This window comes from Globicephala melas, chromosome 4 (genome assembly GCF_963455315.2).
Source record: "Globicephala melas chromosome 4, mGloMel1.2, whole genome shotgun sequence".
In the NCBI taxonomy this organism is placed as follows: domain Eukaryota; kingdom Metazoa; phylum Chordata; class Mammalia; order Artiodactyla; family Delphinidae; genus Globicephala; species Globicephala melas.
The window spans coordinates 144,801,149-144,945,327 of NC_083317.1; the positions used below are offsets into that span (position 1 = coordinate 144,801,149).

General features: G+C 42.4%; 3 protein-coding genes across 11 annotated transcripts in view; 1 reads left to right on the top strand and 2 right to left on the bottom strand.

Annotated features, from left to right (window-relative positions):
* Window positions 1-6,222, bottom strand: part of TOP2B (DNA topoisomerase II beta) — a 66,445-nt gene extending 60,223 nt beyond the window's left edge. For 2 of the 3 annotated variants that reach the window (XM_070045505.1, XM_030876304.3), the window contains exon 1: window positions 6,074-6,184. In XM_070045505.1, coding sequence (XP_069901606.1) covers window positions 6,074-6,142 — 69 coding nt within the window. In that variant the 5' untranslated portion in view covers window positions 6,143-6,184. Of the gene's footprint in view, window positions 1-6,073 lie in introns of all 3 variants that reach the window. The other variant, XM_070045504.1, reaches the window with a different exon arrangement.
* Window positions 6,223-55,558: 49,336 nt separating this feature from the next.
* Window positions 55,559-118,377, bottom strand: NGLY1 (N-glycanase 1). Of its 3 annotated transcripts, XM_030876301.3 has the most exons (12): window positions 118,155-118,372; window positions 103,444-103,558; window positions 98,663-98,908; window positions 81,960-82,128; window positions 75,390-75,612; window positions 73,034-73,155; window positions 71,771-71,916; window positions 70,011-70,121; window positions 68,780-68,944; window positions 63,981-64,166; window positions 56,667-56,844; window positions 55,559-56,268 (listed from the first exon to the last, which is right to left on the bottom strand). In XM_030876301.3, the coding sequence occupies exons 1-12, from the start codon at window positions 118,283-118,285 to the stop codon at window positions 56,093-56,095; spliced, it is 1,968 nt and encodes a 655-aa protein (XP_030732161.1). In that variant the 5' UTR covers window positions 118,286-118,372; the 3' UTR covers window positions 55,559-56,092. The 3 variants fall into 3 exon arrangements, with proteins under 3 accessions (XP_030732161.1, XP_030732163.1, XP_060154648.1); XM_030876303.3 differs by lacking the exon at window positions 56,667-56,844 and having other exon boundaries at window positions 118,155-118,377; XM_060298665.2 differs by lacking the exon at window positions 63,981-64,166 and having other exon boundaries at window positions 118,155-118,375.
* Window positions 118,378-127,530: 9,153 nt separating this feature from the next.
* OXSM (3-oxoacyl-ACP synthase, mitochondrial) lies at window positions 127,531-131,699 on the top strand. 5 transcript variants are annotated; one of them, XM_060298668.1, is made up of 3 exons: window positions 127,531-127,663; window positions 128,169-129,282; window positions 131,230-131,699. In XM_060298668.1, exons 2-3 carry the CDS (start codon window positions 128,303-128,305, stop codon window positions 131,630-131,632), a joined length of 1,383 nt encoding a protein of 460 aa, XP_060154651.1. In that variant the 5' UTR covers window positions 127,531-127,663; window positions 128,169-128,302; the 3' UTR covers window positions 131,633-131,699. The 5 variants fall into 5 exon arrangements, with proteins under 5 accessions (XP_060154651.1, XP_060154650.1, XP_060154653.1 ...); XM_060298667.2 differs by having other exon boundaries at window positions 127,586-127,795; XM_060298670.2 differs by having other exon boundaries at window positions 127,586-127,756.
* Window positions 131,700-144,179: the final 12,480 nt, after the last annotated feature.

Sequence of the window (144,179 nt, forward strand, 5' to 3'; positions counted from 1 at the left end):
ATACACTGATGTGTATAACACTGATGACTAATAAGAACCTGCTGTATAAAAAAATAAAATTTAATTTAAAAATTAAAAAAAACTGACTTGTATGTATGTTATAAACGGGAGAATTTTATGGTATGTAAATTGTATCTCAATAAAGCTGGTTAAAAGTTTTTTCCTTAAAATAAATAAATAAATTGGTGCAGTCACTATTTAAAACAGTATGAAAGTCTCACAAAAAAATTTAAAATAGAATTACCATATGATACAGCAACTCCACTCCTGGGTATTTATACAAAGAAAATGAAAACACTAATTTGAAAAGATATATGTATCCCCATGTTCACTGCAGCACTGTTTACAACAGCTGAGACAAGGAAGCAACATAAATGTCCATCAATGGATGAACGGATAAAGAAAATGTGGTGTTTATATACAATGGAATATTATTCACCCATAAAAAAGAATGAAATCTTGACATTTGGGACAACATGGGTAGATCTAAAGGGCATAATTTTAGTGAAATATGTCAGAGAGAGAAAGACAAAAATACTGTATGATCTTACTTATATGTGTAATCTAAAACAAAACAAAACAAAACAACCAAACTCATAGATACAGAGAACAAATTAGTGATTGCCAAAGTTGGGGGGAGCAGGGAGATAGGTGAAGGTGCTCAAAGGTACAAACTTCCAGTTATAAAACAAGTTCCTGGGGACGTAATGTACAGTAAGGTGACTAAAGTTAATAATACCGTGTTGTCTATCTGAAAGTTGTTAAGAGTTGATTTTTAAAGTTTTTGTCACAAGGAAAAAAAATATGTAACTACGTATGGTGATGAATGTTAACTAGACTTATTGTGGTGATCATTTTGCAATATAAGAAAATCTTCTCAGACAAAAGAAGTGAGCGGGGCTTCCCTGGTGGCACAGTGGTTGAGAGTCTGCCTGCCAATGAGTGGCCCCCGCTCGCCGCAACTAGAGAAAGCCCTCGCACAGAAACAAAGACCCAACACAGCCATAAATAAATTAATTAAATAAAATTAAAAAAATAAGTGAAATACTGATCCCTTGATTTTTTAAAAACGAAGAGGGGGAAGACGTGTGTGTGTGTGTGTACACTCATCTAAGAGCTTACCATGGGCAAAGCACTATGGGAATTATATAAGTACTCTCATTCCTCATAAAAGCTCCATGAAGTAGACACCATTACTAATGACTCCCATTTTACAGCAAGGAAACTGAGGTCTGAAGAATGTAAGCTAACAAAGCTCGTATTGAAGAAGCTGAGTTACGAAACCAGGTGATGTGATTTTTTAGCCCATACTCTTAAAAGGCATCACACTTACATTATTCAAAATACATACACCCTGAAAGGGGCGTGTACTCCGTAGCTTTTTGTGTGAAAGTAAAAGAAAGGTTAGTGGAAAGATATCACGGAATAAAAGACAAATTGTTTTGGTTGTTACTGTCTTTAAGCCAGGGGAATGTGTAAATGATGGTTAGGAACATAGGACTGGTTTAAATCCCACCTTTGCCTTAGTCACATGATTAACAGTTTGTTACCTAATCTGTAAGCCCGTTTCCTTCTCTGCAAATGGGAATAATTATACCGATCTCACCTCTTCTTTAAAACTGAGTCCTATTTGTATTAAGATTTTTAAAAATACAAAAGAGGCTTATAATTTTTTTAACGTACTTAGTAAAATGCAACTGTTGCTATCACTCAAGTATTAAACATATCTGAAACTACTGATGGACACACCCACTTCTATTCAGAAAAGTTAGGAGTTTCTAAAAATTGTTCTCATTGTAACTGCAATTAGTTACTTGAGAATGTATCTAAAGAACATTGTTATGTAACCACTTGTCCTAAGAATGACAGAAGACTTTTGAGGAAGTTAGTATGTCAATTATCTAACTGGTTAACAATAACTGAGGTTGGATTATGTATCCAGCTCTTTGATAAAAACTATAAAGGATACATGGTCTCTGACTCCAGGAGTTGATAATCTAATTGTTAAAACAAAAGTATAAAACATAAAAGTTAATTAAAAGGAAAGATATTTATGTTTTATGATCCACAAGGGTGACAGAAAAAGATGAGTATAAACTGGAAGATAAACGTTTGGTGAGACCCTGAGCTAGCCTTTAAGAGTAATTAAGATTTAGACTGGTAAAGAGACAGGCATTTCTGTTGAAAGATAAGCATGCAAAGTGACAAAAACAAACATGATGCCCAGGGGACAAGTGAAGAGGTAAATCTAACTATTAGGATGATATGGAATAAATTTCAATTGGCACATAGTTTATAAAAGAAGTGGCTTGAAAGTCTGGTTGAGGAGTTTAGACTTGCAATAATAAGCCACTATAACAAAGTTTTTAATATAAATCTTTAAATAATATTTAAATATAGTCACATTTCCTAAATTAGAAATATTCACAGTCAAAACAAAGTATGCTTTATATTTCATTGAATTTTACTTTTAAAAAACTCCAATGTTAATAGTTTTATATTTAAGAAACTTACAGTTTAGAGGTGAATACTGAAACATCTACAGATAAAGTGAATTTGCTTTGCTTCAAGATAATGAGAAGGGAAAGGTGGGTGACCTTGAGCTGTAACTGCTGAAGCTTGATGATAGAGGGAATGTCTTTATACCATTCTGGCCACCATAATTTTATAGGCTTAATACTTTCCATTACAGTGGGTTTTTTTTCTTAATCTACTAAATTAGAGTAGTACTGGGAAAAGATCAATATTCACATAGTGATTAACTGTATTCTAATAAAACAAAATTTGTTTTTTGCAACCACTTAAACATGATAAAACACTGACTGGATGAAACAGATTATTAGGGTCTACAAATCAAAGCTTTACAAACCAGGGACTTCCCCGGTGGTCCAGTGGGTAAGACTCCGCGTTCCCAGTGCGGCGGGGGGTGCTGGGAAAGATCACTGGTCAGGGAACTAGATCCCACACGCCGCAACGAAGAGCCGGCTCGGCCAAAATAAATAAATAATAAATATATATAAATAAACATTTATTTAAGAAAAGCTTTACAAACTAAAAGTTCAAGAAATTCTGCTTGCTTCAGAGAAGCTTTCATAGCTGTTGTCAATTTTAACTCAAAATAGTTTTACTATAGTACTTATATTTTTCACTTTTTTTTTTTTTTTTTTCTTTTTGCGGTACGCGGGCCTTTCACTGCTGTAGTCTCTCCCGTTGCGGAGCACAGGCTCCGGACGCGCAGGCCCAGCGGCCATGGCTCACGGGCACGTGGGATCTTCCCGGACCGGGGCACGAACCCGTGCCCCCTGCAACGGCAGGCGGACCCCCAACCACTGCGCCACCAGGGAAGCCCTCACTTTTTAATTTTTTAAAGTATCTTGTTAAGATATTGCGAATCAAACACAAACCCAATGCACTATTATTAAGGAGAAGTTAATAATCTTAAACCACTTTGCTTTGTGGTTTCAGAAATGTAAACTTCCGTGCAGTGACAATGTTAACACTACCCTGTAGCACACATCCCAACACAAGTTGCTACCAGCAACACATGGTGTTACCCACCCCCACCCCCTAAAAAGAAGAACGATAGCAGGGACTGATTCAATTTTTATTTCTTCCTGTTACCCACAAACAAGTAGTAATATGACATGGTTCAATAAAGCAGGCAAAATTAACCCTCTTCAGAAATAGATGACCTCCGCAACAAACTCCTGAACTCTTGCAAAGGAATAATCTGCTTTCACTCTGGCTCAAAGATATTTTACGTAAAAGCAACTTTCTTCTCAGTGTGTATTTCTTGAATTTCACCGATAAAGACAAACATTTATTAAGCCCAGCAATGTATATTACTCATTTAATTATCAATGCAACCTTATCTTACAGATGAAGAAATAGGCTTAGAAAGATTAGGTCCCTTTGTGCAAAGTCCCAGTGATTACATGTCAGGCAGGATCAGAACCTACATCAATGATACCAAAGTCCATGCTCATAACCACCTCCCTATATTGCCCCCCCGCATAAAATTAAACTATGGTCTATGGTCAATGGTGTATATTATGGACATAAAGATGCTCATATAACCTGACAAATTTAAAGCAAGCAGCAAATCTTAAAGTAGACTTAGGGAGTGATTATCTTTTTAATAAATTTCTAATTCAAGAGGATATAATTTATAAATAAAAGATTAAGTGATTTTTATTTCTTATTTTACTATATTTCCCATATAGGTTTACAGTGAGAAAATACTGAATCAGTAAGTCAATTTTAGTTTCAAATGAATTTTTCTGATATTGAATGACACCCTCTAAGTTTCACGAAATTTCTTCTGTAAATGAAAGGAAAATTTCCTATTGAGATTGAAAGAAAAAGTGGTCATTTCATTATCTACAAAGTTAAGGAACAGTAAACAAAAATATTGCTTTTAAATGTTAAAACTAACCAATTCAATCTTGGAGCAAAATGTTTACCATTACAGAGAATCAGAGGAACACTGATGAGGTCTCAAACACTTCCAAACAGTGAATGAGAACCATCTGGCTAACTCCATTTTCCGAAGTTTGATTTTAGTAACGAGGGTAAAGGCCTTCTTTTGCATTTATGCAAACCTCCCCCTCCTCCCCCCCACTATGTTTACATGAACGGCTAACTTATTTATCTGACGTTTTCTCTCTCCTGGCTCTAGTCTGTTCATACTTACTACATTATTGAAGTAATACACAAAATTCGGACAGTCCAACAATGACAGTCTGGCAAGTTAGTCTGCAAAGCATCTTGGCATGCAAACATAAATGGTCAAAATATTTTCCTGTTAGCGGTACAACTCGCCTAAACCTCACCCAAACAAAGAGAAAATGAACAACTTAATAAAAATGCCCATAGGAAAGTCTCCTTGGGTGTTTTGGAAAAGGGAGTGTGCAGCCAAAGTCCCCTGGGAAAATGTAAGGCTTTTTATTTTTCTCCTGGATGCCTAGTCAGTTGGCTGAGCCGTGTGTGTGTGTGTGTGTGTGTGTGTGTGTGTGTGAGAAGTGACCCTGCTGTGTGTGTGAAATGACCCTGCTGTGTGTGTGTGTGTGTGAAGTGACCCTGCTGTGTGTGTGTGTGTGTGAAGTAACCCTGCTGTGTGTCTGTCTGTGTGTGTGTGTAGGAAGTGACCCTGGTCTGAACTCTCTGCTGAGCCAGTGTGTGTGTGTGTGTGTGTGTGTGAAATGACCCTGCTGTGTGTGTGTGCGTGTGTAGGAAGTGACCCTGGTCTGAACTCTCTGCTGAGCCAGTGAAATGCGGGTGAATTATCGATCTGCCGTGGGAATCGGATCTCTCTAGGTCTTCCCTCCTCTACTACTTGCCAGCAGCAGGAACCGAGCGCCGAAATGCTCTGACTCCAGGACAAATCACTTGGGTCACCTCGGCGACACTGTCCACGCAGCCCCCCGCCCGTTTCGCCTGCGAAGCTGACGCAGGTAAGCGCTTTTAATAATCCCCCTGTGACAGACGTACGAGCTACAGGGTTTCACTGCTGTGAAAGAGCCATCCCGAGCGCGCTTCCAACAGAACGAGACCCTCGGCACTGAAGTGCACGCGGCTGCAGTCACATCCCTCACCAAATCCATTCTTCCCTGAGACGCGACAGCGTCACACATAGTGGCACTTACAGCACACGCACACGGGCCCGCACCTCTCTCCCAGCTTCTCTTAAGACACATTTGGAGCAACCGCTGACCCACACGGTCACACACGCACCCCTGCTATCCCCACCATCTCCTGCCCCACCGCCCTACAAAGCTTGCGCAACAGCAAAGAAAATGAAGCGTGGGGGCCCCCAGTCCTGCTCACGGTCTGCCCCCCAAAGTTTCAAGTGCACGCTGCGCGCCCGCAGCCCAAGCCCCCGCCGAGGCGGAGAAGAAAGAAAAGGGGCGGGCGCGGGGTTCCGCCGGCAGGCGCCCCGACGGGGCGCGCCTCCGGGGGCCCGGATTTCCCCCTGTCCTCCCCCACCCCCAGCAGGATCCACCGGGCGGAGCCCTCCACGGCCGCCCGGGAACAATGCCCCGGCCCAGACCCCCGGCCCGCCGCCCCCACTCACCACCCAAGTCAGCGCCCCGAGGCCGCCAGCTCCCGCGCCGCTGCCGCCGCCGCCGCCCGCCTTGGCCATGGCGCGCTCCTCCGCTCCCGGCCCGAGGCCGCCGCTCCGCCTCCCGCGGGCCGCCCGGCCCCGCCGCTCCGCACCGACCGCGCGCCCGCCGCTCTTCTAGCGGCGCCGCCCCCCGTGCCCCATCGCCGACCCCGGGGCGGACGCCTGGCCGAGCCCGCCGAGGAGGCCTCGCCGCCCGCCGCCCTCAAACTCGAGGCGCGCGGCCGCGGCGCCCGGGCCTGCGCGGCCGCCGAGGAGGCGGCGCCGGAGCAGGAAGCGCGGAGGCCGGCGGTGGGCGGCGGCGCTGCTTCCTCCCCGCCGGGCCGGCCGAGGCCCCGAGCGCGGGCGTCCGAACGCGGCGGGGACGCGGCGGCTCCCTGTCCTTCCTCAGGCTCCGCGGAGGCCGCCCTCGGGGAGCGGAAGCAGGGTCGCCGCCGCCGGCGCCTAAGCCGCTTGTGTCGGCCGCGCCACAGCCCGACTTCTTCACATCCACTCGCCGAGAGGGACAATAAGCGGAGCCGCCGCGGCCTCGGTCGCCTCCCTCCTGTCCGGCATAACACCGCACACACTCGCACCCCGGGGAGGGCTGGGGTGGCCGGGGGAGGGCGGGCGGGAGCAGCGGCCGCCCCGCTGTCACTCACGCCGCGGCGCCCAATCGGCGCCCCGTCGGCCAACCTATCGGCCAATCCCAAATTCCCAAGCCCCCGGAGGGGCGGGACCCGAGCGGGAATCGTCATTGCGGGTAGCAACCGAAGGGAAGACTTGGGGTTTTTTGTTTGCGTGTGTGTCTGAGGGTTTTCCGTTTGAAGGCAGAGCAGGGGCTGCAGTCAAGGGTCATTTGAGGGCGGCAAAGGGAAAAGGTCGACTTGGCCTTGGGTCGATTTTAATCCTCCGACCGCGCTGTTTACTCTAGCCCTGAGGGCGAAGCCCAGGCCCTTCCTTGCCCGGGGCCGGGGGAGGGGGCGGGGAGGGGGCAGGAAGCAGTCAGGAGCCGCCGTCCCAAAGGGAAAGTATTTTTAAAGAGCGGTTGTAAACCGCAGGCGGGACGTTGCAGATCACTGGTGCAAGGAGGGCCCCGTGACCCTGGCCTCCCGAGGCCCCGAGTGGACGCTGCTGTGGAAGAATCCTCTGCTCAGACCTCCCCCTCGTCCATCTCCTCCCGCCCTTTCCTCCCCTCACCGCGAAAGAGACCCGGTGTGTTTCAAGAAAACTGCTTTTAAAAAACTTAAATGATACGGGACGCACAGAGAACGTTCCCGGGAAAGAATGCCGGGTGGGCCGAGGGTTCCGAGTCTACTCTTTGTTGACCTTCTCTCTTTTCTGAACAATGAGGACATGTCACTGTCACGTTCCATTCTCTTCTGTCCAGAACCGTGCCTTCTAAGAGTACGTTTAATTCTTTAATGTCCCAGTGCACGCACCAAGGAATCATGTCATTCACATCAAAGCTTTCTAAGGAAGAAAATCACCCACACAGCCGCAGCACGGTCTGGCAGAGGAAGATGGCTTGGCTTTGTCCTGCTTTTGGATGGAAATCCATGCCACACTCCGCCACCCTTTACCAGGCTCTGCCGTGGGCTCCAAATAAAACCGGGGCCCCTGATTTCAAGTCACTGATAGCCTGACTTGTGAGACAAGCTAAGAGGGAGTTATCACCAACATGCTTACTTGAGGGCATGAAGTGCTATCAAATCGTTGGGACAAGAGAGCTTTTTAAAAAGATGAAAACCTTATTGCTGCCTCTTGAAAAGGTGTTTTTGTGAACTTCCAACTGTGCATTTCCTCTCAAGGGAAAACAAAAATGTCTCGGGTCACAGCTTTCAACTGACTTCTGAATCCTAAGAGGAGGAGAACTCTGAAACATGGAAATAATTTAGACATAGTTTTTCTTAAGTAGCTCTCTAGCGGCCATATAATTTTGGCATATTTGGGACCTTAGTTCAGAACAGTGAAGCCTTTCTTTACCTTGAACTTGAGGTGCCAGCTTGTAAATCAGACAGACCAGGGTCTAATCTGGGCTCTGAACCTGATCAGCTAAGTATTCCTGCCTTGGTATTTAACTTCACGGACCTCTGTTTGCTCCTCCTTAAATTGAGGATTTTTGCTCTTGTACTTACTCTGTCTTTACATCTTCAAAGTACACATATATTCTACAAGTTTGAAAAGGGGTAAATAATTTTAAGGGCTCTGAGGGGTTGTTTTTTAATAAAATAAAAGATATATGTGTTTAATAGAAGCCAAGCTATAAAATATATAGCCATCTCTTTTTTTTAACTTCAGTTTTCAAAGCTCTTCAGTCTCAAATTTTCAAATGAATAAAACCATATAGTCAAAAGTCAGATGGGTTAACTAATGGAAATTCACGTTCATCTTTTCACTTGCCTTGTACATGAGGCACTGAGGTCTTTAGCCTTCGAAGCATGAAGACCCTCTAGTAAACGTAACTTGATTTATTCTTATGAAAATACTGACTTACCTAAAAGAATCACAAATAAAGGAGCTGTTGAATATAAATGCAAATCAACAGTTTAAAGCAGAGGTTCACCATGAAGGGGACAATGTAGTTAGATCACAAGCATCTCCGCTCCTGAAGACACGCTGACCTGTTTCACTTCCTGCAGCATATATTTATGATAAAAGTGATTGTGTTGAACTTCAGTGCAGCTTTCCCTTCTGGGGTTTTGTCAAGTAACTTCCATTTACAGAGTAATTATTGCAATAATTGCCATATTAAAAAGCTTCTATGAGAGACCATAGGCAAAACATTCTCTGACATAAATCGTACCAATGTTTTCTTAGGTCAGTCTCCCAAGGCAATAGAAATACCAATGAAAATAAACAAATGAGGCCTAATCAAACTTACAGACTTTTGCACAGCGAAAACAAACAAACAAAAATGAAAAGACAACCTACAGAATGGAAGAAAATATTTGCAAAACACGTGACCAACAAGGGCTTAATTTCCAAAATACACAAACAGCTCATACAACTCAACGACAAAAATAAACAACGCAATCGAAAAATGGGCAGAAGACCTAAATAGACACTTCTCCAAAGAAGAAATACAAATGGCCAATAAGCACATGAAAAGATGCTCAACATTGCTACTTATTAGAGAAATGCAAATCAGAACTACAATGAGGTACCACCTCACACCGGTTAGAACGGCCATCATTAAAAACTGTACAGATAAATGCTGGAGAGGATGTGGAAAAAAGGGAGCCCTTCTACACTGTTGGTGGGAATGTAAGTTGGTACAGCCACTATGGAAAACAGTATGGCGGTTCCTCAGAAAACTAAAAATAGAATTACCATATGATCCAGCAATCCCACTCCTGAGCATGTAGCCAGACAAAACTGTAATTCAAAAAGATAAATGTACCCCTGTGTTCACAGCAGCACCATTTACAAGAGCCAAGACATGGAAACAACCTAGATGTCCATCAACAGATGAATAGATAAAGAAGATGTGGTACAGGGACTTCCCTGGTGGCGCAGTGGTTGAGAATCCGCCTGCCAATACAGGGGACACAGGTTCGATCCCTGGTCCAGGAAGATCCCACATGCAGCAGAGCAACTAAGCCAGTGTGCCACAACTACTAAGCCTGCGCTCTAGAGCCCACGAGCCACAACTACTGAGCCCACGTGCCACAACTGCTGAAGCCCGCGTGCCTAGAGCCCGTGCTCTGCAACAAGAGAAGTCACTGCAATGAGAAGCCTGCACACCACAACAAAGAGTAGCCTACGCTCGCAGCAACTAGAGAAAGCCCACGTGCAGGAACGAAAGATCCAACGCAGCCAAAAATGAATTAAAAAATAAAAAACTATGTGCTACATATATACAATGGAATATTACTCAGCCATAAAAAAGAATGGAATAATGACATTTGCAGCAACATGGATGCAATTAGAGATTATCATACTAAGTGAAGTCAGAAAAAGACAAATATCATAATATCACTTATATGTGGAAGCTAAAATATGATACAAATGAACCTATCTACAAAACGGAAGCAGACTCATGGACATAGAGAACAGACTGGTGGTTGCCAAGGGGGAGGAGGTTGGGGGAGGGATGGATTAGGAGTTTGGGGTTAGCAGATGTAAGCTTGTATATATAGAATGGATAGACAACAAGGTCCTACTGTATAGCACAGAGAACTGTATTCAGTATCCTGCGATAAACCATAATGGGAAAGAATGAAAAAAACATGTATCTATATGTATAACAATCACTTCACTGCACAGCAGTAATTAACACAACATTGTAAATCAACTATCCTTCAATTAAAAAAAACCTTCTATGTCAAGGTTTGTCTCGTTTGTAATATTACTTTATTCATGCATTTATTACATTTAAAGACTTAATTTCCACCCCATGGCAGGCACCAGCCAAAATGAAAAATTGTAGAAATCAAAGTCAATTCCATTAACTGTCAAAATAAAGGCCTTTATTTAATCAAGCTTTCTGAATAGCTTCCATGGCAATTTATCCTAACTACTTTAGAATTTTTATTCTTAGATCTTATGTCTCCCTATTACAGCAATCAAAAATATATTAAATGTCTGCTATGTGTTAGGTACTCAGGACCTAAGAATTCAAGGTTATAAGGATGTAGTCTCTGCCTTGAGTTTACACCTTGTGCAGTATAGTTTTGAGCTAAGCTTTTCAGTAAAAAAGCAATTTATATGCATCCCTTTGCTATTTAATAAACAGTTTACCTGATGTGTCACACCTTTCATTGTGCTTAAACACAGCAGGTATTTTAATCAATAAATGATTGATTTGGGCTTCCCTGGTGGCGCAGTGGTTGAGAGTCCACCTGCCGATGCAGGGGACATGGGTTCATGCCCCGGTACGGGAAGATCCCACGTGCCGCAGAGCAGCTGGGCCCCCGAGCCATGGCCGCTGAGCCTGTGCGTCCAGAGCCTGTGCTCCACAACGGGAGAGGCCACAACAGTGAGAGGCCCGCGTACCGCAAAAAAAAAAAAAAAAAAAAAAAAAAGATTGATTTAACTAGGATAGAAACTCAAAACTATACTTCTAGATACCTGGCAAAGTTTCAACAGAGTTTCCACTTAAATCATGTCTTGTTCCAACACTGAGGTTCAGTTGGGAGGTGAGGGGAGAGGTGCTAATCTTGAACCCAGTGAGCATTTAAAGAAGTTAATATTTGAATTCAAGATTCAGTGTCTGCAATTTTACCTCTCCCTTCCTCTTATTGTGTTAGCTTTTATGGATCATAAATATATAGAAAGTTGCTAGGCAAAGAATAAGAAGAAAAATTCAGTAAACTCAATAAATGGTTTTCCAGATAATGACTATTAAATGTTTTCAATGTAATTAACTTTGTTATATCAATATTTCTTTAGAAGTATATGCTCAAGTTAGAGAAGAAAGCTACCACCAATGTAGCCTTTTGGGTTTCAGCATTTCTATAGTAAATATCATAATAAGATTATTAACTCTGCTTTTTGAGACTAGTTGCTCCAAATATTTTCTAACTATATTTTTACTTTTAAAAATATACCTAGGGGCTTCCCTGGTGGCTCAGTGGTTGAGAGTCCGCCTGCCGATGCAGGGGACGCGGGTTCGTGCCCCGGTCTGGGAAGATCCCACATGCCGCGGAGCGGCTGGGCCCGTGAGCCATGGCCGCTGAGCCTGCGCGTCTGGAGCCTGTGCTCTGCAGCAGGAGAGGCCACAGCAGTGAGAGGCCTGCGTACCGCAAAAAAAAAAAAAAAAGTATATAAGCACCAAAAGTAAGAGGTGTTTATTGATGGCAGAAGACATTAATGACCACCACATTGCTGAGTATTATCATCACTGAGAAGACAGATAAAGGCTAAAGGTCTTCAAATTTCTACCTATAATAATTATAGCAGGTTCCTCTTGTTTGCCTTTTTGATTTGGAGGAGTTTATTTTGATTGGTTTTGGCGAAGCAAGCTATGCTGATCCTCTGGTGATGTCTCTAATTACTTGTACAGATAGAAGGGAAATTTTCCCTTATTTTAAATGATATGGACCAGGCCTCTCAATTACTCTACTAAATTATGTAATATGGAAAGCATAATTAGCATATGATTGGCATATAGTTAAAAATGCTGTACTTGGGCTTTGAAAGGGTGTACCATTAGGTTTGGGCTTTCAAAGAAGCATTTTGTTCTAAGCAAACCCCATCTTGGGGAAGCATTAGATGCCGTCATTCTCCTGACCTTCACCCACAGAATGTGATGTGATCCTAGCACGCATATGGCTACGTTGTATTAGACGTCTCTTTAGAGTCATTGGATCGAGTGACTCAGTGAGTTTATAAGATTCAGACCTAAAGAAATAAGATAGCAGTGGCTTTCCTAACTCCACTGTTTGCATTTCAGAAGAGCTAGGAACTCGGATGGTACGGGGCTGGAAGTACGAGAAATACCTACACCAGAAAAATCTGAGATGGAAAGCCTTCAAGCTACAGGGGTTTCAAAAAAGATACCTGTAGGTTACCCAAGGTGATAATTAAAAATCAGAACTTTGAAAATATCCCATCTTTTAGTGTGCCAATTAACAAAAAGCAACCATTCCCTACTTAAAAACAGCTAAGCACAGATTAGCCCAGATATCTTACGTAACTGATATCTTTGTCTAATAGCTTTCTTCTTTACTTCGAGAGTGCTGTTTGAATGTGGAAATATCCAGAAGCAGGCCTAAGATGCTGACTCTTTAAGGAACGTATTTCTGATTTAAACGTTGTTTGGGAAAAGTCAAAGAACAAGACCGGTCTGTTCAGTAAATGGTACACTACCTAGTGCTATCCAGTCCTAGAAAGCCTGACACATAGGAGGTATTCAGTAAATAAGTTCTTAAAGAATGACTTTGAGGCATATCAAAAAGTTCCTCGAAGCAAAACATCTCACCCATCACCGTGATGGTGCTGAAACTTGACCAGGATCCTTAAGTCTTATTTTTTCGAGTGTTTTTGGTTGAATACCAAAGAGGGTAAAGTACCTTAAACTTTATCCATTAACAGATTATGAAGAATTAGTTAAAGCATTGTTCTTCTTTAGGAATGAAAAGCAGGATGATATGAGGAGGGAAAGAGGAGAGATTATGGTACCAGGGAAAAGAACTGGGGGTGGGACCAGAGAGGGATAACAAAAGCATCCAACTGACTGAAACTGAGCAGAGAAAGTGAACACGTTCTGTCTATGGAAGTCCATGAGCTGTAGCCCAGCCAATGCTTATGCTTCATTTTATGAAGAAGGAATAACCCCATTTATCGAGAACCCTGCTATCTGTTTAGTACAGTACTGGGCAGGCACTTTCACACATATCAGCTTAATTAACTTTCAACAACCCTAAGAGGGAGGCATTATCATTCCTATTTCACAGCCAAGGAAATTAATTGTCATAGAAAGCCACAGAGCTGAACAAGTGGTGGAACTGAAATTCAAGCCCGAGCCTCTCTTTGTCCAAACCACACCCTTCTGTCAGAGTGCCAGGTTGGCTGCCATACTTGGCAGTGGAGCATCTTCCGCAATGTGCTAGGAAGCTGGCAATACTAGTGAATAAATCTGGCCCTTGGTAAAACCCTTCGGTTGTTACATTTTATCATTGAACTATGGTGACAAGCATCCACAATTTGTAGGACTGACTAGCACTTCTCTTGGACACTAGCCTGAATCTGCTTTATCCTGCCTTGTTACAAAATAAGCTGCTTTTTGGAGTCAGTCCAAAGGATCAAAGACTACCTGAGGTCCAAGACCCTGTGGGTCCAGGGACATCTCTCCATGTGCATGATTTTAAAACATATAATATAAATCCAGTGTTATGATCATAGAAGACACTCAAATAGCTAACTTTCAAAGGTAGCAGGGAGAATGCAGAAGTACCAAGGGATTGGACTCTTGGATTCACATTTTGGAGAGATTCAAATTCATAGTAAAAGATACTTAAAGCAGCATTAAAAATTCTGAGTGTGCAGTCATACAGGGAAGACTTGTTTCTGGACAAGCCACCTATGATAAGAATTATTTGCCTTTTTATAACCTATTTTTATGTATTTCATTTTTTTCATCTCCCATTCCAGCATTTTGCAAATAATGTTTCCCAGTATATTAGCTCCCTGAGGCATTAACAGAGATTTTGGAAATTATAAATCCCTGAAACCATGCACACTATTGTGTAGTACCCAAGCATAAGAGATTCATCAGATAACATTAACATTTTTTGTCTCAGAGCAAGCTGCCATGAACAAGTTAAACTTACTTAGCCTTGAAACTATTTGCAGGAATATCTATTAACATTGTTGAATTTTTGTTTCAATGAAAAGACTCTGGGAAATGCAGCTACTTTTTATATTATTTCTGTTATTATAACATGTTTGTTTTACAAGTATAGAAAGTGTAAATACAAAGCAAACAACAAAATGACCCCATAATTCCATCACTCAGACAAAAATTCTACTCCTAGGTATATACAAAGAGAAATGTATACTTATATGGACCAAAAGACACACACAAAAATGTACATAGCAACACTATTCATAGTAGCCCCAAACCAGAAGCAATCCCGAGTCAATCAGTGGTGGGACGGATGTAACATTTGCATGCCATGGAAAACTGTCCAGCAATGACAGTGAGTGATCACTGCTCCACCTACCAGGAATGAGTTTCACAAATGTAATGTTAAGCTAAAGAAGTCAAACAGCAAAGAATATATACTGTATGACTCCGTTTATATAAAATTTAGCAACAGGCAACACTAATCTATGACGGTAGAAGTCAGGATGTGGTTACCTATGGGAGGATTCTGGGTGCTGGTAATTTCTATTTTTTGAACTAGGTAGTGAATCATTCTGTTCATGTTGAAAGTTCATCCAGCTGTACATATTGAATTACTTTTCTAAATGAACATTATGCTTTAATTAAAAAGTTTACTTTAGGCTTCCCTGGTGGCACAGTGGTTAAGAATCCGCCTGCCAATGCAGGGGACACGGGTTCGAGCCCTGGTCCGGGAAGATCCCACATGCTGCAGAGCAACTAAGCCCATGCACCACAACTACTGAACCTGCACTCTACAGCCCACGAGCCACAACTACTGAAGCCCGCACGCCTAGAGCCCGTGCTCCACAACAAGAGAAGCCACCACAATGAGAAGCCTGCGCACCGCAATGAAGAGTAGCCCCCACTCGCCGCAACTAGAGAAAGCCCGTGTGCAGCAATGAAGACCCAACACAGCCAAAAATAAATTTAAAAAAATTTAAATTACATTAATAGAAACAGTTTACTTTGGGGAATTCCCTGACAGTCCAGTGGTTAGGACTCCGCGTTTTCACTGCCAAGGGTGAGGGTGCCCTGGTCAGGGAACTAAGATCCCACAAGCTGCACCGTGAGGAAAAAAAACAATTTACTTTAAAAATGTTGTATCACCAACACTTGATAGAAATAAGGGTGAGGGTGTGTGGAAAGACAGGCTCACTGATGCCTCTGAGCTGATCACTGATTTAGAAGATTTGTATCCTGAATGTGAAGTGGTAGGAAGACGCTTACCAATTTATTTCATATGTTTCCCTTTTTATGTGTGCCATCCCCCCCCCAAAAAAATGATGTAAGATCGAACAGTTCTTTCAATAAGCACAAAAGGAAACTTATGTGATTAAATAAAGAATGCTGCCACATCTGAAACTCTGCAAATCATTAATGAAATCTTTTAATTACCATATTCACTTGCATACCTTCACTTCCTAAACTCCCTCGATTTTCGAGAAATATAACATTGTCCTAATAACAATAATTATAACTATTATTTATTGGCACTTACTATATATTGGCACTGTACTAACATACTTTAATTCTTACAGGAACAGTATGAGTTAGGAATTTTCAGAATTATAAAGGTAATAGCTTACTGGGCTGTATAAACCCAGTAAAAAGTATGTCCAGTAAGAAATGCAGACACTCCTTAGCATGCCTTTTCCCCATAGATATCAGTGATTAACACGTTGGTATGTGTCCTTCCAGATCTTTCATATGTATGTGGAAACACACACATGCACACAGCAGAGAGGTAGTAATAAATGAGATATTATAAATATATCCCTGTGAGCTGCTTTACTTAGTGTCTCCTGGAAATCCTTCTACGTCTGTGCATAGACCTCTCTCATTCTTTGAACGACAGCAGTGATTATTCAACCATTTCACCATAAGCAGGCACTATGGACTTTTTGGACTGGATGATTCTTTAAAGACCTGTCCCGCCTCTCGCCTTCCAAGATGGCCCATACTCGTCTGTGGAGTGTATATCTCCCTGGGCCCCTCTCACTTTCCCAGATGCCCCCGTGCCCTGGAGCTGCTCTCACTCTCTGAGCTGGACCGCATTCTGTCTATGGAGTGTGTATCGCTCTAAATAAATCCACTTCTGGGGACTTCCCTGGTGGCGCAGTGGTTAAGAATCTGCCTGCCAATGCAGGGGACACGGGTTCAAGCCCTGGGTCAGGAAGATCCCACATGCGGCGGAGCAACTAAGCCCGTGCGCCACAGCTACTGAGCCTGTGCTCTAGAGCCCGTGAGCCACAACTACTGAAGCCCGCGTGCCACAACTACTGAAGGCCACATGCCTAGAGCCCATGCTCTGGAACAAGAGAAGCCACCGCAGTGGGAAGCCCCCGTGCCCGCCACAACGAAAAGCAGCCCCCGCTCGCCACAACTAGAGAAAGCCCGCGTGCACCAACTCAGCCATCAATAAATCAATCAATCCACTTCTTACCTATTAGTCCCTCACTGAATTCTTTCTGTGACGAGACACAAAGAACCTGAGCTTCATTAAGTCCTTGAGACCAGGTGTGTGATTTTAAAAGACAATGGGTTCAACCCCCAGTCTGGGTTTTGGCTGGCTTCAAGTCCCATCTGAGTTGTGCGGCTTCAACTCCACCCTAGAAACGGACGCCTGATGCTGGTTTTAATAATGAGCTCCCTTCCAGCGCTGCCCTCACTTTGGAGTGGGCAGGGGGACACGGATTTCAACAGTACTTCCGTAACCCAGCAGGACCCCCTGGGGCCTTCCCGGGACAGACCCCCTCCCCCGTATCCTCTGCTTTAGTTCCTCTCTGAAGTACCTGGATAACAGCCTCTGATGCACTTTTCCTGAATTGTTTCACAGATGTGAAAATCCCTCACCAAATGGAAGAAGGTACTTGATACTTGATGACCGGGAGCACGTAGCCCCCAGGCCTACGGAAGGCTGAGGATTGATAACGTTAACCCCTGGGACACTGCCCTGAGACCTCAGCATCAGCCAATCAGAACTGCGCACAGGCTGATAACATATCCTGCGATGCCCACTCCCTCACCTAGCCTTTAAAAATGCTTTGCTGAAACTCATCAGAGAGTTTGGGCTTTTTGACCACTAGCTGTCCCGGACTACTTGTATGGCCTTACAATAAATGCTGCACTTTCCTTCACCACACACACACATAATAATAATAATAAAATAATAAAGACCTATCCTATGCATTGTGGGATGTTACCAGCATTCCTGACCTCCGCCCACTGGAGGCCAGTAGCAAACCGCCTCTCCTCCACCAACCCACCCCCAGCGTGACCAACAAAAAACATCTCCAGATATATTGTCTCCCGAGAGACAAAACTCCTTCCCTCCCACCACCAATGAGAATAACTGGTAGAGAAGGATATTTATGTTATTTTCAACAATGTGAAAGGGATTCGCTGAACATCTTGGTATTATTTATCATAAACCACTTTTTTATGGTTGAGAAGACCTAGGCTAGGAAGGTTGATCTGCCCGAGGTCCCACTGCTTTATCTAGTAAAGGGGAGATAGGAACCCAGTTCTATTCTTGTCTCCAGAGTTCATGATTTTAACCTTCAGTTCCACTGTAATTTGACTATCCAGAGGTTGTTTGAGAAGCCACTCTAAAAAGAGACTGTCTGAACAGTGACTATCACTACCTGTTGACAGTAAATAAATATTAAAGCTAACTCAGCTTCTTCTGACAGAACCAGGAGGTAGAATTTTTCAGCTTTCTAAAGGTGTCCATAGCAGAACAAGTCATCTGTAATAAACATTTAAACCGAAGACGTGATGAATTTTTAGAACATGTAGCTAATGTAGTATCATCACCGTTAACATACCCAACTATGATGAAGCGCCCTGAAAGCTAACCTAGTTTATACTGGCGGCAGGTCCAAGGGCAGGGTCCTAGACGTCTCATGAGCAGCAGTAGACATGTATGAAGCTCCTACTGCATACAGCAGCACACTGCTCGGCCCCAGAGCTGGGCAGGGTCTTGTAACCCTGAGCAATCGAAAACAAGGCAAGAGGGAGGGAGAGAGGGAGAGTAAGACAAAGAGGGAGAGTAAAACCAATTCAGAATTAATCTAGCTGTTAATATTGATTGAGTGCTAACTCTGTACCACGTATTCCAATCAGCTGTTATCTCATTCGCTTCCACAAATATTTAAGCACCTCCTATGCGCCAGATGGGCCACCAGGTGCTACAGATATAAGAGTAAACCAGAGGCACAAAGCACACCTCTAGAAAAGTGAAAGACATTCAGTAACCAGTTGCTTAAATAACTGTGATCCGTGGCGGGGGTGGGGTGGGGTGGGGGGGGACGGGGAGTGTATAACAACAAGGTAGGGGATGGAAGAGGCTTTCTTAAAAAGTACATTGAGCTCTGAGGACGGAGTATGAGTTAACATTCAACAGCACAGGTTGAACCCTCAGGCAGAGTGGGTCACGGTGTAGCTGAGGACGTGAGAGAAGACAACCAGGGCCAGGTTAGATCAAGCAGAGCATGTGGGGTCATGTTACGGATTTTTATCTTTGCTCCTAAAAAGTCCAAGGAAAAACCAATGGAGGTTTTGTAAGCAGTGGAGTCTCCTGATTCCATTTGGAGTTTCCTAGTCTTTTTGCTCTAGTATTATTACTGTTATCTTAACAGAAAAGAGAATCAGACACCAGGTCTTAGAGATTAGACTAACTTGCCTACTACAACATATTCTTTCCCCGCTAGAAAAATAAGAGGGGAACAACAACCCTGAGCCACTATTAACAAGTACTGGCTCCTTCCCAGTGTTGGCCTTAAAATTTTCCCCTCACTGGGGATCGTGGGACCTCTGGTTAAACAATGAACCAAGGCTTCGAAAGCTTAACGGAGGATATGTTGCTCTTGATTCTCTGTTTCTATTTTGCTCTTTAGTTTTCATACCTGTAAAATGAGAATATTCCTCCTGATGAGTCATCTGACGGAGAATACTATGATGAATAAAGACTGACTGTTAATATGGTTCTAAGAACAAAAAATTCTCAGGGATTCCAAGTTAAGTCCAGGCAACCACCACTTATGGGCTGTTATTTTAAAATCTGCCTCCCTAAACATCATCTGTAAATTCACTGCTTTATTTTACTGCTGCTGAAGTCGTCTCCACAGCATCTGAGCTGACCCTTTCCGGAGGGTCTGTGACAACAACCGAATGATTGCTTCCCCTGATTGTGGGCACCTGAAGATACACAACAGTAAAAGTCTGAAATGTTCTGCCATTACTTCGCTCATAAATTTCTCTCAGGAACGGATCATACTGCACAATTCCTGCTTTTGAATTAGGCTATCACGCATCTTCACTCGTTCATGTTGCATGTCTTGTTTCTTCAATGGTCTCCAGGAACTAACTGCGAATGATGTTTTTCACAGCTGTTTTTAATTCCCTGGCCTCAACTTTACAAGTTTTGTTGGTTAAATCATTTGTTTCAGAGTATAATTTCTCTGGGTTTCTAGTTTCTTCATCTGTAAAATGTAAAGAATTTGGATTTGATACTCCCTTCTAACCAAATATTTCTATGATTTCTTTTAGTCTTCCCATTATTCAAACGTAAGAGTAATTTGAGAAATATGACCAATGAGTTGCATTTACCCCTTCACAGCTTTAGAGAACACTTTTTTTTTCTGTAAATTGATACCAAACATTACATACTTTGCCTACACTGTTGGCTTTTGAAAGAATGAATGCAGTCAGGCTTCTTTCAGCAGCACTGAAGGAGAACGTCCATTGTTTACCAGTGGGGCTCAAAAATCAAATATTCTAGTTTAACAGGAGAGGGACATGTGACTAAGTCCATTTTGTGCTTGGTTTTGGTAATGTCAAAAATGCATTTTGCCAATAACTGCTGGAGAGAGTGTGGAGGAAAGGGAACCCTCCTGCACTGTTGGGAATGTAAATTGATACAGCCACTATGGAGAACAGTATGGAGGTTCCTTAAAAACTAAAAATAGAACTACCATATGATCCAGAAATCCCACTCCTGGATATATATCCAGAGAAAACCATAATTTGAAAGAGATATGCAACCCGATGTTCATTGCAGCACTATTCACAATAGCCAAGACATGGAAGCAACCTAAATGTCCATCAATGGGTGAATGGATACAGATGTGGTATGTATATACAATGGAATATTACTCAGCCGTAAAAAAGAATGAAATAATGCCATTTGCAGCAACATGGATGGACCTAGAGATGATCATACTAAGTGAAGTAAGACAGAGACAAATATCATGATATCACTTATATGTGGAATCTAATTTTTAAAAATGATACAAATGAACTTATTTACAAAACAGAAACAGACTTACAGATATCAAAAACAAACTTATGGTTACCAAAGGGGAAACGTGGCATGGCAGGGAGGGATAAATCAAGAGCTTGGGATTAACATACACACACTACTATATGTAAGATAGATAACCAACAACGACCTACTGTATAGTACAAGGAACTCTGCTCAATATTCTGGGATAACCCATATGAGAAAAGAATCTGGAAAAGAATGAATATACGTATATGTAAAACTGAATCACTTTGCTGTACACCTAAAACTAACAAAACATTGTAAGTCAACTATCTCCAATAAATTTTTTTTAAAATGAGTTTTGCTGTTAAAATATTATTTTGCTATCTTTTCCTTTTATTAGAATGTCTTCTTCAAAGGCCATAGGGGGAAAAAGTCATGCTTCTGGGAAAACTATAGATTCACCTAATCTCATGATCCAGCCTCTTCCACTGGAAAGAGCTGAACCGTGAGTCCCAACCAGAGAGATACCTGAGCTCAGGGCTGTTGAGGTCCTCAATGAACTCACCATTCATTCCACTTCCACCGAGGAAGAGCCATCTAGACTTTCCCTTATCCCTTAAAGGCCTCTACATGGACTGGGTGAATTTTTATTGAATTGATTTGTTTTCATTTCTGAAGTTCCCCTGTTCTGCCCCTTGAGTGACTTTTTACATTAAATTTTAATGAGCTTAAAACAAGTCACACAATCGTTTGCTAAGAAACTTGAATCATAGCAAAGTCAAGAATTAAAAAAACAAAAACAGAAAACAATGCCATAGTCCCCAGTAACTTGCTTGTCATTCTATTTTCATGCCAACAGTTATGTTTGGAAAGTTGTTATCTCCAGTACAAAAAATCCTTTCGGAGACTGTAATAACCAAGACTAGCACCCACACTGTTATGCTTTATCGTTGGGCCTGAATCCTGTTGATGTTTTCCATCTGTCTATTCAGTCTCCTTGTAACTAGCTATTCTCTTTCCTCCTCCACACCAACTTCCTAGGACCAGATCTAAAGCCAAAAAGGCATCAGAACCCCAAAGTTGATGCTTTCCTTCCCCAGAAAGCTGGTGATTTATTATAGAACGCAGTAGAAGAGCTGTAAAGGAACTGATCATCAAGCAGGCATAGCAAAACCAGAAGAATGAGGAAAGGATAATCTATTCAAAATAGAATTCCATACCTTCTCACTGCCCTTCATGACAAAGTTTCAAAATTTACCTAGAAACAATGCCTTTCAGTCTATATTTAGAGAAGACAGGAAAATTGCAAAATATCATTGCTACAGGTAACTTGTTGACTCAGTTTTACTTTACATTATACTGTTGTTCGAATGTTTATATCCCCCCCCAAATATGATACTGAAATCCTAATGCCCAATGTGATGGTATTAGGAGGTGGAGCCTTTGGGAGATGTCAAGTCCCGAAGGCCCACCCTCAGGAATGAGATTAATGCCCTTATAAAAATTGGTCTGACAGGGCTTCCCTGGTGGCGCAGTGGTTGGGAGTCCGCCTGCCGATGCAGGGGACACGGGTTCGTGCCCCGGTCCGGCAAGATCCCACATGCTGCGGAGTGGCTGGGCCCGTGAGCCATGGCCACTGAGCCTGCGCCCCCGGAGCCTGTGCTCCACAACGGGAGAGACCACGACAGGGAGAGGCCTGTGTACCGCCAAAAAAAAAAAAAAAAAAAACAAAAGGCCTGACAAACTGAATATGACATGGCCTTGCCCTTGAGGAAATCACAAACCAGGGAGAACAATCTACGAAGCTAATCATAATATTATGTTTATTAATAAAAAGAAAATATACAAATTTCCTTGTACCTTCCATTGGTACAGTATATCAGGCATTTGAAACTATGGAAGACTAAGTACAAACACAATGAGATTGGGTGGTTATTGCAAGGTGTATCGATGCTGCTCAGAAATAAACTAGATGCTAAAGGAAATTAACAATGGGTGGGGGGAGGCCTGACACAGAGCTCCCTGGCCCCTTAGGCCGCGTGAGGACACAGCAACCCAGAAAAGGGCCTTGACTAGACACCAAATCTGGCAGCGCCGTTATCCTGGATTTACCAGCTGCCAGAACTGTAAGAAACAAATGTTTCTCGTTTATAAGTCACCCAGTCTGTGGCATTTTGTTACAGGAGCTCAGACAGCCTAACACATTACTTTTCCAGAAAGTTGGTTTTGTCAGAACAGACTGGTATTCCAGAGAGAAGGAGGGAATGAGTTATAGGGAAAGAAGATGGAAAAAAAGTTTGGGGGGGTGGGGAACGCTGGATATAAATTGCCTGATTCGAAGCTGGCCTGCAGCTTGGAGAGCAGTTATAGGTGGAACGCTTGAGTCCACTCTTGAAGCAAGGCCCTAAACTTGTCCAAGAATTCAATCCCCAGTGTTCCTTCAAATCAGACACAAATCTGAAGGATACAGGTAAAACATATGTAAAATAGAATTTTATATATATTATATATCCCTACTTTAGGGAACAAAGCCATTTTACATGAGTTACGTATGTACCATGCTATGCAATTTATAAAGTGATATAGCTATCAAGACCAGTTTTAAGTGATAAAACTGAGATTCAGGGAGGCCATTACACATGTTCACTATCACTCAAGTAAAACACACAGAGCTAAGATTCAAAGATGAGCATGTCCAACTTCCAAGGCCACATTGTCTTTTTACACCTTACCTAACCTGAAAACTGTGTATGCTTATTCATCTAATAGTTCCCCAAGGCCCCTTTCTCCAGTCTTGAATACACTGCTCTTACCATTATACAGTATTGATATATACATTTAGGATACTTAATCCAAGGAAAATACTCAACAAAAGGCAGTATTTTACAGGCTGAATTTACGTGTCACTTTCAAAAAGAAATATTTTCACTGGCACTTAGAATGCATTTTATAATATTATGACCAACCATTATAATGTCTACTCAAGGCAAAACTATGAAATAACTTAACTTTGTCTTTCAAGACATTGGCCACATAAATTCTGTGCCTTATCACATCTTAAGGATATGAAAATCATTCAAGATTAAGTACTTCAAAATAGATGAAAGGCTTTGCTTTCTGTGGGATTTAAGGTACTGCCTGACTTCTCAGATTCTTCTGTTTGTTTACAAAGATCAGGAAGCTTTAAGACAGGAAACATCTTCCAAAATTATTTGACACAGAATACTTTTTTCCCCACATAGAATCTCAAGGAATCCATTTTAGGAAATTCTGGCTCACAGGAGACCAGCCAAGTTTCCCCTGCAACTGCAAAAGTTGAATTTTCCTCTGTGTGTCCCTAATGAGTAAGAACTATAAATGAATGATTCAAAATGAAATCGACAATTCCATAAAATACTTTGGAATAAATTTAACCAAAGAAGTACCAACTTAAGACTCTGAAAACTACAAATCATTGTTGAAAGAAATCAAATAAGATCTAAATAAACAGAAAGGCATCTCATGTTCATGGATTAGAAGACAATATTGTTAAAACAACAATAATCCACAAATTGATCTATAGAGTCAATGCAATCCTTAGCAGAATCCCAGCTGGCTTCCTTGTAGAAACTGACAAGCTGATCCTAAAATTCATATGAAACTCAAGGGACTTAGAACAGCTAAAATGGTCTTGAAACAGAAGAACAAAATTGGAAGACCCCTGAATCCCAATTTCAAAACTTACTACAAAGCGACACTAATGAAGACAATGAGAAACTGGCATAAGGTTAAACATATTGGTCAGTGGAATAGAGTTGACAGTCCAGAAATAAATCCTTGTATCTATAATTGATTGATTTTCAACAAGGGTACCAAGATCATTTAGTAGGGAAAGAATAGCCTTGTCAACAAATGGTACTGGAACACTGGATAGCCACATGCACAAGACTGAAGTTGGACCCTTACTTTACACCATGTAGAAAAATTAACTTTAAAAAATGGATCAAAGACCTACATGGGGCTTCCCTGGTGGCGCAGTGGTTGAGAGTCCGCCTGCCGATGCAGGGCACACGGGTTCGTGCCCCGGTCCGGGAAGATCCCACATGCTGCGGAGCGGCTGGGCCCGTGAGCCATGGCCACTGAGCCTGCGCGTCCGGAGCCTGTGCTCCGCAACGGGAGAGGCCACAACAGTGAGAGGTCCGCGTACCACAAAAAAAAAAAAAAAAAAAGACCTACATGGAAGGGTCAAAACTATAAAATTATTAGAGAAAAACATAGGGGTAAATCTTCATGACCTTGGATTTGGAATGAATTCTTAAATGTAACACCAAAAGCATGAGCATCAACAAAAAGTAGACAAATTAGCCTTCATCAAAATTAACAACTTTTGTGCTATAAGACAGTGAAAACACAAGCCACAGAATAGGAAAAAATATTTGCAAATCATATCTAATATGGAACTTGTTGTCAGAATATATGAAGAACTTTTATAATTCCCAATAATAAAGATAACCCAATTTTAGAAAGGGCAAAAAAAAATCTGAATTCACATTTTCCCAAAGAACATAAACAAATGGCCAATGAGCGCCATGTAAAGATACTCAACATCATTAGTCATTAGGGAAATGCAAACGAAAATCACAATACCACTTCACACCCAGTAGGATGGCTATAATAGAAAAGTCAAATAATAATAAGTGCTGGCAGAATGTGGAGAAATCAGAATCCTCATACTCAGCTATAGGAACATAAAATAGGGGAGCCACTTTTTGGAAAACAATCTGACAGTTTCTCAACATTTAAACACTGCCATTTGACTCAGCAATTCCACCCCTAATTATATACCCAAGAGAACTGAAAATATATTCACACAAAAGCTTGCATATGAATGTTCACAGCAGCATTATTTATAACATCCAAAAGAGAGAAACTATCCGTATGTCCATCAATTGAGAAATGAAAAAGCAAAAAAGTATCTATACAATGGAATGGTATTCGATCGTGAAAGGAATGAAGTACTAATACGTGCTACAGCATGGATAAACTTTAAAAATATTGTCCTAAGTGAAAGAAGCCAGTCACAAAAGATCACGTATCACGTGATTCCACTTATACGAAATATCCAGAACAGGAAAGTATTGATATATAGTGAGAGACACTCGATTAGTGATCAGCTGGGAGGAGGAGAGATGGAAGGGCTGGTGGGTGATAGCTAAAGGGGTACTGAGTTTCTTTTTGAGGTGATGAAAATGTCCTAAAAATCGATTATGGTAAAGGCTGCAAACTCCAAGTATACTTTCTGTGTACTTAAATGAATTTTATGGTGTATGATTATGTCTCAAAAAAGCTTTTCCCACAACATAATCTATAGCACAGATACTCAAAATGTGGTTAGTGGGATTGTGCCTTCCGTGAACTGTTTGTTGTTAGTCTATGAACAGTTGAGGGGCTTGCACCAAAATATGAAACTATAGCAAGACTTTCCCCAAAAGGAAATTGTGCATTGATTATACAAGCATAAGTTTCTTATCTCATAAATAAGCTCTTTTGAGTAGCACTGATCTACAGCACCTCACACTTGAAACAGAAGATTTCCAGTGTCTTTGGTGACTACATCCCCTGAGACTGAAATGAGGAGGGCTAGTGACTCTGTAAGAGGGGCTACTGCAAAGTTTCCGTACTGGCAGATGGATCATGGGGGCCATGAAGGACAGAAGAGACCCTTGAGGGAGGTGCCAGAGTGGGAGCAGGGGTAGGGCACGGAAGGAATCAGCAGAAAGGGAAGAATAGGAACAGAAATTTAAAGATATTGTGAGAGGGAAAGTTGAACAAGAAAAGCAGAGTTAAGACAACAGCAATAACAATTTATCCAAGTTTAGCTTCTTTACGAAGCATATGGAAACCTTAAAGATGCTGGTGTCAACGTGCTGCCCCCTGCTCTGGTTGGAATACAGAAGGACCGAGATGAAAGTCAGGAATCTATACAACAAGCACCCCAGACATTTCCAACCACAGTGAAACAGCGAACCAGAGGAAGAAGCAGAAAATAAATGCGCATGGCAGTAGAGGAACAATTTCCGGGATTTTATGGAATCTGTAGTAGTTACAAGAACATGGGTTCGTGCCCCAGTCTGGGAGAATCCCACATGCAACGGAGCGGCTGGGCCCCTGAGCCTGCGCGTCCAGAGCCTGTGCTCCGCGGCAGGAGAGGCCACAGCAGTGAGAGGCCCGCGTGCCGCAAAAAAAAAAAAAAAAAAGGTAGGCTGTAGTAGTTACAAGAGTACTCTGAAAATTGAAGCAGAGTCCTTTTTCTTTCCTTACAAGAGAAATATGTGCTTAAACATTCTGCAATATCAGCTTTTGAGTGATTCTTACTCTAATTAAAAATCAGGGCTTTAAACAAGTTCCTATTTTTAATTCAAACATTAAAAATAGCAGGTAGTAATAAAAGATGTTAGGATGTAATAATAAAATTAAGGAAAAGCTATAGCTTAAATGATTTTCAGCTTCTCTCAATTTAAAGTTTTCCAGGTGTACTTCATCAATGTGTTACAATTTAGCTTAATTTCAATACTATTGGGTTAGAGTTTAAAAAGCTACCAGTTAGGGCTCAAGGTTAAAAAGACAGCTACAAACATAGGGGACCCTAGGCCCAAAAAGTCAACCAATCTACAAGCACTGAACACAAACCACGTGACCCTCATTATATGGGCACCATGGAAAAAACGACAAATTTAAACCATTGTCCTTGGCTCCAAGTGTACTGTAAATGTGAAGACAAGGCATTTCATAATAAACGAGAGTCATTTATTCGTTTAGCAAACATTTACTGAGTACCTACTGGGATAACTATTCTTTCATACTCGCGAGAATTTATTTTGTATATTACTCTCTGTGCCTTTCTGTATGCCTGAAATAATTTGTGATACACGATTTTAAAGCAGTAATTAAATTGTTCAGTTTTAGTACTGGTTGGTTGGTAACTAACAACTGCTAATAATATTGATTTCAGGTTTTGAAAAGATCTAGCAATCAAGACAGAATGAGGACTAATGCTAATTGGAAATTATACCTTCAAATTGATCTTAAAGCCAGAAACATCTGGTAACTGCTTTTTGTTTTGAATTACTTGGACTCACCTTTCCTTTCAAGGTGCCTTTAGTACGAATTCATGTTTTTCATTTTGGTACTTAATAAACATGCTGCCTGGTGTTGTAAGACTTTTACACACGTGTATCTTAGTCTCTGAATAGAACCAAGGGGAGGGGACCTACTTCAGGCCTCTTTGTATTCCCATCATGCAGCACCACGTCCTAAAGATTGTTAATAATGATTCCTTCAAATATAAAAGATGCTTGTTAGATAAACATTATAATTGGGAATGTAAGTTGTTGCAGCTGCTACGGAAAACAGTATGGAGGTTCCTCAGAAAACTAAAAATAGAGCTACCATATGACCCAGCAATCCCACTCCTGGGCATATATCCAGACAAAACTATAATTCCAAAAGGTACATGCACTCTTATATTCACAGCAGCACTATTGACAATATCCAAGACATGGAAACAACCTAAATGTCCATCAGCAGATGAATGGATAAAGACAATGTGGTACATATATAAAATGGAATGTTACTCAGCCATAAAAAGAATGAAATAACGCCATTTGTAGCAACATGGATGGACACAGATTATCATATTAAGTGAAGTCAGAAAGAGAAAGACAAATACCATATGATATCACTTATATGTGGAAGCTACAACATGATACAAGTGAATTTATCTACAAAACAGAAGCTGACTCAGACATAGAGAACAGACTGGCGGTTGCCCAGGGGGTGAGGACAGGGAGGGATGGATTGGGAGGCTGGGATTAGCAGATGCAAACTATTATATACAGGATGGATAAACAACAAGGTCCTACTGTATAGCACAGGGAACTATATTCAATCTCCGGGGATAAACCATAATGGAAAAGAATATAAAAAAAAAAAGAATGGGGCTTCCCTGGTGGCGCAGTGGTTGAGAGTCCGCCTGCCGATGCAGGGGACACGGGCTCGTGCCCCGGTCCGGGAGGTTCCCACATACCGCGGAGCGGCTGGGCCCGTGAGCCATGGCCGCTGAGCCTGCGCGTCCGGAGCCTGTGCTCCGCAACGGGAGAGGTCACAACGGTGAGAGGCCCGCGTACCACAAAAAAAATAAAAATAAAAAATAAGAATGTGCATATGTGTATAACTGAATCACTTTGCTGTACAGCAGAAATTAACATTGTAAATCACCTATACTTCAACACATTTTTTAAAAATCCGGTGTGATTGGACAGTGTAATTATTAGAATATGGGCTTGCCACATAATTTAGTCTTTTACTGAACAGGGCTGTGTTTCTAGGAATGTGGGTGATGCCCCAATCCAAGGAAAAATAACAAATAACGGAAGGATGATGGTAACAGGTTTTCCTGATAAACAATGGCTAGAGTCATGGATCACTTAAGTCCATATACTTGCCCACAAGTTTCAATAGTTTTTTTTTTTTTTTAACTTTATGTATTTATTTTTTTGCCCTGCCCAGCGGCTTGCGGGATCTTGGTCCCCCCACCAGGGACTGAACCCGGCCACCACAGTGAAAGCATGGAGTCCTAACTACTGGACCGCCAGGGAATTCCCTCAATATACTGACCAGCCAAGCTCCCTGTGTAATGTACGGCTGTAGACACGTTAACCGCAAAGGAAAAATCTCTGCCCAGTGGAAATTTAAAATCCAGAACACAGATAACAGGAAAACAAAGGAGACGTTTAATTAAAAAGAAAGAGGATAAGAATTTTAAGGCACTTCGCTTAACCTGAGTGTGTTTAGGAAGTACTATACACTGCCGCGGGTAGTATTTTTCCTTCCACATTTCACGTTATGCCAGTGCCGGGGAGCTGCATTTACATCCCAGCCTGCAGAGCCCGCATCCGTGTCTGCCCCGCTGCGCGCGTCTGACCGCGCGCACTTACCTTGCGTTCGAGTCCGCCACTCTGCCCTTCAGACGCCTCCTTCCATCTTGCTCGCGTCCTCCTCCAGCGCCCTCTGACTGAGGCCCCCTGCGTCAGCCAAGCTTTTCAACCTCGTCATCTTCCCTTCCCCCTTTTCCTTCTATTGAGCCCACCTGGCAGCACCCGAGCCCTGACTCCCGCGCTCCCCTGGCTTCGCTCTGCCCGCAGGACCAGCGGGTGCTGCCCGAGAAAATCCCCAAACACCTTCCACACAGAGACCCGCAGCATCGGTGTCACCGGGACTTTGTGGGGCTGCAGACCTCTTCTGCCTGCCTCAGGCCCACTGAGCCCGAATTCATGGCTTAGCAAGATCCCCAGGTGATCCCCATGCACCTGAAAATTGGCGAGCTAAACGCAAAACACCAGGGTTGCTCCAGGAGCCGTGGTCCCCAGTCACAATTGGCCTCGGCCGCCTCTGGGCACCCATGTCATCCCATTCCCAAACTGGATATTGTCTTTGGAGATCCATCCGTTACTTCTCCCCGCTTGTCAGCCAATAGCATTACCTCTTCTCCCTCATTATTTGGTGGGGCGGGGTGGGGGGGGATAGCAGGCCTCAGGCACGAGGTCCTCCACTGCTGCCCCCCGCCCCCTCCCTAAATCCCATCGGTCTTCATTCCGCTCCCCTCTGCACCTAGGCTGTCGCTCTGTTCTCAACCACAGGCGAGGTGGCTTCCCCACAGGCCCTCATCCGTGGCCTCAGGTCCATCCTCTCCCTCACCGTCTGCCTTTACAAAGGCTTCTGGTACTCCTCAACGAACTCTGTTCTTTCCACCGCCAGCTTCTACCCTCACCATCTCATTCTTTTTTTTTTTTTTGCGTTATGCGGGACTCTCACTGTTGTGGCCTCTCCCGTTGCAGAGCACAGGCTCCGGACGCGGAGGCTCAGCAGCCATGGCTCACGGGCCCAGCCGCTCCGCGGCATGTGGAATCCTCCCGGACCGGGGCACAAACCCATGTCCCCTGCATCGGCAGGCGGACTCTCAACCACTGCGCCACCAGGGAAGCCCACCATCTCATTCTTGATGCAGTCCTCAGCTCTTCCCCATCTGGCTTCTCCCTTCACCCTGCCGGGGACCCTGCCCTAAAGGACCTGGGCTCACTCCGCAGCATTTGATGGTAGGTCCTTGTCTCAGGGGCTCCCTGTACTTTGCTCCCGGGATACTCCCCGCTGGTTGCTTTCTACCCTCTCACTACTCCTTCTAAGTCTCCTTCGTAGATATGTTCCCCGCCATCACACCTCAAGGCTCGTGTCCCCAGGATGCAGGCCCGGCTCTCCTGTCTTCTCACCCCTCACTGCCTTACTGCAACCCCACCTGCTGTGCCAGATGCCAGTGACGCCCAGTCTGTCACCCAGGCCTCTCTGGTGAACCTGCAGTACTCAACTGCTTGTGTGTGGCTCCACTTAGATGGAATCGAGACACCTCTAATTCTGCAAGTCTCAAACGCATTTCTTTTGTTCATTCAATAATGGTTTATTGGGGGAAAGGGGGGAGGGATAAATTGGAAGATTGGGATTGATGTATACACACTACTATATATAGAATAGATAACTAATAAGGACCTACTGTAGAGCACAGGGAACTCTACTCAATACTCTGTAATGACCTATATGGGAATAGAATCTAAAAAAGAACGGATGTATATATATAACTGATTCACTTTGCTGTACACCTGAAGCTAACACATTTTAAATCAACTCTACTCCAATAAAAATTAATTTAAAAAATAAATAAAAATAAAATAAAATGTAAAAAAAACCCCAAAACAGTTCATTGAGCATCTACCACCATGGGCCAATTCTAGGTGCTGGTGATACCGTGATAATCTCCCCTGCATCTGAAGTTCACATGAGGAGAGCAGACAGACAATAAACGAACAAATGGACATCGGGTACTGGTAAGAGCATGAGAAAAAGAAAGGCAGGTAAGGGAAAGAAAGGGGGCTGGAGCTCAGGGAGGGGGACAAGGTGTGTTCTTGAATTTGTCTTGGTCAGGAAAGGTCCCTCTTATAAACTGGCAGTTGAGCAGAAACCTGAAGAAAGTCAGGCCATGATCCGGGGTGGGGTGGTGGTGGGGTGGGGCCGGACAATTCCAGGCAGAGGGGAAGCAGGTGCACAGGCCCGGAGGCTGAAGTGTGCTGGTGGGTCCCAGAGCTGGGCAGGTGGAGGCCAGGGTGAGAGAGAGGGAGGGAGGGAGGGAGGAGGTGAGTCTGGAGAAGCAGCAGGGTCAGAAGGTGCAGGGCCCAATAGGCAGTGAAGCGGGAGCCACTTGAGTTTTGAGCAAAAGAGTGGCTTGTTCTGACTTAATTCGCAGCCACCCAGACTCCACCCTCCCTGTTCTCCATCTCAGTGAAAGACCCTTCCCCTACCCTGACTCTTACAAACCCCTTCTCTTCCTAAGGTTCAAAGACCCCCCACGCCCCAATACAACACTCCAGTTTCAGATACACCATCATTCTGTATCACGGGTCCTGGTGACTAAGAGCTCACAGTCTATAATGCTGTGACCATAGTTTTAAAATTAACTTTTCAATAATGGCAAACAAATACCCAGGTGCTTGCTTGCCATCTGTATATCGTCTTCAATAATATGTCTTGGGCTTCCGTGGTGGCGCAGTGGTTGGGGGTCTGCCTGCCGATGCAGGGGACGCGGGTTCGTGCCCTGGTCCGGGAGGATCCCACATGCCGCGGAGCGGCTGGGCCTGTGAGCCATGGCCGCTGAGCCTGCGCATCCGGAGCCTGTGCTCCGCAATGGGAGAGGCCACAGCAGTGAGAGGCCCGCGTGCCGCAAAAAAAAAATAAATAATAATAATAATAATATGTCTTTGCTCATGTTCAAAAAAAAATAAATGAAAATTTAAAAATTAAAAAAATAAAATTAACTTTTCAAATCCAACAAGTAATAAAAGTCCTTCAAATCCGCTCTCTCCTGGCTCTTAGCTCTTTCTACTTGAACATATCCCTGCAGAAAAGCCAAACCTCAACAGCTGCACCTTTATTTTTTGACCATCTTTGTTTGGTTGAAGAAGTAAAAATCAACGCATCATGTTCTTTTGAGAGAGGCCAGATGGCCCCTGGCACCTGCCCCTCAACTCAAACCTTCCCAAACAGCTCAGCCCTGCAGGCAAGGTTTAATCACTCCTAATTCTATAGTCCTTTCCTGGCCGAGGCATCCAATGTTTTCCTATTCAATGTGCCGTTGGCCCCTTTCAAAAGGCATACATTGAGATAATGCTCTAAATGCAAGTTCCTCCCAAGGAAGGATGGGTGGGCAGTGCATAGACATTTAGAAGGAGCGCGCATATCCCAGGGAAACTGGTTATTCAAGAAATGTTTACAATATCGCGGTGCATATAAAGACAACAGCACACCCAGTCATAATTTATCTAAAGAACTCTTCTTATTCTAGGCCCATAGCTGGCATCATTGCTGTTGCCATAAACAAAGCAACATGTCCCATCCTGAAGCCTTGACCTTCTGCAACACAATGCCTTAGATCATCAGTCTCCTGCGGAGCAGGAAACGAGGCGAGCCTGACTTTTGATGCACTAGGCTCCAATTAGCTTTGGATGAAAGGAGGAAACAAAGGACTCCAGGTTCCTGGCTTTTGGTTCCTTCGCTTTCTTTTTCCCCTCCAAGGATCCTAGGGTCTTGACAATCATTGAAGGAGATGCCGATTTGAGAGGGAAGTAGGTGAATTCCACCTGGGACATCTAAGTGAGTGTCTCCACTAAGTGGGAGGAGATGGGCCTGGAACTCGGGATGGAGATCTGGGCTGCAGACAAAAGTTTGCAAAACGCCAGCACAGGTTTGCAAACGCGGCTACAGGTGAAGCCGCGGAGCATGGGCCCAGGAAGAGCGCGCAAAGTGGGAAGAGGCCGTAGAGCAGGATGGTCCACCTGACAAATGGCACACGGGTGATGCTGGGGGAATGAACCCTCGAGGGATGAGGGTTGGTGGCGTGTGTGAGACAGAAGGTGAAATGCGTCGGCCCAGAGGCTAGGCTGGGTGGGAAGAGAAGCAAAGCCATGAGCAGGGTGAGTGGCTCGGAGAACAGGAAGTCAAAGGACTTACTAGCTGTGGAGCCTCGATCCTCTCACTTGACATCCTTCCAAAAAACGTGCCCATTTCCTGTGCAGCAATGCCAACGCTCTAGCCGTTGCTATTTCAGATCCGTATATCCACCAAGCTGCGTGGTTCCTTTTCTATCATGTCCTGCACAAAACCTAGGAGTTGCAAGATAACACTTTCTGGCGGCAGAAGCAAACAGTGAGCCCCTTCCCACACTCCCATAAGCTTGACATTCTTCCTCCAGCTGCATGCCAGACCAACACCAAGCAACTGTACGACTCCCTCAGGACAGGCAGGAATGGGAAAATAGAGCAGGACTGAAATCTATTAAGATTCGTATCCGTAGAAGTTTGATGAAGCCAACAAAGGACATTAGGATAAAACTAACTGTAGCACAACCCCCAGTCTTTAAATGGTGTAGAGGTTGAATCAAAGTGCTTGAGTTAATGAGAATTTCCTTTTTGGGCAAACTTCTTGGTCAACAAAGCTATTAGCTGTTTAGATATTGGGAGAGAAACCCAGTAATATATTACGCTTTGGAGAAAAATAATAAAACCCACTTGTGATCTGAATCTTGAAAACCTCAACACCTCAATTTATTTAATCAGGGATTCTATTCTTGAAATGTTGGGAACACCGCAAAAGGGGGAAAAAAGTAAAGCCATACTTCTGCTCTTGAAATCTAAACATCTATCCTAATATTTGTCTGTGTTTGTTTCATCCTTGTGCTGCAGATCTCCAAAACTGGGATGAGGGTTTTTCCTGTTTGTGTTTTTTTAAGTTTGAAACACTCGTAAATCAACTACACTTCAAAAAAAAATGTAAAAAAGTAAAAAAACAAACAAAAAAAACACTTAAGAAGCCTTTTTATTATTTTTAAAGATTTTTTTTTTATGTGGACCATTTTTAAAGTCTTGATTGAATTTGTTACAATATTGCTTCTGTTTTTTATGTTTTGGGTTTTTTGGCCATGAGGCATGGGGGATCCTAGCTCCCTGACCAGGGATTGAACCCGCAACCCCTGCATTGGAAGGAGAAGTCCTAACCACTGGACTGCCAGGGAAGTCCCCAAAGAAAGCCTTTTTAAAGAGAACAATAATCATAGAATGTTACCGAATTGTAGAAGATAAGACACATTAACTTCTGTTGCTTCAAGAGGTACCAAGCCGACAGTTGGTCAGTTGTCAACTATTATGTAGTTAATAACACCAATGCCCAAATCTGATGCAGACTCTCTGGAATTTACACCACCTCTCTGTCTTGTTGTAACAAGAAATCTCTCTGGTTCTAAGACCTTCCGGGATATGTGAGCACTGGTAGAGGGAGTGCTATGGTCTGTTTGTGCCCCCCTCCCCAATTAATTTGTTGAAATCTTAATGTCTGATGTGATGGTTTTGGTAGGTGGGGCCTTTGGGAAGTGCTTCAATCACGAGGATGGAGCCCTCATGGATGGGCTTAGTGCACTTATACAAGAGGCTCCAGAGAGCTCGCTGGCCCCTCTCCCATGTGAGGACCACCAGACGCCTGCAGCCCAGAGGGCACCTCACCTGGCCCAGCTGCACTGACTTCCAGCCTCCAGGACGGTGAGGAATAATTGTCTGTTGTTTATAAGCCACCCGGTTTATGGTATTTTGTTACAGCAGCAAATGGACGAAGATAGGGAGGGAGCCTTACTTGGTCCAAACAGAGAGAGCAGTTGAAAGCCTGGAGAGGAAGGCTTACATTGTGTGGGGATGTTGGGAGGAGGGGGCAGGGGAAGGTGCATGCATTGCCATCTGCCCACTATTGGCACACACTCGGCAAATGTTTCCATGAACGGAATGAACTAATTCTGGTTCCCATTTTGCTCTTAACCTGTTGTGTGACTTCAGGCAAGTGATTGTGCTTGACCCTCAGTTTCTTCATCTGTCAAGTTGGGCCGACCTCTGAGGTGACCCCCATGATCGCATCTATGAACTCTGAAGCTCTGGGCACGTGAAAAGTTGAAGAGTAAGAGTTGTCTCTGTTCTGGGACTTCCCTGGTGGTCCAGTGGTTGAGATTCCACGCTTCCACTGCAGGCGGAGCGGGTTCCATCCCTGGTCGGGAACTAAGTTCCCACATGCCTTGCGGTGTGGCCAAAAAAAAAAAAAAAAGATTTGTCTCTGTTTTGCTTCTTCTCAAATACTGGCAGATATCAAATTTTCAGGTCAGAAAACACTGCCAGTATTTTCAGTGGCTTTCTTCTAATCAACAAGCTTTTTAGCTTTTTAAAACTATGTGTTAGTCCCCCAAAGGCTGATTTCATTATAAGATTTTTAAACGTTGGTCCGAAATGTCTTTGTGTTTGGGAATTGAACCTTCTTTTAAGAAGAAAATCTTATTCACTTTCTTTTAAAATAAGATGGGATTTCTAGGCTGTACCACAAAATCTCATTTTAATGCCTAAAGTGAGTAGTAACCTATATTCCTGCTATTAATTCTAAGTTCTGACAACAACTGCAGATACATCTACTACTGCTAGTTTATTACTGTAATTAATTGAATACTTACTATGTCTCAAGTACTATGCTTTGCATTTTATATATATTCCCTTTAAGCTTTATAACAACTCAGTAGGGAAGATATTATTCCTTTACCACACATATAAAAAGAGGCTCTGAAAGGTTAAGGGACTTTATCCAGCTAAGAAATAATAGAACCAAGTTTTAACCAGGTCTGGCTTATTTAAAAGTCCTTGGTCTTTCCACTATGACAAGTAACTGTTCAAACAGACTTATGGAACACAAGTCAACAGTAAACTAATATCTGTATTTATGAATATCAGAAACATTGATTCATTTTTTAAAAAAAGAAAAAAAACCTTGTAATATGTATTTTTTCCAAAAGTGTCTTCAAAATATGCCTCAAATTACCACACTTAAGGCTCTTCATTTTTTGGTACAAACTGAATCAAATCAACTATATATACTCTTTTGACATTTTCTAATTCAAATAAGAAAACAGCCTTGATAATACTAAAATGAACGTTAAAAAAGCCCTCTGAAGGAAACAATGCTCCCCATGTTAAAATAACCCTTAAAAGATTTAAAAAATAATGGCCACCATCAGGCATACAAAGGAAGTCCCTGCATTTTTCACGTTTTATGTCATGTATTCTTGCTGATTTCCACTTCAGCAGGGACTAACTTGTTTTGTGGTAGCTGTCAGGTCTTCTGCAGATTCTGCTACAGGTGTCGTCTTGTACTAAAGAATAAGTAACTTCTAGTATTACCACACTGGCTGCAGGCAAGATGTCAAGAAACATGCAGTAGAAGTTGGCTTGAAGCCCTTTGCACATATAATTACTCTCTGAAGTTCCAATCTACACAATAGCAATTTATAGTAGCAACATCATTCCAGCACATTGAGAGAAAAGTTAAATTTAGCTTATTGGTAAGAATAGTCTACCGCAGCTTAAAAGAGTCATACAGGTTTTAAATAACTCTGAAACATGAGAGGACCGCCCACATTCTTCCCAGTCTGCTTGGAACACAGGCAACTTGACACTCAGCCTACAATTAGAAGGTGTACAGTGTGCAGTCCAAGGAGCTGAAAGACCTTCCCACGATGACCAAAAGAAATATGCAGATTACAGTCAATCATTCAGGAGTTAATTATTCAGATTCATCCAGTATCAGCCAGAGTAGACCTAGCTAATCTACCTTGTATCACTCATTTTCATTTCGTTTCATTTCAGTGACTGAAAATGATAACCTGCACTTATCAGCAAGTTGTGCATCTTTCAGGAGGACTTAACAAAATTCAGCTGAGAGAAAAAAGCACACTCTCCTATCAGCTGATATTTTGGACTCTAAAACCCAGCTCTGCTAAAGAACTGGGGTAACTGAGGGGAGAGGATACACCAGAATCACCCTAGGAACTGTTTCAACCAACTCACTGGTTTTGTTCAATCCGTGAACTTGGATTATATGTTATCATTTTGAGGTGGGCTCTATGATTCATCTGAAGTTCTTATTAAACCTTGCTTAAAGTTAAATCGTCACAACGTTTGCAAATCCTAGATGGGGGGGATGGGGAAGACGAGGAAGCACTTCCACTCCAGATGCAAACACTGAGCATTTCATGTAAAACTTCTCTTCCATGTGAAATCATTCAACTCCACATGCTCAGTGAATTCAGCTGATTTACAAACATTTATGCAGAAGCCAAAACCCCTAACCCTACAGTCCTGTTTAGGGATGGTCTTGCTTATGAGCGGCTCACAGATGATTGGCAGTTTGGCCGGGTCTAAAAATAAAAGAATGGGAAGAAGGGTTGAGCATACGCAGCGATGGAGAAAATAATGAGGATGATTTGCAAGTGAGGATTATGAAAATCAGTATCTTCACCTTAAGACACACATTGTGAATGATCCAAGTTTTAGTGACGTGCAAGTTAGATTGTGACTCCAAATTATTTCACAAGGTAGAAGTGTCCTTAAAGCTTTATCGCCTTAGTTTATTTCACTGTCAACAATTGTTTTACAATGCCTCATTTAATATCTGTGAGTGAAAATAACCTAAAAGAAGTATAGTTCCGTAGTTACGAGTTCAAGCTTAGTGAATCACATGTTTAAGCTAAAACAAAACTGAAACCTCACGTTTTGGAAACCAATCACTGAGTTCCTTCAACAGTTCTTTTTTATATATATATATATAATTTTATTTATATTTATTTAGCTTTTAAAATATTATTTATTTATTTCTATTTACTATTTACTATTTCTATTTACTATTATTTGGCTGCATGGGGTCTCAGTTGTGGCATGTGGTGCGCGGGCTCAGTAACTGTAGCGCGTGGGCTTAGTTGCCCCATGGCATGTTGGATCTTATTTGCCTGACCAGGGATTGAAACTGCGCCTCCTGCATTGGAAGGTGGATTCTTAACCACTGGACCACCAGGGAAGTCCCCTTTCAACACTTCTTAAAAACTTACTATGTGTCAGGAATTAAATCTGTGGGGAAAATAGGGCAACTTTGAACTGGGGATTGATCTGATGATATGTTTTAGAAAGATAAAGGGAGAGAAAAGGGAGAAACCAGAGGCACCGAAACCAATTAGGAAGGGATGAGGGCCTGAGTCCTGTGGTGGGATTAGAAACAAATGAGTGGAAGAGAGAAATATTTTAAATATTTTAAACATCTTAAAAATGATCGGGTCTTCCCTGGTGGCGCAGTGGTTGAGAGTCCGCCTGTCGATGCAGGCGACGCGGGTTCGTGCCCTGGTCCGGGCAGATCCCACATGCCGCGGAGCGGCTGGGCCCGTGAGCCACGGCCGCGGAGCCTGCGCGTTCGGAGCCTGTGCTCCGCAACGGGAGAGGCCGCAACAGTGAGGGGCCCGCGTACCGCGGGAAAAAAAAAAAAAAAAAAGAATCCGAAGTATGTGTACTTTCTCCCCAATGGTGCCTACCATAATTTATGCAGTGATTAGTTTTGAAAGAAGTAATATGTGAGTTACATTTTTCCACATTTACCTTCTGTTAATGAATACTGGTCAGAAAGAACAAGAGCTGTATCTTTGAAATCTTACTTTCTTCTACAAAGAACTTGTCTACATCTTATCAATTTACAGTCAATAGGTTCAAACTTGGCCCATGTGGGCAGCTTGTCAGGAGATTGGGGGCCACACCTGAGTTAATCGTAGCCTGCCGTTCTCTTTAAAACAGCTCACAGAGGCCAGTGTATTCAGCTCAGTGTGGACCTCAGAATTCTAAGAACGGGAGTATCCACGTCTATGCTTTTCTGTAGACAGGCCACAGCTCCAGGACCACCAGGCCTGTACTCAGCCATCAGCCTCTATTTTATTTTAATTTTATTTTTTATGGTCTTTAAAGAAAAAAAAATGTTTTAAGTTAATTAACCCATGGCTTGAAGGATCTTAGTTCTCCGACCAGGGATTGAACCCGGGCCGGCAGTGAAAATGTGCCAAGTCCTAAACACTGGACCACCGGGGAATTCCCCAGTTTCTATTTTTAATCTCACTTCCTCTTCAAAATGATTGTCATCCAGCAATGCCAAATATATCTGCCACAGATCACGGAAGTCCTTTATAATTCTTATGATGTTCAGTTCATCTTTATGTTACCCGAGAATCAACAATAAAATTGCATCTTGACTTTTAAGTCCATGGTAAGTAAGTGGGAAACAAGAAGACTAGGGAATGGTATGTTTGATGTTCTATGTTTAGATAGTTAATAAATTTGAGATTCGAATTTAAAGAACATCTCTGTACCAGTGACATATGTGTCACAAAATCTGGCTGATTTAATTTATATAAAGACTAAATTAAAAAATGTCTTTTTAAAACCCATGCTTAAATACTGTGTCCCCAAAACTATTAGTCCTGTGCTGAGGAGCTCAGCAGCTGCTTGAAGGCTGTGCTGGCACCTCAGGTCCTGCTCTAGCACTTGGTATGTAGGGTGGAAGGGAGGGATTCAGTGCATTGTAATGGTCACCATGAATTGGTTACATCACTAAGATGTTACTAAAAGTCTGGGAAATTAGATTGATCTGTATCATCTCGGGACTCGTTATAGGTATTTTGATTTTGGGGGGAAATCTTTGCTACGAGCTGCCTTTTCTTTTCATGTACCTCTTTCTCTTAAAAAAGCTGACAAGAATCAAAACCGAACAACAAACTAATCACACCATTAAAAATCCAACAAGAGATTGATGTGCTTCAGATGACAAAGCATTTGTACAGTTGATTACTACGCAATTATAAAAAATAAAGAAAAGCACATTATGATTCACAAACATTTAAAATATAAAACATGATGTATAGTGAAATTCTGTTTTTGAAAAAAACCAGATACATGAACTTTAAAATATGTATCCTCATTTATATAAAGACAAATACCAAAATCTAAAAAGTGGTTATCTCTGAGCAATGGGGTTACAGGCGAGTTTTGATTTTTGCTTATCTGTATTTTAATTTTTTCCATTTGAACGTATAATAAGAAAATGTTATAGGGAAAAGAATCCCAAATTTTAATTGCTTTCTAGTTAATTAAATATTACTGCATTCTATTAAATTTCTTCAACATCTCTGATTTTCTTGCTACATTTTTGAAAATAACTGCAAGTTTACAAAAGATGATAAACGTGAATCAAAATCATGAATGAGGAGAAAGGTGTCTAAACAGGAGTGGCCGAGGCCAAAATTCTGGAAGAAGACACAGTTTGGCCAGGCCTGGCCCTGTAGGGAGAGGGGAGATCAATTACAACGACCACTAGCATGCATCAAGTCCTATTATACCCAAGTGTCAATGCCATTGCTTTATAGGAAACATCTCCAATTCTCATGTTCTTGAAATGTTGGAATTCTCTCTCTGTATCACACGATAACACAGACTCAGAAGGAACTTAGTTAGAGCTATATGGCTGTGTGATAAAGTGGGTGCACTAGAGCTGACAAGATCTTGCTGAGGCCAAAGCACAGGAGCAAATTTGGTCCCAGGAAAGATGGAGAGGTGCTGATAAGCCCTGTGCTGCTGCCCCGTTTCTCCTAATCAATGTTCGGTCCTGTACCACTCAGCCAATGGCTGGTCCTTCCACACGTGGAGCCGCAGTTAACATCACTCATACGGCAGAGGGGAGAGTGAGGCCTTCTGTACAGAGAAAAGGTGCAACGGGCTTATCCCGAGGACACACAGATGTGGGAGGATGTTTGCAGCCAGCTCAAGGAATTGTGCAGTCTAAGTTATTCAACCCTTACAGTGAGAGATGGTAGCGTGTCCTCTTGGTAACCGCCATCTGTCAGATAGAGGTGCGGGTAGTCAGTAAAGCCCCACCGAATTGCCAGCCATTGTGCTTGGAGGCTGGGCAGTCAGTTAGGTTCATTATAAGCAAGTCACTCTTGGTTCACCAGCCTAATATTGTGAACTGGTAAAATAATATTCTTTGTCTTTGGAATTTATCACTATTTAAATATCTATTTCTCTGCCTATCACTATCTAAATATGTGTGTGTATCTTGCTTAAAAATCATCTCCCTCTCTATAATACAAACGCCATGAAGCCAGAGAGTTTTGTCTGTGTTATTTGTTGCTGTAGTCCCCATACCTAAAATAATTCCTAATTCAGAGTAGGCTGTCAGTAATATTTACCGAAGGCCTGAATCAACTATGTCACGAACATCAACATGGCTCATACGCAGCGGCTGAGAAGGTTCCCACTGTAGAGACGGCTGTGTTTGAAGGTGGCAGTGGGATGGCTGCATGGAAAGGAACTCGGGCATCTCTGAGGTGTCAGCATGAGGTCCAGCTCCGGGAGTCAGCTATGTCTCGGTTGGTCAGGGAAACTATGAGATCTGCTCAATTCTATAAAAGAAATAATGAAATTAGAAAGAAGACTCAAAATGGAGCTTGGATAAAGGATCTCTTTGGTAACAGAGAACTGAAAGATGGGTAAGAATTGACCACAACAAAACAAAACAAAACAAAAAATTGTAGGATATGGTATGTGCCACTAGCGGTCAGACTGTCCCAGTGATGATTTCAACCACAGATTTTAATTTAAATAATAATAATATCCATTTGGATAGATGAGTACTTGTTGGACTGATTAGGGTAACTGGAAGCCAGTTAGGATTATGCTGATAGATCCAATCGGAAAAGGAACGAGAATGTGGCTTGAGAGAGCGAGTCCTGGTGACTAAGGGAGAATGTATGGAGACCACTACCCACAGGGAAAGACAAAGAAAAGGCGAGAAGCACATCTTCCGTGAATCCACAGCACAGGGGGTGCAAAATGTTGACAATGTGTCCTGAGGCAAAACCACCAGGACACACTTATATATCTATAAATTTATATATTTATAGATATAAGTATATCCACAGAGTAGCAGCTCCCTGAAGAGGCACTCGGGGTTCTTCTACTCTGGAGTTAATCTGCTTATCCTTTGCTGCCTCTTACAATATACCCCTTCTGGGTGCTGTGCTATGTACAGTAAGGGTGACAAAATAAAACAGCACATGGTTCCTGGAATGAAGGGGCTTGCCATCTTGTGTTTTCAGCGAAGGTGAGGGGTAAAAGACAAACTGCAGTGGGTGCAAAGTGAAAGAGGATGCCAGAAGTAGGCTCAGTTAATCTAGAACACCATTTTTTTTTTTTCTTTCTCTTTTCTCCCCCTCTCTCCCTTTGGAGGTAACCTTGGTCTGCTCTAAGAATTGAGAGAAGAGAACCAGAAGAAAAAAAATTCCTTTTCTGTTAAATTAAAAAAAAAAAAAAAGCAGCTAGCACATAATGACGCAAGGGAAAGAACAAAATGAAATAACTCCACGTTAGTCAAATCTTGGTAAAAATGAGAATGAGACAGGTTAGCAATAGTTAGAGGCTTCCGAATACTAGGCAGTGGGTAAAGAATTCCTAACTTGCTGTGTGGCCTTGGACCAATGTCTTAAGCTCCCTGACCTTCCATTTCTTCATCATAAAAATGAGAGCATTATGTTAGAACAGCAGATCTCAAATGTTTGTCCATTTAAGAGTCAGGGGCTTGTGAATAAACCAAATTCTCTAGCCTCAACCCCAGGATTTTGACTTAATATCGCCTGCATGAGGCCCAGGAATCTGTATTTAAGTGACATCCCCTACCCAACACACACACCGCCCCCAGATGTGTGATACAACCCTCACTCTGGGGACACTGCCTGAAAGATCCTATGTTCTGTGCGAGGCATCACCCTTACAAAAGGGAAATAGCAGAAACATTAAACACGCAAATTGCCATTTCTTTTCTTCCTGTTTCCATTTATATATTCCCATTGTAATACATCACAAATAGTTTAAAGCAGGAATTATTTCATAAACAGTATAATTTAATCTGTATGCAATTCCTTCTTCAGTGAAATCAAAATTATACTTTTTTTTCCGAAAATGAGGCTTAAACATAACACTGCATTCAAACTAAGAAAAATAATCAACTTGTATTCACAAATCAAAATGAAAAGTTTCCCCAAAATATCGTGATTTAGGAATTATGCTGTGGAGAGTCTGAGAAATCAAATGCAGACTGTTTCCATTCTCCTACTGAAAACATATTTTAAAAGTAGTGATTGTTTAATATGCAGGCCTACTTGTTAGCAAGGCATCCCCGCAGCTCCTGGTGATGTGGGACTGGATATTAGTACCCTACACAGCAGTGGGAGGAGGACAGGAAGGACAGCACCTGACCCTCGCTGGCAAGTCAGGCAGCACTGCAACCTGGCGACACCTCAGTGTAGACGCCTGTTCCCATTCATGTGGACAGGAAAAAGTGGTACTTAGCTTTGCGCTGTGCCTTTTGGACAGCTCCTCTGCCACCCGGCACTTTCAGGATATAGTATCTGATTAATGAAAATACCTTAATTTTCCCTAGTGGCAAAGGTACATGACTTGATTGCACAACCATTCGGTACTGACACTCCTCATCCTGTGAGATGATTTGAATCCAACTGAAATTACAGCACTCATTGCTTCAGCCATGAATTTTTTTTGAAATTCAACTACTTCATGATTCACTTTAACAAAGTTTTCCTGCCATCATTCTGCCTTAGCATTTAATCTGTTTCAAATTTAAGTTTACAAGAAGTACAAGAGCTTTGATGGCTCCATATTTATTCAGTGAAGATCAAAGGCCTTCTTTGCTTTTTTTCGTCTTTTACATCTGCAAGGGATAACAGAACATTTCAGATGACAGGTTTTCTTTCCACCAAAGAATTTAGCATGAGAATGCCTTCATTTTCAAGCATTTATTTTTCTCTAAGCCTCAACGTTCTCCAAATTATAAGCATGCTGCCATCACACATGGAATTTCATTCAGTGTTATGTTTCAAGAACACCAGGGATCTAACACACCATTCTTAATTGCCACCAGATACAGCTTTGTCCCTCTTCTTCCCACAAAGCTCTTTTCCTAGTAAGACTGGCTTTAGGGCTTATAAAATGGTATAAGTCAAAGGTTGTTATCTTCCTAAACAGATCTTAGAGAAGATGGCTCTTTGTTGTGTTGTTTCCGTCTGGCAAAGGATCATTGACATACTTAAAAGATGGAACACATATGGAGAAAAATATAAAACAGGCAAAAGATTACTGTCCCAGTATATAAAGAACTAAAAATCAGTAAGAAAAGGACAAAAGAATCCAATAGAAAAGGAGGCCAGATATCCAAACAGGCAATTGCAGAGCAGGGAACTCAAAAGATCAATGAATGTAAAAGGATACTCCAACTCACCAGTAATCAGAAAAATACCAAGTAAAGCAACAAAATACTATTTCACACAGATCATAATGGCAAAAGTTATAAAGTTTATAACTGAATAATTTTCAGAATGCTTTTTAAGTATTTTTAAAGTTTATAACTTTAAAGTTCATAACTGATGGGAATGTAAGTCACTATGGAGAGTAATATGGAGGTTCCTTAAAAAACTAAAAATGGAGCTACCATATTATCCAGCAATCCCACTCCTGGGCATATATCTGAAAAAGACGAAAACTCTAATTCGAAAAGATACATGCACCCCAGTGTTCATAGCAGCACTATTTACAATAGCCAAGGCATGGAAGCAACCTAACTTTCCATCAACAGATGAAATGGATAAAGAAGATGTGGTACATATACACAATGGAATACTACTCAGCCATAAAAAAGAACGAAATAATGCCATTTGCAGCAACATGGATGGACCCAGAGATTATCATACTAGTGAAGTTAAGTCAGATAGAGAAAGACAAACATGATATGATATTACTTACATGTGGAATCTTAAAAAACGATACAAATGAACTTATTTATAAAATAGAAACAGACTCACAGACAGAGAAAACAAACTCATGGTTACTAAAGGGGAAAAGGGGGGAGGGATAAATTAGGAGTTTGGGATTAACAGATACATAGTACTATATATAATATAAAATAAACAACAACAACCTACTGTATAGCACAAGGAACTATATTCAATATCTTGTAATAACCTATAATGGAAAAGAATCTGAAAAAGAATATATAAATGTATACACACACATATATCTGAATCACTTTGCTGTACACCCGAAACTATCACAACATTGTATATCAACTATACTTCAGAAAAAAGAATATTGTTATAAAGTTTAACAATATTGTGTGTAGGCCAGGATGTAGACAAGCAGGAACTGGGATAAACTGCCAATAGTACTATAAGTTGGTATAAACATCTTGGAGAAAAACTGGCAATAAATGTGAAAATATACATAGACTGTGAGTCAGCAACTCTATATCCAGGAATATATCCTAGAGAAACTGCACTTACCCACAAGGAGAAACAGGTAGCACTGGTTATAAGTACTGCTTGTAATAAACACGGAGGACAAGACAAACACCCATCAGGTTGGTAAGGGAGAAATAAATTGTGATACCATTAAACGATGGAATGGATTCAGCAGTTAAGATAGTTAAGATCTATATGCTTCAACATGGATGTGGAAAATGACTGAAAAAGTGAATTAGTGAACATTATGTACTATTTCTAATACTATTTATATAGATTTAAAACTCTACAATTAATATTATTAAATATATGCATATAGTAAAAGCTTAAAAATCATGCAATAAATAAACTCTAAATTCCTGATTCCAGTTGCCTGTGGGGAAGGGAGAGAGGGAGTAGAGGGGACCCACAAGGCCTTCAACTGATTAAGTGCTGTTCAGATGTTCATTAGAAGATGAAGCAAATAAAACCAAATGCTAATGGCACAGGGAGATCAGCTCGGTGCTTTGTGACCACCTGGAGGGGTGGGATACGGAGGGTGAGAGGGAGACGCAAGAGGGAGGAGATATGGAGACATATGTATATGTATAACTGATTTACTTTGTTATACAGCAGAAACTAACACACCATTGTGAAGCAATTATACTCCAATAAAGATGTTAAAAAAACAAACAAACGAGAAAAACCAAATGCTAATGTATTTCACTTTCAAGTGGAGAGGACACTGGGTTTTGTTATATCATTCTTTCTACTTCCCTGTATTTAAAAATATTTTTAAACTGATGTATTAACAAGTAACAGTGTGGGATACCTGGAAAAAAATCTCTGGATGCCCACAATGATCCTTTTAAACGGCGAGGGTGCTACAGTGGGGCCAGCCACTCTGTGGCGCTAGTTCCTCCAAATGCCGTGATGATACTTATAAAGCATTCTGAAAATTATTCAGTACAAGGGTTCTTGTCAAAGACAGTCATGAGAACTGAGCTTTGTCTCACAGAACACTGACTGAAGTCGGGGATTATAGAAATAAAGATATAAAAATTGGGCTTCCCTGGTAGCACAGTGGTTAAGAATCCGCCTGCCAATGCAGGGGACACGGGTTCGAGCCCTGGTCCGGGAAGATTCCCACATGCTGCGGAGCAACTAAGCCCGCGAGCCACAGCTACTGAGCCTGTGCGCCACAACTACTGAGCCTGCGCGCCACAACTACTGAAGCCCGCGCGCCTGGAGCCCGTGCTCCGCAACGAGAAGCCACTCCAATGAGAAGCTCACGCACCTCGACGAAGAGTAGCCCCGCTCACTGCAAATAGAGAAAGCCCGCGCACTGCAACGAAGACCCAACACAGCCAAAAATAAATAAACAAATAAATTTATTTTAAAAAAAGATATAAAAATTGTCACCTACATTTTGTATCTGACATCAGAAATGAGTCCTACCATCTTAGCTGACTTCCTGATGGATCCTAAGTTCCTGAAAATTCAAAGACAACAACCTCTCCTAAAGCTATTCAACGTGTCAAATTACTTTGCTTTAAGCAACTTGTACTATTAAGCAATTACCTTAAACTTGAGTAAAATATGTACAAATAAAATAGTACATTCCTTTAGGGCCGGCACGAACTGCAACACACACGTGGGCAGATAACTTCTATGAGTAAACTGACCATAGGTACAAGTGAATTAATGAATAAATAAAACCATATGCAATCCATGTAGTCTATCTTTGATTTTACAATCTTGGTAGACGGGAACAGGGGATTTATTTCTCTAAGAAAAAAAGTAGTGCAAGTATTACAGCAAAAGGTGACTGACTGACCCTAGGCTTCAGCATCAGAGCTGGGCAGGGGTGCGGGCTTATGGTCCCTACGGCCCTTATCATGGGGATACAGGTCCTGCCTTAAGGAAAGCGCAGCTGCGCCATTGTGCATGCAGTGTTGTCACAGCACCTAACTTTCCAATGTAAGCTGAAATCCAGATTTTATGGTAAACATAACATAATTTCAAATTGTTGGTTGAATAAGACTGGGGACAGCCCAAAACGTGAGCTATCGTGCACTGAAAGAAATATTATCCACTTGTAGAAAGAATAAGGAAGCTTTTAAAATACTCACAGAGATGGGATTAACATACACATGCTACAACATATAAAACAGATAATCAACAAGGACCTGCCGTGTAGCACAGGGAACTCAATATTCTGTGATAACCTATATGGGAAAGAATCTGAAAAATAGATGTACGTCTATGTCTAACTAAATCACCTTGCTGTACACCTGCAACTAACACAGCGTTGTAAATCAACTATACTCCAATATAAAAAAAATACAGAGCGAGTGCCACAATATATCAAGTGAAAAAGGTGAGGTGCAAAAGAGAATCTGTAGCATAGTATAGTATCTGAAGTGATGGAAAGGGGGGGAAATGTTTTTCCTGCTTATATTTTCAAAAAGAAAAAAATAGAATAAACCATGAGATCATAAAGGGAAAAGAAAATCCCTGAAACAAATGAATACTGAGTAGGGAGGGATGGGGTGAGGCTCGCTAGGGACTGGCCATACCCGCCACTTACACGGTCTGCTGTGCAGTCAGCCTCCCAACCAAGGGAGAGTCCTGCCAATCAACAGCCTCCCTGAGTGAGGAAACCTAGGCCTGCCACCTGGTAGTTATCAGCTTAGTCCTTAGTCATAAATACAGTCCATCAAACATTTACGAAAAACCAACCACATGGAACAGAAAACAAGATGAACAATGTGATAGGATCCACAAGAAAGTGGAGATAATTCTTTAACAAACAGACCTATGGGAAAGTTATAATTAGGCATCTTGATAGAGAGAATGTCCCAGGCATTAAACAAGCACAAACCGATATGGAGGAAAGAGATCAGGAACAGTCAGGGATTAAAGGTGATTATCAAACAAAGAGCCCACCCAACAGGCGAACACTGTCACCCTTCGTACCTCTGGTTCCGCAGCTGTGGACTGAAACAAATGTGAGCCAAAAATATTCAGAAAAATCCTCCTCACCGTCAGTGGGAATGTAAACGGGTGCAGCCACTGTGGAGAAGTGTGGAGGGAGGGTCCTCAGAAAACTAAAAACAGAGGTGCCCTATGAGCCAGCAATCCCACTTCGGGGTATGTATCCGAAGAAAACAACAACACTGACTTGAAAAGAGACATGCACCCCAGTTTTCACTGCAGCTCTATTTACAATAGCCAAGACATGGAAGCAACCTAAGTGTCCATCGACAGATGAATGGATAAAGAAGACGTGGCACATATATACAATGGAATATTACTCAGCCATAAAAAGGAGTGAAATAATGCCATTTGCAGTATCATGGATGGACTTGGAGTGTATTATGTTAAGTGAAATAGACAGAGAAAGACAAATACTGTGTGATATCACTTATATGTGGAAACTAAAAAATACAGCAAACTAGTGTATAAAACAAAGAAGCAGGCTCACAGAGATACAGAGAACAAACTACTGGTTACCAGTGGGGAGAGGGAAGGGGGGAGGGGCAATAAAGGGGTAGGGGGTAAAAAAGGGTTATTATGGGATTATATGAAATCATGTGTGAGACTTTTGAGAACTGTAAAGTACTATAGAATTTAAAGACTCCTTCATTCAATAAAAGCAGTAAATTAAAAAAATAAAAATCATTTCTTTGAAAACAAATATTCAGAAAAAAAAAAATTCCAGGAAGTCCCAAAAAACAAAGCTGGAATTTGCCTCACACTGGCAACTGTTTACATAGCATTTTTACATTGTATTAGGCATTATAAACAGTCTAGAGATGATTTAAAGTACACAGGATATGCACAGGTTATGTACAAATACCATGGCATTTTATAAAAGGGACTTGAGCATCCTTGGATTTTGGTACCTGTGGAGGGTCCTGGAACCAAACCCCTGTGGATACCGAGGGATGACTGTATATATAGAACATTTAGATAAGAAACAAAACTGGCTAATGAACATGATAAATTTTAATCTCACAGTAATCAAGGAAATGGAAGTTAAAACTAGGTATTTTTCATCCATCGGATCGGCAAAAAGAGCAACGCTGTTTTAATTAACTGTACTAGTTTGCGCTGCAGTAACAAATTACATAGACTAGGGGGCTTAAACCACAAACATTTATTTCTCACAGCTGTGTAAGCTCTAAGCCCGCGATCAGGCTGGGCTCCCCGCGAAGGCCCTCCCCTCTTCCTGGCTTAAGGATGGCCTCTTCCTGGGTTCTCACAGCTGGAGAGCAGAGAGGAAGCAAGCTCTCTTCTCTCCTCCCAAAGGCACAAATCCCATTCACGAAGGCTCCACCCTCATGACCTAATTATCTCCCAAAGGCCCCACCTCCTAACACCCTCACCCAGATCACACTGCGGGGGGGTGGGGGTGGGGGTAGAGGGTGGGGAGAGGGTTAGGATTTCAGCATATGAATTGGAGTGGGAGGAGGGTACACCAACATTCAGTCGCAGTCAGTAATCTCATGCTGTATCCACAAACCACTCACTAGCTCTCCTGGTTTCTGTGCACTAGGAATTCAGTAGTGGTTTGGCTGGGCAGGTTCAACTTGCGTGACTCCTCACGAGGCTGCAGTCATCGAAGGCTTGCTCGGGCTGGAGGGAGGAGAGGCTTCTATTGCCGTCGGTTCCTCTCCAGACCTGCTCGAGGCCTCCTGGCGCGGCCACGGGCCTCCTCCGGAACAAGCGGTCCAGGAAAGCAAGGCTTCTCATGACATACCACACACGCGGTCACTTATATTCTACTGGGCACAGACCAGCTCTGATTTAGTGTGGAAGGGACAACACGAAGACGTGGAAGTCAGGAGGTGAGGATCATTGGAGGCTGGCTACCACAACTGCCATATTCAGTATGGGGGAGAATGGGAGGGAACGGGTGCCCTGACAGACCACTGCGGGGTGTGTAACTGGTGTACCTCATTTAGAGGGCAGTTTGACAGTGGGTGGGTGGTAAGATTTAAAATGCAACATACCTTTGCAGGTATTCTATGTGAAGGACATACGTGCAAGGAAGTTCAGTGCAGTATTTGCAATAACAAGAAAAAGGGGGAGGGGCTTCCCTGGTGGCGCAGTGGTTGAGAGTCTGCCTGCCGATGCAGGGGACAAGGGTTCGTGCCCCGGTCCGGGAAGATCCCACGTGCCGCGGAGCGGCTGGGCCCATGAGCCATGGCCGCTGAGCCTGCGCGTCCGGAGCCTGTGCTCTGCAACGGCAGAGGCCACAACAGTGAGAGGCCCCCGTACCGCAAAAAAAAAAAAAAAGAAAGAAAGAAAAAGGGGGAAAACCTACATATCTGTAAATTAGGGAATGCATAAATTAAGGAATACTATAGAGCAGTTAAAAAGAATGTGGCAGATCTATGATTGACCATGGAAAGATTTCTAAGGCACATTGTTAAGGATACAAGAAGAAAATACTCTTCCATTTACGTAAAAAGAAAACCAAATGTCAATACATGAATACTGATTTTGTGTGTGTGCACAGATATCTCTGAATGTCAAAATCTACAGAAAAGCTCTGGAAAGACACATGTAAAAATTTTGGTGGTTACTTCTGAAAATGGTACCAGAGGAGTGGGGCGTGAAGGCAGCACTTTTAATTCATAATACTGTCTTGTTTGAATTTTTAACAAAAATAAATAATCTAAACATTTAAAACTGGAAAATAACGGACTTTGAGTGACAACCCAAAGTGCCCTCTTACAGTAAAGAATTTGGGCTTTTGTGGCTAGACTTTATTTGAGCTCTTCGGAGACCCTTTATGGCTCATTTATGGATTTCTAGCTGCTGCTACAATTTTGTTGATCTCAGATCAAGTCTTTAGAAAATTAAGGAAATAGAGCAAGGTCTCAACTTCTGAGTCTGCTTTCACTTGTCGGGGTGTAATGAATGGGAAACGGCTGTTAGACAGTCTGGTATTAAAGTACCTGACTCTCAGCCTCTTAGTTTCATCAGCTATAAAATGGGGACAAGATATACTACCTACTGTACAGTGCCACTACGATCCAATGAGACACCAAAGCCACTGGTACCTAGTAGACACTCAAACGGTGGCCACTATCAGTGTAGGTCCATTCTAAATCTCTGATCAGAAATAAAGCACTGGTTTGGTCAATATAAAGGATGTACCTGAATACATCCTAAGGGTAATAAAACCAATAAAACCACAATCATGTGTGGTTTACCCTTATTCTTCCCATGAGTACTTTAGGAAGGAGTACCACCTTGATCGCAGCTTATAAGAGTGTATTTGCTTACTTCACTCTGTATGACAGACCATATATACACTCCCAAATGTAAAATAGCTAGCTAGCGGGAAGCAGCCGCGTAGCACAGGGAGATCAGCTCGGTGCTTTGTGACCACCTAGAGGGGTGGGACGGGGAGGGTGGGTCAGGGAGGGTGGGAGGGAGGGAGACGCAAGAGGGAAGAGATATGGGGATATATGTATATGTATAACTGATTCACTTTGTTATACAGCAGAAACTAAAACACCATTGTAATGCAATTATACTCCAATAAAGATGTTAAAAAAAGGGTATTTGCTTTACCATATGATACCACTTATATGTGGAATCTAAAATATGACACAAATGAACCTATCTATGAAACAAATACAGACTCACAGACATAGAGAACAGACTGGTGTTTGCCAAGGGGGAGGGGGGGTGGGAGAGGGATGGATTGGGAGTTTGGGTTTAGCAGATGCAAACTATTCTATATAGTATGGATAAACAACAAGGTCGTACTGTACAGCACAGGGAACTATATTCAATAACCTGTGACAAACCATAATGGAAAAGAATATGAAAAAGAAGGTGTGTGTGTGTGCATATATATATATATATATATATGCACACACACACACACATATATATAAATATATAAAACTGAGTCACTGTTGTACAGCAGTAACTAACACAACATCGCAACTCAACTATACTTCAATAAATTTTAAAAAGTGTATTTGCTTGAACTATAAAATCAAAACACAATTTATTGAGTTGTAGAGAAAAAAATACCAAAGCATATATATCTATAGTTATCTATTATCAAATTATAATACATTTACTCTCCAGGAAAGCTTAACTATAGTTAGAAAAATAACTGGCTCTAACATCAGTTTTAGTATCTCCTCAACTTGAACATTCCTACCAAAGTATCTGTATTCATGAAACATGTAATACAACAGCAGCCCACACACAGGCCTAGAATTCTATAGGATTACAACCCTGTGTTACAACCCTGCAACTCGGTAGAAGGGAACACTGAGTGTACAAGTCAATCTTGCCTGTGTTACTAATCCACTGCATTGTTTAGACAGGCCCTTCTCCGGGCTTGAGCTTCCTCAGGGAAAAGCGAGGAGTCTGGATTAAATGATCTCTAACAACCCTCCCTACCCCCAAATTCATGACACCGTGTTCTCTAGCCCTCCCTTAATCCGAGGCACTTCTTTTCCTTCTAAAGTGATCAAAACATCAGATGTAACTTCTTGTTCATCTTGAGAATGTGATTTCCAGCAAAGGACCTACTTTAAAAAAACAACACTGCAACAGAAAGCAGACGGTCTGTAAAGCTGCTCAGGACGCCGAGGTATAAAGCCTGTTAGATGGTGAGCAATGACAGCAGGGGCTCACCGACCAGCCGTGGTTCTGCAGCCTGGTGCAGGTGTCCCCTGAGCGCTGTGCACTCACCCCGGGGTCACCACAGACTGAGGGCTCTTACAATAAGATCCAAGGGTCACTTGGAGGGTTGTTTCTGATCCAGTAAGTCTGAGGTGGGGACTGAGAATTTAAATTTCTAGCAGTCTGTAGGTGATACTGATGCCACTGGTTCACAGATAAAGAACACTTTTGAAACCACTGCCCTAAGCATTTGTATTTTAGATTTGTATCTTGTAAAGGTTTTAAGAGAGGCTTATTATTAATTTTTTTTTTTTTTTTTTTTCCTGGTACGCGGGCCTCTCACTGTTGCGGCCTCTCCCGTTGCAGAGCACAGGCTCCGGACGCGCAGGCTCAGCGGCCACGGCTCACGGGCATAGCCGCTCCGCGGCATGTGGGATCTTCCCGGACCGGGACACGAACCCGTGTCCCCTGCATCGGCAGGCGGACTCTCAACCACTGCGCCACCAGGGAAGCCCTATTATTAATTTTTACAAAATATAAATGGTCTAGTTTTGGTATCATATATTTGGATTCTGAAATTTGTTTTGATCGAGATAAATGAAAAACCCTGCAAATTAATTACAATTTTTCAGCTGGAAAGAAAATAAAAAAAGATCTCCGATGACTGCTTTATAAAGGGCAGCTAATATGACTGCCAGTTTATTCACGGGGTTTGTACTATCACAGCCCGTCTCTGCCTCAGTTACTTTTGCCTTACTGGTTTACTCACTATGCCGTACACATTACTGAGAATTGCTTTGTCTCATACCTTCTGTACTATTGCCAAACTTGTCTGTATCATAAAATATCTATTAACGTGTGTCAGGTACCCTGAGGTTGAAACTCTCAAGGAACACACTTAAGAAAAGTGTGCAACTGCTTTTCTCTTCAGTAGTTCAACTCTGTAAAAATACAGGACATTTGAACTTTCTGCTTAAAGCCACAGTAAAAATTAGAATGTTTCCTGTTCATAGATAAAGTACATTCAGTTTATCTCTATTGCCATCTTTAACAAGACTGCTTGTCAAGCTCCAGTTTTTCTCATGAAGAGTATTGTTCCACTTATCATCCAAATACTTACCGTGACAAAACCAGACACTTCGAGACAGGTAGGAGACAAGGCTGTCCAACTTCACGTATTTGGCCACTCTACGATGCTATGATTAACTTAACAGTTTCAGAATTCCAGAAAATTTTCTAATATTCGAGACGTATTAATAAATTTAGACGCACAAGCTACCTTTAAGTGTAACTTTTTAGCAAGAAGGTGATCCTCAGCAGAGTTGGACTACAATTAAAAAGAAAACATAAGACCTTTGTTTCAGAATTCCAGTACATATTTCACAACGCACGTAAACATGCTAGTGAGTTGCACAGGGTGAGAATGTCTGAGAACGTACTTTTCTGGCCGGGAGAGCTGAGAACTCGCTCTGCAGAATGTGACAAAAAGCATTTAGGGAGTGGGGCCGTGGTCGTCTTCGTCACCGCATCCCTTGCGGTGCACACAAACACTTCATAAATGTTCACTAAGTTTAACTGGAGAGGTTACATGGAACACACACACACACACACACACTCTCGATACAGTGTATACACACTGAATAATCCCAGTTACATAGTTTCAAAGTCAAGAATAAACATTTTATTCAATGAGGTAGATAAAAATACTCAAAAGTAAACTCAAAAGTAAAGCATTTTCCGAAGTGTCCACATATTATGGATCTATAATGTATCTTTGAATTTACGCAGTGTTAACTGTTTTCATAATTCTTGTCTATTCAAGTGGTTTTCAATGTTTAGCATACTTATGATTTTTATTTAGCCAAAGTAATCACTAAAAAGATATAACGCAAAATAATTCATTTTATTTCTTAAATGTGTACGTATTTACAGTCATAAAAATTTTCATGCTCTATAACTTATGAAATACTACACTTTCACGTTTATTAAAAATTAAAAAATCTTAGGAAATCTATTTCTATTACTTACGGAGAAATTAATGCCAGAATGATCAGAAACTGTCAAGTTACTATTATTAGCTTAAGATGTCATCATAATCACGAATAGCATTTAATCACGAATACCTTCATTTTACTTTTAAAACCATACTCACGACTTTTAGGTTAAAATCTCATAGTGGGGCAGTAAGACTTCACTCCAAATCAGAGTCACATATGGAAGGAAGCTTTTAATTCAAGGTTTCATTAGGGTCCACAGTAAAAAGATACATTTTCATGAGGGTTAACACGATGGATAGCCAACAAGGAGATATGCTAGCAGGGGGCAGAACTGCCATCTAAGCATGCACGGAGCCCACAGACTACTTTAGAACATGCTGTGTCCTTGATTATTGCCAGCTTTTCTATAATGTTCAGGTTCTCAAAGGTCACTGAATTTTATAATTATCTCCAAACAATTTTCTTCAGGGTCATTTAAGCTTTGTCTAAACAGCTGGGTGTGTTGCCAAGCAACAACACCATCTCCTCTGCTTAATTCTGCTTCCAAAATAACTTCAGTGGCACCAGAAAAATCATGATAGGAGCGAAGAATTTTATCTGTTGGAGAAAAAAAAAAATTAACACTTTGCTTTTGGTAAGAACATAAAAGAGGTAGTTTCGGAATGCATTTGACATACCTGCCTTATAGGTAAAAATCAACCCTTAAAAAATAAATACAAATTATTCTTTATGGAGGAAATGTGTCCTCTGAAGAAAGAAATGATGTTTTCTCCTTCCATCTGTGTTTCACAATGAAAAACATCAGCCCTACTATTAATAATGAGGTTAAACTACAGGTTTTAACTTAAATTTTTTTTTTTTGTTTTTTGTTTTACTGCAACAGTATGAATAACTCTAGGCTAAGGAAAACTCTTAACTACATCTCAGATAAGCACAATCACCCTTCAGAGTGCTGAACAGACACTTCACCATTACTTCTCCCGTCAAATGCTTACCGCCCGCCAGCTCTACTTGTGCTGCATCAGATCTCAATTTCCACTGTACTGTTCCTGTCTCAAAGGTCTGGCTACTTGTCCTAATGGAAATGTTATCTACGTTGAGGCCAACTGACCCACATTCAAACTTCCAGGAAATGTAAGCATAAGACGATCCTTCCTTTCGGGTTAAATACACCTATAAAGTAGGTGGGAGAAAAGGAACTGTCAGAGATAATCAAACAGTGTAGAAAAACACATATAGTCAAAGTCTTATTGCCACAGGAACTATGCACAAATGGTGATTTAAAACATAACTTTCCCCACTGAAAAGATTTTTACTGCTAACAATTTTTCATTTTATTAGCAATCTTTGCGATAGCGTCTTTTGCTATGGATGTAAGGTATTATTTGAATACAGGTGCCTCAATAAGTAGAGCCCTAAGGCTGCATGCTAACCAAAATTTTGGTAAATCATATTCTCTTTTAAATTACCAACTCCAGCTATTTATTTTTTATTTATTAATTTTTTACATTTATTTATTTGTTTATTTTTGGCTGCGTTGGGTCTTTGTTGCTGCACATGGGTTTTCTGTGGCTGCGTCCAGTGGGGGCTACTCTGTTGCAGTGTGCAGGCTTCTCATTGTGGTGGCTTCTCGTTGCGGAACACGGGCTTCAGTAGTTGCAGCACGTGGGCTCAGTAGCTGTGGCTCGCAGGCTCTAAAGCACAGGCTCAGTAGTTGTGGCTCACGGGCCTAGTTGCTCCGCGGCATGTGGGATCTTCCTGGACCAGGGCTCGAACCCGTGTCCCCTGCATTGGCAGCCGGATTCTTAACCACTTTACCACCAGGGAAGTCCCCAGTCCAGCTATTTAAAATGAACTTTATGATGAATCCTGCTGAAAATGAAGTCTTTTTAAATGCAATTATTCCTTAATGTATCTTCTTTTCTAAGCCTGGGTTTTCAGATAAGCTTTCCTAGAATGAGATGGGCCATATCCTCTAAATCAAGCAAATACCTCAGTCAGTGCTAAGCAACGGGAAAGGTTTACAAGGCTAAAAGTCCATGCTCCCCGCAAGCCTCTCTAAACAGGATGCTGCCCAGGCCTTCACCGTCAGTGCTGTGACCACCATCAATGTCCTCCCTAAGACGTCCAGACCGACCGCTGCCTCCAATCCAGCTCCCTTCACAGTTTCATCCACACTCTTCAAATGTGCTGACGTGAAAACTGAACGTCCACAGCCCTGGCCCACTCACCCAGGCTTGAACCCCTGAGAACCTGACTCTTTAGTCATTTATCCCTAATGTCCAAACTCCCACAATAATCCATGCATTTCTTTGAAATAAGTCTTGAAAATAAAAAACAACGAAAAACCCTTTCCTTTGGTCTTACTGCACTTAACACTTCGGTCATGACGTTACACTCATCTTTCTGCAACTGCCTAATTAATGTTTTTAACATCCCACTGCCTCCTATGGTTTGCTGGTCTAGAACGTACAGCAAGTACCTGCCTCTTGCATGACATCCAAACTCGCAGTTTTCATGGTCCTCCACAAGTGCATCCCGCCTTGAACTGCCAATACTCCGTGACCCAAATATAACTGTTTTATTTCAGGTGTGCTTGTATTATCTAACTTAACCAAATCATAAATGCTCTGGGGGCACAGGCTCTGGGTTTATGGGGTTTAATAAACAGTATTTAAGTACTAGAAACTTGCGCGCGCACACACATACGTTCTTTCAGAAACAGCTAATCTACTTCTCAGGGGCAAGTAGCTGGCAGTACCGCATGAAACACACCTGCCATGGAAATGTCCAATTCCTTCCTATTCTAGCCCTCAGCCATCAAGTAAAATGTCAGTTGCTGCTAGCATGCTGTTGATACGCTATTCTGCTCGGCAACCCCTACCTAGTTTTCCTCCAGGTTAAATATGCTGGCTAATTTGAGTTTTTAGAATCAGTGAGCTGGAGACAATGAAACCGTTACACAATCACTCTCCAGGGAAGATGACTTAAAACTCCTTAGACCAGAAACACATAAAGCGCCTGCTGCTGTCCTGCACAACCATCCCAGCTGTCTGCACGGTCGCCTGCCCCACTCGGGTCCCGGGTACCTCACTCTAGCACCTCGGATGCGTGTGTACCTCCTGCTCGCTCCCCCGAGAGCTGTGTGCATGGAGAGTCTGGGCTCAGGGCTGCAGCAAAGCTGCCAGGGAGCTGTTAGTCTCACCAACACTAAACTCCTGGGCACCTAGGGATTATCCATAATGTAATTACTCCTCCAGAGGAGAGGCTGGTAAAGGGGGCTACCTGGGAAAGAAGAGCCAGACAGAGGGGTCACTGGAAGAAAGGTGGTGGGAAGAAACTGAAAGACAGGGAGCAAATATATTTATGTCTCAAAACCTGTCTTCTGTGTCTTGTGTGTTTTCAGAGCTCAGTGGCTTCAAATGCCCCCCTAAAAGTGTGGGCATATAAAATACGATAGGCTGAAGTCAAGCTAACTTCAAAGTTCTAGTTTACCCCCAAGAACTGCCTTAATTATATCATGTGAGTCTGGGCCAAAATTTTTTTCTTCTTCTTTCTTAAAGCTTCTAATTTTGAGATATGACAGAAAAGTCTTACAGGTACACATGGAAAAGCAATACCTGATCACAGTAGAAAGTGAAGACGATCTAATTAGAACTGTTTTTAACTGTCACAGAAGGCTTATAATGGCTGTTGAACATGTCTGAAAATTGCTTTTTCTAAGACTTACATTTTTCAGTCCTGAAGGCATCAGTTTTTACAACTCTAAAACGTTAAAGGATAGGGTGAAATTCCTCATTGAATTCTTAGATGCTTAAACAAACCTTTAAGCATACGGTGAGAAAATAAAAGTTCTCTTAGACTAAAGAAACAGCGTATGGAGATAAAGTAGACCCTATTTATACTGAAAATTCATGTCATCTTTTGGACGCAACATATTCTGTCTGTAGCACTTTAACCAACTTATTTAATTCAGCATTTTTAGAGACTGTAGGATGTTACTATGGTAACCGAGTACACTATGTATACTCAGTTCCATAGTATACTATGTATATACTCAGTTTGGCACTTTGAAATGTACCAAAACATCAGGATTTACATAAACCTCCAACTGTGGTCCTGTCTAGGTGTAAAACCAACAGAACCGGTAATTATAATTTATTTAGGAGAAAAAAATACTTTATAACCTCTCCAACAGGCAACTGTTCGCTCTAAAGGGGAAAAAAAGCATTTTTGTAACTGTTGATCGTTCCGAACTTCTTGATTTACCTTCAACAAATGTTTTGCCTGTTGGCTTTTTAAATTTGTACGTGATCCACCCTGGCCCCTCTCTGGCATCTGTAGACAACGAAAGCACATCACACACAACCTGTGGGGAGGAGTGAGACCAGTGCATCTGTGGCTTCAGATCTAAGTTATACTGCTTGCCATGCACCCTGCTGAAGCGGGTCCTGCGGGTTGTGGCTGCGACCACTACTCTCAAGACTGTGAACCATCTGCACATCAGCTTCTTTCCGTATTTCACATTCTTGGGAAGATCTGCACTTGAAGATTTTCTCATCACATGCCAGGCTGGTTAGCCGGCTGTTACGGTTTCCTGGAGGCTCAGTTTGCACCGCACTGTTTGAAGCTGCTCTTTAGTACACACTTAAAATTCTCATTCTGCCGCGGCTGCTGAGATGAACTCTGAGCTCACGGTGCAGTCAGTCATTCCTACAGATATCCAGCAGAGCAGCTGTATTTCAAGAAACCCTAATCGAATGCTAGTAAGCTGCTCTGGCTCATGAATCTTATTTTTGGTTATTCCAATTTTTCAACTGAGGTCCAACGTGAACACTGTCAGTTCCCACTGTATTTACTTCTTTCCAGACTATGCTTTCTACTTATTCCATCTGTAGCCTCTGGATGGCCAGTGTGATGATGGCCCTCCTTTGCCTGAACTCCTGCAAGGTTTCCTATTGCATAAGTGCAAGGTCATCAAAGTCCCTGGGGCCTGACAACCGTTCACCCCTCCGGCCTTATTCCCCGCTGCTCTCCCCGCGTTCCCGACTGCTTCCTCTTCTCTGAAGGTGCGGGTGTTTCCCGCTTCTGTGCGTGTGCACACTGTTTCTCATGCCCCTCTCGGAGAAACTCCCCTCTGCCGCCCCCTCGGATATCATTTCTTCTGCAAGGCGCCGGCGTGAGGTGCAGCGGCTCTTCCTCGTGTGTCACACACGGGCCCATGTCCTTCCAGCGCCCACCTTGCTGACCGAAACAGCTGGTCCACGTGTCTTCCTCCTACACAGGCCTAGCTCACCTTGGGTGCGCCTCGTAACTCACCACTAGGCCCTAAGTGCCGAGCACAGAGTATGACAAGGTGCACGGCTGCCGAATGGCTGAGGGGGTCAATTCCTGACATCACGCCGTGCGCCCGAAAGGGCTAACGTGACTCTAGTGGCATCGAGAATGACAAAACTGCTCAAAACTGCAAAGTACTGAGGAACATCCACGGGGCACAGTCTGAATGAACAGAGCTCCTGCGGTGCTCAACGTGGCCCTCGGGTGCCGCAGAATTTATGCCGTACACACTCAAGCGCTCGTTCTCACATCCACCCGTCTTTATTATTAAACATTTGCTACGTATCAGGCACTATGCTAGACATGTGAATACTGAGAGCACAGAAGTGAGTAGGAAAAGACAAGGTCTCTGCCCGGGCAATGTTTACAGTCCGGTAGGAGAGAGACAATCTGTTCTCACACACGTGCATAGAATAAACTTCAGGAAGGGGAGGGGCATGATGCCACGAGTCAATACGGGGTAAAAGGAACCAGCCGGCTGGGACTGGACGGAATGAGGCTTACACAGGTCCTAAGGGTAAGAATAAGTTAGTCTCACAGAAAGGAAAGAAACGAGGTTCCGCGGGGAGGGGGGCAAGGCAGGGCAGCGCATGCAGAGAGCCAGGGGGCAGCCTGGTGGTGCAAGGCGAGGGCCAGACTCAGGAGACCGGAGCTGCTTCTCACCCTGAGAGCACTCAGTAACGAACGGGGTTCTGACAATGTTCTCCATGCTGTAGCCAGAAAAACATCTTTGAAGGGACCAGGGCAATGCAGGGAGACTAGTCAGGAAGCCACTAACATCACTTTATCAGGGTGTTACTACTTGCCTCCTAAAAAGGAGACTCTTGATTGAGCTTTTTATGTTCCCTTCAAATCCAGACACCACTGAACAGTGTCTTTGCTAAGGAGTAAAATTCAGAGTCTCTGTGCTCCCGGGAGGCTGCCACTGTGAGAGCGTAAGGTTCTGTTCTAATCACCCACAGACGGGCTGCACGGGACCTGCCGTGACTCCAGCGTGGCGATTACTGAGTGGAATGCGCCTCTAGTTTTAGCCGAGTTAGAGAATCTCTAGCAGGGGGCGCCCTCGAACAGAACGACCAGAGATTGATTTAGGCGAAAAATTCATGTTTTAAATGGCGACATATGACTTTGGAGTGATTAGTCTCTACAAGCGCAGTTACAATTCCAGCATTCTTCTTAATTTACTAATTAAGTATTTTAACCGGGAATGGATTCATTTAGCTTTTTGAAAAATGGCGCCCCTCGTAAAAGCATACGAAGGCACAAACTTTGCTTCAGTAGGCTCTTGTTTCATACTTAATGGCCCTCACACCTCACTTGCCTTACGTAAAGCCTTCTCACACAACACCCCGTCTCCGTCCACGACCGTCTACTCAGAGGTCTGGAAGCGAGCCCTGCCCTGCACGCTCCGGCCCTGCCTCGCGAGCACCTACTCCGCTCTCCGCGCGCAGCCCCAGCGGCGCCCGCGCTGTGGCGCTCTGCCAGCCTCCCGCAGTCCCCATGGCAACGCGCTGGCGTCCTTGCTACAGCGCCCTGCGTCGTGGCTGCTCACGCTTCCTGGACTGTGAGGGCCGGCACCGGTGGCACCTTCACCAGCGCGTCCTCGCGGTGAGAGCTGTGCCGGGTACAGCAGGCGCTCGGTGCGCGTGTGCCGATGAGCAAACGCGGGAGCAGGACGCGAGCATGCCACACACGAGCCCTGCTCCTCGGCACAGTGCTGTCTTCTCCACCAGGCCGGTGGTCAGGGCGCGAGGCATGCCTTGTCTCCAGTTCAGCACATGCTAGTCCTTGGGTAAACGCCATGTCTGTCCTCTCCTGCTTTCTGTTCAGAGCAATTCTTCAGGTAAGGATGGTTTTCCAGAAGAAGCTCATCCTCTCTCATCAGCGAGAAGAGTCAAATACAGATATACATATCTGGAAGTTTTAAATTTTATCTTGTATTACATTTTATGCCCTTCCTTAACTAAGGGAGAGAATTCCTCCATCTACAATCTCAATGAGCCTACAAACCATTCTTGGCTTAATACAAAAAGATGGTCAAAATAAGCACCAAGGTAAGTTTAGAACAAAAACCTATGGGGGGGTGGGGGTGGTGGTGGTGGAAGCAAGCAGGGACCTTATCTTTGGATGTCCTCTGTACTCTGATTAATGGCTGGTACAGCGATAAGCATGTAGTAGATGCTCATGAACACCAGCAGCTGTTCATCTGTGACTCACCTGCTAAATCTACTCACTATGTCTTACAAGTGAACAGCTTCTCACTCTTCAGGGGGCAAGTTAAAGCTGCCCATGAGCTCATTCACTCCAGTGAAACCCATCAATAATACGGTCAGACCTACCGAGGTCATGTGAGTTGCTCTGAGCTTGTTTTTGGTGTGTGCCTAAGGGGGAGGGCAGTCTAAAAGCAAAGCCTCTTATTCCAGACAACAAGTGACAACAATGTACAAGTTGGTATAATGAACTACTACAGTCACACCATCCATTTCTCCCTTTATCTTTAGGAAACAGAGAAGAAATAACCAATATCGCCGCTCAATCATCGACATTCTTATGAAACAGAAGCGTGTTAGATGGTTAGCTCTTGGGACTTTGGACTAAATGGGTTACAGTCCCTAAGAGCCTGCCCGTAGCAGGCAATCAGTACACATCTATGAAGGAAGTGGATAACAGTATACTCTACATATTCATGCAAAAACTAGTCACATGAGTTGGTCATACACTTGATTATTTTTCCCCATGAAAGAATTAAATTCGGCCTCTTTGATGAAAATGGATACTTTCTTGATATAAACACAGAGATTTCGAATGGACATTTCATTAAACAGAGAGCAGGATCTTCTTTTACAACTTTAAGCATTACTAAAAGTAATTTTGATATCCATTTTCACATTATGCACAGCTGAAAAATGAAGCCAATCTATATTTGTTTAAACAACGACTGAAGTTTTAAACAGCTTCATGCATTACGTTACCATGTTCCAGTCTGTTTCAACTTTTCTGAATATGGATTCCATTCTCCACACACCATTCTCCCATCCAGAAATGGTTTGGTTATTACTTGAAATGCGGACATAATGATTTTTTACTATATTATAGCAAAGGTGGAGCTGTTTAGAAATCTTCTCGTTTTCAGAGGGGATGAACAGGGTTTCTTTACTCTTAAAAAGAAAGCAGAATTAGCTTTTCAACATAATAGAAAACAGATACATAGAGAGGTACTGCTATGGATAGTGGTTAAGAGTTCCTTCAACTTGAAAATGAAAAACTGGTGCCATTGGAAAATCTGGAAAATATTTTACAGATTAAATATGAACAGGATGATGCTGACGTAGCACCAAACATTACTAGCCAGAAAACAAGAAATATAAACTGTAGCTGACTTACACTTTTCGGATTTTGTGTCAACATGACTTCATTTCCACCACCATGTCTTAATTGGATGCTGCAATCCTCTCCTACAGCTGATTTCCCAGCTTTCAACTCTTCACCTCTCCACACAGTCATCAACGTGATTGTTAAAAATGTAAATTGGGACACATCACTTTCTTTTTTTTTTTGGCTGCACCACGTGGCATGGGGGACCTTAGTTCCCCAACCAGGAATTGAACCCACGGCCCCTGCAGTGGAAGTGCGGAGTCTCAACCACTGGACCCCCCAGGGAAGTCCCTCACCTTCCTGCTTAACTGGCTCCACTGACCTCTCACTGCACAGGAACGCCACACCTCTACCAGGGCTACCAGGGCCCACGTGGCTTGTCCTGTGCTCCTTCTCCAACCAGGTCCCACGGCACCCTTCTCTGCGGTCTCTTCACCCGCACTGTGTTACTTCTTCTTTAGTTCCTCACAAAGGCCCAGCTGCTTCCTGCCATGGGGCCGTGACACATGCTGTTCCCTCCGTCTGGAATGCTGTTCCTTCTACTCTCCAGCTACGTGATTCTTTCTCACCCTTCAGGCCTCAGCCTAAAGCCGTTTCACCAGGGTCCTTTCTTGATGCCCGAAGAGAGGACAGTGCCTGGGAGGTATAGCTGGAAACAATCTTCCGCACATGTGAAATTGCTACAAAAACTCCTGTTTCACCTTAAAATTCCAGGCAAATTTTGCATTCTATTACAAAATAAATGTTTATTTTAATGTAAAACAGGCGCCTGAAATCACCGGTTGAATCTCAGGTTTGAGGAAGAGGATGTATTTGTCCCACGCCTGTCTGTGGCACCGACACAACATCTCCTCCCTCTCAGATGTGAGCATAGCAGCGTGTGGTGTGCGGGGCTGGGCTGCCCTGTGCACTGCAGGCTGCTCGGCAGCATCCCTGGCCCCTCACCCACCAGATGCCAGTGGTACTGCCCCTCACAGCTGGAACCCCCAAAACGTCCCTGGACATTACAGATGGCTCCTGGAAGGCAGTCATCCACTGTTGAGAACCACTGCTCTAGTCTGTATCAACCTCTTGCTTCTAACTAATCAATTTACTAATCAATCAAGATAGTAGGTGATGCTTTCCTGTTAAACATTGGGAACTAGGTAGTACACAATGTAAAAACTTCAAATGTACAAGGATCAATAAGTAGAATATAAAACATCTTAGAGATGGAAAGAGAAAAATATTTATAAATGTATAAACAAGATAATTCCCTAGCAGAACCTGGACATGGTTAAAAAAAAAAAAGGGCAGTTTATTATTTTTAGGAGGTGATTTTCTAACTATGAATTAGTACACTACACTTTAAAACGAGCACGTAACAATACTTCTCAATTCTTCTCTTCTCTATCAAAGATATTTCAGAGTGCTGACATAACCCAGGTGGAATTAAAATATTAAAGTAGCATTGTCTACCATTTTACCAAGGATAACTAATTACCAAAGGGAAAAGAAAAATATACGTTACTGAATATATCATATTTCATAATTTCTTTAAAATATAAGATTAAGACAAAACTTCTCTTTATGAAAATATCACCAATGTTTCCTTCTTTTTCCAACCGATTTCAAGATACAGTTCCCTAATTTTTTAGGACTGACTTTTAAAACAAACATCTATTTGTAAAGAGGAAAATGATTTTTTAAATCCACGGCCCTAATATGGTCTCCAATAATTGAGAAATTTAAAAAATGTTCATCAGGGAAAACAATCCGGGCATAGGACCCAATTCATATTTTTAAAGTTTAATCAATGTATATGCCATGCAAGAGGAAGCGCACTCATCCACAAAAAGAAAAAGAAGCGAAGACCTAAATACCCCCATTTTAAACTGAACACAGCTGTGAATTACATTAGCTCTTTTCAATTGGCTTCATTTAGATTTAGACTTGTAACTTGCACTGCATCAGCAGTGATCTGATTTGTTGAAATTAGATCTTGTAATTCTATAGCTGAACCAACACTTCTAACTGCCAGCTAAAGATGATGGGATAAATTTAAGAGTAAACAAAGTTTACTAGAGATAATTCTCCCCTTCGGGACATATTCCTTTATTAGAGAAATGAGGTGTAACTGGCAAATTTAGAAAAAGTAGATATAAAACTTTGTGTGGAGCTGTTTGATACTTCTACCGTGATGGATTATTTTCCTTTCAAGCATTTTTCATTGCTTATCTTCTTAGACGTTTATATTAAATACTTTCTAGTGAGTCAACTTTAAGCTCCCTAAGAGCAAAGGACAGTCTATTGTACTTAATGTCCATTACAGAGCACACTGCTTTAATGCTAGTCCCTAACTCTAGAAATTACATTTCCATTGTTCATTATTTAATTTTGGGAGACTAGTCAAGTGATAATATCTTCAAATAAGTTTGACTATATAATAGTACTCAGAGCAACAACACTTTCTAGCCCAAACCAGATGCAGGCAAGTATGTAATAAGAAATACACACTTTCATCTGCTGAATTACCCAGGTTCTATTATTTTTCCCACTTTATAAAGTTTTCCTAGCACTGAACGGGACTTCACAAAAGAGGATATCCAAAAGTTTAAAGAATGGGACTTCCCTGGTGGCCCAGTGGTTAAGAATCCACCTTCCAACGCAGGGGACGTGGATTTGGTCCCTGGTCGGGGAACTAAGATCCCACATGCCGCGGGGCAACTAAGCCCGTGCACCGCGCTACTGAGCCTGCGCACTTCAACGAGAGCCTGCGCGCCCCGAACTACAGGAGCCCACGCGCCGCAACTAGAGAGAAAACCCACGCGCCACAACTAGAGAAGCCCACGCGCTGCAACGAAGAGCCTGTGCACCGCAACAGTAAGATCCCACATGCGGCAACCGAAGACCTGACACAGCCAGAAATAAAAATAAATAAATAAACGAAAGTTTAAAGAACAGACATTCAACTTCATCATTCAGCACCAAAGTGCAAATTTAAAATCGGAAAAAAAAAATAGATATATATGTACGTATAACTGAATCACTTTGCTGTATACCTGAAACACAACATTGTAAGTCAATTATATTTCAATAAAAAATAAATAAATTTAAAAAAACCCTATGTTTTCCAGGAAAAAAAAGTAATTTCTTACTAAAAAAAATTCATATACAATATATTATAAATAATAATATACAATATACAATAAATATATACAATGATATACAATATTGCGTTAATTTTAACTGTACAGCAAAGTGGTTCAGTTATTTCTATATATATATTTTTCAGGTTATTTTCCATTACAGGTATTACAAGATACTGGATATAGTTTTCTGTGCTATACAGTGAACCCTTGTTGTTTATCTCTTTTATACATGGTAGTGTGCATCTCTTAATCCCATACTCCTAATTTATAACCCATTCCTCTCCCCTTTGGGCAACCATAAGTCTGTTTTCTATGTCTGTGGAGTCTGCTTCTGTTTTGTAAATAGATTCATTTGTATTATGTTTTAGATTCCACATACAAGTGATATCATGTAATATTTGTCTTTGTCGACTTACTTCACTTAGTATGATAATCTCTAGGTCCATCCATGTTGCTGCAAATGGCATTACTTCATTCTTTCTTATGGCTGAATAGTATTCCATTGTATGTATGTACCACATCTTCTTTATACATTCATCTGTTGATGGACATTTAGGTTGTTTCCATGTCTTGGCTATTGTAAATAGCACAGCAGCACAATTTTAAGCCAAAATCGAGAAACAACCCGAATACCCAATAGTGATGTGGATAAATTATACTATGTTCACACAGTGGAATATTATACCACAATGAGAAAATAAATGTACTATAAACAAGCAGCAACAAGTGTGAATCTCACTAAATAATGTTGAGACAGAAATCGTCCACAAAAGAGTACATCCTGTATGATTCCATTTACATAAAGCACAATAACAGGCAAAACTAGTCCATGATATTAGAAACCAGGAAAAAGGTCACTCTTAGGGGTGAAGGGCAGTGGCTGGAAGGGAACTCAGGTCATTCAGACACCTGCTTGTCTGACTTCTTATTCTGGTTAGTGGTCACATGAGGAACCACAATTCGTGAAAATCTGTTAAGCTGTACACTTACAATTAATGCGTTTTTATGTACTTTAGTCATAACTGCCCTAGAAATTTACGTAAGGTAACAACAGAAAAATCCCATTTTAATTGCTTTGCTAACTCTTGTATGTAATTATACTACATCAATCTATTATTGGTTCTCTTCAAATGTTTACATTTTTTAATAATTACCCTGCAAAGTTCATTGAAAGGTCGTGGCCAACCGTGTTTTTCTGTACATAAAGGGCACAGGACAGGAAGTGGTAAAGTGAGAAGGTTATCAGGCTGTAATGAAGTAAATACCTCTGGATCCGTTTCACCTCGGGCTACTCTCCACGCCAAGGACCCAGATATCCTTCCTCCAAGTTCTCCAGGCTTAGGGCTTTTGGGAGAGATAAATTCAACAAGCTCCACAATGATCCTCTGGAGAAGTTCTTTTCTTCTGTTTTCTGACAAAGATATCTGCCTCTGTAATGCACGTTTAAAAAACCATCATTAACGATTAGGGGAATGCAGAGGTCCATCTCTAAGTATGAATATAATTAAGACATTTGTATTTTAACAGGGTCTTGGAAAGAAGTAACCAACTTTGTTTTCATACATGTAATTTTGGAAAATAGAATGGACACTGTGGAAACAAAATACTTTTACAAATTTTATGTTAAGAAATCACTGAACACCCATATCCAACTTCCCATGCCCTTTACTGGCTTACGTTTAAACAACTGTCCTGCTGAGAAAGGCGAGGACAGCAGGGAACCACACACACACACACACACACACCAGCTGTCTGAATGCAACACAAAACTACAAAGGTATACACACACACACACAACAGCTGTCTGAATGCAACACAAAACTACAAAGGTATCCCGACCTGAAGAAGCTAAGATCCCAAGGGAAGAAACAAACTGAGGTGAACTGAACTGCACCTCTTCTCCCTTCCAGGCATTTGCCAATCATCAAATGGCCCAAGGAGCCAAGCTCAAAACAGGTGAACGTGCTGAAACACTGAATCTCAACCACTGTAAGGTGATCTGCCCTATTCTAATTGCAAAATAATATGCATATATATATATATATATTAAAAAATTTTTTCAGTACTACCAAAGGGGTATAAAATCAAAGCTGAAACTTCCCTCTTGGACCCCCCAGTCCTCTTCCCAGAAATACTCATTGTTATCAACTTCCCGTGCCTTGTTCCAGAAATTTCCCTACGTGGACAAGTGTGTCGGTAATTATATTCAAGACACAATTACTTTGAAAAATAAGGCAACATATTTTTTATGTCAACTAGTATATATATGGAAATTTTGTTTCACTGAACTTTGAGATGTGACAATTTAAGCCAAAAAAAACCCCACCTCACAATACTTAAAACAAGTCCTCAAAAATTTTAATTTAAATATTTAAACATTTTTCATTGTAAAATAATGCTACTACTTGAAGAACTTCACTGGGTTAAAAATTGGCTATTCTTGATTATATAATATTTCAAATGTCCTCTGAAAAATGCCAAATGCCCATCACATACCTGCTTATTAAGTGTATTAATAGTTTCTCGAAGTAACTCTTCCTTAATTTCAGTTCTTCTGGAGATCACTTCTTCATGTTTACAAGAATATCGCCAAGTGACGTCAACCACCTCGAATTACAGGACAGAAATATTTAATAAGATTACAACCATCAACACTAATTGGCTAAATACCTAGAATGCATGTAATTCTTAAACAGAATTTTTTAAATGCTGTCCTTTGTTTAACATTTTAAAACCTGTGGGAAAAAAAATCGAAGAGAATATGCTTTTTATTCATTTTCTAACCAGTATACACTTCCAAGAAAGACTGTGATTAGGAGATAAAAGTTTCAGAACATTTAGCTGTTTATAACTTACCTACAAAGCCGATTTCACAAAATTCAACAAATAAACACACTCCATTTTTATTGTACTGAATATATAAATTATATATAAATATATTATAGAACTGATTTTTGACAAAGGTACAAGGCCAATTCAGTGGAAAGGGATAACTTTTTCAACAAACGGTGCTAGAACAATTCATTATCCATATGCAAAATAATGAATTTCAATTCACACCTTGGACTATCTACAAAAATTAGCCCAAAATGGATCACAGACACAAGTGTAAAACTAAAAGTATAAAACTTAAAAGAAAACGTAGGAGAAAATCCTTGTGGCTCGGGCTAGGCAAACATCTCTTAGACATAACATCAAAAAGCAAGATCCACAAAAGAACAAATTGATAAACTGGACTTCATCAATTTCTTCTCTTCAAAAGTCACTGAGAGAATAAAAAGACAAGCCAGATAGGGAGAAAATCCTTGCAAAGCACATACCTGAAAAAGGACTTGTATTCAGAATGTATGAAGAACTCTCAAAACTCAAGAATAAGAAAATGAACAACCCAATTAAAAAAAGAAAGGGCAAAGAAGAGAAATGGATGACAAACAATCCCATAAAAAAGATGCTCAGTGTTGGTCCTCAGGAAAATGCAAATGAAACCACAATGCGACACCACCGCACGTCTCCTAAAAAGGGCTAAAATGAAAAAGTCAGACCATACTGTTAGCAAGAATATGGAGAAACTGGGAATTCGCACATATTGCTGATGAGAATGCAAAACAGCATCATCACTTTGGAAAACAGTTGAGCCAGTTTTTTAAAAAGTTAAACAATCACCTACCATACGATTCGGTCATTCCACTAGCAGGCATTTACCAAAGAGAAAAGAAAGCATATGCCCATATAAAGACTTGTGCAGCTGTATTTGAAATAGTAAAAAACTGCAAAGTACCCAAATGTCCATCAACAGGCAAATGGATAAACAAACCATGGTACATTCATACGATGGAATACTGCTCAGCAATAAAAAGAATAAATTATTGATACTTGCAAACACATGGAGGAACCTCAAAATAATTATGATGAGTAAAATAAACCCCCCCCCCCCCGTCAAAAAGAGTATATATGATTCCGTTTACATACAACTCTGGAAATGCACATTAGTGTACAGTCTCAGAGAGTAGATCTGTGGTTGCCTGGAGAGGGGCAAGAAGGAGCGAGAACGAACACAAGGAAACTCCCGGGATAATGGATGTGTTCACCACCTTGACTGCAAAGGTCATCTCTCGGGCATATACAAATGACAACACTTACTAAATTGTACACTTTAAACAAGTGCTGCTTATTTTATGTCAATTATACCTTCAAAGGCTGTCAAAAAAGAAAAAAAAATTTTATTCTTAGAACACATTTTTTCTCTTCCATCCTACCTCATCTTTAGAAAATGCGATGATGTAGGACAGCTTCTTGCCCCAGCCTATCTCATAGAGGAGGGGCTTGTCACAGACGTCTTCACACGCGTCACAGTGCAGCCACCGCTGCTGAGAAGGGGAGTACACTTCTGTCCAGACGTGGTCTATGCAAGTGACAGACAAAGACGCGACAGAAAGAGAAAAACAAAAGCTAAGTTTATAAAACCAAGACTTCCAATAACTATATACAAACGCCTAAGATGAGAACCACGTGATAATATGCAAGAGTCTAAATTTTAATTAACAAGTGAGCATTTTGTGGCACACAAGACTCTAGAACACCTGCTTTAATTTCTCTCTTTTTTTTTTTAATAGGGGCAATTCTTGATGACTGTTTTTTTTACTTTTTATTTTTATTTTCTGGCCGTGCCCTGCGGCATTTGAGATCCTAGCTCCCCAACCAGGGACCGAACCCGTGCCCCCTGCAGTGGAAGCATGGAGTCTTAACCACCGGACCGCCAAGGAAGTCCCTCTCTCTCTCTTTGAAATCCTTGCAATTGTTTTGGAAAATCTCCTTTAATACAGTCAGTTTTAGGCTTAATTAAAAATAATGTGAGCTATAACTCTGAAAAGGGCAAACACATTGAACAACAGCACGTAAACCATAGGACTAATGCACACAGTTTGCTTATGTGAAGGAGTTAATTCCACTTCGGAACTGTAGGCCAGCAGAGGTCTAACAGAGGATGTCTGGTTACTGATGGTCTCTATCTGACTGTTAAGAGAACAATAACTATTAAGTGAAGGTTTCATTTTATCCTAAGAAAATAACAGAAACACAAGTAAAAAGATCTAAGAAGAAAAACTTTTTAACATGTGACACAAGTTATAACTAAATAAGGACAATATAAATCTCACATGGCTATTATTATATTTTATTGTATATTAAGATTACTAAATCTTTTACACTAATCTCTACAAAAATGAAGATTTCTACAGAACATTATTACACACGTTCTTATCCACAGAGAAACAGCACTACTAAAATGTCACGATAAATTGTTAATAAAAAATGTTTATAGTGTAAAGTACCAGGCAAAATGCTAGGGGTACTAAAAACAATCCTGTGATCCCCATTAAAAAAAAAAAAAAACCCCACGAGGCTGGGATTACTGCTATTTACAGAGGGCAAATGGAAACACAGACTGACAAGGCGGGACTGTACACCCCATCCTGAAGTCAGCAAGACCACCCTGGCCTCTGCCCACATGGCGTCCGCACCTGTGTAATCCCAGACGTAGCGGGCTTCGAAGCCCAGGGCTCTGCAGCAGAGTGTGAAACAATTGGCCCACTCCCCGCACCGTCCACATCTTGTTTCCAGAAGTTTCTCGGGATTATTATACCTGGTTTAAAATAACAACAACAAAAAGCTTCGATTCATTATAGAAATCAAGCATTCTGAAGAATTTACATTACCTCCGTGCTAAACAGTAATATTTCTTAACTTCGTATTCTTAAATAACAATTAAAGAGCCTAGATTATGTGAGGCATTGTGCTAGAATCCTGGGTGGAAAATGATTCAACAGTGGTACAGCCTTCAAGGAGCTTACAGTCCTGAGAGAGGGAAGGAGAGAACACAAATCATTTAAATACACGGCAGACTGTGATACCTACCCTACAACAGGTCAGAATTAGTGTCATGGGGGAGGGGTCGGGGAGGAGGGCTTGATCCTGAACTGGGCCTTGAAGGACAGGCAGGATCTGGACAGGCAGGTTCTCTAGGAAATCTGCATTAAGCATTAGTGTTACTCTAACAAGTGGTATAATTAGCTCCTTGTACTTCAAAGGTAAACAACTTTAACAAATAACTCAAGGAAGATTTTAAAGCTTAGTTGAACTCAGTTTTACTTAAAATACTATTCTTCTTTCTAACAACCATTTGGATTGAAATTTTATTCTGCTGAATTACTTACAGGTGTTTGCTAATTTGCAAGTTGTGTTTTGAAATGTGTTGGCAACATTCTTTAAAAAAGTTACTCCAGTTATAAAATTGTCATAAAGCTGAAGCACATCAAAATTTGCATATTGTGTTGAGAAGGATTTTGAGCTAACAAAGCTACTCAGGAAAAGTGAGCAGCGATGTCAGCTGTGAATGAACCGTATCTGCAATGACAAGCTATCTGTCTTCAATCAAGTAGATGCTCTTGCTTGAGCTAAGTTAAATGAATTTATGGTTTAGGTAAGGTAGTTACTGGAAGAAGTTGCGTATTAACCTGAAGAAGTAACGGCAGCAGGATTAGAGCATCCTACGCCTCCATCTTCTAAACACACTCGTGCCAACTTGAAAGGCTGCTTGGTCTCTGATTAATAGTGTTCATCCTCCCAGCCCTACCCAGAGAACAGCTAACAGTAAGACAAGCACACGGTTAGGAGGGAAAAGGACAATGCTCGGTACAGACACCTTTGTTAGCCTCTGTCTCCCCGCACTATCAGTCTACACCCAACTGCTTAGACCTTATGAAGACAGGATTTAATCACAGACATCTTTTATCTTCACATCTTTGCCAAGTACCTGTGCACACATATGCTGAATGAAAAAATAACCTGCGCTTATTTTAGATAATTATTGGACAGTGGATTCTGTTTATCTTAGACTCTGTATATCACAGGACTGATTCCTCATTAGGACTGAACTGAGTCCCTAAGCCCCCAAAATCAGGTATTTCAAAAACTTGGTATCTTTTCTTGCCTGATGATACAACCAAACTTTACAAGTATTGTCAATTAAGAACATCTGATAAGAGACTTATAAAGTAAAGGATGGAAAAAGTGAACAGAAAAGTTCCAGTTCCCTTAGTTTGAATTTAGAGATATGAGGGTAGGTTAGGTTGGTAGCAGAGGCCCCTAATTAAACTTCTGTCATTCAAGATAAAATATGATGAGGGGACTTCCCTGGCGGTCCAGTGGTTAGGACTCGGCGCTTCCACTGCAGGGGGCGCGGGTTCGATCCCTGGTCGCGGAACTAAGATCCCGTGTACCACACAGAACAGCCAAAAAAAAAAAAAAAAAAAGATGGTCCTATACTATACTTTCACCTTCCATATTTCCATCTGATGATTTTGAGTACAGCACTGTATTTACTATCACAATGATCACTATTATTCTAGTGTTTCAGCATCATTTTATGTGTTATCAGTATTATTATTAATCGGAAAGTTAAAACTTATGTATTAAAAGAATAAAAATACAAGATTTACAGCATTAAGTTGCTAGAACTACACTCAATTTATATTCAAGAGTCAACAAACATTTCCTATATAAAGCCAGACAGTAGATGTTTTAGACTGTGCAGACCATATGGTCTCTGTTGCCAGTATTCAACTCTTGACATTGTAATGTGAAAACAGTTACAGACCATAAGCTATTGAAGCAGCATGGATGTGTCCCAATAAAACTTTATTTGCAAAAATAGGATGTGGGCTGGATTGAGCCAGTCAGCCATAGCTTGCTGACCCCTGTCCTAGAGGAATATACTTCTAATAACTAAAACGAAGATTACAAGTTGATTTAATAAAATTCTCTTCTAGCCATCCCAATAAGAGATTATTCTGACTTCAGTGTCCAGGGGATGCTCACCTTGGAAATCGATTGCTGAACTGGCAGGCGTCACAGTAATGATCTTCCACTCTGTTTGCACCCCACTTCCGCTCATCATCACTGGGGAACAATGATTCGCCTCTAGACTTAGTCTGGCCACCACATTTGCTGCACAAAATGTCATCCACCCAGTGAAAAAATTCTTCCTTAAACCAGTGTAAAAGCTCCAGCAAAAGAAAGTCCTCTTCACTTACATTAGTACCTGAGAAGTTACAACAGAACCAAGTAAGATTTAGAGCATAAAAAACTAAAAACATCCATGTGCATTTTATCCTCAAATATGAGGCTGAAATATATGAAAACAGAAGATGATCTAAAAGGTCTTCACAAATAGGATGCGGACAGAATTGTCAGTGTATTGTGAAGCAGGCTGAAATACAAGGACGTAATCCACTGCACACTCAAAGCAGTGGGACTTTACTGCATCCTCTGACCGACACCATGCTGAATACAACCACCTCTCAGGGAACTACTGACAGTTTGGAGTTGATCCTGAAGCACCTGGAAGGTAACAAAGTCTGATTTTGGCAAACATTTTTAAATGACTGCATTATATTTGTTATCAGGTATATTCACAAGTAAATATGAAACAATCACAGTTATTACAGGCAGAAATCACAGAATTCTGGATACCTTAAAAATCATCCTGTTAGCTTTTCTATTAGTGCTTCAACTGTACAATATAATTCACCATCATTCAATATAATTCACAAAACACATAAAAGCACAACCATGTGTACTATCTATCTAAAACAACCCTAGCAAGTGAGCATGACATATATTATTATATCCACTTTATCAAATAAAAAGATCTCTCTCTCGACCATATTCAAGACAGTGGTATCTCTGGGAAAAAGGAGAGGGGAAAACAATCTCGGGACATATGGGGATTCTCATTCCTATCTTTAATATTTTATTATTAAAAATAAAAAAAATATATGAAGGAGATATATGGCATAATGTTAAGATCTAATAAAGTCTGATGCTGGGCACAGGTGTTTGATCTGTTATACGCTATTCTTGTATTTATGTTTGATACGTTTCAAAATAAAAAAACTATAGAAGAAAAAAAAACTACAGAGAATATTAAAAGGCCAAAATACATTATGTTCTTGAATGGGAAAACTCAAAGTTGTTAACTCTCCGCAAAATAACCTGTACTTTAATGCAATCAACTGAAATTACAAAATAATTTTTCATAAACTTTGATAAGCTAACTGCAAAATTCATGTGAAAGAGGAAAGGCACAAAATGATCAACACAACTTTGACTAAGAATGAGATAAATCTGTCTACAGTACATCAAAACACATTACAAAATTCTAATAATTAAAATATTGTGATACTGATAAAGAATAGACAGAGATGAATGAAACAAAGCAAAGAGTCCTGAAAGATAGATTTCTAAGTGATACACAGTATTTAATAAAGTTAGCCTTTAAAGTAGTTCTAAGAGGATGGATTGTTCAACAAATGGTATTGGGACGAGTAGCTATCCAAATATCAGATCCCTACTACATTCATTCTAATACATATATATAAACACTATACACAGAGAGGGAATATTATAAAAGTAACAGTGGAAGTTTACGTTTATGACTTTGGTGTAGAAAACAAAACACAACTGTAAAAACAAAAACGGAAAAAATAATTTTCTCATTAAAATTTGTAACTTTTGAATTTCAAGATACACTGAATGAAATTAAAGAATACTGAGAGAAAAATGTAATGAGTCTAACAAAGAAAAGTATACAGAATATATTAAGAACGTCTATAAATCAGTAAGAATATTAACAGAACCCATTAGAAAAATTAGTACAGTCCATAAAAGAAGTTCAATAATTTCACTAAGTTGAAACAAACACTCCCAGACACTTCTGGTATAAATTGGAAGGCAATTTGTTTGGCAGGGATCCACTGTAGTATAAAAGTATCACACAACCCTTGATACTTTTATATCTAACCCAGTGAAACATTCCTTCATGTAGGCAGGCATGCTTTACAAGGATCTTCACTGCAGCAGCCTTCAGAACAGGGAAATCTTGGTGTCCATCAGTGGGGAACTGTATAAATAACAGTGCATGCACACTACAGAGCACTAGGGGGAGGGAAAATGACTTCCAAGACATGTCAGTAAATGAAAATCACCACGGAGCTGAATATATGAGAGATGATACACTTTATTAAACCCATGCAACTTTATTTATTTTTACAGATAACTATTTATGGGTAGAAATACACAGGAAAAGATATGAAAAGGAACACGTCACGTGGTAATAGCTGTTACCTGCAGAAGAGGAGGCAGAGGACTGACTGGCAGGGAGAGTTCAGCTTTTCCTGTACAACATGAAAGTTTCTCAACAAGGAGATATTCGTGAATGCTGGACTAAAAATGAACTTTAAGAAAAACAGCACTCTCATCCTGTTTTCTCCAACAAGTCCCTACAGCAGAGTGATCTTTTTAAGAATGCAAGGTAGCCTGAGTCGACTGAAACCCTCCCAAGGGTTTCCATCTCATTCAGAATACAAGCCAAAGTCGCCACTCTCGTTCTTTCAGCTGGCGCCTGTGGTAGGCCGAAAAGTAGCTCCCCCAAAAGATATCCACACTCTAACCCCTGGAGCCCGTGAATCCTACCAAAGAAGGCAAAAAAAAAAAAAAAAAAAAAGCCTCTGCAGATATGATGCAGTAAGGTTTCTGAGCCAGGGAGATTATCCTACGTACTAAACGGGGGCCCTAAATGCAATCACACGTGTCCTTTCAAGAGGGAAGCAGTGGGACACTTTACAGAGGGGAAGGTGACGCAGCGGCAGAGGAGCCGGGTGTGAAGATGCTGGTCTTCTGGACTGCAGTGGTGCAGCCACAAGCCAGACTGCAGGCAGCCCCCAGAAGCGGACAGGGGCAGGGAGAGCTTCTCCCCTCCAGCCCTGCCCACACCTTGACTTCGGCCCAGGGATACTGATTACGGACTTCCGGCTTCCGGAGCTGTGAGACAGCACTCTCCTGCTGTTTCGAGGAGCCACGTTTGTGGTAATTTGCTACAGCAGCACAGGAAACTAATGTTTGCCTTTGCCTCTCTCAGCTTTCTGTCTTGCTCCTTCTGCTACGCCAGGTGCCCTCCTTCCATCCCCTAAACATGCCAAGCTCACTCCCACCCACGGAGCCTTTGCAGTTGCCAATGCCTCTACCAGAAAAGAAGTGTTCCTTCTTTCCTACTTACATTAAAACGCCATTATCCTGCCCTTATATTTTCAAGTGTGAAAGGATATACAGTTGACCCTTGATCAATGCAGGGGTTATGGGTGCTGATCTCCCCCACGCAGTGGAAAATCCATGTATAACTTTACAGTCAACCCTCTGTGGTCCCACATCCACGGATTCAACCAACCTTGGACCATGTAGTACTGTAGCATGTCTTTAGAGAAAAAAAATCTGCGTGTAAGCAGGCCCACACAGTTCAAACTGTGTTGTTCAAGGGTCAACTGCATACACAATCTTAGAAGTTGCATTCTGATGTGATGAAATTATGGATGGCTTATCTTCCCCCTATTTCCTGAATTTTCTACATAAAACAGGTATTACTTTTATAATTAGAGGGAAAAAATGCCAGGGCAAACGGCAGCAGGGACATTGCTAACTATGTCTCCTCTGCAGGGCTCAGCACACACACAACATGACAGTAAGTACCTGAGAAATAGGCATGTATGTCAGGCATCACGTACAGGACCACAGTACTTTGAAATGGACAGAGCCTCCGTGACCACATGCTGATAAGCATCCTTGTTTTATAAATAGAAAAAAACCAAAACACCCTGTTAATTCAAGAAGAGGAAGAACTGTTTCAAGGTCTCACAACAAACCTGTAGCTTAAGTAAGTTTGGGGAAAGGGCACTTCTCTGACTCTAGGCCCCTCTGGTCTTCCTGTCTCACCTATGGAGGGTGGGTCACAGGCCCGAGCATAAGGCCCCCTAAGACCCTGAGATTTAACCCTAAGATTACAGAATGCTCCTCTCCCACACCTCACCACCACACCAACAGGACTCCGGTACAACAATAGGGGATGATTACAACTAAACCATCTGCAGGATGCAGACTCGAGCTAAGGAGGGGTCCTTAGGGAAGCCCACAGACAACAGAGGGACCCCAAGAACACCAGAGGAACCCAAAGCCCCTGACACTTACGGCAAACATTAAACACAATGTCGTTAACGGTGTCCAATTCCTAGTAAAATGGACATTTACACCTTTCACAAAAGGCCTGTTCACCTCAGTTCCTATTACCCAATACATCGTATCCAACATTTAACAAAAAAATTAGGAGGCATGCTAAAAGGCAAGGAAAAACCTGAAGGAAAGAAAAAAGTCTGAAGAGGTAAAGCAAAGCATTAGAACCACTCATATACGGCACAAATTTTGGAATTAGGGAAGTTAAAATTACTATGATTAATATGTTTGGCGCGCTAATGAGAAAGGTAGACAACATGTGAGAACAATGTAAGCAGAAGGATGGAAACTGTAAAAAAATGCTAGAAACCAAAAATGCTCTAACAGAGATAAAGAATGCCTTTCACGGGCTCATCAGCAGACTGGACACAGCCAAGGAAACAATCACTGAGCCTGAAGACAGGTCAACAGAAACATCCCAAACTGAAAATCAAAGAGGAAAAAAGAGAATAAAAACAAAGGAACAAAACACCTAGAACATCCAATTATGGTGGGAGAATTTAAAAAATGGACCAGAACATCTAACGATGGTGGGAAACGGTTGATAAATAAAGGTGGAATAGGATACCCTATTTTGGAATATCAGAAGGAAAAGAAAGAGAGAAAGGAGCAGAAGAGATACCTGAAGCAATAATGGCCAAGAATGTTCCAAAATTAATGAGGCACCAAACCACAGATCTGGGACGCTCAGAAAACACCAACCAGGATAAGTACCAAGAAACCACACATATGCACATCATATGCACATCATACGCAAACTGAAGAAAACTAAAAACAAAGAGAAAATCCTGAGTGAAGCTGGGGATGGAGGGGGAGGTGAGGGGCACAGGTGGGAGAAACCTAAAGAAGAATAAAGATAGAAATTACGGTAGACTTCTCCTCATAAACAAGCAGGCAGCAGAGTGAATAGAAATTTAAAGTGTCATTGACAGAAAAAATCCCCACCAACCTATCCCAGGGATATTATCCTTCAACAGTGAAGGAGAAATAAAGACTTTCTGAGGCAGAGAAAAACTGAGAGACTTCACCTCTAGTATACCTGCCCTGAAAGAAACAGTAAAAGAAGTTCTTCGGGAAGAAGAAAAGTGATGGTCATAAACTCCGGCCTGCATACAGGAAGAGCATCAGGGGAAGAATGCATGAAGGTAACATAAAATCTGTTATTTTCCTCATTCTTACTTAGTCTAAAGAGTAACGGCTTAAATAATAACAATAGCAATGTACTGAGTGTTTACAGTGTCTGGGTAAGTGAAATGAATGACAGCAGAGTCTCAAGGGATGGGAAGGAAGAATTGAGACATTCTGTTGAAACGTATCTGCACTACACACGAAGCAGCATAATGCTTTTGAAGGAGGGGGAGGGATAAATTGGGAGTCTGGGATTGACATACACACACCACTATATATAAAATGGATAAACAAGGACCTACTGTATAGCACAGGGAACTCTACTCAGTACTCTACAATAAGCTGCACGGGAAAAGAATCTGAAAAAGAATAGATACATGTATCTGTATAACTAAATCAATTTGCTGTACACCTGAAACTAACACAACATTATCAATCAAGTATACCAATATAAGATAATTCTTTTTTTAAATTGGAAAAAAAATGTTTACTGTAAACTAGGGCAACCACCAAAAAAATACTACAGAACCCCCTAGAAAGGACAGTATTAAGAAATGACTTAACAGATAAAAACCAATTACATAAAACTCGAAGTAAAAATGCTGAAGTTGGAAACATTTAACAACTAAAATCCTAAGACCATTAATGAAAATAACAAATAATTATTGCTTGATGAATGTGGCAGGCACTGTTCTGAGCCATTTACATGTACTATCTCAGTTACCTCTTAAAATTATCATTCCTATTTTCAAATGAAGAAACTGAGGTAAGGAGATTAAACTACTTGCTCAGTAAGAGTCAGAGCTGAATTTATACCCAGGTATCTGGCTTCTATATCCACACTCTTTATCAGTAACTGTCTATTAAAGGGAGTCAGTGGTCTAATCACATGAATTAATTTTGAGTAAGGTTTTTCTCCGATTCACATTAGAATCTTCTAATAATGCCATCATATATTCCATGGACTAAAGATCTACTATATCTGAAAAAAAATCATATATCAATGATTAAACTGCAAATACACATTCCAGTGTGCATGAGGTGTATGCAATAAAAAATTATACTACTGTACTTCTTAAAAATCCAAATAGAACTGGGTTACGTATTTACAATGTCAACAGCAAAAGGCACCATTTCAGCATTCCCATTTATTTAGCAATGATGCATATTTAGCAATGAATGGTTATGTAAAGCCACTACCTTTATCCAATTTTCTAGCTCTAGATAACTTTTCTTGTGATCTCCTTTTTAGTTCTTGGACTGGAATACAAGCCAGCACTTTCTCCTGGACAGCAAGGTTCTCATAGACCAGTACATGCTGAATGTTGGACTGAAGAGCTTTTAGAATGACTGAATCACCAGTAGTAACCTAACAGAAAGAAAATAATGAAATTAGCTTTTCTCCATATGCTATAAAAATAATAACACCGGTTCTATGTTAAACATCATAAAAACACACGGATTCTATGATTTCACAGATAATGCATGGATTCATTGAAATATAATAGTTATACCCAAAACCTTTACAAAATTAGTATTAGGAGACAGCCATATCTGTATCACAGTCTAAGACATGTCTATATTTTCATCTGAAAGTATGTTACTGAGGATATAAATATTTAGGCAGGGATATGCTGAACTCTTGACCACACAACTGGAACAAGACAGCACTCTAAGCAATGCATCTGACAGCTGTTTCCACTTCAAATCCCTGTAAACGACAATTTTTTTAGAACTTTATAGCGCATTAGCTACCGAGGACTACTCTCAAGGGATCAGGAATTTGGAGGAATTCCTGAGAGGAAAGGCAGATGCCAATGGACTAAAGGAAGAAACAATGGCGATAGGCCCTCTAGAGAGAGTGGTTACAAAAACTAAGAAAAAGTTCTCAAAATAATCCCAAGGAGAGAGGAGCCTGAGGACCCGCAGAGCAGGAAGGGGCCTTGGAGTGAGCGTGAGGAAGGCTGCTGGGCTCCACGGGAGGAACAGCTAGACATTCTGGTCACCACTGTCAACAAAAAAGTGTGTCTCTGGGCAGTGAGGGCGGACGCTTAGACTTCTAAAAGGAAAGACGAGCGCCCCGGCTCAGAAGAGGCGCTGCTCAGGCAAAGCCCACCTGGCGGCATGTCCTGTCCCTCCCCACAGTGGCTGAAACCACATGCGGTATTCACAGATAGGCTAGCAGGGACTCTCAGACCCCTGTGAATCTACAACAACCCGTATTGTTGAGAAGATGCACTAGAATCAACAGCAGAAGGAGGAACCTGTGGCAATGGCAGCAAATACAGAAAAAGACTAAAAAAAAGTCTATCTTCAGAAGTGCAAGAGTACACTGGAGTCAGAGAAAGAAACCTATGGATCTAGGAAATTAAAAATGTAAACACTGAAATGAAGCACAGATGGTGTGTCAAACAGCAGAACAAACACAGCTAAGTGATCAATCAATTAGAAGATTGAGACATTTTCTGAGGATGCAGTACAAAAGAACAAATAGACACTGACACTGAGGATAAACCCCCAAACTTCCCAAATCCAGCCAACAGGAAGTCTAGAAAGTAGCGTAGAAAAAAATGGAAGAAAAAACTTCTCAAAGAAATAATGGAAAATCTCTGAGAGTTGAAGAGCGAGCCAGTGTGAATGGGAAAACAAAAACAAAAACTATATCAGGTATGTAATAGTGACATTTCATGACAGTAAAAAGGATTAAAAACAAAATACTAAAAGCCTTCAATATCAGACATCTCACTGGAAACAACGGAGTAAAATCTCTGAAATACTGAGAGAAAATGAGAACATACGACGCATACCCAGGCAAACTAATTACATAGAAGGGCAAAATAAACACATTTTCTGATATGTAACAATGCAGAAAATATATCACTCCCAAATCCTATTTTAAAAAATTATTAGAAAAGTTATTGTCCCCCCCAAATATAATATAGCCAAAGTAAATAAACAGAACACCAAGGAGTAGAGCCTGGGATAAAAGAGCAGGAGCAAGTTAAATAAAAACCAAACAAACTAGTTAAACTTAAGTTCCGATTGTTATAAATAAATAATGATAATTGAAAAGCAAAATCTAAGAAAGGTGGCAGGGAAGGGAGAAGAGTAAATCCTTTCTGAGGTTCCTGTCTTGTTGTAAGATGTTGGCAGAAAAATATAAAGTAAATACCTGCATTAGAAATTTAAAGAGAATAATGAGAAGACTAAAAGGAGAATACTTAGCTTCCTAATTTTTAGAGGGAAAATAATGGAAGAAAACTTGGTCAATCTAAACAAAAATAGAAAAAGAAAAAAAAAAACAAGAAGGACACAGACAACACAAAATAAGATGTCAGAAGTAAGTTCAAACATATTAGAATTACAGTAAATAGGAATGGATTAACCTGTTTATTAAAAGGCAGAGATAGATTAATTTAAAAAATAAAAACCATTACCAAATACTTACTGTAATGTCAGGCACTGTATCAAGCACTGGGCATGGGTGCACAAAACAGACATCATCACTTTACAGTCTGAAGGGGAAGGCATTAAACAAGAAACAAGAGAATCTTCACATGAAGTCGACAAATGTTTGTGTGTAAATGTGTGTGCATATGTGTTAGATGATGGAAAAATAATGGAGACCAAACCAGACAAGGACATTATCCTCACAGAGTAGGGAGTCTGTGGATACAGAAACAAATATTGCTACAATGATGCTAATTTACTCAAATATTTAAGGAGCCTTTATTACCTGTTAGGTACGGGGGATATAATGGTTAGACAGTTTATTCATATGTACGGTAAGAGTTATAAAGCAAACACAGAGGACAGTGTAACTGTACAACTAGAATTCCCTGGAGAAATGATATTTGCAGTAAAATATGAAGGATGAGAAGCAGCTGGTAACCAGGGAAGGGAGAAGACCATTCCTGTCACAGGGAGCAACGTGTAGGTAGCCGGGGAGTCTGCGCAGGGGGATACACTTAACATGCTGTGAAGGATCAGAGAGAAAGTCAGTGTGTCTGGAGCACAGAGCACCCAGGGGAAATGATGGTGCGAGACAGCTGAGCAAGAAGTTGGGCTGGGGAAGCATCTAGATTTTCCCTGTCTCTTTCCACTGTAATGGGAAGCTATTAAAGAAACCTAAGCAAGGGAGTAAAATGATCAGATTTGTGTTTTCTGAGTCTGACACCAGCTGTAGGGGGGAGAAAGCAGGCCTCAGAAGACTCACTGGGGGACCACTGCCGAACTCTGAGGGAGCGGAGGCTTAAACCAGCGTGGGGACAGAGGTGGTAGAATAGCGAATGGATACGAAAAACATGTAGGAAGTAGAATCAACAAATCCTAGTGACTGAACCGTGGGGTCAGGGGGCAGTTAGGAAAGTAGAAAAATATTTGGGAATGATTCACATATGAGCAACTGGGTCAATGGTTGAACCACTTATAATAGGAGAAACACCAGGAAATGGTCAACTGAGCTAAAAACTACGAACGGTCAAATAAAAATGAACTGAAAAAAGTCCATTAAATTTAGCAGCGTGGAGATCACTGATGATCTTAGTAATAAGTTTTGTAACAGTGTTAATAAGGAAAACAAGTTTTAAGAGACTCAGTGGTATAAGTGGTGTCCTGAAGTGGGCCAGGTGCCCCAAAGGAGCTGTACAAAGTGGTCCACTGGGATAGGGACAGAAAATATTACAACTTCTATTTATATTATTTTTTTGTCCAAAAAGTAAAGCAATTTATTATAATATTTAATATTTGGATCAATGGTGGCTTCCTCCCAGGCTACAGAAGCCATCCTGAGGGAAGAAAGTCCCACAAAGTGGAGGGGTTCACAGTGGCACGGCTCATTCCTACTTCTGCTCCCATGATGCTACAAACTTCTGCAGTTCAAATGTGCCTGGTTCAGCGGATTTACAGATTATACTATGCGGTTTTAACTAATTTAACCCTCAACCTGGCTTAAAAAAGATTTCAAAGACCTCTAGGCACTGAGGCTAATACTTACAATGTAAGCACATGTGGAGTGTTACAAGAAGAAAATGGCAGGGCTAACCCATCTATTATTTTAGTATGAGCCCCTTCAACAGCAATATTTTAATGCCAAAAAAAAAAAATCACAATCTACTGAGATCTGACAAACAAAATGATCAAGAGTATTTAAAATAAGTCATGTCTACGTTCTTGAAATGATATAGTGTTAATACATTTTTTAAATTAAAAATGTTACTTATTTTCTAGCTCCTCTTTACATTGTTCTATAATGTATCGAGTACACTGACATACTAGTATATGTATATAATTTATAAACAAATAAATACACATTGAGAGGACATGCTCAGAAATGTTTTACTGACGGGGCACATGTTAGAATGAGGAGACCTGCAAGACAAGTACATGAGGAGTACAGATGCAGGGATGCGTACTGGGGATTCTCCCTGAAAGTTGCTGTGAAGAGGAAGTGAGAAATACAGGAATGCACGATCCAGGGATACTTGTGTGACGGCTTGTTTCTAAGAGCTACATGAGAGGTTCATAAACGTTAATCTGCTTGGGAAGAATGCAGGTTTCCAAGCTCCCCCCTCTCTTTCTGGCTCAGCCTGTCTGGGGTTTGTCCGGGAATCTGCGTGTCCAGGTTATTCTGATGCCAATGGTCCAAGCTTAGATGAAAACTGGCCTAAAGCAAGGTTTCAATGCCACTGAGAAGAATCTCCAAGAAAAGGGGCAGGTCAAGACTGCGCAGTCCACCTGCCATCCCACGGTGAACAGAGGAGAGGAACACAGGTACAGAGGACGGGCTGGCCTTTAGTAGGTGCAGACACATTTACTCTACTAACAGATGACAGAAGAGATGGGGCAGACCTGAAGGTGGGAAACCCAGGGCATCCACAGCAGGAAGGAGTGTGCTTTTTACCAGAATTGACACAGAAACAAACAAACAAGCAAACAGGGATGTCTCCATTTTTACCTGAAAGAATTCCTATAAAGAGGAGACCCTTACGGTTGTTATTTATTTATTTATTTATTTATTTTTACACACAGATTTTCATTTACTGAGAGGGTAAGAACTCATCCAAAGAATTTTTATTTTCATTTTTCACTCTGGAAATTACCACCTTCACTGTGGTTTTTTTTTTTTTTTTTTTGCGGTACACGGGCCTCTCCCATTGCAGAGCACAGGCTCCGGACGCGCAGGCTCAGCAGCCATGGCTCACGGGCCCAGCCGCTCCGCGGCATGTGGAATCCTCCTGGACCGGGGCGCGAACCCGTGTCCCCTGTGTCGGCAGGCGGACTCCCAACCACTGCGCCACCAGGGAAGCCCCCACTGTGGTTTTTAATGGCACTCAAACAATCTTGAAGAATAAAGTTTATTTTCTTTGCCTTATTTCTTTAAATACTCATTAGCACAGTGCCAAAAAAACTAATTCATAAAAACAGAAGTTTGCTGATTGCATGGCCATTATAGCAGCTGGGTAACCATGTAGATGAGGCAACAGTTCATTGCTTAAGAGTTAAAAGTTATTTGGAATACAAATGGGAGTTTAAAACGTGAAATCTGTTTTAGAGCAAAAAAGATTTTTTTCTTCACTAATCATACCTGGATTCCAATTATTTGGTTTCTAATGTGAGATATTTAAGACTCTTTATAAGAAAATAAGTACAATGTGTATTTTTGTCAAATCACACAAAACAGAAGCAGTGATAGAAGCAGTGGAATTTGGATCAGCAAATTTACTTCTTTAGTAAAGGACAAGGCTTCTCAAGCCCACCAGCCCTCTTTCTACCTTTTTACAACCCTTTGCTTCAATGGCTTTTAAATTTAGAACCTGTTTTCTTAACATAAAAGTTATGTTTAATAAATTTTTAACGACAGTTTTAATCAACTTGTGACTTCAATAAACATTTCTTACAAAAACCGCTTTATTCTATTTGTAACAGTAATAAATGTTGCAGCAAGTTTTCAGGAAATACTGAATGGTATAAATAATGTGAAATCACTATAATTTCACCACTCAGAGAAAATTATAGCTAAGATATCAGTGTACAGCTTTCCAGACCTTTTAAAAATGAACATATTTATGTATGTGTGTTTTTAATAAGAAAAATGGAAATACACACAAACACACAACATATGTTGTTTAATTTTGGAATTCTTAGTTTACCTTTTTTTCACCACATAATAGTTGTCTTCATGTCAAAATATACCACATCATCATTTCTAAAGGATATTAAGAATGCCAATGTAAATATGTGTCATAATTGCCTGTTGAAAGTATGTAAATATATGTTACTTTTAAGAATGGTTCACGAACAAGAAATTGAACATTTAAATCTTGTGTCCAAGGGAGACGAGGAGGAGATTTCTCCTCTTACAAAGTTTGCATATAGATCCAGACTAAGAAGTTGTCTTATGAGATTTAAATAGTTTAAAAATCGACTAACTCAGAGGTGCACAGCCAGGGGAAGAAGACACCAGGGCGGCCAGGAGGCTGAACCCGAGTGCTCTTCATGCTGGGCTCCTACCGTTTTAAGTCTGCATTTGAAGGTTCTGCAATTCTGACTTAACTCTTTAACATCTTCAAGATGGAACAAATTTGACTTTGATGTGGAGACTAGAGAAGGGCTTTGCATACAATAAGCAGAATTGGTGTCAATTTAAAATTATAAACAGAACAGAGAGGAGACAAGATGGTGGAGCAGAGGGACCTGAGCTCATCTCCTCTCAGGAAAACAGCAAAATAACAACTAAGTGCTGAACAACCATGGATGAAAAAGACTGGAACCTACCAAAAAAGATATTCTACACCCAAAGACAAAGAAGAAGTCACAGTGAGACGGTAGGAGGGGCGCTTTCGCTGTGTAATCGAATCCCAAACCCACCAGGTGGGCAACCCACAAACTGGAAAATAATTATTTTGCAGATGTTCTCCCACAGGAGTGAGACTTCTGAGCTCCATGTCAGGCTCCCCAGCCTGGGGGTCTCACATCAGAAGGAGGAGCCCCCAGAGCCTTTGGCTTTGAAGGCCAGCAGGGCTTGAGCGCAGGAGCTCCACAGGACTGGGGGAAACAGAGAATCTGCTCTTGGAGGGCGCACACAAGGCTTCACATGTGCTGGGACCCAGGGCAAAGCAGTGACATCATATCAGCCTGGGCCAGACCTACCTGTGGGTCTAGGAGGGTCTCCTGGGGAGGCGGGGGTCGGCTGTGGCTCATGTAGGCTCCAGTGCTGGGACACCTAAGTCAAAGCAACCAACAGGGTGGGAACACAGCCCTACCCATGAGCAGACAGGCTGCCTAAAGACGTCCTGAGCACACAGACACCTCTAAACACACCCCTTGACATGGCCCTGCCCATCAGAGGGACAAGACCCAGCTCCACCCACCAGTGGCCAGGCACCAGTCCCTCCCACCAGAAAGCCTGCACAAGCCCCTGGACCAACCTGGACCACCAGGGGGCAGACACCACAACCAAGAATTACAGTCCTGCAGCCTGAGAAACAGAGACCACAAACACAGCAAGTTAGACAAAATGAAACGGCAGAGAAATATGTTTCAGATGAATGAACAAGATAAAACACCAGGAGAACAACTAAGTGAGGTGGAAATACGCAATCTGCCTGAAAAAGAATTCAGAGTAATGGTAAAGATGACCCAAGATCTTGGAAAAAGAATGGAGGCACAGACTGAGACGATACAAGAAATATTTAACAAAGAGCTAGAAGATTTAAAGAACAGAGATGAATAATACAATAACTGAAGTGAAAAATACACTAAAAGGAATCAATAGCAGAATAAATGAGGCAAAAGAACGAACAAGTTAGATGGAAGACAAATTGGTGGAAATCACTGCTGTGGAACAGAATAAAGAAAAGAGAATGGAAAGAAATGAAGACAGTCTTGGAGACCTCTGGGACAACATTAAACACAGCAACATTCGCATTATAGTGGTCCCAGAAGAAGAGAGAGAGAAAGACCCCGAGAAAATATTTGAAGAGATTATAGTGGAAAACTTCCCTAACGTGAGAAAGGAAACACTCACTCAAGTCCAGGAAGTGCAGAGAGTCCCATACAGGATAAACTCAAGGAGGAACACACCGAAACACATATTAATCAAACTTACAAAAATTAAAGACAAAGAAAAAATATTATAAGCAACAAGGAAAAAGCAACAAATAACATACAAGGGAATCCCCTTAAAGTTATCAGCTGATTTTTTTCAGCAGAAACTCTGCAGGCCAGAAGGGAGTGGCATGATATATTTAAAGTGAGGAAAGGGAAAAACCTACAACCAAGAATGCTCTACCCATCAAGCCTCTCATTTAGATTCGATGAAGAAAGCAAAAGCTAAGAGAATTCAGCACCACCAAAAGAGCTTCACAAAAAATCTTTAAAAAACTACTCTAGGCAGAAAAGACAAGACCACAACTAGAATCAAGAAAATTACATATGGAAAAGCTCACCATTAAAGGCAAACATAGAGTAAAGGTAGGAAATCATCCACACACAAATATGATATCAAACCCAGCAATTGTGAGAAGAGGAGAGTACACATGCAGGATATTGGAAGTGCATTGGAAATTAAAAGACCAGCGACTTAAAACAATCGTGTTTGTATACAGATTGCTATATCAAAACCTCATGGTAACAGCAAACTAAAAACCTACAACAGATACACACACAAAAAAGAAAAAGCAATCCAAACAACACTAATGACAGGCATCAAATCACAAGAGAGGAAGGGAAGGAAAAAAACCTACAAAAACAAATCCAAAACAATTAACAAGATGGCAATAAGAACATACATACTGATAATTACCTTAAATGTAAATGCATTAAATGCTCCAACCAAAAAACAGACTGGCTGAATGGATACAAAAACAAAACCCATATATATGCTGTCTACAAGAGACCCAACTTCAGATCTAAGGACACATACAGACAAAGTGAGGGGATGGAAAAAGATATTCCATGCAAATGGAAATCAAAAGAAAGCTGGAGTAGCAATACTCATATAAGACAAAATAGACTTTAAAATAAAGAGTGTTACAAGAGATAAGGAAGGACACTACATAATGATCAAGTAAATATATATGCACCCAACACAGGAGCACCTCAATACATAAGGCAAATCCTAACAGCCATAAAAGGAGAAATCAACAGTAACACAATAATAGTGGGGGTTTTAACACCCCTCTTACAGCAATGGACAGACCATCCAGACAGAAAATAAGGAAACACAGGCCTTAAATGTCACATTAGACCAAGGGACTTAATTGATACTTATAGAGCATTCCATTCAAAAGCAGCAGAATACACATTCTTCTCAAATGCACATGGAACATTCTCCAGGACAGATCACATGCTGGGTCACAAAGCACACCTCGGCAAATTTAAGAAAACTGAAATCGTATCAAGCATCTTTTCCGACCACAACACTATGAGATTAGAAATCAACTACGAGAAAAAAACTAAAAAAACACATACACATGGAAGCTAAACAATATGTTACTAAACAACCAATGGATCAATGAAGAAATCAAAGAAGAAATCGAAAAATAACTAGAGACAAATGAAAATGAAACACAACAATTCAAAACCTATGGGACCTGGCAAAAGCAGTTCTAAGAGGGAAGTTTACAGTAATACAATCTTACCTCAGGAAACAAGAAAAATCTCAAAGAAACAACCTAACCTTACACCTAAAGCAACTAGAGAAAGAAGAACAAACAAAACCCAAAGTTAGTAGAAGAAAAGAAATCATAAAGTTCAGAGAAGAAATTAATGAAATAGAGATGAAGAAAACAACATAAAATGTCAATGAAAGTAACAGCTGGTTCTTTGAAAAGATAAACAGAATCGATAAACCTTTAGCCAGACTCGTGAAAGAAAAAAAGGGAAAGGGCTCAATCAACAAAATTAGAAATGAAAAAGAAGTTACAACTGACACCACAGAAATACAAAGGATCATAAGAGACTACTACAAGCAACTCTATGCCAATAAAATGAACAACCTAGAAGAAATGGACAAATTCTTAGACAGGAACAATCTTCCAAGAGTGAACCAGGAAGAAATAGAAAATATGAACAGACCAATCACAAGCACTGAAATTGAAACTGTGATTAAAAATCTTCCAACAAACAAAAGTCCAGTACCAGATGGCTTCACAGGCGAACTCTATCAAACATTTAGAGAAGAGTTAACACCTGTCCTTCTGAAACTATTCCAAAACATTGCAGAGGAAGGAACACTCCCAAACTCATTCTATGAGGCCACCATCACCCTGATACCCAAACCAGACAAAGACACCACCAGAAAAATTAAATTACAGGCCAGCATCTCTAATGAACATAGGTGCAAAAATTCTTAACAAAATGCTAGCAAACCAAATCCAACAACACATTGAAAGAAGCATACACCATGATCAAGTGTGATTTATCCCAGGAGTGCAAGGATTCTTCAATAGCTGCAAACCAATCAGTGTGATACACCATATCAACAAATTGAAGAATAAAATCCATATGATCATCTCAATAGATGCAGAAAAAGCTTTTGACAAAATTCAACACCTATTTATGATAAAAACTCTCCACAAAGTGGGCACAGAGGGAAACTACCTCAACATAATAAAGGCCATATATGACAAACCTACAGCTAACATCATACTCAACGGTGAAAGGCTGAAAGCATTTACTCTAAGATCAGGAACGAGACAAGGATGTCCACTCTTGCCACTGTTATTTAACATAGTTTTGGAAGTCCTAGCCACAGCAATCAGAGAAAAAAAAGAAATAAAAGGAATCCAAATTGGAAAAGAAGAAGTAAAACTGTCACTGTTTGAAGATGACAAGATTGTATACATAGAAAATCCTAAAGATGCCACCAGAAAACTACTAGAGCTCATCAATTAATTCAGTAAAGTTGCACGATACAAAGTTAATACACAGAAATCTGTTGTTTCTATACACTAACAGTGAAAGATCAGAAAGAGCAATTAAACAAACAATCCCATATACCATCACATCAAAAAAAAAATAAAATAACCTAGGAATAAACTTACCTAAGGAGGCAAAAGACCTGTACTCAGAAAACTATAAGATACTGATGAAAGAAGTTGAAGATGACACAAACAGATGGAAAGATATACTATGTTCTTGGATTGGAAAAGTCAATATTGTCAAAGTGACTATACTAACCAAGGCAATCTATAGATTCAATGTAATCCCTATCATACTATCAATGGCAGTTTTCATAGAACTAGAACAAAAAAAATCTGAAAATTTGTATGGAGACACAAAGACCCCGAATAGCCAAAACAATCCTGAGAAAGAAAAACAGAGCTGGAGGAATCAGGCTCCCTAACTTCAGACTATACTACAAAGCTCCAGTCATCAAAACAGTATAGTACTGGCACAAAAACAGAAATATAGATCAACGGAACAGGATAGAAAGCCCAGAAATAAACCCATGCAACTATGGTCAATTAATCTATGACAATGGAGGCAAGAATATACAATGGAGAAAAGACAGCCTCTTCAACAAGCTGTGCTGGGAAAACTGGACAGCTACATGTAAAAGAATGAAATTACAACATTCTTTAACATCATACACAAAAGTAATGTTAAAATGGATTGAAGGCCTAAATGTAAGACCGGATACTATAAAACTCGTGAGGAAAACATAGGCAGAACGTTGTCTGATATAAATTGCAGAAATATCTTTTTGGATCTGTCTCCTAGAGTAACGAAAATAAAAAGAAAATAAACAAATGGGACCTAATTAAACTTAAAAGCTTTTGCACAGCAAAGGAAACCATAAACAAAATTAAAAGACAACCCACAGAATGGGAGAAAATATTTGCAAATGAAGCAGCTGACAAAGGATTAGTCTCCACAATACACAAATAGCTCATGCAGCTCAATGTCAAAAAGAAAAAACCCACCACAATCAAAAAATGTGCAGAAGCCCTAAATAGACAGTTCTCTAAAGAAGACATACAGATGGCCAAAAAGCACATGGAAAGATCCTCAACATCACTAATTATTAGAGGAATGCAAATCAAAACTACAACGAGGTATCATCTCACACCGGTCAGAATGGCCATCATCAAAAAGTCTACAAACAATAAATGCTGGAGAGGGTGTGGAGAAAAGATAACCCTCCTACACTGTTGGTGGGAATGTAAATTGGTACAGTTACTATGGAGAACAGTATGGAGTGTTCCTTAAAAAACTAAAAATAGAACTAACATATGACCCAGCAATCCCACATCCTAGGCATATATCCAGAGAGAACCATAACTCGAAAAGATACATGCACCCCAATGTTTATTGCAGCACTGTTTACAATTCCCAGGACATGGAAACAACCAATATATCTATCAACAGATGAATGAATAAAGATGTGATGTGTATACACACACACACACACACACACACACTGGAATACCACTCAGACACAATAAAGAATGAAATAATGCCATTTGCAGCAACATGGATGGACCTAGAGAGGATCAAGTAAGTCAGACAGAGAAAGACAAATATCATATGATATCACTTCTATGTGGAATCTAAAAAGATGATACAAATGAACTTATTTACAAAACAGAAACAGACTCACAGACTTCAAAAACAAACATGGTTACCAAAGGGGAAAGGTCTAGGAGAGGGATAAATTAGGAGTTTGGGATTAACATATGCACACTACTATATATAAAACAGGTAATCAACAAGGACCTACTATATAGTACAGGGAACTCTACTCAATGTTCTATAATAACCTATATGGGAAAAGAACCTAAAAAAGAATTGATACATGTATACGTATAACCGAACCACTTCACTACACACCCGAAGCTAACACAACACTGTAAATCAACTATACTCCAATATAAAATAAAAGTTAAATTTAAAACAATAAAAAAAAAATCTTCATTTAAAAAAATCAACTAATTTTGTTATTTATCATTATCTAATATTATTTTTATAATTTCACTAATATAATCTCAAATGATAATTCTTTTAAACAGATACATATATAGTCATATACACAATGGGCAATAATTTCTAGAGTCATAAAAGTGTTGATGCAAAGTCCTCAACAACTTCATACACATTCTAAAAGCAGTCACATATCAAATAAAAGCATACGTTAGACTGTGCAATAACTGCCAACGACTTATTTTAAGCAAATCATACTTCAAGAGTCACATGCTTTCAACCTAGAAAAAGTTGCAAAATTGGAAACAATGCTTCTAACACTCTGAGGCTCAGTCTCTGAAAAACTGTCTTTGCTGTTTTGAACCTGCTTTTGGAAGGCAAAGGGCATAAAAATATATAAAGGGTTATCAGGAAGTTATTTCATATAAGAACACTAAATGCTCAGCATGTATAACCAGCAAGTTTAAGAAATCAGTTTGGTCATTAGGAAAATACAAATTAAAGCCACAATGAGATACTACTTAACATCGACTAAAATGGCTATAATAAAAAAGACATTAACAATTATCAATGAGAATACTGAGAAATCGGAACCTTCACACTCTGCTGGTTAGAATGTAAAAAGGTGCAACAGCTCTGGAAAACAGTTTGCAATTTCTTAAAGCAATAAACATAAACTTGTCATACAACCCAGTGGTTCCACTTCTAGGAATCTACCCAAGAGAAATGAAAACATCTGCCCACACAAAGCCTGGTACGTGGACATTCATAGCAGCATTGTCCATAACAAGCAAACATGGCAAACCCAAATGTCCGCCATGTAATGCTATTCAGCAATAAAAAGGAAAAAAATACTAATACATCCTGCAATATGGATAAACCTCAAAAACATACAAAGTAAAAGAAGCCAGAAGCAAAAGACTATGTAGTGTATCATTCATTTACATAAAATATCCAGAAAAAGCAGCAAAGTAAATTTCTAACTACATCACCGTTTATTGAGCACGGGTATATTCCAGTACTTTATATCTTAAGGGAAAAACTTACTGGCAACTTCAACATCAATGACTATCACCTTGTCTTATATTTCCAAATTTTACTTGATACAGTTTCAACCAAAGAAATATATTAGGTGTGACACTCAACAGTGCTCAGGATTTGTCTAGTTTATATGCAGTTACATGCATTGTTAATCTCTCTCCTGCTGCTTTACTTGGTCCATTTTAATTCTCAATATCCCCATTCAAAATGAGAAAGGGAGGAGAAGATAATTGTCAAACCCTGTAATACAGCAATTAATGGTGATAAAAGCTTAAATAACAAAATACTTTTTAAAAATGTGTACTTCAGTGATCCATGGAACCAGGAGTTGGCTATAAAAAACAAGATTCATTCTAATTTCTCCCAACTCCCTTAAGAAAAAGATACTTTGTCCCAGGGACTCAAGAAGTTAAGAGTTAATATACAGTAGGCTTCTAAGAGCATATGTGTTTGCAAAAGTTTGTTTTCTTCTAAACTCTAAATTCGTTTTGACAGTAGGATGACAATTTGTTTTTAGTGTAGTATCCAGGCCCTTTCTGGTAAGTGATTAAAGACCTCAAACTATAACCGAGGGGCTTCCCTGGTGGTGTAGTGGTTAAGAATCCGCCTGCCAATGCAGGGGACACGGGTTCATTGTGGTGGCTTCTCTTGTTGCGGAGCACGGGCTCTAGGCGCATGGGCTTCAGTAGCTGTGACATGCGGGCTTCTGTAGTTGTGGATCGCAGGCTCAGTAGTTGTGGCTCGTGGGCTCCAGAGCGCAGGCTCAGTAGTTGTGGCGCGCGGGCTTAGGTGCTCCATGGCATGTGGGATCTTCCCGGACCAGGGCTCGAATCCGTGTCCCCTGCATTGGCAGGCGATTCTTAACCACTGCGCCACCAGGGAAGCCCCTGTACCAGCCTTAACTGCAAAACTGATGAAGACCTGTTACCCAGAGGTGTAATGGCATGCTTTAATCCTGTACATGAGTCCTGTATAAGGTACGTTAACACATACCCATAGAAGTATGTAACTCATAAGTAAATAGACACTTATTGGGTTATGCATTCAACATTTTATCACTGGTAAGATGTACAATCAAAAAAGAGTGGAAATCAGTGTCCTAAGGACTGGACTGGCTAGGGTTACTATTCTGTCCCAATAGAGTTAAGTAGTCCCACTTTTCTGTTACTCTGTGGTAACTTTGTTCTGAATGAAGCAGCTGAGATACTTTACAGAAAGAATTACTGTTACCAAGAGCAAACCTTTAAGTCCTTTACAGTTTATTAAGCTTTCACATATGCTCTTATCTGATGCCCACGGCCACTTAATATCATTACTAGTTGATCCAATAGTATCCAGTAACGGTTTCTTGGAAGCATTCATAAACAATAGCTGTGTTTATTAGTATAAACAAACATTAGCTCTGAAGCTAATGAGAGGAGAAATATTTTAAAGACTTAAACATTAACCTAAGTCAACTGAGGCACAAAAGAATATGTTTTAGAAGAGTTAACCCTCCACAAAAATCTGGGAAACCACTCATCAGGAATTATTATTCAGGGGCTTCCCTGGTAGCACAGTGGTTAAGAATCCGCCTGCCAATGCAGGGGACACGGGTTCGAGCCCTGGTCTGGGAAGATCCCACATGCCTCAGAGCAACTAAGCCCGTGCGCCACAACTACTGAGCCTGCGCTCTAGAGCCCGTGAGCCACAACTACTGAAGCCCACGTGCCACAACTACTTAAGCCCACGTGCCACAACTACTGAAGCCCGTGCACCTACAGCCCGTGCTCCACAACGAGAAGCCTCTGCATTGCAAGGAAGAGTAGCCCCCGTTCTCCACAACTAGAGAAAGCCCACATGCAGCAATGAAGACCCAACGCAGCCAATAAATAAATGAATGAATGAATAAATAAATAAATAAATAAGAATTATTATTCAAAAGGACAGACACTCTCTCTTCCCCTGCCAGCCCCTAGCACCTTCAATTCTTTATTTTTTAAAGACAAGCTTAGGGTATTCCCAGCCTACACTAAGGAATGACTGCCCATCATCTGACTACCAGGGAGGTTAGGTTAAAGGCTCTCCAATTATTCAGCTGGAGAAAATTAAGGGTAGATTTAACAACTGACTCTAGATGTAGAGTTCCAGTGTATGGAGGAGAGCGACCAGGTGTTTCACCAAAATTAAAAGAGGACATGAGTCTAAGCTGCCTACTGATAAAATTACTATAGAAAAGCCATGAAAATTTTTCTGACAGTGAAAATTTAGAAGTAAAATGCTTAAGGACCTTTATTAAAAGGGATTTTTTAGTAAACAGGATAATTTCCTATTAAATAAGGTCATTTAAGTATACCGAGAATGCCTGTTAGACATCAGTAATTTGACTTCAGTTCTTCAGAAGTATATATGTATATGCTAGCACCACTATCAGTAAATTAATGATTATTTACCTTAAGCCTAAAGCAGCCCATTTTTTATGGAATTGAGGTGCTGATAATGGTACGTTGTTGGAATGAATAATTCCATGGTAGACAGCAGCAGGTATTACATCAGAAGTGTCAAAGCAATAGAGGAAATCTAACTTGATGGCCACACATCTGTCTAGCAAGTCCTTTACTTTTTCTAGGTTAAAGACATACGCTAATCTGTGCAACTGGTTTAAGTGCCACAGCAACAGGTACATTTACAAACGATAAATTAAATAAAACCCTGGCTGCCTCAGAAACAGTAAGTCACAAGTTAACATTTAAAAGTCCAAATAAAAGACAGCCATTTCCCCACTTTTGTTACAGATCTGACAATTGTTTAAAAGAGCTCAGGAAATCTGAATGTATTAGAACTATAAGAACCAAGAATGACTGAGACATAAATTCTGGAATAAGTCCTATTTTAAAGCTTTTGCTATATCAACACTTTGAAAGGAGCAGTCAAGGAAGGTTTAATTCTAACATTACCATTGGAGCGGACGGTGGATTTGATGACTGCCCTTCACTGTTCCCTGGATGCTGGGTTAACCCATTAGGACTGGAAGGCTGTGTTGTAGGAAGCTGGGTGCTGGCTGCAAGTTGCTGAGATAATTCTGCTTTGTGGCTCTTATCTGATCCATCCAATCTGCTACTTCTCTCTATGGCAATCAGGTCACGAATTTTTTGCAGCTGCTCCACTGAAGCTTTTTTAGGAAAGATAAGATGGGTTTCTCCCTGGAATTTACAAAATTAGGGAAAATTTGAACCTTTGCTTTATACTGACAGTCATTCGTACACAGTATATATAAAATGGAGCCAATACTACAGAACACATCATATTTTAACAATCTTTCTCTTTTCTTACCATTTTGGCACTTTTTAAAAAAATACAGGCAAAGGTATACTAGAAAATTAAGAAAATATGTCTCCTTGTTAGCATAAAATGTTTAGCCTGTTTTATTCGTTCAAAAGACCTTCAGAAAAATACTTTACCTTTTAGAAACACTGTAATGAGTCAGAAAGCCTCCTAAGAGATGCAAAAATGAACATTCCTATCTCCTCTGCAATAGTATATGATACAACTATTCTCCATGAAATTCCCTATGAAATAATGATACTATAGATACAGCCATTCAAAATGATCACTGGTCACATAAAACCAGTAAGAAGTTATAATAACAACCTTTGAATCTTCTAAACTCAAGTCTTTAAGAATAGCTACATGACTAGAAGTCTGTGTATGGAGTTCACTAATTCTTCCAAGATAACAAAAATTACATCCTGAGGGTCAATTCAAAACTATGGAAAAACTATTGCTATTTAGTAATACAAAGGTGGTCCAAACAAAAACAGACCATCAAACAATAAAAATCTGATTCTTTAAGAAGTGATTCATTTAATGAATCCACATAATATAATCAGAGCGCTCTGAGGTACAGTAAACATTACAACAAAGCTCACAATGTAAAATAGTAAATTACAAAACAAAAAAGTGAAATGAAAATATATTCCATCAAGGTTTAAGGGTTGAGAAGCAACAATGCTAAAACAGTAATTCCACCAACTGCAAATGAGATAACACAGTTGTTACAATATGCAGTGGGCCAACCTGTAGATTGTGAGCATTTAAATTCAACTCCACAACTGAGAATGACCTTATTTCCCTGGTGATGGCAGATCTACAGGAATCAACGGACCAAGACATTACTCCATCACGACATGAAAATCAATTCCACGTGAATCCTTTTGAAAAAGCTGGAAGAGGCCAGCAATCTCCATGTATTACCCAAAACAGCTGTAAAAAAGACTACTACCATTTACTGCATTTATGTGTTTCTAGGTACTGTGCTAAAAAGCACTTTACCCACATTATCTGAAGAATTCTTAACAACCACCTTGAAAGGTAGGTATTGGGTTTATCCCCGCTTTTCATATGGAAATATGAAGGCTCAGAGAAGTTAAATAACCTATCTGCCTGACGCTACCAACCGTCAGAGCAAGGATTCAAACTGCATGATCTTAATCGCTATGCTATAACTGATTCCACCTGAGACTGAACAGAGATCAAAACCCACAAGCCTGTACAAATAGCTTGAAGAGTTGAGCAAAAAGCATTTCTACAGTTGTGATGATTACATACACGATGATTGGCACAAATTGGAACAGTGAATTTTCCAACAGGAGAAAGGAACCACTTCCTATCTACGATGAGCTCTGGGAAGAGAAACCAGACTCCTGGGTTAAAACCAAGCATGGAGGCCTCTGATCTCACACTCTGAATGGAGTGGCACTGAGGAAGGTACACGACACCGTGGCCGGAGGCAGGAGAGCCTGACAGCCACGTGGGTCTGTCTGGTCCACACCCCAGAGAGGGCCCCGGTGAGACAGAGGCTGCTCCCTTCCCTTCCATCTTTTCAGGACCAGTCCTAAAAGAATGTATGATTATGACTGAAGTGTCTGTACGAAAAAGTTTAATCGACAGCACTGTATTTTCATAAAAGGACAAAACTACAGGCTTAATGCACTAGAGCCAATAACACTTTAAGAAACCAACGAGGATTCTAGTATTTAACAAAATCTATGTTTCTCAACGCATTCTTGGTGAGACAGTTCTCACTGCCAGATGTGAGTCAACCCCGTCCCTGCTCGCTAAATGCTGGTGACATCTTCCAGTCACCAAGACAACCAAAACTATGGTCCTCGATGCCCCATCCTCCCCGAGGGTGGGGGCAGCTCCCAGCAAGAACTACTCCACTAAGCCAGCCTGACGGGTCACACGACCATTTGAATCCCAATCTTTCTCAACCTCCTCCTCAGAATTTTCATAAACAAGAATGCAGCCTCAGGGACAAGTGGGCACAAAGGTGTCCAGGATTTTAATGTGTAACTGAAAATTTCAGGATAGGTCTTGGATTCCTACTTCATCTCAAAGCCCACCAAGTTTCTTTCTGGTGGTAGAGTTCAGTTTCAACTCCGTTGGCTAACACTGATAAAACATTTACTTCCTACCGTGTGAAGTCCAAAGCCAGCCAGAAACTCTAAGTATAAATTAGTCTTAAAGCATGATCATCGTTTCTGAAATTGTGACTCTACTTGCATCAAATACTACTGCAAGTCTCAATCTGGCTTGTTACCTGGCACTGGCGTGACCAACTTACAAGTTTGCCTGGGACTGAGGGGTTTTCTGCGGGGCTGGACTTTCACTGCTAAAACCAGGACAGTCCCTGGCAAACTAGAGCGGTTGGTCATCCCTCCTGGCACTCAAGTATTTGCTGAATGAAAGATAAATATGATTCCACCGAATCTGTGACACTTCAACAATGAGAAACAATGAGAAACTGAAACACTTCAACAGTCTCCAGTTGTCATTTACTTAATTTTCCTGTCATTTGACTCTCAAAAATCTGCATTTCCTTGAACAAATTCATCAATGTTCTCAACTTTCCCCATCTATAGTTTTAAATTCTTTAGGTTCAGATGTCTGTGCGCAACTACAAGCAGATGACACCATAATTTATACCTCCACCCTGGCCTCTCCTTTTGAATCATCAAAGACTCATATATCCAACTCTCTCCTTGACACCTCTACTTGAATATTTAACAGTATATCAGTTATAATTATCCAAAAGACGGGTCGTTTTTTCTCCCCTGATACCTGCTACTCTCCAAGATTTTTCAACCTCGATGAATAGTACTCCCATCCACTCAGTTGCTCAAACCAAAACCCAGACGTCACCCTGATTCCTTCCTTTCCCTTACATTCCACATCTAGTTCATCAGCAAGTCCCACAGACTGCTTCAAAAAGAAATCCTGGATCCCACTACTCCCCCATCTCCACTGCCGTCGGTCTTTACTTCCACAAATATTTACTGGGTGCCCACCTGCTCTGCTCCTTTCCCAGCAGCCAGCACACGGGGAGCAACACAGACACAAAGCCTGCCCTCATGGAATCTAGACAAACCACTACCATTTCTCATTGAGACTAACGTGACAAGCTTTACAACTGGCCTCCCTGCTTTACCCCTTGCCCCCATCCAGAACATCCAGGATATTCTCTTTCCAACAGCCAGAGCAATCTTCAAAAATACTCTTCCCTGCTTAAAACCTTTCAATGGCTTCCCATCCCACTGGTCATGAAGTCCAATCTTTACCGCAGTTCCCCAAACCCCAGGCCTGCCTCTGTGGCCACTTTCTGTGCCAAGGCTACTCCTGCTAGAGATCCTCCACACGTGTGGCTCTTTGTGCCTGAAAAACGCTCACCTGAGGGCGTCAGGTATTTGAATCACTTCTCATCACTCAGGTCCCAGCTCAAACATGATCTCCTCAGGGGCCTCCCCTGAGCGCTCGTCCTTACACAGCTGCCCATCACTACAGTTGCTTATGATGTTCTTTCCATGCCTTATTTTCTTCTTTGTGCTCATCTTTGCTTTCACACCTACTGTCTGTCTAACCTACAGGAATGCAAGCCCCATGTGAGATGGGAGCTCTTATCTAACTAGTTCACCACTATATTCCCAAGGCCTGAAACAGAATCGGGGAGGGAAGCAGAGAGGCGGGGAGGAAAGTACATCCCAGAGCAACTCAGCGTATCTCCTTAACAGCTGCTACAGTCTTGCCAGTTGACTGCTACTGACTGCTTGGCCTCTAGAACCTGGCTGGACTTCTCTCAGTATTCCATAAACTAGAAATGGTTAAGCATATATGCATAAAGAAAACTTATCATCTTGAAAGCTACTTTCATTGTGTCATAAAATTAAACTATGCCACAAGATTCCACAACATGGAAACACCAAGCTTTTCTTTTGACCTAAAAACAAAAAAACCCCACTGAGATTCTTTTCTCCTGTCACAGAAGGGAACCCTTATGCGTGGCAACTAAACTCAACTTTTCTGTTTTTACTCTTCTCATTTCTTACTGGAGACAGGTGGTTGGACCCCCATCAGCAATTCATGTTTGCTCACATAGCAGGTTTTTGCTAAAAGTCTAAAGAGAACCACAATTTAGTCCTTGGGTTGCATGCCTGACCTCCCTATTCTAAAGGACTGAGATTGTAAGAATTCTCCCTGTGGGAGAGTTGTTATATTTTACTGTGAATTTAAAGCATATGGACTGTGACTTTTCAATGTAGAGTAAGTGAAGAAATGACTAGTTCCACAGTTTTCCAAAATGAATCAATCAATAAAAATATTCTTATTAGAAATTATCTATCAACATTATAATGAATGCTCTGTACATGAACTGTGGAGAAGAAACCGTGAACATACTTACCTCTTCAAAGCCCATTTCAAATAAACATTCAACAGCTCCTCTGACAGGCAAGAGTCTAGTAGAAAAAGTTGTGTTTCCAATCCGGATAGATCTATATTTTTCATCATTAGGGTTTCTGATTAAAAAAAAAAAAGTCTGATTATATATAACAATTTACATTTTTCACCATGTTTTTGCATTCTTTTTCACATTTTATACTGGCTATACGCCTACGAGGTAGTAGAGATCCCAGCTTTAAAGAAAGAGGATGCACAGTCTAGAAAGACAGACTGATTTTGTGATTCTTACCTTGTACACACTTACTGCAACATTACTGTTTAACTTCACAGCTGATAATATCAATGCTGACGTAAGGGAAACCCATGCGACATTCTATTTCTGTGCTGTTAAAACTAGAGACCTTTATGAGTGTTTAAGTTGCTAAGAAAAAATTCCATGCAAGTTCCAGACAGGGGCAGAAAGTTTTGCCTGTTTTCTTCTGATGGATCTCAGTCATCGAGAATAGCGCCTGATGGACATGTAGATGGTGGTTAATAAATATTTGTGAAACGAATGAATAAAAGAAACTAAGAAGCTATAGACAAATGAATCACAGCTCCTCAAAGACTTTACTTCTGACAAACATGAACCTAGGTATACCTTTACGGTCGCTTGATTTTTCTGTCTTCCCTAGACCAATGGTTGTTTTTACTATAATTTCTGTTTCAGCTAAAGATATATTTTTGTCACAGCAACTATGGTAATAAAATACAGTGAACATATGAATTTCTTTTACCATGATTAAGATTTTGAATAGTACACATGAGATGAGACCAGCACATGAAAAATCTTTGATTTGAGATTTGTAATAACGTTGATAAATCAGAAAGGCTGTAAAAAAAAAATCAGAAAGAAAATAAAAGGTTAAAGACAATCAAGGTATTATACTCAAAAGGCCTTCTGAACTTAATTCAGGATGATAAGTAGGTTTCATATCTGATACTGACGCCCTTAAAATGGTAGTGGCTTCCATCAGTATGGCATTAAGAAAGACTGAGGCTGTCTCAGGGGTCCACAGAAGCAGTGCTGAGGCTATCAGCCTGGGGTCTGGGATGATGGGGTGGCCAAGCGCTGGCAAATGACCAAACACCTTTGCCCTAAACTTACACATGTTCTCTAGATATGGTGATATAAAAACCAAAACAGAGATTGTTAACTGTAGAAGTTTCAACAAATTTCACATTTGTTTTCCATCAAGCAGTTCCTGTTGCCAAACTGTCATAAATACTACACAAAACTTTTTTAAACCTCTTTTAATTTCAAAAATTACACCAGTTTATTACAGAATATTCAGAGACAAAAGCTCCAAAGTAGTGTTACTTAAAATGTCCAGATTGGTGCTGATCTGTAAACACTTTGCTTTTCATCCATGAGGAGTACAGAAATTGAAAGTATTCAGTAATTATTACAGCAATTTGACACTGCCATGAAATTTTCATTGCATTTTACAAAAGTTATAGGTCCACAAAGGATTGGAAATTAAAAATACTGTTCTTTACTGCAGGTCATTTGAAAATCACAGATAACTGAGAAACACAAAGAGATACAGATGCCTTACTCTTTTATTCTGTGTATCAGATCAGGGTTTCTAAACCTTGGCAATACTGACCTTTGGCCTTTGCTGTGAGGGCTGCCCTGGGCACAGTAAAATGTTTACATCCCTGGCTTCTATACCACACTACATCATAAGCATGCCGCTCTTTCTTACCACTTAAACATTAAACAGTGAACAATCCTACCTTTACCAAAGCTAGTTACAGGTAAATGAGGCATCTTTTCACGACACTCAACACATTCCACAGGGTGATAAACAATCAGTACCACCAGGATGGTATATCCCACTGGTGCAGAACTGCTTGAGCTATCTTAGTCTATTTTTTCCCAAGAGTTTCCAGATTTCTACATAATCAAAATCTTTCACTGGGCTTAATTTTCTAATTTTTCTTCCCTTTTTCACACTAAAAAATTCTTATAAAACTTACATGAGCTGTTCTGATATAGCTTATTATTTTGAGACATGTTTCAAAGGGTCGAAGCAGCTTCTCTGCTACAGGCTTTGTATAGCTTAGATTTTCCTCTCTAGTTTCTAACGAACAATGTTCTATCTTTGTACAACATCTGTGGACCTCACATATCATTTATGTGTTTTTCTCACTCAACGCATATTGCAAATAAAAATTTGAAAAATGGCAATAACATCCAGGTACCCAAATCCCAGCTTCCTCTTTTTAAAGGTGCTGAGCAAAACTTCCCTGGTGGCGCAGTGGTTAAGAATCCACCTGCCAAAGCAGGGGACATGGGTTCGAGCCCTGGTCCGGGAGGATCCCACATGCCGCGGAGCAACTGGGCCCGTGAGCCACAACTACTAAGCCTGCACGTCTGGAGCCTGTGCTCCGCAACAAGAGGCCACGACAGTGAGAGGCCTGCGCACCACGATGAAGAGTGGCCCCCGCTTACCACAACTAGAGAAAGCCCTCGCACAGAAACGAAGACCCAACACAGACAAAAATAAATAAATTTATTAAAAAAATTTTTTGAAAAATGGCAATAACATCCAGGTACCCAAATCCTAGCTTCCTCTTTTTAAATGTGCTGAGCAGGACTTCCCTGGGGGCGCAGTGGTTAAGAATCCCCCTGCCAATGCAGGGGACACGGGTTCGAGCCCTGGTCCGGGAAGATCCCACATGCCGCGGAGCAACTAAGCCCGTGTGCCACAACTACTGAGCCTGCGCTCCAGAGCCCACGAGCCACAACTACTGAGTCCATGTGCCACAACTACTGAAGCCCGCGTGCCTAGAGCCCGTGCTCCGCAACAAGAGAAGCCACTGCAATGAGAAGCCCGCACACCACAATGAAGAGTAGCCCCCGCCCGCCGCAGCTTTGAGCAAGCCCGCGCGCAGCAACAAAGACCCAACGTAGCCATAAATGAATGAATGAATGAATGAATGAATGTGTTGAGCAGACCAACTATAGTCTTGAGCACAGACTGATGTGAAAGTCAGCCCTGAAGCCCTCAAAGGCTTACAGAAGTTGGCCCCAGGGCCATCAGACCTCGGATCCATCAGCTCCCATTTCCTGCCCTTGGAGAAGTGCCATACAAACATTCCTGAACCTCTCGCTTCACAGCATCAGCCTGGAGTGGCCACTCTCCTCGAGCCCATTACTACGCTCAGTATCCTGCGGCATCTGAAGTACCCCTACGGACCTTTAGTTTTGATCTTCTTCTTCCACTAATTTAATTTTCTGTGCAGACTTTTCTCAATATTTTTTGCTATAACTCTTCGATTTTTTTTCCCTATCTCTGGTGACAATTAACTATTTCTACGACTTTATTATTTATCTTGCTTGTTAGCAATTATCTTGCACCTTAGCTTGAGATTTCTTTTTCTGGTTGTTGGATGATGATGTTGAATGAATGAGGTTTGAAAGGGCAGCAAAACTTCCTAAACCTCACGCAACCATCACTTTGAACACACTTTGGTGCCTTCCTAGCTGTCTTATCCACAGATAGACAAACTGTTTCATTTACAGAAAATTAGCCTGTGTATTTACAACTGAATAGTAGGAAAAACACCCGCTTTGCACCTCGAAAGTCATAATCTACCATATTTCTAAGATTTTACAACATGTTAATAATAAGCCTCCCACTGACTCACAGCATTCCTTCTCTCAGAAAAGGAAAGCTTAAATGTTTCTCTTTCAGAAATGCTAGGAATTAAATATATCTGAGCATTCTCTAGCTCTCTTCCTCTTTAGAACGCATAATCCCAGGAAGAGTTCTCACAAATGGAAATTTAGTACGTGAGTGCATCCTATAATCTTGCATTTTTATTACTGATGACAAAAGTTGGTTTGTAGGCCATCTGCAAAACTATTTCTAGTCCTTCTGAAAATCTGCTAGTGCGACTTACATGTAAAATTTTCAGAAACATCTCTCTGCCTTTAGAACATCTGGGAAGCATCCCTGGCTCTAACTCCACCATTCTCTGCAGCTGACAACAAGGGAAACATGTGCACGTAAACTAGCTTAACATGAAAAACTGAATGAGACTAACAAACAACACATGTGCCATATTCTCTATTTCTTTCTATCTTTTGCAACAATCTTATAATGTAGGTATTGTTTGTTCCTTTTAAAAATGAGGAAACTGAAGCCCAGTTTACATACATTCTTAGGAAATGGTTGACTGGGACTTAAACCCACTGGTTCAATTACAAACACTCTCCACCATACAAGCTGCCAACAAACTCAGCCATCCTAGCTCAGTTTCTCCAGGTGTCAGTACTAACCCAGATGAGAAATCTCAAGTTATTTCAGGTACAGTATTTTGTCTCCTCCTGTTACCAGCTCTACCCCTGGCACTCACTCATCAAGGACTGCCAGTCCCTGACTACAATTCTTCTGTTACATCCACAGTTATGCTTATGCTCTGCAGTAGCTTCAGAAGTGAAATCCATGCCTTGTGTCTTCTCACATCATTATTCCACGTGAATTTCTCGTTATGCTTCTTTTTTGAGTCTAGAAACTACAATTACTTTCTGTTGCCTATCATGTCAAATACATGTTCTCTTACCAAACCTTTGTTCTCAGAACTGTTCCACACTAGGTCATCCAGCTATCTCCTCACATAAACACGTAAGTGCTTAAACATTGTCTTGGAATTAATTGTTCTCTAGATTTTATGCTGTGGCTATTTTCCACACCTGTGTCTTTCTCCCAGACGTATTTATTTTCTTTGAAGGAAGAAACCACTTTCCATTCTTGGCCCTTCCCAATCACACCCAATACAGTTCATAACCAGTAACTGTGTGCAGTTTGCAAAGGAAACTAGTGGGAAATCAAATATTGTTTTTTCTTACATCTTTATTGGAGTATAATTGCTTTACAATGGTGTGACAGTTTCTGCTTTATGACAAAGTGAATCAGTTATACATATATATATGTTCCCATATCTCTTCCCTCTTGCGTCTCCCTCCCACCCTCCCTATCCCACCCCTCTAGGTGGTCACAAAGCACCAAGCTGATCTCCCTGTGCTATGTGGCTGCTTCCCACTAGCTATCTACCTTACGTTTGGTACTGTACATATGTCCATGCCACTCTCTCGCTTTCTCACAGCTTACCCTTCCCCCTCCCCATATCCTCAAGTCCATTCTCTAGGAGGTCTTTGTCTTTATTCCTGTCTTACCCCTAGATTCTTCATGACATTTTTTTCCCCTTAAATTCCATATATATGTGTTAGCATATGGTATTTGTCTTTCTCATTCTGACTTACTTCACTCTGTATGACAGACTCTAGGTCCATCCACCTCATTACAAATAGCTCAATTTTGTTTCCTTTTATGACTGAGTAATATTCCATTGTATATATGTGCCACATCTTCTTTATCCATTCATCCGATGATGGACACTTAGGTTGTTTCCATCTCCGGGCTATTGTAAATAGAGCTGCAATGAACATTTTGGTACATGACTCTTTTTGAATTATGGTTTTCTCAGGGTATATGCCCAGTAGTGGGATTGCTGGGTCATATGGTAGTTCTATTTGTAGTTTTTTAAGGAACCTCCATACTGTTCTCCATAGTGGCTGTACCAATTCACATTCCCACCAGCAGTCTAAGAGGGTTCCCTTTTCTCCACACCCTCTCCAGCATTTATTGTTTCTAGATTTTTTGATGATGGCCACTGTGACTGGTGTCAGATGATATCTCATTGTAGTTTTGATTTGCATTTCTCTAATGATTAGTGATGTTGAGCATTCTTTCATGTGTTTGTTGGCAGTCTGTATATCTTCTTTGGAGAAATGTCTATTTAGGTCTTCTGCCCATTTCTGGATTGGGTTGTTTGTTTTTTTGTTATTGAGCTGCATGAGCTACTTATAAATTTTGGAGATTAATTCTTTGTCAGTTGCTTCATTTGCAAATATTTTCTCCCATTCTGAAGGTTGTCTTTTGGTCTTGTTTATGGTTTCCTTTGCTGTGCAAAAGCTTTGACGTTTCATTAGGTCCCATTTATTTTTGTTTTTATTTCCATTTCTCTAGGAGGTGGGTCAAAAAAGATCTTGCTGTGATTTATGTCAGAGTGTTCTACCTATGTTTTCCTCTAAGAGTTTGATAGTTTCTGGCCTTACATTTAGGTCTTTAATCCATTTTGAGCTTATTTTTGTGTATGGTGTTAGGGAGTGATCTAATCTCATACCTGTCCAGTTTTCCCAGCACCACTTATTGAAGAGGCTGTCCTTTCTCCACTGTACATTCCTGCCTCCTTTATCAAAGATAAGCTGACCATACGTGCCTGGGTTTATCTCTGGGCTTTGTATCCTTTTCCATTGATCAATCTTTCTGTTTTTGTGCCAGTACCATACTGTCTTGATTACTGTAGCTTTGTAGTATAGTCTGAAGTCAGGGAGCCTGATTCCTCCAGCTCCATTTTTCGTTCTCAAGATTGCTTTGGCTATTCGGGGTCTTTTGTGTTTCCATACAGATGGTGAAATTTTTTGTCCTAGCTCTGTGAAAAATGCCAGTGGTAGTCTGATAGGGATTGCATTGAATCTGTAGATTGCTTTGGGTAGTAGAGTCATTTTGACAATGTTGATTCTTTCAATCCAAGAACATGGCATATCTCTCCATCTATTTGTATCATCTTTCATTTCTTTCATCAGGGTCTTATAATTTTCTGCATACAGGTCTCTTGTCTCCTTAAGTAGGTTTATTCCTAGATATTTTATTCTTTTTGTTGCAATGGTAAATGGGAGTGTTTTCTTGATTTCACTTTCAGATTTTTCATCATTAGTGTATAGGAATGCCAGAAATTTCTGTGCATTAATTTTGTATCCTGCTACTTTACCAAATTCATTGATTAGCTCTAGTAGTTTTCTGGTAGCATCTTTAGGATTCTCTATGTATAGTATCATGTCATCTGCAAACAGTGACAGCTTTACTTCTTCTTTTCCGATTTGGATTCCTTTTCGTCTCTGATTGCTGTGGCAAAAACTTCCAAAACTATTTTGAATAAGAGTGGTGAGAGTGGGCAACCTTGTCTTCTTCCTGATATTAGTGGAAATGCTTTCAGTTTTGTACCATTGAGGATGATGTTGGCTGTGGGTTTGTCATATATGGCCTTTATTATGTTGAGGAAAGTTCCCTCTATGCCTACTTTCTGCAGGGTTTTTATCATAAATGGGTGTTGAATTTTGTGGAAACCTTTCTCTGCATCTATTGAGATGATCATATGGTTTTCTCCTTCAATTTGTTAATATGGTGAATCACGTTGATTGATTTGCGTATATTGAAGAATCCTTGCATTCCTGGAATAAACCCCACTTGATCATGGTGTATGATCCTTTTAATGTGCTGTTGGATTCTGTTTGCTAGTATTTTGTTGAGGATTTTTGCATCTATGTTCATCATTGATATTAGCCTGTAGCTTTCTTTCTTTGTGACATCCTTGTCTGGTTTTGGCATCATGGTGATGGTGGCCTCATAGAATGAGTTTGGGAGTGTTCCTCCCTCTGCTATATTTTGGAAGAGTTTGAGAAGGATAGGTGTTAGCTCTTCTCTAAATGTTTGATAGAATTTGCCTGTGAAGCCATCTGGTCCTGGGCTTTTGTTTGTTGGAAGATTTTTAATCACAGTTTCAATTTCAGTGCTTCTGACTGGTCTGTTCATATTTTCTATTTCTTCCTGATTCAGTCTTGGCAGGTTGTGCCTTTCTAAGAATTTGTCCATTTCTTCCAGGTTGTCCATTTTATTGGCATAAAGTTGCTTGTAGTAATCTCTCATGATCTTTTGCATTTCTGCAGTGTCAGTTGTTACTTTTCCTTTTTCATTTCTAATTCTATTGATTTGAGTCTTCTCCCTTTTTTTCTTGATGAGTCTGGCTAATGGTTTATCAATTTTGTTTATCTTCTCAAAGAACCAGCTTTTAGTTTTACTGATCTTTGCTATCGTTTCCTTCATTTCTTTTTCTATTATTTCTGATCTGATTTTTATGATTTCTTTCCGTCTGCTAACTTTGGGGTTTTTTTGTTCTTCTTTCTCTAATTGCTTTAGGTGCAAGGTTAGGTTGTTTATTCGAGATGTTTCCTGTTTCTTGAGGTAGGCTTGTATTGCTATAAACTTCCCTCTTAGAACTGCTTTTGCTGCATCCCATAGGTTTTGGGTCGTCGTGTCTCCATTGTCATTTGTTTCTAGGTATTTTTTTATTTCCTCTTTGATTTCTTCAGTGATCACTTCGTTATTAAGTAGTGTATTGTTTAGCCTCCATGTGTTTGTATTTTTTACAGACCTTTTCCTGTAATTGATATCTAGTCTCATAGCATTGTGGTCAGAACACATACTTGATACAATTTCAATTTTCTTAAATTTACCAAGGCTTGATTTGTGACCCAAGATATGATCTATCCTGGAGAATGTTCCATGAGCACTTGAGAAAAATGTGTATTCTGTTGTTTTTGGATGGAATGTCCTATAAATATCAATTAAGTAAATCTTGTTTAATGTATCATTTAAAGCTTGTGTTTCCTTATTTATTTTCATTTTGGATGATCTGTCCATTAGTGAAAGTGGGGTGTTAAAGTCCCCTACTATGAATGTGTTACTATCGATTTCCCCTTTTATGGCTGTTAGTATTTGCCTTATGTATTGAGGTGCTCCTATGTTGGGTGCATAGATATTTACAATTGTTATATCTTCTTCTTGGATCGATCCCTTGATGATTATGTCGTGTCCTTCTTTGTCTCTTCTAATAGTCTTTATTTTAAAGTCTATTTTGTCTGATATGAGAATTGCTACTCCAGCTTTCTTTTGGTTTCCATTTGCATGGAATATCTTTTTCCATCCCCTCACTTTCAGTCTGTATGTGTCTCTAGATCTGAAGTGGGTCTCTTGTAGACAGCAAATATATGGGTCTTGTTTTTGTATCCATTCAGCCAATCTGTGTCTTTTGGTGGGAGCATTTAGTCCGTTTACATTTAATGTAATTATCAATATGTATGTACCTATTCCCATTTTAATTGTTTTGGGTTCGTTATTGTAGGTCTTTTCCTTCTCTTGTGTTTCTTGCCTAGAGAAGTTCCTTTAGCATTTGTTGTAAAGCTGGTTTGGTGGTGCTGAACTCTCTCAGCTTTTGCTTGTCTGTAAAGGTTTTAATTTCTCCATCAAATCTGAATGAGATCCTTGCTGGGTAGAGTAATCCTGGTTGCAGGTTTTTCTCCTTCATCACTTTAAATATGTCCTGCCAGTCCCTTCTGGCTTGCAGTGTTTCTGCTGAGAGATCAGCTATTAACCTTATGGGGATTCCCTTGTGTGTTATTTGTTGTTTTTCCCTTGCTGCTTTTAATATGTTTTCTTTGTATTTAATTTTTGACAGTTTGATTAATATGTGTCTTGGCGTATTTCTCCTTGGATTTATCCTGTATGGGACTCTCTGTGCTTCCTGGACTTGATTAACTATTTCCTTTCCCATATTAGGGAAGCTTTCAACTATAATCTCTTCAAATATTTTCTCAGTCCCTTTCTTTTTCTCTTCTTCTTCTGGGACCCCTATAATTCGAATGTTGGTGCATTTAATGTTGTCCCAGAGGTCTCTGAGACTGTCCTCAGTTCTTTTCATTCTTTTTTCTTTATTCTGCTCTGCAGTAGTTATTTCCACTATTTTATCTTCCAGGTCACTTATCCGTTCTTTTGCCTCAGTTATTCTGCTATTGATCCCATCTAGAGTATTTTTCATTTCATTTATTGTGTTGTTCATCATTGCTTGTTTCATCTTTAGTTCTTCTAGGTCCTTGTTAAATGTTTCTTGCATTTTGTCTATTCTATCTCCAAGATTTTGGATCATCTTTACTATCATTATTCTGAATTCTTTTTCAGGTAGACTGCCTATTTCCTCTTCATTTGTTAGGTCTGGTGGGTTTTTATCTTGCTCCTTCATCTGCTGTGTGTTTTTCTGTCTTCTCATTTTGCTTATCTTACTGTGTTTGGGGTCTCCTTTTTGCAGGCTGCAGGTTCGTAGTTTCTGTTGTTTTTGGTGTCTGTCCCCAGAGGCTAAGGTTGGTTCAGTGGGTTGTGTAGGCTTCCTGGTGGAGGGCACTAGTGCCTGTGTTCTGGTGGATGAGGCTGGATCTTGTCTTTCTGGTGGGCAGGTCCACGTCTGGTGGTGTGTTTTGGGGTGTCTGTAGACTTATTATGATTTTGGGCAGCCTCTCTGCTAATGGGTGGGGTTGTGTTCCTGTCTTGCTAGTTGTTTGGCATAGGGTGTCCAGCACTGTAGCTTGCTGGTCGTTGAGTGAAGCTGGGTGCTGGTGTTGAGATGGAGAGCTCTGGGAGATTTTCGCCGTTTGATATTATGTGGAGTTGGGAGGTCTCTTGTGGACCAGTGTCCTAAAGTTGGCTCTCCTACCTCAGAGGCACAGCACTGACTCCTGGCTGCAGCACCAAGAGCCTTTCATCCACACGGCTCAGAACAAAAGGGAAAAAATTAGAAAGAAAGAAAGAAGAAAAGAAAGAAAGAAAGGAAGGAAGGTCGGAAGGAAGGAAGATGAAAGAAAGGAGGGAGGGAGGGAGGGAGGGAAGGAAGGACGGAAGGACGGAAGGAAGGAAGGAAGGAAGGAAGATGAAAGAAAGAAAGAAAGAAAGGAGGGAAGGAAGGAAGGAAGAGAGAAGGGAGGGGGAGAGGGAGGAAGGGGGAGGGAGGGAGGGAGAGAGGAAGGAAGGAAGGGAGGGAGGAGGAAGGAAGGAAGGAAGGAGGGCAGGAAAGAAGGAAAGAAAGAAAGAAAGAAGATAAAATAAAATAAAAGATAAAATAAAATGAAGTTAATAAAATAAAAAGTAATTATTAAGAAAAAAAAAATTTTTTTAAGAAAAACAAAACCAGACAGATAGAACCCTAGGACAAATGGTGGAAGCAAAGCTATACAGACAAAATCTCGCACAGAAGCATACACATACACACTCACAAAAAGAGGAAAAAGGGGAAAAATCATAAATCTTGCTCTTAAAGTCCACCTCCTTAATTTGGGATGATTCGTTGTGTATACATGTATTCCACAGATGCAGGGTACATCAAGTTGATTGTGGAGCTTTAATCCGCTGCTTCTGAGACTGCTGGGAGGAATTTCCCTTTCTCTTCTTTTTTCGCACAGCTCCCGGGGTTCAGCTTTGGATTTGGACCCGCCTCTGCATGTAGGTCGCCTGAGGGCGTCTGTTCTTCGCTCAGCAGACAGGACGGGGTTAAAGGAGCCGCTGATTCGGGGGCTCTGGCTCACTCAGGCCGGAGGCGGGGGGAGGGGCATGGCGTGAGGGGCGGGCCTGCGGCGGCAGAGGCCAGCGTGACGTTGCACCAGCCTGAGGCGCGCCGTGCGTTCTCCTGAGGAAGTTGTCCCTGGATCCCGGGACCCTGGCAGTGGCGGGCTGCACAGGCTCCCCGGAAGGGCGTGTGGATAGTGACCTGTGCTTGCACACAGGCTTCTTGGTGGCAGCAGCAGCAGCCTTACCCTCTCATGCCTGTCTCTGGGGTCCGCGGTTTTAGCCACGGCTCGCGCCCGTCTCTGGAGCTCCTTTAAGCGGCGCTCTTAATCCCCTCTCCTCGCGCACCAGGAAACAAAGAGGGAAAAAAAAATCTCTTGCCTCTTCGGCAGGTCCAGACTTTTCCCCAGACTCCTTCCCGGCTAGCTGTGGCGCACTAGCCCCCTGCAGGCTGTGTTCACGCCGCCATCCCGAGTCCTCTCCCGGCGCTCCGACCGAAGACTGAGCCTTGGCTCCCAGCCCTGCCTGCCCCGGTGGGTGAGCAGACAAGCCTCTCGGGCTGGTGAGTGCTGGTCGGCACCAATCCTCTGTGCGGGAATCTCTCCGCTTCGTCCTCCGCACCCCTGTTGCTGTGCTCTCCTCCGCGGCTCCGAAGCATTCCCCCTCCACCACCCGCAGTCTCCACCCGCGAAGGGGCTTCCTAGTGTGTGGAAACCTTTCCTCCTTCACAGCTCCCTCCCACTGGTGCAGGTCCCGTCCCTATTCTTTTGTCTCTGTTTTTTCTTTTGCCCTACCCAAGTTCGTGGGGACTTTCTTGCCTTTTGGGAGGTCTGAGGTCTTCTGCCAGCGTTCAGTAGGTGTTCTGTAGGTGTTGTTCCACGTGTATATGTATTTCTGGTGTATCTGTGGGGAGGAAGGTGATCTCCGCCTCTTACTCTTCCGCCATCTTCCCCTCGTCCCCCCGAATTTTGTCAAATATTGTTTTTTAAAGAATGAATGAAGCAAGTTTCCTAGGGAACCCACATGGAATGCCAGTAAAACTACTGAAGATTTTTGAAAGGCAGATACTGAGGAAAGCTGATTTTTATCGATAAGTCAGTGAACTGAAAAAACGGTTCAAACCCATGGTACACTGTGCATGCAAATTAGTATATACTTCATTGTATAATTTCATTAGCTTTACGAGCCTTAGTTGGGGAATAGGATAAACATCATCTGAAGCAGAAATTTCAAACTTAACCCAAAGTATTATTTTCACCAGTGTATAGTGACAAATATCACTGTTAACACCAACAATTAAAAAACTGCAAATGAAATTCTCAGTTCAGCACTCACCCTATAAAATACTATGTCAGATCCTGAGTTAGGAGCAAAGGATATCAAGACAACACCCCTTATCGCTCATGCTAAAGGTGTTCCTAAAACAGCAAAAGAAACGATGGTTTCCTCTATTCTCAAATAAGTTAGATTAGCCTGTCTGTAATGCAGTGTAGCTAAGGGATCAAGAAGAGGCCTGGGGCTTTTCTGTTAAGAGGCAAGCAAATCACTGGACTTGGAAGCAGAAGAAAAGGTGAGGTTTTTTCCCCCCCTCTGAAGACCAAACGAGTTTGAACTGTAAGAATGAGGGCAGGGGGCTTCCCTGGTGGCGCAGTGGTTGAGAGTCTGCCTGCTGATGCAGGGGACACGGGTTCGTGCCCGGGTCCGGGAGGATCCCACATGCCGCAGAGCGGCTGGGCCCGTGAGCCATGGCCGCTGAGTCTGCGCGTCCGGAGCCTGTGCTTCGCAGTGGGAGAGGCCACAACAGTCAGAGGCCCGCGTACCGCAAAAAAAAAAAAAAAAAAAAAAAAGAATGAGGGCAGGAACTAACACTATTACTTAAGACAAACTAAAAAGGGTAGTTTTTCATACCATCTCCACTTATATGAGTTCCAGACTCCTAATTCCCTTTCTGGATAAAAAACCTTTTTAAGGTAAGAAACATAAGCCATCGTAGAGACTATAACATACACTGACAGCATGCCACGTTTCTTCTATGAGTTTGGTAAACACTCATAATGACGATAATGATGGAAAAGACTTCCTTCCTCAAAACACCTTGATCTCAGCATTTGTGGTTTCCCTGGATTGAAAGCAGAAGTGAATCCTCATTACAAGGGCAACTCCCTTTTCTGAAGAATGGGGTTTAAATAGTTTGGTGGCTTTCCAGATGGGAGGTGCTAGCTGACGGCCTCTGGAGAACTCTGCCTCGGAGTTCACTGTGCAGAATCCTCTGGCATCCTTGCGCTCTGAAGAGCTGTCAGATCTCCCAGGGCTGAGAAAGTGAGCTGAGAGGGTGTCACAGAGGAGGAAGGCGGCCCCCATATAGGTCTTAACTGTGCAGCTGTGCACAGTGCACATGCTGCATCCCTCTCTGCATCTGTCACACAACAAGGGCTCAATATGTTCTTCTTTCAATTCACTTTTTAAATCATTAATGTTGCCTATATGAGCCATATTAAAACTGCATGGGTTAAGACACTGCACTTGTAACTAAGGTCTCCAAAACTGGGTCACGTGAAATCTATAACCTTGACACTGCGAAGGATCTCCTTTTAGACTTCAGGCCAATACATCCACCCCTTAGAAAAGCAAGCGCACCAGGGGCTGGGGGGCGGGGGGCAGAGCCTATATGATCACGGCGCCCTGATAAACGAGCTAACAGCACTAAGGCGGAGGCACGTGGGGCTCCTTTTCCCTCCCCCACACATCCCGTCCCTCAGGACACCACATCATTTGATCTAAGAGTGGAGGGACGTAATGCTTCAAAATGACTAATAAAACTTACTTCCCAATTCCCCAAATCTGTAAGGTTCCTTAGAGGTCTAGAAGTGTGCTCAGAGTAAAAGGAAACAAACTACTCTTAGCCAAGGTTATCCTCACAAACACCACGGTAGTGTTAGGCTCTAGTATTAGGATATTCACAAAACGCTGGGAAGAAAACATCTTGTCCATGGCAAACTTCTGAGAAGCCCAATGGCAACTGAAGGCTGCTGGTGGGTAAAACGCACGCAGTGGGGATGAAACGCTGTCGCCGCTCCTGTCCTGACACGTAAGACTGTTCAAGCGCCAGACCGAGGCCAGAGCCCGGGGCGCGCCTTCCCCTCCTCCGCCCCGCGCGTCCCGGGACCCGGCTCGCCCTGGGCTCCGCGACAGCAGGTGTCCGGTCACAGGTGCAGAGACTCCCTCCGCTCCGGCGGGGCTGGGCCGGGCGGGTCTCCAGGCCCCTGGCGGGCGGCCCCAGCTCCCCCCCCCCCGCCGCCCCCCTGAGCGGGAGCCAGGCCCGGGGCCCTCCCGGCCTCCGCGCCCCCGGGGCCGGCCGGGCGCCCACAAACCCGGCCGCGCGTGCGCCGCGCCCCGCCCGCTGGCACGCGTCCCTCCCGCGGCCCCGCACCTGAGGATGTTGTCCGCGTAGGTGAGCAGCAGCTTGGAGGCCTCCAGGAAGGTCTCCGGGGTGTTCTGACAGAGCTCGGCCACCGCTGGGGACGCTGACCCACAGGAACTGCCCAGCGCCGCCGCCGCCATACTCGAGCGCGCGGCCGTGACCCCCCCTCCCCCCGCCCGCACCGCGTGCGCTCTGAGCAGGCGCCTCAGCTCGCCGCGCTCTGCGGCCGGCCGGGGGGAGGGGGCTGGTCTCCAGGGGCGGGGGCCCGGCCGAGAGGGAGGGGGCTGGTCTCCAGGGGCGGGGCCCGGCCGAGAGGGAGGGGGCTGGTCTCCAGGGGCGGGGCTCGGCCGAGAGGGAGGGGGCTGGTCTCCAGGGGCCGGCCCGGCCGAGAGGGAGGGGGCTGGTCTCCAGGGGCGGGGCCCGGCCGAGAGGGAAGGGGCTGGTCTCCAGGGGCGGGGCCCGGCCGAGAGGGAAGGGGCTAGTCTCCAGGACGCGGGGGGGCGGGGGCGTGCAAGGCTCGTGGCGGGGGGCAGGGCTCGTGTGTGTGGGGGTGGTCTCCAGGGGACGGGGGGTTTTCCAGGGGGGTGGCGTCTGATATCCTGGGCTGGGGACTCGGCGGGAGGTGAGGGGGACGGCTGGTCTCCAGGGGGCGGGGACTAGTATCCGGGACCGGTGGGGTTCGTCTGGGAGGAGCTGGGGGCTGTTTGGGGCCGTTGGGGGCTTGGGCCGACAGGGGCCTGGTTGTCAGGGCCTGGGGGCTTCGACCAGGCTGGGGTGTGGGTCTTGGTCGTCCGGACCGCGGGGCTTTGCCCATGTGTGTCTGGTGGTCTGGACCGCGGGGTGGGGTGGAGGGGCGGGGGTTTCGCGCAGGGGTAGGGGCTGCTGGCTGGTGCAGCGCAGGAACCCAGGTTCCTCGGCGCCTCGGGGCCGGCCTCAATAGATCCAGCCAGACGGTGGAGAAACCCCCTATATTCCAACCACCCCTTTGCCCCCAGATGAAACTACTCTACAGCTTCCTCCTCGCAGATGGTCAGGCCTTCCTAAGTCAATGTGGATGAAAGACCCCAGAGGGAAGCAGAAAACCACGTTCAAAACCAAACACATAAACTCTGCTGGGTTTCTCCTATATGGATTTTTTTTGGAATTAGATAAATGATTGAAAATCTCTTGCATAAGTCCCAGCTCAGAGAATATGATGCCTCTGTAAAGAAGTTTTTTTCAAAACTGCAGTTTGCAACATAGTGGGTTGTGGACTCCACTGACCAAAGTAAAACACATATCCAATAACGACAAAGTAGAATGGAATGGAGGAGAAAGGAAAGACAGCAAAATTATGCATCCCATGCAGTAAGTGTACGTATTAATTTGTGACCTTGTTTCGCAGGTAGATCCTGTGATCAGCGTCCTTTATTCCTCTTAAAAGAAGAATCCTAACATCTTTAATCCATCATCTACTTCTCCATGACCTTGAAAGTGTACTTTACCAATGCCTTCTTTCTTTTCCAAACCTCAACAAATGTTTTTCTTGACACTATATATTTTTAAAAGTTGTTTGTCTAAGTAGCTTCTTTGAATAATCTTGATACTTTATCGTCAGTTCGCTTTTTAAATTTGAAATTTTCTTCCAGTGTCTCTGAGCAAGACCCTGAGCAATAACCACCCACTTCAGTTACCATTCACTTGCCAGATATATGTGAGAAGTTTTTAATAAATATGTAGGTTTTTGGACCAGCTTCCAAGAATAGTGTTTAACTGATAGTGTGTTGCTAGCTGCCGTAACTGAAACTTTCAGTGACGTAACATGAGAAATTTCTTTCTTGTTCATACAAGAGGTATCATTTGTCAGTGAGCAGCTTTCCTCCAGATAATGATGCAGGGCCCCAGGCTCCTTTCCTCCCATAGAAGTCAACAAACATTTTCTATAAAGGACTAAATATTAAATGTTTAAGGGTTTGTGGCCATAGGGGCTCTGGTTCAACTATTTAACTCTGCCTTTGCAGTTGTTCCATAGGCAATACAGTTTGCCCTTGAACAACGTGGGCACCAACCCTCCAAGCATTCAAATTCTGTGTATAACTTCCTCTGTATCTGAGGTTCCACTGTATCTGTGGTTCTGAATCTGAGGTTGCAACTCACAGTGGGCCATGTAGCACTGTAGCATTTACTGTTGAAAAAAAATCCTCATATAAGTGGACCCATGCAGTTCAAACCCGTGTTGTTCAAGGGTCAACTGTACTTAAAATGAATGTGTATGGGTATGTCCAATGAAACTATTTACAAAAACAAGCAGCCTTCTGGATTTAGCGTGTGGTTTGCTAACTACTGCTATATGGCCACAGAGACTTTTGCATTTAGTTAGTGATTGGGCAGAAAGACCGCATACCTGCTTCTTAACCACATGGGCCCAGAAATGACAAACAGCGTTTTCTCTACTGTATCTATTAGTGAAAATGAAGTCCCACCTAGATGAAAAGGGAGGGAGACTGGGAAATGTAGTCCTTAGCTGGACAGGCACCACCCACAACTCTGGGAATTGTGGGATGGGAGGTGGGAGGCCTGGGATGTAGCTAGCTGTCTCTATCACAAACAGTATTCCCCTTGAGTTTCTTCTTTCCATCAGCACACTCATTTATTCTTATAATAATTGTATAAGGTTATCATATACTATCTAGTATTTATGACTTTTTTTAAGGCTACAGAACACTTTTTTTTTTCAAATAAACCCTTAGGAGGAAACCTAGTATATACAAAACACCAAAGTGGAGGCGCTCTAGAACTGAAGCAGGAATGCTCTTGTGGTGGGGGAGGAATAGAATGTTATCAACTTAGCTTTCCCCTTGAGTAGATAATGGCTTTAAGGTACTTTTGTGAGGGACATGCAACCACAGTGTGAGAACCAATGCCATAAAATTAATGCTGTTAAAATAACGTACAGTCCATAAAATCATAGAAATCCTCATTTCAATGGTAATTCACTAAATTATTGTTTATTTTAATTCACCTGAAATTTAAATCCTTCCCAATTACTTTTTTTTAAAAAATTTATTTCTTTTGGCTGCGTTGGATCTTCATTGCTGCGCGCGGGTTTTCTTTTTAGTTGCAGCAAGAGGGGGCTACTCTTCGTTGCGGTGCACGGGCTTCTCATTGCAGTGGCTTCTCTTGTTCCAGAGCACGGGCTCTAGGTGCGCGGGCTTCAGTAGCTGAGGGGCACGGGCTCAGTAGTCATGGCTCGCGGGCTCTAGAGCGCAGGCTCAGTAGTTGTGGCGCACGGGCTTAGTTGCTCCGTGGCATGTGGGATCTTCCCTGACCAGGGCTCAAACCCGTGTGCCCTGCATCGGCAGGTGCATTCTTAAGCACTGCACCACCAGGGAAGCCCCCCAATTACTCTTTACTTTGAGTAACTACTCTCTCTCTTGGATACCACCATCTATGAAGCTATTAAGGGAACTTATTATAACAAGGGACTTGGCCCATTCTTTTCCCTGTCTGCTTCTTCCACTTAAGTCAAGTTGAAAGTATTTTGATTCTTCAGTTTCCTTTAGAAAAGTTAAAGGTTTTAAGCTAGTCAATCTCTTTATACCCACCATTGCTCCAAACACATAAAAGGATGTTCTAGTATTAAATCAGCTTTGAACTTCCTGTTCATTCACTTGATTTTTTTTTTTTTTTTGCTTCAAGATAATGAATTTCTTTTTAGGATTCCAGCTTTGTTAAGAACATCATCTTTAGAGTTGACATATGGTGGCACTATTCTTAAAATGAAATAAAGATATAACTCACTGAAATTTCCCCAGGATAGGTTTTGTCATAAAAAAGAAAATGTTGGGACTTCCCTGGTGGCTCAGTGGTTAAGAATCTGCCTGCCAACGCAGGGCACACGGGTTCAAGCCCTGGCCGGGAAGATCCCACATGCCGCGGAGCAACTAAGCCCGTGTGCCACGACAACTGAGCCTGCGCTCTAGAGCCCGCAAGCCACAACTGCTGAGCCCGTGAGCCACAACTACTGAAGCCAGCATGCCTAGAGCCCGTGCTCCGCAACAAGAGAAGCCACCACAATGAGAAGCCTGCACACCTCAAAGAAGAGTAGCCCCTGCTCGCCGCAACTAGAGAAAGCCTGCGGGCAGCAACAAAGACCCAACTCAGCCAAAAATAAATAAATATATTTTTTAAAAAAGAGAAAATGTTGACCTCAGTAAAGGTTATTGGCAAGGAGAAGGGTTAAAGCCTCTCAGGAATTGATGTGGTAGCTCACTACTGTGTGACTGTATTAAGTAATTAAGCAACTATTATTTATTGAGCACATGCTGTATCCAAAGCAGTCTGAGATGGATGACATAAGAAACTTTTAATCTAGTAGGAAGGACAAAATGAATAAGAATACCTTACATACAGATAGCCCTTCAGTTGATGAAACAGAGTTACTGTGAAAAAATCATTTGGTAAGAAATGCACAAAGTGGTATATGCATAAGGGTATGTGTTTATTAATTCATTCTGTAATTCATTCATTCACCAAATAGTTATGAAGCCAATGGCCGTGCGCCACACACTGTGAAGCAGGGGAGGAGATGAGCACAGGCCCCGCCTTCATAAGAGTCATCGAGTTCGAGCACTGGTGAGACCAGCAGTATCAGCATCACCAGGGAACTATCAGGATATTCTCAAGCCCCACCATTAAAGATGAGGCCCAGGGCTTCCCTGGTGGCGCAGTGGTTGAGAGTCCGCCTGCCGATGCAGGGGACACGGGTTCGTGCCCCGGTCCGGGAAGATCCCACATGCCGCGGAGCGGCTGGGCCCATGAGCCATGGCCGCTGAGGATGCGCGTCCGGAGCCTGTGCTCTGCAACGGGAGAGGCCACAGCAGTGAGAGGCCCGCGTACCGCAAAAAAAAAAAAAAGATGAGGCCCAGCAATGTGTGTGGTAAGCCCTTCAGGTGATTTTGGTGCACGGTAAATTTGGAGAACTATTAGTTTAGAAGAAGGAAAATTCCTCTGTGGTTGCAGTTTCATGGAAGAAGAATTTGAAAAGAACCCTTAAATTGGGAGGTTAATGAGATGAGGAAGGGCAGGACTTTCCAGCTGTGGGAGGAAATGCCCCCAACACACATTTAATTAAGGACAGCATCCTAGCACTCTCTCCTCCGTGCCACTGCCTTAGTTTAGGGCTTCACCAGTCTTTTTTAAATTTTTTTTTAATATTTATTGGAGCATAGTTGCTTTACAATGTTGTGTTAGTTTCTGCTGTTCAGCAAAGTGAATCAGCCATATGTATACATATATCCTCTTTTTTGGATTTCCTTCCCGTTTAGGTCACCACAGAGCATTGAGTCCCCTGTGCTATACAGTAGGTTCTTATTATTATCTATCTTATACATAGTAGTGTACATATGTCAATCCCAAGCCCCCAATTCATCCCCTCCGTAGAGCCTCACCAGTCTTAACTCTCTTCCCCCATGTCCACTCCCACATGCCCCAATCCCCCTGCACATGCTGCAACGATGATCTTTCTAAACCACCCATCTGATCATGTTATTCTTCTGCTGAAACGTTTTCTATGGCTACCCCTTGCCCACATGTAACTGAGCAGGACCCTATGAGGCCTTCCCAGAATAGACCTCCACCCACATCCTACACCTGCCTTTTGTTTGTAGAAAAACTTTAGTTGAAGAATAACCAGAGACGTGAGAAAATGCAGAAAGAAAGGAAGACAATCAAGTAAGACCAAATAACAATACTTTAGCCATTAAACAGTCAAGGACCTTTAGTTCTTCCTCCAGGACTATAGAGAATATTCTGAGCCACATCCTTTGAGCTGTTTTGCAGATACTGAAAACCCCACAAGGTGGAGGAAGTTACCTGTCTGCTGCCCACAGGCATGTAGACCTCAGACCGGTTGGAACCAGAAGGCTGACGAAGCCGACTCCCCATTACCTCACCACCAACCAATCAGAATGTCCACGAGCTGACCACGCCCTGCTCCTTGAACACTGTAAGACTTCTCTCGACCCCCTCCAGGGCGGGGCGCACAGTCTTGAGGACAGGAGCCCACTGTGGCCTCCTTCGCCTGGCAAAGCAATTAATCCATTTCTTTCTACTTCACCCAAAACTCTGTCTCCGAGATTTCATCTGGCACCAGCGTAGAGGCCAGATTTCAGCAACACACACTCTACCGCCAAATGATGTCACGAGTCAGGCAAGAAACTTGAATGTACTAAGTGGCTTTGTTCAAGACAAAAGAACTAGCAGAGTCCGGTGAAGGGAATGAGAGAGTTTACCATTTCCTTCCTAGAGGAATTTAGATTCAGTAAAAGAATGTTGCAGTCCATGTTAGACCAGGGCTGCCTGCATATCATTTCTGACCTACAGGATCAAATCCAAAGTCTTCTGCACAACATCCAAGACTTTTTCAGATCAGCCCCTGCTTCACTCTCATGCTTTCACTGTTGCTTTGTCCCACACCTCACATCCAGCATTGGCCACACTGAACTACTACTAGCAGTTTGTGGAAGATATCAGGTATCCAGGCCTTTGTTCTACTCTGTCAGGATGCCCTTTCCCACCAAATTTACTAGACAAACATGTACTCATTTTCAAGATGCAGTTCAAAGGTCAACTTTTTTGAAGGCTTTCCTGACTTTGGAAGGTAGTATTGACCCAGTTGTCTCCTTTGTATTATTATAATTCTGTCATATTCTTCTATTCCAGCACCTGTTTCAGTGGTTTGCACATATTTGCCTCCATGGCTGTTTCCTTAGACTATGAACTTCCTGAAAGCAAGAACCATACCCTATTTATTTTCATATGCCAGCTTCTAGCACAGCGTAGGAAGAAAATGAATGTTGAACAAAAGAAAGTACAAGCAAAGATACAGAGATGAAAAAAGACAAGCTGAAGTCAACCTAGAGATGATAAGATCACTTTTGCTGGGTGTTGGGCTGCACCCTGCAGGCCTGCAAGCCCTGGGCTTACCCAGCTTCAAGACAAAAGAGCGAGCCCAGAGTCAGTGACAGAGACACCAGTGGTTTAGTGGATGGGGGGATCTTACATGTCTGAAGCAAGGTCGTGGAGTGACACCCCACCGTCTGCAGCAGACGGTGGGCAGGACATGGCAGCAGTCTTTGCTCCTGGGGGAGGGGGAGGTTACCAGTTATAGGGCAATTGATGTCAGGTTGGCTCATCGGTTACCAACAGTGAGGCACGCCCCTCACTGCTTCTTTGATGAACTCTCACATTACAGAGGTTCTGATCTAAAGATTAGTCACCAGCTGGGGCTGGGGGCAAGTCTGTAGGAAGGTCAGTCGCGTGAGTAGGGTGTAGGTGAAGCAGGCACTCGTCAGGCAGAGGATGTACAGAGTGCAAGAGAACAGCCATCTTGGGTGGAAATCTATTTTAATAGAGAATGGGAACTATATCTGGAAAGATAGTTTTGAATCAAATTACAAAAAATTTAAGTAAACATATGTCTGAACAAAAGGCTATGGCAAGTGGAGCCTTTTTGAAGATTTTGGTACTTTAGCTAAAACACCATGGTATTGTAACAAGGAATATGGTACTAAATCATACAGTATAGCTATTAGAATACCATAAAATCTCTCACCCCTTTCCAGACCAAAGGAAAGATCAGAGGTAGAAATAAAAATGAAAAGACTTTTGGTGGCTTTACTTTCCTACAATTTTTTTTTTCCGTTTTTTGGCCACACTGCACAGCTTGCAGGATCTTAGTTCCCCAACCAGCGGAAGCGGGGCGTCCTAACCACTGGTCCGCCAGAGAATTCCCTCTACAATATTTTAATTGACTTGTCACTTCTTATCCAAGATAATTTTGTGATGTTACAAAAGAAAAAAGAACAGCATGTTAAAACTGTGTTTCATATGAGTTTGGCTTCAAAAAATATTTTAGGACTTTTTGCACTATGATTTTAAAATATTATATAGCCATGAAGAGAGGAGAGAGCAAGTTTGGGTACCTCTCACTCCTTAACTTTTAGTTGTATTTTATAACCACGTTTGTTTTAATTTCTCTTAAAGTAACTCTATCGTCACTGAAAGAAGGTCAACCTAAGAAGTGACTGAATAGGCCTTGGATCAAAGATGACTCAAGGTCATACTAGGGAACTACTTTAGAAAAAGTCTATTTCCAGACACATTTAAATCCAGTACTAACTAGGAAAAACTAAGCTCCCAAATTCTTCCCTAGAGCTGGGAAAGAAGACAAAGCACTCTACTTGGAAGCCATCAAGAGGCACACTGTCCAGAAAGAAACAAATACGCTGAGAGGTTCAGATGCAGGTTATATGGTCAATCCTTTATCTACAGAAGAAAGAAGGACACAAAACGCACCTGGGTCAGCACGTGAGCAACAGATGGTCATCTAAACAAATACTACCTTGCTGATTTCTTGCTTTTTTATATTTTCATGTTATTTTTCCCTTGATAGATTCACAGTGAGCTCTGAGCAAATAAAAGTTATTGAATTTTTCGAACACTTAGAAATACATGTCTACGTTCTTCTCTATTCTGGTCTTGTCTCCATTCTCAGACACTGGCTGTGATATTTTGAGCACCGCCCAAGAGCTGAAAATAAGTTTCAAAAAGTAAAAGTAACTTTATTATTACAAAAGCATTGTTGGTATACTATAGAGAAGATGATAAATAAAGCTAAGCAAAAATAAGGGGGAATGGGAATCCCCTGGCGGTCCAGTGTTTAGGACTCCAGGCTTCCACTGCATGGGGCCTGGGTTCCATCCCTCGTCGGGGAACTAAGATCCTGCACACCACAAGGAGTGGGCAAAAAAATTTAAAAATTAAAAAATAAAATAAGGGAAAAACACCGCAATCATTATACTTGCTTGCAGACCAGACCCCGCCCCCAAGAAAACCCTTTAAAAAAAAAGGAAAAATACAAGTTACTACTTGGATCTTCTAAGAAATTATCAACATCTTTCCACATTAATAAATATTCACTTATAAAATTATTTTAAATGTTTGCACATTACTTAGATGTACCACAAAATAGACAACTGCGGTGAGTCCTACTTTGCTATGATAAACAACTCTGGGCGATACAGAGATCACTGTAACGATACGGTAACTTCTTTAATTCTTCCCTAGCATTCCGGGCGAATATGACGGAGTCCCTCTTCCCACAACAGGCGAATATCTGGGATTATTAGCAAAAGAAAAAAAAAAGAGATCCCTTTTTGATACGCAAAAATGCTATCTCCCCTCGTTACGTGCTCGTTCCCAAGTTATGCTGGAGTCGGTGAGGTGGCGCCCGGACCCTCCCCTCCCCGTCTGACCTCCGCCAAGGTGACGCGGGGGAAGGGCGCCCGGCCCAGAGGGCGCGCACGCCGGGCGTGCGCGTGCGCGCCTATGCGGACGTGTGTGTGCGCGGACGTGTGTGTGCGCGGACGTGCGCGGACGTGTGTGTGCGCGGACGTACGTGGACGTGCTGTGCGCGTGCGCACGCCCGCATCGCGCGTGGGACTGCGGCTGCGCTGGCCGCCGGAGGCCGGGTGCAGGTAGTGGCTTCTCGCTCTTCTTCTCCTTCCGCCCTCCAGCTCCGAGTCGGATCGGCGCTGCGTGGGGAGAGGGGTGTGGAGGAGCCGGGTCAGGTGTCTTTTCCTCTCGCCACGCTTTCCTCGGGTTTCTGGGTTGGTGCGGGGAGTTGGCCACACCCCCTTCCCTTCCCCCCCACCCCACCCTTGACCTTCGCGGTCCCCGAAACCCTGATCAAAAAAGTTCTCTCACCGCCACCCCAAATAATAGGCCCTGAAGTGTGTTTTGTGCCTTTTGTAATAAGGCCTCGGTAATCCTGAAAAAGGATGCTCTTCGCAGCCTATATCAGGCCAGGAGTGCGTGTATATTTTTCATTGTGAAGTTCTGTTGTGAATCGAATGAGTCGTCTTTTCAGCTCTTTATCTTGGAATGTCCGAGGGTACTGAGAGTCTAAAAAGGGTTGAGTCCAGACAGGTGGTTTGATAAGTAAAAGTGATGTAACATTATTTTCCCTGCGCTCCTTAACAGCTCATACCAAGCACCCGAGAAAAACCACCTTGGATGTTGTTTCTTTGGCCTTTAAGGTATTTCAACAACAGTCAGTACCTGCTGGGCGTGTCGTGGTCTGCTACAGAACGTCTCTGACCCTCCGAGTCTCAACCATGCTGTCAAACGGCTTGCAAAGTTTCCTAAAAGTTACAAGCCCTCATCTAATACACACAGGGTTGTGCCAGCGATTGATAAGTGAAAGGAGGTTTTTCGGAACTGTGCCAACACCCAGATTGCGTAGGCGGGTTGTCGTTACAGGCATTGGCTTAGTGACTCCTCTGGGTGTTGGCACTCAGCTGGTGTGGGATCGTCTTATCCAGGGAGAGAGTGGAATCGTTTCACTGGTCGGTGAAGAGTATAAGAGTGTCCCTTGCAGTGTTGCAGCTTATGTGCCAAGAGGTTGTGATGAAGGTCAATTCAATGCACAAAACTTTGTGCCCAAATCAGATATCAAGTCTATGTCTTCTCCCACCGTTATGGCCATTGGGGCTGCTGAGTTAGCCTTGAAAGATTCTGGCTGGCATCCTCAGTCAGAAGCTGACCAAGAGGCTACTGGTGTTGCAATTGGCATGGGAATGGTTCCCCTTGAAGAGATTTCTGAAACCGCGTTGATGTTTCAGACGAAAGGTTACAGTAAAGTCAGCCCATTCTTTGTCCCTAAGATTCTGATCAGTATGGCCGCAGGCCAGGTCAGCATTCGCTATAAACTCAAGGGCCCCAATCATGCAGTGTCCACAGCCTGTACCACGGGAGCTCATGCTGTGGGAGACTCTCTGAGGTTCATAGCCCACGGCGATGCTGATGTGATGGTGACTGGAGGTGCCGACTCTTGCATCAGCCCTTTGTCGCTGGCTGCGTTTTCCAGAGCCCGGGCTTTGAGCACAAACTCTGATCCGAAGTCGGCATGTCGGCCATTCCATCCCAAGAGAGATGGTTTTGTGATGGGAGAAGGTGCAGCTGTGCTGGTGCTAGAAGAACACGAGCATGCTGTTCAAAGAGGGGCTCGGATCTATGCAGAGATTTTGGGCTACGGACTCTCAGGTGATGCCAGTCACATAACCGCCCCTGATCCTGGAGGAGAAGGTGCCTTAAGGTAAAGAGTGGTTGTTTGTTCACATTTCTTCAGGTAAGACTCTTTATTGGAGTCTCAGCTTAGGGGAAACTGTAGTATCTGGCCTTGGTGTACTGTATCTCTGTTGTGTTCCCATTTTAGACTAACTAGTGTTTTTGAATTCTTTGCTTTACCACGTTTGAAATATTTGAAAACATGTGAATATCCTTACAAAATCTGGAGTTTTAGCGAAGGCCAGTAACGTTGTGAAGAAGGCCGCGTGTGACTTTGCCACATTTTCATCCCTTCAGTTGTGCTTAACAGCCGTCAGGGTCAGGAGGCTCCCTTCTGCAGCCCTCCATCAGACCTGCACAGTACAGTTAGCGCTTTGTCCTACGTGTACCTGGTCTCTGCTCCATTTCAGCAGGGTTCTGCTGCGACTTCTCATCACCCAGGGATCTTATTAAAATGCAGATTCTGACTCCGTAGGTCTAGGGTGGTGCTCGAGATGCTGCGTTTCTAACCAGCTCCTAGGTGGTGCTGATGCTGCTGGTCTGAGGACCGCACTTGGAAAAGCAAGGTGCTTTTATTGTGAAAGAGGTAGCGAGTTAAGTTAAAAAACCCACAAAACAAAAGACCCCTCTGACACTAACATTATGTGTCAGTATGTTTGTTCATAGGTTAGCCTGCTTAGATCATATTACATTTTAACCAGTTAAATTAGCCGGGGGTTGGCAAGCCTTTTCTGTAAAGGAACAAATAATATTTTTGGCTTTGTGGGCCAAAAATATTATCCCAGCTACGAGGGTCTCTATCACAGCTACTCAGACTCTGCTTTGTAACTGAGAGTAGCCATGGACAGTACGAAAATGAATGGGTGTGTTCCGATGAAAGTACAGTTGACCCTTGAACAACACGGGTTTGAACTACGCGGTTCCACTTACACGCGGGTCTTTTTCGCTAAGTACATACTACAGTGCTACAGGATCCGCGGTCGGTTGAATCTGCGGATGTGGAATTGGGGGAATGGATGGCCAACGGTAAAGTTATAGGGGCATTTTCCACTGTGTGACGGGTCAGCACCCCTAACCCCCAGTTTGTTCAGGGGCCAACTGTGTTTGCAAAAGCAGCATCGGGCCAGGGTCATAGTTCACCGACCCCTGAATTATATTTCTGAGTTTTAGTGAGTAGTTGCTAGTGCTGGAAATGTCCAGCCTAGTAGTCAGCTAGATGAGGAAATAGTTATGTTTAGGTGAAACCTTCCAGCACGCTTCAGATGATACTCTGAGCTGCCTCTTAAGGAAATGTATGCAGCCCAGAGATCAACAACTAAAAAAAAGGGTGTTAACATCCATGAGATTTTCAGAGGTTTTCCCAGAGAAGTGTTTTATTTTTGGATTTGTTTCTCTTGGGGTTTGGCTTTGTATTTCTTCATTTATTTAGAATTCTCATATCCTGAATAGACAATTTTTGAAAGGGTGTTTGAGCCCTAAAGTAATAGGACAGACATTTTTTAGATTATTGGGACATATTCCAAGTTTTACATTAAACTGTGAAAGAAAACATTAAAGCATAGTTATAAATTTTTTTCTCCACGTTTTAACTCTACAACACACCCCACTGAAAAGCAATTCCTAGAAGAGAAATTATTCTAGGCCTGAGTCTATGTGGCTTTTTCCTCAAGGAAGAAAGGACGATTCAAATAAAATGGAAATACGTTTTATTAGAGATTGTAAAATCCATAGGTTTGTATGTTTATGTCATGGTGATGAATCAGTCCAGGGTCCTGGGGGTGCCTTGTTATTCCCATGCAGACAGCATTCCAACTCACACGGTAATCCAAGATGCTGTTCTGTCATTAGAGCATAAAGGGTTCTTTTCATCCAGTGTACTTGGATATTTCTTTTTCGTAAGCCATACAGACAGTGAATACCTTGCTAGAATTAGATGTCGTTCCGATAAGTTCAGTTGCTTTTCTCATTTTACTAGATGTATGGCTGCTGCTCTAAAAGATGCAGGTGTACAGCCTGAAGAGATATCCTACATCAACGCACATGCTACTTCCACACCGTTGGGAGACGCTGCTGAAAACAAAGCCATCAAACATCTTTTCAGAGAGCACGCCCACACCCTTGCCGTTTCCTCCACCAAGGCAGCCACGGGACACCTGCTGGGGGCTGCCGGGGCCGCTGAGGCAGCTTTTACCTCCCTGGCTTGTTATCATCGAAAACTGCCACCTACTTTAAACCTGGACTGTACAGAACCAGAATTTGATCTCAATTATGTTGCACTCAAGGCACAGGAATGGAAAACTGAGAAGAGATGTATTGGACTCACCAATTCCTTTGGTTTTGGTGGTACAAATGCAACACTTTGTATTGCTGGCATGTAGGACAAATCATCTGTCATTAAATATTGATTTTTTTACCTGTTATAAACTGCATTAAGTTGAGAAATAATATGTTTATGTAAATGCGTGTTTTTATATATCAGTATCCAGATACGCGTTATCTTTGTCAGGGTTTCTCAACCTTGGCACTGCTGACGCTTTGTGCAAGGTAATTCTTCGTTGGGGAGAGGGGAGCTGTCGTACACATCGTGGAATGCTTTACAGCATCCTAGTCTCTACCTGCTAGATTCTAGTAGCACCTACTTCCCCAGTGGTGACAACTAAAAATGTCTCTAGACATTTCCCCCTGTTTCTTGGGGAGGGGGCACAAAAGTGAGAAGGGAACAGCCTTCCCCATGTGTTAATGGGCTGCTCGTATTACCTTTGCTGCAGCACTTTATCCCCTATATACGTAAGTCTCCAGTCATGTTCATTCAGTGGTAATCAGTCTTAATTCTCGTGGGCGTATGGTTGGTTCCGTTGAAATTTATTGGGTGCCAGCTGTGGACCTGGTTTTGTACTGGCCACCAGCAATAAAGTGATATGTCAGGACAGGCTTCCTAAGGGTGAAAAGGTCTCAGTCAGGTTACAGGGGAAGGAAGGAAGAGTATTCCAGCCAGGAGGCATAGTGTGGAACGGCTAGGAAATTTAGAGAAAACCTCAGGACCGAATGTAAATATTTCAATACTTACAGCCTGAGATGGGAGTAGGAGATAAAGCCAGAAGACCTGGAGGAAATCAGGTCACAAAGAACCTTCTAAGTTCTGTTAAGGCAGTGAGAGTAATGGAAGCCATCTAAGGTTTGGTGTGTTAACGATGGTTTTGTAACGTGTCAAGTTGGCTAGGCTGAGCCGCATTTCCCAGAATTCGCTCTACCGTATGTTTTTTGGTTAGGGCTGGCCACGAGAGAGTCTTGTAGGAGATATGCAGGGTGGCGTGAAGCAGCAACCATTTTGTAGCTCACGTGTGTTGTGGCTTTGCTGGCTGACTTCTTGCGGTGAGGCAGTGGCTGAGCCTGTAACTGCTCCACCCGCCCCTGGATCCTCCCTCAATTTCCCTGACTCCTGGGCCACATGCGTTTAGCTTCACGAATGGCCCAGCTTCCACCCCATGACGCCAAGGTCAGAGGAAGCAAGAACTGACAGGGTGAGGTTCATTCTTGTGGCTGTGTGTTCCAGCTGGTTGTTGGAACTTTACATCCATCTTCCCTTCCCAGTCGCCTGCCCGGTGGACTTGAGTTTCCAGCAGCGGAAGAGAATATAGGTGGACCTAACAGCCCTACAGAGACTGTTTAGCCAGTTCTTGTAACTGTGTAGGTCAGATCCCTGTAATAAGTATCTACATCTGTATCTCTTTTAGCGGTTCTCTCTCTGATTGAACCCTGACCGATACATGTGAAGAATGGGAGTTGTTGGGAGTAACATAATCACATTTCCTTTTAGAAACATGACTCCGGCTGCAGAGCAAAGAACAGATTGGAGGGAAGCTGGATTCCTATAAGGGAATCCAATCAGAAGGGGAGAGCAAAATCCAGTTAAGAAAAGATGGTGGCCTGGATGGATGGAGCAGGATATTTTGACCCAAGGTTATTTTAAAGTTGAAAATCATGTTCATTTTTTTTAGTCAGTTTTACTAAGGCATAATTTACATGCAGTAAATTGCGCCCATTTCAAGTGTATGGTTAAACGAGTTTTAATAAAGGTGTGACACACACTCGAGGAACTACTACCTCAATCAGAATATAGAGCATTTCCATCTCTGCAGAAATTTCCTTGTGCCCCTTTGCAGCCAATCTCCCCAGCTGCAGAAGAACTTCCTGTCACTATAGATAAGATTTGCCTTTTCTAGAGTTTTATATAAGTGGAGTCATACCCCTTGGTTCCTGTCTTCTTTCTCTCAATTTTTTTGAGATTTATCCATATTATTGAGTGTATCAGTAACTCTTTCCTCTTTTATTACTGCTTTTTAAAAATTCTGTAATAGATACAGATACTTTTGGCTTTTAATCTTTCCCTAATCCCTACTCAGCTTATTTTATAGCATTTTACTTAATCTCACTGTTATTTTTTAGACGGATAGGTATTGCCTTTTGCACGGAAGGCAAGGATTTAAAATGTTTTCTAAAACTGATAGCTTCTGAAGTGAAGAATCCTTCCTTTGAAAATCACAAATCTACAAGGATACAGTTGTATAAAGGGTATACGGTTGACCCTTGAACAACATGGGTTTGAACTGATCCCTGGATTACTTGTGCAAGGATTTTTTTCAATAGTACATACTACAGTACTACACAGTCCACAGGTTGGTGGAATCCACAGATGCAGAGCGAGCGGTACGGAGGGCCAACTGTAAAGTTATACACAGACTTTTGACTGCACACTAGGGAAGGGGGGTCAGCAACCCCATACCCACGTTGTTCTAGGCTCAACTGTGTATATATGTGTATGTGGTGTATATAGATAGACGTGTGTACATCTATATATACACACATTACTGAGAATATTGAACTGGTAGAAATTTGACAGTTTTTTTCTGTGGTCTAGTGCCAAGAGGATATGACTATTTTTGGACCCAAAGACCCTCCTCTCCCCCTGGGTCTTTATGTTTAAGGAAAAAAGTAGACAACTTAGGGTAATAAAAGTAATAACAGTTAGCTTTAGTTTTAATTCAGGTCCCCTGAGAAGCAGACACCAGGAGAGGATTTCCTGTGCAAGTCTTCGGGGGGAAAGGCCTGTGAAGGATGAGGGGAGAGGGAACAAGAGAAGGCAGGGAGCCCCTCCGACCGTGATGAGAGTCTGACACCTGTCAGGAGCGGGGGCAGGGATGAAAGGGGGTGGACTAGAAAGGTTTCAGATGGAAGTCCCATTCTAAGAGAGTTTTGGCCAGGCCGACGGGCCAAATCGACCGAGAATCTCATGTTGAAGGAGTTCCAGGACCCTCAGGGGTGGACCTGCATTAGTGCCCCCACTGTGGTCGGCGGCAGTGCTACCAGGGCACGGCCGGAGACCTGAGCTGTGCGTTTTTCGTGGCCAGTGTGCTGCACCCCTTGTACCACAGTGATCTACTTCTGCAAGCAAGTTCAGGGGGCAGGTCCTCTGTGAGTTCTGTGGGCCTCTCTTTCTGAGGGAGAATTTAGAAGAGGGAAGTTAGTGGGACAAGCAGTAGCCCCTGATCCTGCATTGGTTTCAGGTGCATACTGGTTGGTACCCATCCTCTCCCTAAGCCACTGTTCTTTCCAAATTCCCCTCACCTTCAGGGATTATCTTGGCAGGCTTTGGCAGCTTCCCTGGTGGTGTGGCTCAAAACCTTTAGTCCTGAAAGGCTGAGCCCTTGGCAATCATACCACGCTCTTTTCGGACAGCAGTTGGAGCTGTGTCCTAGGCACTGGGATCAGGAAGCCAGCGGATACCAGGAGGCACCCAAGCAGACCACCGGGATTCCATACACATGCTACCTTCCCTGGCTGGTCAGGGTCAGATTCCACAGCCAGCATGCTGACTTTCTGGTCCCTGGGCACAGGGAGGCCAAAGTGTCCTGGCTGTAATGAGACACTTGCTGTGGCCCCTGGCAAGAGTGTGCATACCCTCTGGAGATCAGAACTTTTAACGCTGCAGAGCTCAGAGTGGCAAGGATGGAAAGCATGAAATTCCTCGCTGTGATTGGATCACTGGGAGTGATGGTAAGTGGGGCCACCCCTGTTCCCCACCCCGCTTTGTTTCTGGACCTGTGTGTTGTTCTTACTGGGGACTTAGCCCCGTACAGAAGTCTTTGATTTAAGCACATACTGCATCCCCAGGATGGCATTGCACCCATTCAGGAGGTTGCCTCTCAGCTGGTCATTCAGGGGTGCCTTTGGAAGGCAGTTCATCCTTCTAGGAGGCCGGCTGCTTCTGCATGGTATGATGTGTCATACAACCCGGGGACCCCGTGTCATTGGCCTATGCCCACGGCCCATCTTTGCTGTGAAGTAGGTCCCCTGCTTGGTGTCAGAGGAGGTCATCAGGAGGATGTATATCACAGCAATAACCAAATTTCCTTGCCAATTGCATTATAATGAGCTCTCATCAGATCTTTAACCTTGGCCATTTTAAAGTCTTCTGTCATTTACAGACTTTTGTCATGCTCTGATGCTTTTGCAAAAGTGTTCCTGTAAGAGTGCTTCATCTTCAAGATTTGTGGAAGAATATAGCTTTCTGATAACTAAGATCACGCTACTAAACTGAGTAAGAATTTGCAGAACTCTAATGGAAAAACTGATGAGGATGACTATCATTTTTATGATTTTTTAAATTGGAAACATTGTTGATCCTTTTATGTTTTGTTTTCCCGGGTTTAAGAAAAACAATTTTCTTTTCTCTTAAGCTATCAGCAATTTGCTAACATATACCATTGTGAACAAAGAGGAAACATTCACCTTTTCCTCCCTACCTGACCCCTGCAGAATTCAGAAAGTCTTAGAATGAGCATTCTTAGTTTCATGGCAATATAGTTATTTGCGTAAGTTCAACAAGAATCTGTTCATCTTGTAACAGGAATGAATTGCAGCAGCCAGGGGTTTGAACTCAGCATTTGGCTGGTGACCACTCATGAGCCTTGGCCGTTAACCCTTTGCCATGACAGTTGGGCTGATCTAAAGGGATTAACCCTGTGGTTTGAACAGCGGGGAGTCGGGAGGTGGATGTTCATGAATAAACCCTCGCTGGGGCAGGATGTGTGGAGAGACGTTTCGGTTCACCTGCAAGAGGCTGAGGCCGTCCTCACTGGCTTCCACCTCCCGGCTCATGAGGCGCTGACACCCCCTGGCCATCAGGAGGCTGATGCCCTAGCTTGGGTACCAGCCCTGGTAACTGACCCTTCAGTAGATTCATCAGTAGATGAGGTGCATAGGAAGGGCAGCCACCGTAGCACCAGGGTGGGATGGCGTATTGCCACGACCCTGGATTGCCCTTGAAATACAGTGAGTTGGTTCATGCAGCAACAGCGTGTCCTGTGTGTTCTCAACGGTGCCCAGGGCAACTACCAGAGGAGTCTGGGACCACCCCCTGGAGTTCCCTGCCAGCGAGGGGTTGGCAAATTGATCGTATTGGCCCTTTCCCTCAGAGTGAGGGTTCTAAATCTGCCTTGGTTCCTGTGGACACTGCATCTGGCCTAACCCAAGCTTTCCCCTGTGGCTGCACAAGCCAGGGGCTGCCACCCTTAGGTGATTAGAGAAGCTGAGTGCCCTGTACTGATACCCTCGTCAAATAGTGATCGGAGATCCCATTTCAAGGGCCATGCTGTGCAAGACTAGGCAGAGGAACATGACGTTGCACAGAGGGTTCATCTCCCCTGTAACCTGCAAGCAGCAGATTAAATCACTAACAGGTCAAACCACCTTGGCTGGGTGGACTAAGCCACCGTCCCAGACTTTATACATTTGAGTGATCAACCAGTAGGGACTGTGGCCCCATGTGCCAGTCCGGGGCCCCCTGCCGAGACCCGCAACACCATAAAGTATGGAAGGGTCAGGGGGTAGCAGCGCCCTGACACCACGGATCAACGTGGTGTGCTGCTGAGAACACCCGGCCCCCTCAAGCCCGGGACGGGCGTCGTGTGCTGGAATTTGCAGTGGGACGTCCCACCAGGAGAGGAGAGTTGCTCCCTGCCCCTGCGGGAGGGCGTCTCCACCGGGACCCCGTTGTCCTGCTGCCAGCTGTGCCCGGATTGGAGCGTGCACCATTGAGAGAGGGGAGCAGGGGGGGTCTGGGTCCTGCTTTGACATAGCCCACCTCCAGTCCATCCCTCACTCCTGACACTGCTGCCTTCCCAGTCAACATGTATGGCCAGCACAACTGGGTCAAGGTCCTAAAGCTGCCCACCTCCCTCTCCTGGAGGCCAGGCGGGCCCGTTCTCTTTTCCACTGGTACCAACATGTGGCCGCCATCTTCGTTCCTCCATTGGCCTGGAGGTTATTCTAGCTCACACACAAGCCCTCACCACATTCACCCAGCAAGCCTTAAATGATAGCTGGCAAAGCCTGCCCCTACCGGACCCTGAACTGTCTCTAGTGAGAAAAGCCGTCCTCCAGAATAAAATGGCCTCGGTCGGACATTACCACTGCCTCACAAGGAGGCCCCTGTGTGTTATCCAGACAGAATGCTGTGTGTTCACACCTGATGGTCTGTTAACGTGTCTTCTTTATTAAAGCAAATGGGGACTCAAGCGAGCACCCTGAGTGATCCACTGTCCCCAGCCTGGGACATTTAGTGAATCAGTGGTTTGGATCATGGGGCTCTTGGTGGGAAAGGTTGCTACTTATTTTGGGAGTCATTATGTTGATCTGTGTTTTCTCTTGCCTGTGCCTGTGTTGCTACAGTGTAGCCAGACAGCTACCAAACAGGCCGTCTCGATGCTAGTGAAACTGCTCGCGGACCTCTCAGAGCCATTGTGGAGGAGCTGGGGGGGCGTGAGAGACTGTAGGAGTCAAGGAACCAGGAGGGCTGGAGTGTGCGGGGAGGTCATTGAGAGGATGCGACCGCTGGTTGACCCTGGAGCTGGCCCCGGGCAGTGGGAGGCTTCACAACCCCTCCCCTGTCCTTGAAACGTACCTTCCGCCCACCATTCCCACAGTGGGAGTTGTTTGCAAGGACGCAGCCTTGAGAGAGCGGTGTGGTGTTGAGACCATCTGGACTGAACACATGACTGAACCCAGTGAAGTTCTCTGTATAAACTTTAAGATTTGGTGGGTGGAGAGGTCTCCTCCTCTTCTGGCGCCCAAGACAAGCCTCCTGTGTAAGTTCCCTTGCTTATTACACCTGCCACCTACCTGCCTCTTTCTTTGGTCCCTCCTTGTCTTCCGTTTGTGGGGGCCAGGTTCAGATTTCTCCCGGGAAGCTCCTGAATTTTTGAGCCAACACTCAGAAGTTGTGTTGAAGGGAATCCACGCCTGTGGACCTGCAGACAGTGGTGCCGGCTGAGGCTCGATGGCAGAAAGGGCAAACCCACACCTGAAATTGGAACCTACGCCTGCGAGGGTGAACCTCAGGTCCTCCTTTTGGAGCGTGGTTGGACGTGCAGAGGCAGCAGTACCTGGACTGTATTAAGTAAGCAGAGGCAGCGGTAGCTAGATCCATCTTGCTAAGTAGGGGTCCGCAGTGTTGGGCCCACATGTGGCCTTCATCTCTGCTGCTGTGGCTTCTTTCACAAGCCTTCTGTGTAAGTTCTGGGTGGCCAGTGACAAAGGCTGATAGTGTCAACGGACAGATTCGTTTTGTCTACGTGGTCGTTCAGTGCCTCTACCCTGTGAGTGTTTTCTGGTGGGTGTGAATGTGTGATAGGAAAATCTGTACTCTCCATGGAGGGTCTGGGTGTCCGTCTGCGTGCCTCTGCTCCAGACCGTCTCATCTCTGGTCTTCCAGAGATGTTTTCTTTCCAGACCCCTGCCTGAAGGCCAGACCTTTGGCCACTGTCCAGAAATATTGATGTATTCTCACTTCTTGGGCAGTTTCTCCTGTACAAAGTGGATGACCAGATGCCTTGCTTGCAGCTCCGCCCATCGGGAAGATTTCCCCTCACCAGTGTCTTTCAAGTGAACTTGTTGAAAGGTAAACTGAGGCACAGTAAACATTTTTAAGAGTTGATCTGAACGTTTTTTGATTCGAATGGGCCAAACCGTGAGTGTTTAGGTGACTTCACCAGCAGGAGCTCAGGGCCCGACTTGTAGAGAAAAGGAAGCAAAGCGAAGCGAGGACATATTGATTGGCTACAGCTTAAAGCCTAGTTGGCTGTTGGTGATTTGTTGTCCTTAGTTTCAGTTTAATAACCTTGAGGCATTTCGGGCTTAGGTGTTGGTTCGGTGACTTAGGCTGCCAGGACATGGGGGCCACCTCAGTCTAACAGCCTCCTGTTTGATTAATTTAACACCCTGAATATGACTTTCATGCAGCTGCCACCTGTTTTCAACTTGAACTACTGCAAGGGGTATTTAGGAGACAGAATCAGAGGATTTGGTAAATGATTCCCCTTGTCTTCCTTCCCAGATTCTTTGCTTCTCTCATAATCCTCTGTATTTTCTATCCCCTGCTAGAATATAAATTCCACCAGAGTAGGGATTTTTTCTTTTTGGCCATGTGGCATGGCTTGTGGGATCTTAGTTCCCCAACCAGGTGTTGAACCCAGGCCCCAGCTGTGAAAGCACTGAGTCCTAACCACTGGACCACCAGAAAGTCCCCAGAGTAGAGATTTCTGCTGCTTATTTCTCTGCTACAATTCCTGGCACCTAGAACAGTACCTGCACAAAGTGTGTCCCCAATAAATGTTTGTTGGATGAACAGATGAGTGGATCTCAGAAAATTGCTCCACCGACCACAAGGCTAGTGGGAGGCAACTTGATTCCTGCCCTCCCCACTTTCCCCCATCTCCTTCTTCCAAAACTCCACCAGATTGTATCCCCAAAATAGCCCCCGCACAGCGCTGCCCTCCACCTCCACTGCTGCTGTCCATCTCCCCGAGTTCCCGCAAGAGCCAACTCTTTGCTCTTCCTCTGCCCACTTTCCATGGCCTCCCGAGCACCATTCATTTTGTCAGGGAACCGCTGACTGAAACCACCCGCCTGGGCTGGGCATGATGTGACCGCTTGTATGAGTTGTGTCACAACAGGAGGTCCCGATAAGGAACGTGGTGCTGCCACTGAAAACTAACTGGGAGAATTCAGGAGGGACTGAAAGCAGGAGGGAGGAGGTGCCAGCCCATAATATGTCTGGCCAACCTCCCAGAAACCCTCACGTTGGAATCCATCTTGGCTGAGAGACGCGTGCACCACCCGGGAGGACGCTGAGTGATACCAAATATGGGCCAAGCAAGATGACTGGCCACAGGCGCCCCGGAAACTAACCCATCACCGTAAAACCCGAGACTGTGAGCCACGTGGAAGCACAGTTCTCCTGGGTTCCGTTACCCCGCTGCTCTCCGCCCAGGTGCTGCTTCCCGATAAAGTCTCTTGCTTTGTCAGCACGTGTGTCTCCTCGGACAATTCATTTCCGAGGGTCAGACAAGAGCCCGCTCTCGAGCCCTGGAAGGGGTCCCCCTTCCTGCAACAGTTTTAGTCATAGCTGTCAAGTTGATCTTTTTATGATGTAAATGAGATCGTGCCCCTTCTCTGCTGGAAAGCTTCCAATGGCTGCCCGTTTCACAGTAGATGAAAGGCAAACTCCTTACCAGGGCATGTGATGTGGCCCTGACCCCCCTGCAATCCCACCTCATACTGCTTGCATTTAAGCCAAACTGTGCTCTTTTTCTTCCTCACACATACCAAGCTCCCTTCTGCCTCTGTCTTTGCTCTTCTCTTGTCCTTTTTCATTTATGTGCAAATTGGCTTGCTCCTGTTATTCAGGTCTCAGCACAACTGCCTCTTCTGGGGGGAGCCTCCAACCTAAAGGAGCCCCCTCTCTCCTTCCTAATCTCTCTCCATCCCAGAGCCCTGTTTTGTTTCTTTACATCTATCAGGATCAGAAATGATGTCCTTTTTAAAATTATTTATTTATTTTGGCTGCGCTGGGTCTTCACTGTGGCTCTCAGGTTCTTTGTTGTGGCACGTGGGCTTCTCTAGTTGCGGTATGGGGGGGTCTTAGCTCCCCGACCAGGGATCGAACCCCGGGCCCCCTGCATTGAGAATGCAGAGTCTTAACCACTGGACCACCAGGGAAGACCCAATGATGTCATTTTAAAAATATTTTTTTCCGGGCTTTTTATTCCTCTGTTAGAATGTACACTTTATGAGAAGAGAAATCTTATTGATCTTGGGAACAAAAATCGTATTCCCAGAATCCAGCAAAGCGTGTGGCACGCACACGTGTGCACACACACACCGACACAAAGAGAAGAATATTAGTCCTAACAGTGACTGACAATATCTCTGTTTCAGGAAGACGGTGAGGAAGACCAGTTTGTTCATGGTCATAGAAAACCGAGAGGGTTGTCATTACCGCCTCGAGGAAGTTCTGGGGATGGCCCTCACGGCTGTGATGAGTGAGGGCTGCAGTGCTTTTCTCTGCCTAGTTACTAGAGGCTCAGCTTTGGTCTTTGAAACCAAGGAGGAAGGGTCATGGTTATCTTGGTAGTTTCTTTAGAATTGGCTTAAAAGCAGTGTACCTTGAATTATAAAAACCTACTTATGTTGTTTTGAACAAAAATGCCTTTAGCTCAGGGTTCAGCCATTTTTTTTTTTCTGTAAAGGGCTGGAGAGTTAATATTTTTGGCTTTACGGGCCACATGGTCTCAGTTGCTGCTTCTCAGTCGTGCAGCTAGTAGTGCAAGGCAGCCACGAGCAATACTTAGACAAGTGACAAGCGTGCAGGATTCCACCTGGAGGGGGCGCTGGAGGTGGGAAACAGATTTGGCCAATGGGCTGTAGTTTCGCGACTCCTGCTTTAAGTCTTCAAGGAAGCTCCTTCTCTGAAGTGTTTAGCCAGCTAGCCTTTCTGTGCCTGTGGGGTGTCTAGAAATTTTGCAGCGTAAAATTAGAAAGCTGGACTTCCGTCCTGGAGTAATAACAGTAATTATCATAGCAATAGCTAATGCTTATGTAGTATGTCAGGCAATATTTCAACTACCTTTCTTAACGTTTTTGCATTTAATCCTCACGATGTTACTGAACCAAACTTGGGTCCACTAGCCCGTGCACAGTAAAGCCAATCTACTGACACCTAGTTGTGGTGAAAGAAAGTGCAGTTTTTATTGCAGGGCACCAAGCAAGGGGTCCAGGGCAGCTAGTGCTCAAAACACCTGAACTCCCCGATGGGTTTCAGCAAAGTATTTTTAAAGACCAGGTGAGGGGGGTGCGGGTTGCAGGGTATGTGATCAGCTCGTGCACAATTCTCTGATTGGCTGATGGTGAGGTCACAGGGCAGGATCACATGGGTTAATATTATCAGTCCTTAGGCTCCAGTAGGCCTGGGGACTGGGGGCTCAAGGTCATCAAGTAGGTAGCATCTTCCATTTGGTGGGGGATTTTGACATCTGTGAAACAACTCAGGAAGTGTGCGTCACATACTGTTATCCAGATACTTCAGAGAGGGGCTAAAGCAGAGGATACGGGGGAGGGGTCTGTCCCAGGAAGGCCCCAGGGGGTCCTGCTCGGTTACAGCTGTGTAATTTAGGTAACATCATTGTCCCCATTTTATGGATAAGGAATTTGAAATTTAGTGAAGTTAAAAAGCTGGTCCAAAGTCACACAGTCAAAAAATGGCACAGCGGGGACTCAAGAGTGTCTTCTGACCCTAAAGAGCAGACTTTTACCCTCATGAATATACCCACCTGCCCAAAGAGCAAGGATTGAGGCTCTACCAAGGGAAATCTTATAGGCAGGGCCAGAGCCAGCTCTTTTGGACCTTGTTCTGAATTGGGAGGAGGAGTAATGCAGTTTCCTGAACATCTCCTTTTGTTTCTTTGGAAAGATGGGACCTGTTTTGTTTTTGCAGGTACTGACACATTAAATTAGAATATATAAAGACGGATAACCAAACCCCAACTTGAAAATCAATATGATCCTTCCCTAAGTATATATATTCTACTCTTTCCAGGTTTAATATTAGTGTATCTTTATAATTAAATTCATCATAGTATCTTAAGGGAAGGACCTATTAATTTATAGGTTAAAAACACTGATGGTATATTTTTCATATACCATCAGATGGTATGTGATATATGCTCATTTAAAAAAAATTAAAGCAGAGCAGAAGAATATGTGTCAGCCCATTGCCACACCCCCTCACCACTGGCTAATAACATTTTATAACCTCAAAGTAACTGACACAGGTATTGCCATTTTGATCTGGCCTAACTTTAGCAGACAGCACATGAGGATTTCCTTTATCCTTCTGTTACCAAGCAAGGGCTCTTACGCCCTGGTGCAGAAAGCCAAACTCGGACAGCGGGTGTTTGCAGTAAAGTAGTGGTTTATTTGCAGGCAACACGCAGGGAGACCGGGTAGCTAATGCTCAAAAGACCCCTAACTCCCTGATGGCTTTCAGGCAAGGGTTTTTAAAGACAGTGTGAGGGGAGAGGGTCCTAGGTTGCACGATCAGCTCGTGAACCTTCTTCTGATCGGTTGGTGGTGAGGTAACAGGTGAAATTTCTGGAATCTCAACCTTCTGGTTCCAACCAGTCTGGGGTCTGTGTGCTTGTGGTCAGCCTGTAGTCACCATCCTCCCCTTGGGTGGCTGAGGGGGGTCATAGTTCTGCAGAACAGCTCACAGATATGTACCAGATTGTTATCTATGTCCCTTCAGGAGGAGCTAGGAGTCCTGTGACTCTACTGTCCTGATTATTAACTGCTTGAGTCTGCTCTTTGGAACTCAGGGAAGGCCCAGGAGACGGAAGCCTTTTTCCTACAAATGAGAAACGGGGGGTATGGGAAGGCTTCTGTGTCTGGGAGGGCCCTGCAGGGGCCTCAGTTTCAATCCTCTCTTTTCTTTGATCTCCCTCAGTCTTGAGGGGACCAGGGTGGGACAAGAAAGGGAATAAAGTTTTGCAAAGAGAGGTTACTCATAAAGTCAGCAGGGGCACTCGGCTT

Bases quoted from the DNA above. Each gene is read 5' to 3' on its own strand.
- OXSM (XM_060298668.1), top strand. From the start codon at position 128,303: ATGCTGTCAAACGGCTTGCAAAGTTTCCTAAAAGTTACAAGCCCTCAT. The intron at 129,283-131,229 runs GTAAAGAGTGGT...TCATTTTACTAG, and splicing joins GGAGGAGAAGGTGCCTTAAG to ATGTATGGCTGCTGCTCTAA.
- NGLY1 (XM_030876301.3), bottom strand. From the start codon at position 118,285: ATGGCGGCGGCGGCGCTGGGCAGTTCCTGTGGGTCAGCGTCCCCAGCG. The intron at 103,559-118,154 runs GTGCGGGGCCGC...TTTTTTAATCAG, and splicing joins TACGCGGACAACATCCTCAG to AAACCCTAATGATGAAAAAT. The intron at 56,845-63,980 runs GTAACGTAATGC...CCTACTTTATAG, and splicing joins TTGAAACAGACTGGAACATG to GTGTATTTAACCCGAAAGGA.